The following is a 118,340-nucleotide window of genomic DNA, read 5'->3' on the forward strand; positions in this document are numbered from 1 at the left end:
AAAACATGCTTTAAAGCCAGCAACATATAAAACAAATACAGGAACGTAAATGTTCAAATTTTAGTCAAATTGGTCTTAATTTACTTATAAGATTGAGTAAAATTTTTATCAATTTGGAATAAAAGTAAAATGAAGTCCAGTTAAATTTTGCTTTGTGTGTTTACATATACTGCTGAAATACGGACCGAGATTTGAAATTTCACTTACAAGGCACCATATTATAGATACAAATAGAATATTACAGAATTATATGAAAATGACTGCAAAAATATGTGGCTGCGTGTAATTAAAACACGCTTGTAAAGATCATCATATCCAGTATTCTATTACCATGTATGTCAGCTGACGGATGTAGAACAAATGAATGGATAACCAAATCAGAGTCACTAAAAACGTATGTTCCCAATCTTATTAATATTCCCTCCTGAACAATATCTTGTTCAATGTATGGTAGAGGAGCAGATTTCCAAATCTAATTTCAATGAGATTGGAATGTTCTTAAAATAATTTTTGAAACCAGACATGAAAAAAATAAATGAAATTTTTGATTAACACGATGAGGAATTTCACTATCATTTATTGTGTCAAATAACAGTATTTGAATTAACAACTGGAAATATGTGTGCATTAACAAACACAAATGCATCATCATCTAAAATGCAATTATCAGCACTCTTCTGACTCTTTCTCAAAGAAACCAACTCTTAAACTTCAAAGATCTTAATAACAGCAACAACAACATCTAATTCTATCAACAGTACAGGTAGCATGTTGTTTGAAACACATTGGCATGAACAATATACTTCTCTTTAAAAAAAATCATACATAGTAGATGCTGAATGAAAAACAAGTCCATTATACATCATGCAGCTATATTTTAAACAAATATTGAGCTTCTGTTTCTATCAGAATCTTAACTATGCCTTTATCCTAACAGATTTTTTTAGTACTATCTTGCATGTTCATCAGAGATATATTGTAGAAGCACATACATTCGTTGGGATAAAATTTTGCTGTTTTTAAATAAAATACAATTTTGTTGGGATTTAATCTCGTCATATCGTAATCTCTAAGCTCTGTATTTATGAGGATTAAATGCTTTTTGGTGTCCACCAAACTAACTTGACTAAGAATCACTCGAGTTGAACGTGTACTTTGGTTGAAAATTCATCATGAATTTAATTTTTTGGATAAATACTGCCAACAAAAATAACGAAATAAAATCCTCAACGAATATTTCTGCTTCTACAGTATATAACATAGTACCGGTATATACGTCCCTAATGTTAATACAAGCACTACAGTAAAACACACTTATAATGAATGCCAGGGACAGGTGATTTTCTTCGTTTTAAGTGTAATTCATTATAACTGTCAAGTTCACATTATGTAAAAAAGTCATAGGGAAAGAAAATCACTTCGCAGTAAGCATCAATTCATTATAAGTGTGTTTGCTATAACCATATTTTACTGTAATTATTCTTTTCATATTGTAACAAAAAATTCAGTTGCTGGAATACAGAATATGTGGATATTTTCTTAGATGATCTAATTATTACTTTTTTCATGACAAAAAAATACAGTATGTAGAAATTCATATATGTTGTTGTTTGCCACCATTTAACATTAAAAAAAATCCCAACACACATATACAGGGGCTTATTATTCACCCCATTTTTGAATATTTTGTAACCCTATTCCCCCTCCCAAGACATACTGTATATTCATAATAATGTAGATTATAAGACTGTATATTCAGAGCTGTTCTTAAATCATATAGTATCTTTCAAAACATTACACTGCATTTTTCATTTCACAACACAAAACCTTCACAACCTTCATTATCACTATATTGCATTGACATTCAGAATAACTATTTGCAGAAGTAAATACAGCAATAATGTAAAAGTTAAACATTTCTTATTCTACTTTTGGGACTAAAACACATGATCTTTCACTTCTCATTTCATTTACAAACATTTCCATAAAAAGTACCTCTTAAAACAACAAGGAAATGGTTTTAAATCAATCATGGCAAGTAGGTAATGTGTCTTAATTCTACGAACTCAAACACAGAAAAGGTGGAATTTGCAAAAAAGCATTTTTTATATCCTTCAGCAGTTTAAAACTTTGCTTATAAAAGATTGTCACAACTACATTAGCTAACAAAGCCACAAAGCATAGTCGTATTCTATATCACCCCTGAAGTTTCCTACTAAGAGAATGGTTGACTCTTCAGTAAAAAAAAAAGGGGGGAGAAAAACCTCCCCTTAACTCAAGGCATACAGTTAATGTAAATGAAAGCAATGGTCCTCAATATCACAAAATTCCTTTTAAAGGAAAAAGAAAAAAAATAAAGAAAAGAATGCACACAGCAGGGTTTACAGTAAACTCCATTCCTTTCTACATCTCCAGAAACAAAAAATAAACACAACATGTAAAACTAAAATCTTCTACTGGATTTTTCTCGAAGTATCATTGTAATTTTTATCAAAATTAACCCTTAACACTTTATGGACACCTTTCAGCATTTTATAAAACCAAAACAAGTTGATGATATCAAGAACAACACAGGTCACCAATAGGACCATTTGGACATGCCCCGTTCTCAAAAAGGCCTCTGTTCCATACACTTGGTAAACTTTCATCCAGTAAATTGGCATTACGAGAATCCGAACAGCGAAAAAGGACAGCGTCATTAGGATTCCATTGGTAAATCCCAAAGGATCTGTCTTCTTGATTCCAAGCACATCAAAAAAGTATCTAACAAAAAGACACAAAAGCAAAATGCAATGTTAAGAATAAAATAGCAAAGGCACCCTTTGCTTTTTGGTAAACACAATGTCTTGATTGTTTCAAATCTATCTCCCTTTACATACATATAATTTGTACTACCTGATACATTTATAACATACAAAATTACTGGTTCTAGCTATAGCCCATTTTAGTAGATATAATAGTTATGTGATAGAATATTCAAATGTACCTGTTGTTTACAAAAGGGGTGGATATTTCAGCTAGCAGTCGATAATTGGCAAAACCGGTCATTACTCCATAGACCTGAAATGATCAACAGATATCAAGTTTTAAAAAATCAGATAAAGGAATGGAAGAAAGTAGAATGTACATGTAAATGGATAAGTATGACCTGTTAGCAATCTTCTGATCAAAATATAATCCATGCAGAGAAAGCATGTTAGCAAAAAGCAGCCATTTATTCCAATGAGTAAATCAGGCATTAAAGCTGTCAGGCCGTAATAAAATAGTGTGTTTCTTGTTAATTGATTGACCCTAAATCATGTATAATTAATAGCATGTTTTTTTTTTTTTGTTTCAATCTGTATTTAGATTATTTTAGACATCTCAAAAGGGCCGAGTGAAAGCAATTATAATTAATAAAACAAACCGAAATGTTTTTCCTATATACATTGTAATTACTGCGACCTGGTTTTGGTTGGAATAGGAAATTCACTTTTTATTTATTCAGAATCTGATATATATATGTATGTCATAGTATCCAAAATTTCAATACATTAATTTCTGTGTGAAAAATTGCAATATACTCCAAATAGGTTCTCACCACAACATAATAGTAAGCATATATTGAAGCTGCATGATGGAAATAGAAGAAAACTTCACCAATCTGCTTGTAATAGATTGTCATCATCACTGCATCTGTAATTGTAAATGTAGTCAAGTTGGAAATAGTCAGTATCATTGCTATAAGTCTAATAGATTATATATCAAACAACTAAATATTTTTAACAGAATAAGGCTCCAAAAAATTGCTATAGAAAATGAATTACTCTATGCATTATTTTGTTGTTGTTGATACAACACAAGATATTTTATATCTAAAATATATATATATATAATCCTTTGTCAATTTCCCTGCCTCCACAAGCGAAGTAAAAAGAAAATGTAAGTCTAGGAGGGAATTTAAATACTTAAACATATACTACTATCAGTACCTTTTGAGGTTGTACAATTAGTTAAGAACCCATTAAAAAATAAACTTTGCACTGTATCATGGTTCAAGGATATTTCGAGTAACTCTTCATGTTACTTAGCTAGGACGTATGAATCATCTTGTTTCTTCTCTTTATCTATGTTCTCAATATATATATAAACACTTTATATTGTACTTATTTACCGGCCAACATGTATCCCATGACTACAGCACACTCCGTTCTTACGGTGGGACTGTTGTGCCTGAAAACAAAAATGTTTATAAGCAAGTACATAAAAAATAACATCTTCAGCCTATAGATAAATAAGTGATACATTTATACAACTTGTATTTCACGACAATCTAATTAAAATAAGACTTGTAAAACCACTTCTCTACAGTATGCATAGTCTAGAGGAGCAGTTTTACAATTCTAATTTTAATTTGATTGATTTCATAAGGTATTTTTGCAAAATGTATTTCAACACATTTATTAAAAGTTTCTTTAGAATCTATTAAAAAATCAATACCATATGGGATTGGTCTGTAACTCATCATCATACAGATATGCATACACACACATAGAACTGACTATCACTGCATGAACACTGGAATTGACTCTGAAACAGACAATATCAGAATTATGCGTCATAACAAAACCTGGGCAATTAAGCCACTCAACTAAGAAGAAAAAAAATCTACTTCGTCTTCTCTTCAAACATAGGATGTATTCACATCATAAACATAAATGAACTGCACAAATTCAGTAGATTCATTTGCTATTAATTAATACCACTGTGTCATATTTCTCAATGAAACCTTGAATAATGATACAATACATCATCTTGATGAAGGAGGACTATTATGTTCTATATGAATTGACAGTCCCATTCATGTCAGCAGTAAACAAAATAGAAGGAACATGTATTGTACCTAGTCTATTTTAATAGATACATGTACCTTTGTAACACTAAATATCAAAAGTATCCATAGCTCAAGATACCATTTTGAAAGATTGAGTACTCTGTATGAGCATGACACCACAAGTAACAATAATCAATCATGTCCTGATGTTTCCTAATTAGATAAACATACCTGGTGTCCCAGTCAATTCTACTGGCTTCAGGTAGGTCGTTGTACTTGGCAAAGATTTTCTTGGACAACTTTGGACTGGCAAACTTGAACAGGAACAGAAAAAAGAGAAAACTGATGCATGTAGCAGGCAAGTACCTGCTGTCAAACTCCATGTACTGAACACTGGACATGATGGCTGCTGAGAGGCATCACAGTCTGGGCCTACAAGGAACAGAGAGCGTGTGCAGTGCCCTTTGATATAATTGACTGTATCGTACTAATATCTACGGGTGTTATCATGTGATAACAAGTCACTGACACAGAGTATAATAAACATTAATACAAGATACAGTGACAAGGTTCACTGAAGTCAGTATCCCTTCAAAACTGACTAATAAATAAACAATAACATGAGTATATGTCCTTTGAACATTTGTATATTCTAATGAATGTTAAACTAAGACTGCATCATTTGTCAAATTATCAATAATTCAATTGATTTTCAATTGCATCATATCACCTGTTCGTGTATTTATACTCCATCTAACCAAATTTAAAATAAACAAAACAATAAAGATAAACAGAGACCACTACAATGGTATCTGAATGTCTGTATTTCATATGGCAAAAAGAAGTGCAGGATAGATGTTTAATATGCACATTTGTGATTATAAGGTTACTGTCAAATCCATAAATTTTTATGATACCATATGGAATTTAATTCTTCCAAAGCTTGTGCTGGATTTCAAAAACTGTATTGAAATTCTCTAGAAATCCATATATCAGGTTTATTTATTCATATTTCAATTACACAACACCTACTGTAATTATAAAATGTTTGAGATACACCTCACCTAAAGATCGACAACAATGAGATTTACACCCGTGACACAAGATGTATGACCCAGTTAACAGACAGTGCTGAGATGGTGTATGAAGAATGTGTTGTGGACTAGAAATCTACTTACCAGGTACCAGGAATATAACCAGGTATCTAACAGGAAACTATAGATAATTCATGAAAGGTTATGACCAGCATATACATCTTACATATTACGTGCATTTACCAATATACTTTGGCCCACTAAGAGACAGGTAACTTCTATCAATGTGTATCTTAAGGCGATGTCTTCTCTCGGGTTTGATCACCACCAAACTTACACATATACAGGAACACCTTCTGATAATAAAGATCTTTCTTTTACCAATTTTAATGAAATAATTATTGTTTCAATGTTTAAAAAAATTACTATGGATTAGTACCATGGCTAAGCATTTATAACAATTAAGCTGAATTCTATGTCTATATGATTTTATGAATTTCCAGGTGTCAAATATAAACACATAAAAATTGTATCCAAAATACCACCAACAATTCATGAGATTCCATGCAGCAGTTTTAGAGGACTTGCTCTTACATTCTGCTCATCACTAAATTCAATTCTACGTTCCAAAAAATTAATGGAATCAGAATATCCTCAGACCTTATAATATGCACATCTAACAGTACATATTTTGTCCTAAATATCTACAAAGATTCAGGAACAGTGAAACGCAGTTTAGGAGGAGTAACACTTAAAAATATAAAGGAATGACTGACAGATTGGCCAAAAACTTTACACTCCACACAACTTGTGGAATGTTATATACTTAAAAAATTTCGGTTGGCATAGAACTTGAAGGCAAGCCTTTACTATAGTCTGTCCCAAGATATTTATGCTGCATATTTGAACGGTTTTTAATAAAAATACACATACATGTGACTGAAGTGCAATTAAAATCGATGAAAGGGAAAATTCCCAAGATAACTTCATTCACACATTATCATTTTTCCCTCGTAAAAATTCACAGGAACGAAAACAGATTTCCTCGGAGATTTATAATGGGGAATGTTGACATCTTTTCTCCATTCGGAAATACTCGGGACACCTCGCGCAATTTTTCAACGTTATCATCCGGGCGTCTTCATCTCCTTGGCAATGGAAAAACCTCGTAGACTTTTTATTTTTTGCCGTGTACTGATACCCAACAAGCAAGAGGGGGTGTTTCAAAGGGGAAATCTTGGGATTTTTTCATACTATTGGATGAACATCATCTGAACCAAGAGGTATTTATAAATATTGAATAATTTAAGAAAATATGCGGCAAAAATATCTTGGGACAGACTATAACAGGCTTTTTCAGGTTTGATATGAGCAAGATTAAGCCAATGAGTAATAATTTGTAGACTAAAACTTGATTTTCAAGAGATCTGCGATGACCTTCACATTTGTCTTTGAAACTTGGTTTAAGGTCACTGCACATCCTTTACTCAAAATTCTGTTTAAGTGTAGTATAAGCCAGATAGGCTAAAGAGAGGGGTATAAATACCTCTGATTTTTTTTTTTGGTGAGCCAGATTGGACCGAGAGGAGAGAATATATGAACCAGACAAAGATTTTTTCGGATTTCTGCTATGACCTTAAGTCCTTAACCTTAACCTTAGACCTAGACACTTGGTTCATGGTCACTGCTCAGTCTTTACGAAAAGGCACTCTGTAAGTAAAGTATGAACCAGATTGGGCCAAGGGAAGAGAAGATATGTCTTGGACATGTGATCTCAGACTGACAGACGAACTGAAGGTCAGTCAGAAAGATTGAACACTTTAAGCCATTGTTTATTTGTTTTGACAAATCAAAATGCTATTTTTTACAGTAAGTAGGTACATGTATTACTTAACACACTTTCATTGATAGCACATACACTGTTAATGTGACAAATGTCTTCACCTCATGCTAGATTGGGCCTAAGAGGCATTTAATTAGTTTTTTTTACCAGTATCATTATGTACAAATAAACAAATCTGCATTAAAGGTCCGATTGAAGACACTGCTAAAGTAACTATACTGGCGTGCAACCAGTTCTCACCGAGCACCAATTCTCGCCAGTATACATTGTGACGTCCTTTTTCATAAGTAATTTTATGTGTTGCTAAAATGACGTCACAATGTACTGGCGAGAAATGGTACTCGGTGAGAACTGGTCGCACGCCAGTAGCATTTTATTTACTATAGTCTTAACACAATTTGAAACGAGTTGAATGAAAAATTTATACCAAATATTTGAGCAATAGTTACTGACATCTAAGGACAGTTTATACCATGTTATCTATAAAAACAAGACAGTAGTAGGATTTCTCATGAACAACATTCCAGAAAGTTCCAGAAAGAAATATTGGTTTATTGTTGTATTAAACCAACCATGGATAAAATTAAAATTATACTTAATGATACCAGTTACATTATAATTTTGATGACATATGACAAAAATATAAAGATAAAAACTAATTTTGCCATAATTTGACTGTTACAACATGGCATTTTTTAAAATACGAAGGCTAACACGTGTTTTAAAAATACACACAATAATTTGATACGGTGAGGAAATTCGAACGAGGCGGTTTTCAAACAACGTGCAGTTTTACGTTTTATCAATCAACTTTATTTGTGCTAAATACTTTAAAATTAATTTTCAGTGAAAAGTTGTTCACTCTTTACATTACTTTCTGTAGAAAATTACCTGAAATAACGATGTAAAGACACGTAATCCATATCTGTAAACAACATCACAAACGAACCCCAGACGAAATCTCAAATGTCGTAATTCTTTGCTTCTACAATACCAACGTCTGCTCATCGATCAAAGTAAATATTTCATACAAATCAATCATAATAATAGAAACAATATAATATTTTCATGAATCACAATAGGTTGGTGGGAAAATTAGAGGATAATCTAATTGGTTTGCGACATCCACAAACAAAAGTTATAACCATGCTGCTGTTGTTGACAGCAGTTGGGTGTACAGTTTTGCTGGTCATTTGTATTCTTTGTATTGTCATCAACCTTTCTGCTAATAAAAGGAAAGGGACAGCATCGGTTTTGGCTGTGATGGGATCAGGTAAACTCAGAAATGCATTGAGTTTGATATATTTAATTAGTTCAGGGGAGTAGTTTGTGTCGCATGCTTATGCTTTACATTTATTTATAATAAATAATTGGATATGGTAATACAAACTTATACAGTTATAAATATATTTAATATACCGTAGTTGGTTTGTTAATTTGATATACATGTACTTTGAATTATTCTATACCCTCGTTCAGCATATGAATTTGTTCTATTTTCAATTTTTTTTATTAAAGTAATCTGGCCTGTTGCAGCTTTTCTAGCAGCTTTGGTTTAGTGTCATCATCAATTAGTTAAGAACAGTGATACTGAAATACAAATGATGTTAGTAATACAATGTGATAATGACAGACTAGACCAAGACCCCCTGAATCTCTAGTCAGATGCTCTCCCAATGGTGTATTATCTCAGGGAGATTCGTTGAGACTGAAAATTTTAGACGGTCGTCTCTTCTGAGATTTTATATTCTCATGATTTAATGCAAAAGGATTGAATCGCGTAATGAAATACTCACATAAAATAAGAAATCTACAGTGTTTGGGGCCATTGATCAAACTGTCATGGTCAAACTGCTGCAATCTCCCCATCCCCAAGAACGATCAGATCAACAACCTACGTCAGGTTCTTCTACATTGGCAGAAGTTAATCTGTCAGTTCCAGGGGTTTGATCATGGCACCAAATGTAATGGGATAGGAAATACACTATAATGACAGACCAGACTAGGTTTGATCACAAGAGTTAATGCCCCTGTCATCCTGGACATAGCACCAAATGTAATGAAATAAAAGAAATTACGACTTGACCCTTAAATCTCTAGTCAGGCATTAGACCAATTGAACTATATATCGTACCATTGATCAAACTGATTTGATAGTAACAACCAATTACCATGAAAAGGTTTATATTGCCCTGAACTTAAAATTGATATGCATTAAATTCATATTGTCCACAATGAGCAATAAATTTCTATTGTCTATCACTTAAGATTGATGTTCATTTCTAGGAGGACATACCAAAGAGATGTTAAGCCTTTTGTCTGGGTTGGGTCCTCACTACCGTCCTCGGTATTATGTCATTGCCAACACTGATACCATGAGCAAGCAGAAAGTGGAGGAGTTTGAACAACAGAAAAATATTACAGAAAACTCTAAACCAGAGGTGGAACATTGCAAACTTATTGTTACCCATTGACAATGATAAATTATAAATGACTAGTTTGAATATATGGGTAATGATTGAATTCAATTTTAATGAAATATGTCCATCTATTATCGATAAATCAAACTTCAATTACTTGAATGGTTTACAGGTCTTCAATAAGCCATTTTCATCAAATTTTCAAACATGCAATTTTACAAGTCATGGTACTTAGCTATTATTGAATGATGTTGTTGAATCAATGATTAATTTCTGATCCAGTTTCATCAGTGCATCACATCATGATAAGTAAATAGGTTCTTTTATCAGCTTGCCGTTGCTTCATTTGTTGCTACTGTTTCAGTGCTTTGAAACTTGTGTTACTTTGTCCACAGTTCTCCTTGGTTTTGATTCCCAGAAGCCGAGAAGTAGCACAACCCTGGGGGAGTACCGTACTTTCAACCCTTTATGCTTTATTCAAATCATTTCCTGTCGTCTTCAGCTGTAATCCTGACCTTGTAAGTATTATATGTTATATTTGTCAAAGAACCAAAGAGGGAGGAGAAAAATGAACATTTAAATTTACAACAAATTCATCAAATGACTACACTGTTTAAAACTGCAGCAAGGACCACTTTGTCAATACTTGTGTTGTAATTTTAAGAAAAAAATTATACAAATTTAATTTCAGATTTTATGCAATGGCCCAGGCACCTGTGTTCCAATATGTCTGGCAGGATTGTTATTAAAGGTAAATTTTTGAACTCCTATGAGATTTGATTGATTTAAGGGTAAATATATTCAGCATCTTTGAATGTTATAATTACAGGTAAATATATTCAGCATCTTTGAATATTTTTATGTTTATCCATGTTACAGATACTGCGTCTGGGTAGGGTTCAGATTGTGTACGTGGAGAGCATATGTCGTGTGGACACCCTGTCCATGTCAGCATGGATGCTGTATTATGTGGCTGACCAGATGTTAGTTCAGTGGCCCTCACTACAGACCAAGTTTCCCAGGACACAGTACATCGGCAAGCTTGTCTGACCATCAGTCTCATGACTGCCATGTGTCTTTCATGAAAGTGCAATAAGTAATTGCTTCCAGCAAAGATATTGGTCAAGAAGAGATACCATTTTGTAAATTTTGATATTGTCAGATACTTGGACTTTGAATGAATGCAACTAATGGATTGATAGACCTGTCCATTAAGTAGGTTAAGATTGTTCTTGTACATGTAACACAAACTTGAGCATACTTAATAATTATTTGGGTCAGTATGACTAATACAGAACAAAATCATTATGATAGCAAAATAGCAAGTGCTCCACTGTTAAGTTCAAACATTTGGACATAACACAGACACACTTAATATGAACAGTTAAGTATTTCAGTGAATACCGGTAGTATTCCATCTTTACAATCCAAAGGTCATTCTCTAATCTCAACTCTACAACAGGAGTAAAAAATTTGAATTGAAAACCCATGTACGCGTATTTAATACATAATGTATAAATACTTCAAAAGAAAATCTGTAATAAAGATTTTTAAGACATACAAGTATTTACTGTTGTTATATAACAGTTTCCAGTATTCTAATATATGCAATTTCTATTGAAAAGGGCTATAAAAGGTTTTATTTCAAGCGACCTTACTTGTAAAATGAAAAATTAATTTTATCTTTCTGTATACAAACTACAGATCTCAGAATATCATCCACCCTATAAGATTTACCTATACCATCTGCCACTGAATAAGATTTAACATTTCATTCTATCTATTTTAATTTAAGAGACCAGATTCATGTACCCATGTATGTATTTGGACAAGTTGTCATTCTTTTACTTAAAAGAACAAACATAAGATTTCTTTATCAGCAAATTATTAATAATTGTTTACCTTGGGCTTTAATAATTGTCACTGTGTAGATATGTTATTTAAACAGAGGTGTTTTATGTAATTCAGTGACACTTTACACAACTGAAAAAAGAAGTACTAGTAAGAGTATAATCAAAATTTATTGCGAAAATGGGACACAATATTAGTACACAGTTTTCATATTCTTAATCAGATTACATCCTCACTAACAAAAATTCTCCAACCACTATTGTATATTATAAAAACAAAATTGAAACAACAGTACATGTACCGGTACAATCTCAACAGTACTAAAAGTTTGCTAATTAGCAGCATATAGGCAACACTGAAAAACAAAAAGCTGAACTGTGGCATGGTCTATGTGAAGGAGTTTTGTCCCTTGCTAGTTGTTGTGATGAGGTGATGGCTTAGGAGACTCCACTGAATTGAGTAGGTGAGTTACTGTCCCTTCTATTTCTGTTTTTGGAAGTACTTTTGGCTGTCCTTTACATTGGGACGGATTGTGTCTGCTCCAGGCTTCCATCCAGCAGGGCAGACTGAAGTTCATAAAATACATGACATAAACATGTGATTTTGTTTCGCTGACAGCCAATCAAGTCACATTTATTAATTTTTTGTTATTTTGAAAAGGGGAATGAGTCGATTTTTAAGTTAACAAGAGAAAAGCTGTCAGGCTTTCTTTTCTGTGAACAGTATCCATAATCCATTTGTCAACCCTGAATTGATAAACACGACTTATCCAAAGAAATGGTGTACTCTATATGTAATATTTTGCCAAAAAATAACTAAGGTGGATTTTTTTTTTTTATAAATTATCGAAAATCAAAATTCAAGTAATATGTAAATCTCGGATATATGTTCCGGTACAACTGATCTACAAAATAACAACTTCTTATCTTGAAAACAGTTGGAGGATTTATCTGTACAACAGGGTTATACCCTTTTGCCATTTTTACCATTTCAATATTAATCCAGATTTTTCCTTTGGAAAACCCAGTTAAAAAATGCAACTCCCTGGCATGCCTGCTGCATTAAATGCCAAAAACTATTTGGCAGGGTGAAACTATTGATTATCCTTTTTGGCCAGCAAACGTGTAAGATAAAATGCATGCCCTCACCTTCTCCGTGTTTGTCCGTGAACTGGAAGGCCTGCACAAGCCTCAGTGTTTCATCAACAGATCTTCCTACAGGGAGGTCATTCATGGTGATCTGGCGGAGATTGCCTTTGTCATCAATAATGAAAAGTCCTCTGTAAAAAAAAAGGGGTATATTTTAATTAAGCTACATAACACAGTTTAATCAAGTTTTAATTAGACTTATGCTTGTCAAGCCTTGTATACATGCATTTCATTAGTCAATGATTGGTAATCAAGATTAGAAAATAGATGTATCTGAATGATGCTGGTAATTAAATGTCTTTTGTACGGCCTTATTCTGTCATCAAAAAGTAATCCCAATGCAAAATAATGCTCTTAATACCTCTTACAATTCTTTTTTTAGAATATAGACTACAAGGAAATTTCCAAATCAAAAAATATTAATTTGCAAATATACCGAGCCAAACAAAAGGAAGTTACTCAAAATTGGCTTCAATACAAAATGAACTAGACATTGAGAAGGTTACCATCTCAAATGGCCCCACTTAGATAATGGACAAAAGGATGAAACAAAATTCAGAGAATATTGCTTTGACTTTGACCTATAACTTTGAAATTTTCCAGCTGGCATAGAACATCTAATTCAATCCCATTACCCTTTACATATAGACATTTTTGTTCAATCTGAACAGATTAACCAAATGGGAAATAATCTGTGGTCTAAAACCAATTATAAAGAAATCTGCTATGACCTTCACATTGACTTGGTTCAAGGTCACTGCAGGCCATTAACCAAAACGCTCTGTTTAAGTAAAGTATTTATAAGCCAAAAGGGTTTAGTGGAGAAAATATATATTCTCTTAAAAATGAATTTTGTTTGATCTGATATGACCTTGAATCATACAAGGTTGCTGCATACCCTATGATCGAAGGCACGATGTGGGTGAAGTATGACCTGGAGAGGAGCAAAGGGAAAGAAGATATGCTCCAGACAAGAATTTTTCATCTAATTCTGCTATGACCTTCACATATGACCTTAAAAATTGGTTCTAGGTCACTACACACTCTTTGCTCATAAGCTCTGTTTCTGTGAAGTATGATCCAAATAAGGATAAGTGGAAAGTATATGTACTCAGAAAAAAGGATTTGTGCATGGTCCAATAGGATCTTGAACCTTGACCTACAAACTTTATTAAAGGTCACTGCACACCCTTTGACCATAAACACTCTTGAGTGAAGTATGAGCTAGATTAGACCAAGGCGAAAGAAGATATGCTCCAGACAAGAATTTTATTCACAATTCTGCATTGACCTTAAACTTGGATCTAGAAATATGGTTCAAGGTCACTGCACACCCTTTACCCTAGGACACTCTGTGGATGAAGTATGAGCCAGATTGGGCCATGGGGAGAGAAGATATACTCCTGACAAGCGATCTTGGACAGAAAGACAGACAGACTGATCACTATAGGATGCCTGCAGAGCTGGGCCTTAACAAATCAAAAGAAACAGTATACCAACCAATTTTCTCTCCAATTATACACAACAAAAACTTATTTTCACTGGCATGGGTAAAACTAATTGTATCTATTAGTCAATTAATAACAAAAGCACAATACATTACAAGAATAGAATTCCAGGGTCCCCCGCCGGTCAAGCAGTATACTAGTATCGAGTCTATCGACCAAGGCTGATTTAGGAACTTGAACAAGGTATTAGTGGTATAAACATTTGGTATAAATTTAATGAAAATCCGTCAAAATTTGTAGGCATGAGAGCGCTTACAAGGTCAATTTTTCGATAAAACGGAGTCATTATTGTGGTCAAAGTCCCATAACGCCAACAAAAAGTATCAACTAATGCTGATTTTCGAACTTGACCAAGGTAATAGTAGTATAAACATTTGGTATAAATTTAATGAAAATCCGTCAAAATTTGTAGGCATGAGAGCGCTTACAAGGTCAATTTTTGGATAAAACGGAGTCATTACTGCGGTCAAAGTCCCATAACTCCAACAAAAAGGATCGACCAATGCTGATTTTCGAACTTGACCAAGGTTATAGTGGTATAAACATTTGGTATAAATATAATGAAAATCCGTCAAAATTTGTAGGCATGAGAGCGCTTACAAAAAAGTGTGAAGGACGGACGCACGGACACACGGACCCACGGACACATGGACCCACGGACGGACGGACGCCCGGCATTTCTATGTCCCCGCTCCGCGTTGCGGCGGGGGACAAAAATGCAGCTATATATCATCAAATTGTCAGGGCATTCAACGTGAGTGCTAAAAGTGAATGCTAAATAAATCAATCACCTTGGATTGACATGTATCTCACCTAAATGAAATTCCATCATCTTCCTTCAGCACTCCATATGCTCGGCTGATCTCCATTGTCTTGTCTGCAAGTAATGGAATTTTCATGTTTCCTAATCCTCCCTGTTTTCTTGGAGTATTGATCCTGCAATTCAGCAAACCAATGATGATTATTTCTTAATTTTTGTAAAAGTCAATTAGTAAATATTTGCAGCAATTACATGAAATAGAATTGCTAAAGAAAATGATTAAATATATTTCCTAAATAATGGCTGTACAAAGCCTAATATATCTATGTCAGCCATATTGCCGAATATTAATTCTCACCAGACAGACATAGATATATTAGTCATATGCCATGTTTAAAACAATGAAAGTTTGACATTTTAGTCTGAGTGAAAACAAAGGGAGCTATTTGCCCCCATTTTATTTTCACCCCTTTTGCTCTCGTCAGCAGGCAAATTCTAATGTATGATACAGGTAACTCTTGATGGCTCAAACTTTGATCGCTCAAAGTTCTTGATTGTTCAATTAATTTTCAAAGCAAAATAATATTTTGACTACTTATGAAATAGTTGTTCATTTGCATCTCTTAAAATGAGAAATACCCGTTGATAACTCATATTGTGTCACAGTTATTTTGTGACCTTTGGTTTAATGTCTCCAGTTACATTTCTTGATTTCGGGTAAACTTCTTTACTTTTAAATATGTACATACTAATGGGGCATGCATTGCCATACAACATGTACAAAGTTTGAATATAGTGAATGATTTTCACCAATATATACATGTACTACTTTATAACTTATTTCCACTTTTTTCATACTTGCTATAGTATGTACTTCAATACATTTCATATCAGTACATAGTATTAAATTACTAGTCATTCAGTAGAACCTGTTACTTCTATGACTAGGTTTTGCATATCAATGTAAAATTTCAGATATACAAGAATAGAATTCCTGGGTCCCCCGCCGGTCAAGCAGTATACTAGTATACTGTGTATTGAAATATTTTCAAACATTCAGGGCTGTTCCAGAATTAAATGTGTGGGGAGGTTGGGAGGAACATTTTTTTTTACCCCCACCACCCATTTTTTTTCTATTTTTCCTGTCGCAAATATATCCAAAATACTACTATCTAAAAGAACTTGACCAAAGTATTAGTGGTATAAACATTTGGTATAAATTTAATGAAAATCCTTCAAAATTTGTAGGCATGAGAGCGCTTACAAGGTCACAAAGTCCCATAACTCCAACAAAAAGTATCGACCAATGCTAATTTTCAAACTTGACTAAGGAAATAGTGGTATAAACATTTGGTATAAATTGAATGAAAATCCGTCAAAATTTGTAGGCATGAGAGCGCTTACAAGGTCAATTTTTTTATAAAACGGAGTCATTATTGTGATCAAAGTTCCATAACTCCAACAAAAAGTATCGACCAATGCTGATTTTCGACCTTTACCAAAGTATTAGTGGTATAAACATTTGGTATAAATTTAATGAAAATCCGTAAAATTTGTAGGCATGAGAGCGCTTACAAAAAAGTGTGACGGACGGACACCCGGCATTTCTATGTCCCCGCTCCGCGTTGCGGCGGGGGACAAAAATTGTTGCTACATCTTTACAATGTCAAGGTTTTGTGATTGCAGAACTCCAAACAAACCCTTGAAATAAGTCAGGCTCACAGCTCAACTATCCCTAATAATTCTAAAAATAAAAAGTCCAATGAAATAACTCCGTTTGAAACATAGTTTGTATTGAGTACAAGGATGGCAGATCTCGAATGATAGATTTGCGAAAAATTCAATATTCTAACTGTCTCACTGAAAATCAAAAGCTTGCAATATCATGTTTAATAGATAATCAGGATGTATTAATTGGAACTACCGGTAAGCACATTTGACGTACGTATGGTGACTTTCTATCGCTTCCAAAGGCAACATATTTGTAACTTCAGAAATTTGTTCTAACACAGTAAACGAATGTTTGGAGTTCTGTAATCACAAAACCTTGACATTGTGAAGATGTTGTCGATACTGCCAGCCACTATCCTCACAATTTTTGTGATTTCTAAAAGTTTTGTAGAACATCTTCCTCAGTTCTCTATTACATGTAGTATAACCATATTACTTTTATTGGTATAATTTAATTAACCTAGCTCATAAAAAGTGTTATCCAGCTTAAACTTAATTAATCTTTAGTGATATTTTTTTAACCAGAGAAAGAGCCTGGAATTTTGATCTTTTCTTATGAATATCAGATCTTCAACAAACAGTTTCTGTCATTTGCTTGTCGCGATATCTGTAACATGTTACATAAAATCTTCATTTCATGGATGACTTCATGCAGAATTGAATGACAATTTGATTAATATCAGCTTTTCTGATATGCTTCTGCTCTGGAGCATCTGAAACAATATACGTAGAGGACTGACATCTGAATGACCTTTTGATAAACTAATCAAATTGTGGCTGGGAAAACTGTCAGAAAAATTTGAGCTTATATCAGCATTTATACATGGTGGTCACTTTGTCAAGATAAGTCCTAACTCCAGGAAATCCAGGAAAATGTAATGTTGCAACATCTGCATAGTATCTTCATACACTAAAAGGCTTGGAGTGCATGCAACGATTCAGACATCCTGTTGCTATAGTGTTACTTTTCCAGACAGTATTAATTTTGATTGTTCGAAAAAGGTTATGACCATTACCCTATTGCTAAATATCTAAAGTTTAGTTTAGTTTACCAGTAGTTTATTTATTCCTTAAGCCAAATGGCTCATCAGATACAAAGAATACATAATATATATACATGTACAATGTAAGACACAATATGTAGCAATATATGTATTAAATGCATCAAGTATTTATTTAACTATTTATCTATTACCAACAAATTTCTGAGCGTTTCTGCTTTTTGAAAATATTTTCCTAAATTACTTAATTCAGTAGTATCGGGTCATTCAGGCAGGATCTCTAAGTGATTTGCTTTTTAAAAGATGTTTGGGAGTGGTAGTGTATCATTACAGCTGATTCTAATAAGATTGAATTGTATGACAAATCAAAAGTCACTGAGCCAATGAACAACTCTGTATGGCCATAACTCAACAATAAGTACATGCACATGGTAAATGTATTCAAAATGATACTGTTAATTATTCATTCACTTTCCAGTTTTGCTAAAACTATATTAGCCTTCAAAGGCTCTCCCTCAGGGAAATTATTCTGTTGAAAATTCAAGATGAGATCAATGATATTTAAAAACTGATAAATACCATTTAATCATCAACCTCCATAACAGATGTTCATCTAAAGCACACTATATACAGGGACATTAAATTAATCTCGTAAAATGTTGCAATCTGTAACAAACACAGATACCGGTAGTTATTCTGGAATGTATCTTTTGGAGTTTTATAAGCTCTATATATCATTAATTTTACTTAAATGGGGGAACATAATGACCTAAAAAGGGTATTGAGAGGAATTTTCAAATTTTTAACAACTTTTGAAATAGAATCAAAGTATACAATTATACTTGCTTGATTTAATAGATCTAAATGATCTCATATACATGTCTTATGGTATTTTCTACATTTTATGTGTACCAAGCATAGGACAGTACAGAGACGACAAACCGCAAACTCACCAAGCTAAGTGGGAAAATACACTATCTGTGGAGCAGGCGACAACTTCACAGTTGATTGCACGGAATTCTTCCACCCGATCACTGAAAGCTATGATTTCTGTTGGACAGACAAAGGTGCTGAAAATAATAAAAAAAAAAACAACATCAGATTGTATCTACTTATTAAATAAGAATATGAAAAATCAAAGATTGTACCCACAGAATAACCAGGAAAATATTATCACATGGATCACAACACAATTTGAAAATTACTTGTCATATGCTTATACATGTATATATTGCATGAACATTATAAATGCAGATGCTACGTCAACAAAGGACAAAATGAGTTGAAGAGGAGGATTAGAGATGGGGTTTTTTTTAACTCAGAGAAAGCGGTTGATAATGATCTGACAATTGCTGACTATCTCTACTTCATTTTTTGATCTACTTACAAATCTAGTGGGTAGAAGAATAAGACCAAGTATTTCCCTTTGTAGTTGGCCAGGGAAATATCCTTGAACTCTCCATCCACAACTGCCTGACCTTTGAACTCTGGTGCTGGCTTTGTCAATCTTAATTCTGCCATATTGCTATCTGGATTCTGCAATTGAAAAGACAGACAATAATGCACAGTTGAAAAACTTGATGGCTTTTTTTAGAGAAATCTGAAACAGAATCAATAATGATGTGAAGTTGATAAATACATGTACTACTATAACACCAGTACTTATAACTATCAACTCTGTCAAACAGTGACCCAAAATAATTGAAGATTCAAAACAGCTCTGACACATCTAATGTATAACAGTTACTACATATAGTGCACACTTGAAAATTCAATTCAATGAATTGATTACCCTGGTTTTCAAAATCCCCATTCTAAAGATTTCTTCATTGAAGGAACTCACTCCAGCTGAAAGGACCTGTTACATTGTCTGTCTAACGTAGTAAAATACTCTTACATGTACATCCTAAACAGAGAGTGGACCAAACTTACAACTAAATTTGACATCTTCAACCAACCATAAATTATTGTTTTTCTAGAATACCCAATATAAAACCTCTGAAGCAGATCAGAAATCACTAAAGGGGTTTCAGTTCACCGCAGTTTTACCTGTTGATTTAAATCAGTGTTAGTCCTGAATGCTGCCTGCTCCTGCTTCTGTCTAAATGCTCGATACATCTTCGTACAAAAATGTCAACCTACAGTTCTCTTAGGCCCCTTATAAATATAATGAGTTTCCATGGATTTCAGAATAACTACCATCCTTGTTTTATTGCACTCTGTGTCATTATGAAAATGAGGCAAGTCTTGCTTCAAGGTCTCCAGAATTAATCAATGATTGAAATAAAGATACACATGTCTGTGACAAGAGCTGAGAGGTTACAGTCAAAACTACTCATTAATTAAGGGAATTCAGTTAATTAGGCCCTGTTACTTTATGTTCTGTGCCTTACCATTGTGCATCTCCTTGAAGCTGTGAATACAGCTAGATGAGTGGTATAATTAGATGTATCCAATAAAAATAGTAGAGAAGGTTAATCCAATGGGTGATTGTCAATAAAACCCACAGGTTATTTTTGTAGACAGCTTGATCTCCTATCTCTGTTCATGCCGAGTCCCATTTAATACATAATAAGGAAATAAAAAAAACTTCCGTATAACCTAAGATACACTTATTTGTACTGGTCACTTATGGTAATCAATGAGACCATTCGCCATGTGATAACAAATTTGAAGAATTCAAGCGTAGTGTTTTAAACTATCTCTTCATATACAGAAAGTATTTCAGGGCTCTCACACTACATTTTGGTACAAGTTAGGTAATTCAAATTGGTAAACAAACATATTGGGAAAGTCATTTTACCCGGTACTAAGTATTTTTAAACTCAACATAATTTTTGTTTCAAGTGTATTATCATTAATTTGATTTTTTATTTCATTTTATAAATACTCAGGAATACCCACTTAGCAGGTAAATAAATATACATGTAGTTAATATTAAGGTGAAGGATAAATTGAAAAATTAATACTATCATTTGGGAGAAAGGTACATTTTTTTAAATTGATACAGGAGCCTTTCAACAATTGAGAGCCCTGTTGTCTTAGTGCAGATCAGAATTGTTTAACCAAGACCAAATTTCTCATTCATTATCAAAAGGAATAAAACTGTCAAAGTCAATAATTCAATGGTCTCTGATAATGGCCGGAGATTTAACATTCTCTTCAGGACATTCATTGATACATGCATGTACTTACAAAATATTCTGATAAAACTAAGTGTATATTGGTACCGGTATTTATGATGCCTATTCCTCTGCATACACTGTGTCCTTGAAGGGTCAAAGACATTTTCATTCCACAAAGACTGCAAGTCATAGACATTATCTACATTGATCTAGCTTCAGTTTGCTAACATTCATGATGACATTTCACTATTATTTATATGCAAGCAGAGCTGCAGAAAATGAGCGATGATCTTAGAATAACAACAAAAAATGCACAACAAGCCATTTCAATGGCAAATTTTAACCAACAATATTCCCAAAAATGCAACATCAAAATACTGGGTTGGAGAGAAAAATCGAAGGAAGACCTCAAACAAGAGTTCTGTGCAGTCCTAAAACAAAGGGTGAAAGTTGATGTAAACCCTCACGACATTCTCGCGATTCACCGAGTCCCCGGAAATAGGAATGGTGGACCCCGACCGATTATTGTGAGGATGATAAGTCCGGAAAGTAAAACACTTATCATGAAACACCGCAAACAAATGAAAGAGGAGTTCTTGATGGTGGACCACATTACTCAGCAGAACGCAATGCTCATACAGAAACTCAAAGAACACGAACTTGTGCATTCTGCCTGGTATTTCAACAGCAAAGTGTTTGCAATAGACAAAAACGACCGTCGTTACACATTTGATATATTCGATGATATAAACAAAAAACTTCGAGCGTGATGTCTACTGTACCGGTAGTAGTGTCGCATAAACGCATCGGGATCGAATCTGTAGCAGCGAAAGCTCGAACTCGGGATCGATGTCCCGTTTATTCCAGAAACTTGTTCCTTTGACATTTATTTTTGTTTTTTTTTCTTGGTATGTATGTTTGTGTGGAAGTCTTGTGTACTTTGCTGGTAAATTACATATACATATCTCAAAGGGAATAAGTTTGTATTGTATGAGAATGGTAGGGGTCTTTGCTATAGTGAAAAGTGTTTTTTTTTCTTCTATATACCATATTTTCGTTCTCTGCACACATCTTTCATGTCACCTTGTTTTCACACATTTTTCTTTTATACACTTAGTTTGTTATGAGTTTTAAGGTAGTAACATTTAATTGTAGAGGCCTAGGTGGTCTCGACAAGAGGAGAGATGTGTTAAATTACTTAAAACAAAAACAATTCTCTATTTCATTTTTGCAAGATACACATTTCACTCTTAATGATTATGAGCAAGTTAGATCCTTTTGGGGCTATGACATCTATATATCTCCTGGACAATCTAATTCTCGAGGCACTGCAATTTTGTTTAACAATACTTTTGAGTATCATGTACTGAATGAATACAAGGATACGGAAGGTAATTTACTTGTTCTAGAAATTAACATGTATAAGAAATATGACATATTATTAGTTAATATATATGGTCCAAATAATGATGATCCAAACTTTTTTCAATCAGTATCGGACATCATTTCAAACTTTCAAGGTGAATTTATAATTATGGCTGGAGATTTTAACCTTGTTCAGGATATAGATTTAGATTATTTTAATTATACCAATATTAATAACAAAAGAGCAAGGGAGAAGGTTTTGAACATGAAAGTAGTACACAGCTTAATTGATCCATGGAGAGTGAAATATGAACAACGAAAAAGATACACATGGTTCAGAACAAACCCAACTAAAAAGGCGAGAATTGATTTCTTTTTAATTTCAAACGAATTAATGGCTTTATTGGTTAAATCTGACATTCTACCTGGTTATAGATCCGACCATTCTATGGTTTTTATAGAAATTTATTTTACTAAATTCGAAAAGGGTAAAGGCTTTTGGAAGTTCAATAATTCACTCCTCCATGATCAAACTTATGTTAATCTAGTAAAAAGTAATATACAAAGAGTTAAAGAACAATATGCTGTGTTTCCATACAATCCTGCAAGTATCCATACAGTTAAGAATGACGAATTACATTTAGTTATTGATGATCAAATGTTTTTTGAACAACTATTGCTGAGCATAAGAGGTGCCACAATACAGTACTGTTCCAGAAAAAAAAAATTAAAAAACGAAAGAATAAAACTACTGGAAGAAGAAATTAAACAACTAGAAATATTGAGGAATAGTAATGATTCAGAGGACATTCTTCAAAAATTAACCAATGCACAGAATAGTTTGGAAGAATTCAGAAAAGATTTTATTAAAGGTTTATTTATCAGAACAAAACTTAACTGGATTGAACAGGGTGAAAAACCAACAAAATATTTTCTTAGTTTAGAAAAAAGAAATTATGTCAATAAAACTGTTGGCAAACTTATGTGCAGCAATGGTACTGTTATTACCTCACAGGAAGATATTTTAGCAGAAATTGAGACGTTTTATAAAAATTTATATTCCTGCTATGATAAAGAATTACAAGATGTTGATATTGAAATTGCTATTGATAAGAACTATATTAGAGTACTTGATGAAAATATGTCTAATAATTTAGAGGGTTATATAACTAACGAGGAAGCCTTATTGGCATTAAAAAATATGAAAAATAACAAAAGCCCAGGAAGTGATGGTTTTAGTACAGAATTTTTTAAATTTTTTTGGAAGGATCTTGGATGCTTTTTATTAAGATCAGTAAATGTGGGATTTGATGTTGGCGAACTTTCAGTCACTCAAAAACAAGGTATTATATCTATACTGCCAAAAGGGGATAAACCAAGGGAGTATTTAACTAATTGGCGTCCAATATCTCTCCTTAACGTTACATACAAAATAGTTTCAGCATGCATCGCAAATAGAATTAAAAATGTCCTTGATTTCTTAATACACGACAGTCAAAAGGGCTTCCTCAAAGGTAGATTTATAGGAGAAAATACAAGATTGATTTATGATGTAATTGATGTAGCTCAGGATAAACATATTCCAGGTATGATTCTACTCATAGATTTCGAAAAAGCTTTTGATTCTATATCATGGAAATTTATGTACAATACATTACATTTTTTTAACTTTGGTCCTGATCTTATCAAGTGGGTATCAGTACTATACAATGGGGCCAAATTATGTGTTATTCAAAATGGTATTTTTTCAAAATTTTTTGAAATAGGCAGGGGCTGTCGACAAGGTGACCCAGTATCCCCATATTTATTCAACTTATGTGTAGAGATATTAGGACTTTTGATAAGACAAAATAAAAACATTAGAGGTATTAAAATAGGAAAAGAAAAAGTATGTCTATTACAATATGCAGATGATACAGTTCTTTTTTTGGATGGATCTGAAAAAAGTTTAAAAAGCGCACTTGATCTTCTTTTTCAGTTTTCAAAATTCTCTGGACTAAAACCCAACATTTCCAAAACAAAAGCAGTCTGGATTGGCTCAAAAATTAATTCAAATACAATTTGCAGTGATACTGGTTTACAATGGACGAGAGAACCTTTTACAATTCTCGGAGTAACATATACTGCTAACCTAAAAAACATGGAACAACTGAATTTTGATAATAAACTAAAACTAGTTCAGAAAGAAATTAACCACTGGTTAAAAAGAAATATTTCAACATTGGGAAAAATTACAGTTGTTAAAAGTTTACTTTTATCAAAATTCACACATTTGTTTACCTCTCTTCCAAAACCAAGTACTCAATGGATACGGCAATTTGAAAAAACACTGTATAATTTTATTTGGGGAAATAAAATAGACAAAATATCTCGAAAAACATTGCAATTAAATTATGAAAAAGGGGGATGCAGAATGACAAATGTTGAAATATTTATTAAGTCTCTTAAACTAACATGGATTAGGAGACTTTTAACAACTAACTCAAGCTGGATAAGTATTTTTTCTGAAATAACTGGGTGTCATACTTATAAACTATGTCAGTTTGGACCTGAATATTGTAGACAGAGGGCAAAAGCCACTCGTAATAATTTTTGGAAAGAAACCTTATTTTATTTATGTGATTTTTTGGAAACTATAGAGACTGATAATATCAATATCATGCTTGAGCCACTATGGTACAATAATAAAGTAAAGATTCAAAATAAATATGTATTTTGTAAGGCTCTTTATGAGAAAGGATTTCATATTGTTCATGATTTATTTGATACTCAAGGTGAATTCATTAGTTATGAGAGAATCACTAATGAATATCCAGTTAAGATTCCATTTACTACTTATGAAGGTTTGAAACGTGCAATTATTTGTGCTTGGCCAAATGTTAAGCAGTTTTCACATCACGTAATAATCAAACCATACCAACCTGAATCTATCAAAATACTTTGCTGGTGTAAAAAAGGAGCACGGAATATCTATGATCACTTGATGGTAAAATCTAATCATAAACCTATTTGTGAAAACAAATGGGCCTTCAATTTAAATTTACCTCTAGATTTTAACTGGAAACAGGCTTATTCAAACCCTAGATCTGCCACAAAAGATTCAGGACTGATATGGTTTAACTATAGAATTATCCACAGAATATTAGGTACTAACAAAATACTACACATGTGTAAAATTAAAAATTCCCCACTATGTTCAATATGTTTTTTAGAACCAGAAACAATTACACATCTCTTCTTTTACTGTCCATCTATTTTTCGGATATGGTTATTAATGTCTGATTGGATTTTTAGAAAGTCTGGTGAAAGAATTGTATTTGATGCCAAAACTGTTATTTTTGGTGTTCCAGAAAAGAAATACTTAGCTATAAACCTAATTATCATGTTAGTTAAGAGACATATCTTTAGTCAATCCAGAAAATCTGCTAATATTACATTTGAGAATATTGTGAAATATTTACAAAATTACTATTCTTTAGAGAAACTAATGTTAGAAAATAGATTTTACCAAAAGAAATGGTCAAGATGGGTATGCCTCTTTGACGTGGCATAATGTGTAGTAAGACCCTATCATTATTGTATTATTATTTTTATATTTACTTTCCCAATCTGTGTGGGAGTGGTGTGGTGTGAATGATGGTATAGATGTGTTTGTATTGAAAATGAATATAAAAAAAAAAAAAAAAAAAAAAAAAAAAAAAAAATTTATATGCAAGCTGTGTAACTGAATTATGCACCAGCAAAAAATACTCTCTTGAAGGAATGTGAATACATGATATGGTAAATAATTCTACTTTAAAACCTGAATACTTATAAATATGATCAAAGCTGATTAGTTTCAGTAGAAACATCTTTTCATAGTTCCTGAGTGAACTCAATAACATCTATAAACAAGAGGCCCAGGGGCCACATCGCTCACCTGAGCAACAATTGCCTTATTCTGATCAAATTAGCATTACAGTATCAAAATATCTTGACAACTGAGTACAGTAGATCTTGCTAAAAAAAAATTGAAAATCTGCCAATTTTTATCCACCTCTTATTTTTTGGTAAATACCAAGCCCCTTTTGATGTTGTACCTCTAAGATTTTTCTCTATTCCTATATACCCCCCCCCCCCCATTTCGTGGCCCCACTATTCTCTAGGTAATCATGGTTTCATCAAACTTAAATCAACCTTTAATCTCATAACCTGTGCTTTCACACTAAGTACTGAGTTTTGGACCAAAAACTTTCCCAGAATATATTTAAAGATTTTCTCTATATATTCCTATGTAAAAATTCAAACCGCCATCACGGTCCCGCCCTACCACTAGGGACTGTGATTTTGCAAACTTGAATTTACACTACCCGAGGATGCCTCTACACAAGTTTAAGCTTTTCTGGCCAAATAGTCTTTAAAAAGAAGATTTTGAAAGATTTTCTCTATATATTCCTATGTAAAACTTGATCCCCCAATTGTGGCCCCACCCTACCCCCTGGGGACCATGATTTGAACAAACTTGAATCTACACTTCCTGAGAATGCTTCCATTTAAATTTGAGCTTTTCTGGCCAAATAGTTTTTGAGAAGAAGATTCTTAAAGATTTTCTCTATATATTCCTATGTAAAACTTGATCCCCCAATTGTGGCCCCACCCTACCCCCTGGGGACCATGATTTGAACAAACTTGAATCTACACTTCCTGAGAATGCTTCCATTTAAATTTGAGCTTTTCTGGCCTAATAGTTTTTGAGAAGAAGATTTTTCAAGATTTTCTCCATTTATTCCTATGTATAACTTGATCCCCCAATTGTGGCCCCACCCTACCCCCGGGAACCATGATTTGAACAAACTTGAATCTACACTACCTGAGGATGCTCCCATTTTAGTTTGAGCTTTTCTGGCCTGATAGTTTTTGAGAAGAAGATTTTAAAAGATTTTCTCTATATATTCCTATGTAAAACTTGATCCCCCTCTTGTGGCCCCTCCCTACCCCCGGGGACCATGATTTGAACAAACGTGAATCTGCACTACCTGAGGATGCCTCCACACAAGTTTAAGCTTTCTCGGCTGAATAGTTTTTGAGAAGAAGATTTTTGAAAAATACCAACAAATTTTTAATAATTCTCAATTATCTCCCCTTTAATAAGGGCGTGGCACTTCATTTGAACAAACTTGAATCCCCTTCACCTAGTGGTGCTTTATGCCAAATTTGGTTGAAATCTGTCCAGTGGTTCTTGAGAAGAAGATGAAAATGTGAAAAGTTAACAACGACGACGACGACAACGACAACGACGACAACGACAGACAACGGACAAATTGTGATCAGAAAAGCTCACTTGAGCCTTTGGCTCAGGTGAGCTAAAAATTGTTTTGTGTGATTTTTTTTGGGGGGGGGGGAGAGAGATTAAATTTTGCAGATTTTATAAGTATTAATCAAACACACAAAAAAACCAAAATGCATCACTATGAATTGAACATTACATAGCAATTCTCTAATCCAAAAATAAAGTTTAAAGAGAAAAACCTAACAGAAGTAATAATTATAATTCCATTAGTAGCTCATACGATCCAGATTGAATCTTCCACTCTTCCAACTCTATAATAACTAGTCAAAGACTGGTTACAATGTACAGTCAGTATGTTTCATAAAACAATTGATTATGATGCGATACAGTGATGAAATGATACATACCAGTATTTTACAAGCATTCAATTAGCATTTTGTAAATGCCCAACTTTTATGAGGATCAACATAAATTACAACATACAGTGCCGATCAGACCCAACTTAACTGAAAGTATACCCCAACTAAACTCTGGGATTACTTTCGGGGTTTACTCTGGGTTTACTCCATCTTTACTAGAGGAGACCCAGAGTTGACAACAAGTTAACCCAATAAAGTAAACCCAGAGTGGACACAGGGAGTAAACCCCAATCAGAGGTAGACCCCTGAAAGCTGATGCTACATGTTTATTTGGAATGTACAAGGGGTAGAAATTACAGGCAGCAAGGGGGTCAGATAAAAGATGGGTCTGCTTCACAGTTCACTACTTCAGTGCGTAAAGTGGACCCAAAATAAAAACCCAGAGTGGACCCAAAGCAAACCGCAAGTGGACCCAAATTTTCAAAAAGAAGACCCGAGTAAACCCCAAGAGTAATCATGGGGTTTTGTTGGTGTCTGCTCTGATGTTAGGTTGGGTCTGATTGTAGCTGTATTCATAATTATACATTCTAGTTACAATTTTTATATTGACTCAGTTTAATAGGAAGTAGAAATCTTTCATCTGTCATAATGTGGCCTCTCTGATTTTTTCATCTGACAGGAAAGGACGGTTACACATCTTCAATAGCTAAGGGTTTATAATTCACTCTGCATCACTACTGTACTACGTTCATCCACTAATATGAAAAATGTCCAGATTATCTGTTTTGAAACGCCCCCTCTACTGCTTCAGGATTCAATACACATCCCAAAATAAAAAGTCTACAGAGATTTTGCATTGCATCAGCCATTAATAAGCCCGGATGATAACGTTGAAAAATTACACGAGGTGTCCCGAGTACTTCTGAATGGAGAAAAGATGTAAACATTTCCCATTATAAATCTCCATAAGAAATTTCTTTTCATTCCTGTGAACTTTTATGAATGAAAAGTGATAATTTGTCAATGAAGATATCTTGGATAATTTCCCATTTATCGATTTCAACAGCATTTCTTTCACAGGTATGTGTATTTTTATTAAAAATAATCAAAAAGTGATGGAAGCAATAACTTGTGAGAAAATTTTATGTACATGTAGTTACTATACAGCTGCTATAGCAGTGACAATAATTAATGGAGATCATGGCATACACTACACAACATTAACAGTTTACCTTAATTAATTGATCACAATGGAACTCTAATTTTGTTTGGGGACATTGTTTCCTCAAATAAGTATAAGGGCTTAGTAGAAAAATATCTCTACCTCTCTATTCTTAAATCAATTTTGTATGTTGTATAACTTTTAATTTCGTCAAAACGCCCATAACTGTTTCATTGAACCTGAATAAAAGCCTATTTTGTCAATCGAAATCACATTAACAAAGGAATATGTATATAACAAATGCCATTGAAATAATTCCTTATTAGGATAACAGTAAACTGTTACATAAACAGATTCAGTAATCATTTGCGTTACCATGCGCTTTTCGCCAAATACATAAAAGAAAGATATAATTAAAACAAGTAAAACATGTTAAGTGATAAATGAATACTCACTCTGTGCACTTTTTGTGCAAACCAACGGAGATTCTAGGAATTATGAAGTAATCGATTCAAACACAAACCAAATGCGCCGATCACGCCGGTTCAATGTCGCTAACAGAATGTGAATGCCGATCCCGAACATCCAGCACCCCCCCCCCCCCCCCCCTTTGCATCAATTTCAATGAAATCTTTATATTTTAGGACTTTTTTTATTTGGCATTTTAATATACATATGATAACAATATTTCAACTGAATGAATTCATCAATTTTGTCCGAAAGAATTTTAAGTATATATAAAAAAATAAAATTATGTAAGGCCGGAATTTGTTTTTAACACGCACCAGAAAATACTTACTAAAAAGTTGTCGGTGACGATATTTAAGCAATAAGAATTATGAATGTGATTGTCGTTGAATATTGTAAACATTTATGTTTTGATGTACGATAGATAATCGGCCAATACATGGGCCATATTGCTTACCTGAGCCAAAGTTCGACTCGATACATTGTAAGCCGCTCGAAAAATTTTACTCAATGTACTACAATTATTGCCATGATCAAAAAGATTCCTATGCTATTATTCTCCAATATATGTTACCATAAACGACATCGGTAAATTATCGATCAGAAACACCTATTAGTATCGCACTGATCATGAAATATAACTTCAAAACGTGAAAAGTTTTAAATCCATGCCACTTTCACTTCAGATAAGAATAGAAAAAAAAAATTATTATCGTGAATTAATGTTTCATGATAATCTTCTCGGTCTCGAAGACTATTTATATAATAGTGTTGTGTTGTGCATGTACTATGCCTAAATAGTAGTCAGGGTTTGATACATAGTGCACGAGCCGGAGGCGAGTGCACTATGTATCAAACCCTGACTACTATTTAGGCATAGTACATGCACAACACAACACTATTGTTATTATTATGCCGACTGTTGAATATACTGACGTGCTTTGCTATAAGTAGCTGTGACGTTCGAGGGTTGACAAGTCCCTAAAAATAATCACCGGAAAAGCAAGCGTTTGTTGTTGTTGTTTTTTCAGATTAATCAATTGATTTGATTGTTTATTTAATCAAAAAGTTGTTGTACAATAAAAAGTCAACAGAGGTTTATGTTCTTTTCAAGAAATGAGAGACGTTTGGCCTTACCGAGAAAACTCGAAATGTTTAGCAGACGAAATCTCATTGAATTTTTTCTTGTACATTCTTTATCAAGCGTCATTTAAAAAAGCGTTTTTGTGATTCTCATGTAGAATTTCTTTGAAAAATGTTCAATCAATTTGTTCAAAAGTTTATAAGAAACTTTAACTTTAAAATTACCGTCAATAATGAAGTGTTTTTGGAAAAATGAATAATTTTAATTGTTTGATGTCAGTCGTATATATCTACGTTTTATATATATAGAAATACCGCAAATTAAGATAACTGCTGCTTTAGCGTAGCGGTAACGTGTTGGGCCTCACGCTGGAATGGTTTTAGCGTCGTGAGTTCGAATCCCGCTGTCGGCGCTTAAAAAATTTTCGTTGAAAACATTTGCCGTGCTCTATTTCGGCATAGTATGCTTACGCTATATAAATCCTTTGATACTATGCGAAAATAGATGAGTACTGAATATATAGTGACAAACTGACAGAAGGCATAATAATCTCCAACATTCACGAAAACTCGTACTTCACGGTGTAGTACCTAAACGGCTGCTATCAGTAAAAAACAGCGTTCGGTGTTTCTAGTCGAAAATTGAACGGTTGCTAGTTGAAAAAAGCATGCACGAAACGCATGGATCAAGCCACAAAATTGACGAAAAATGTACCCAAACCATGTAAGTGTTTGAATAATCCGTGTGCACGGAACATGTAAGGTATTATTATAATTAAGGAATGAATTCAAAATTTATTTGTTTTATACGATATAAAATGGTTTGGGGCAGTTTACGCTTTATAAACCGCGAAGCGGTTTATAAAAAAGCGTAAACTGTTACAAACCATTTTATATCGTATAAAACTAATAAATTTTGAATTCATTGCTTATAATTTAATTTTTTTATTCTTCATTGTATATATAAACGGTCATTTTACCTTTAAAATGACGTAAAATTGTACAAAATTCAAACGTAACGTCAGGCGTATTGATACATTTTAGACGTTAGTCTTACTATGACGTAGGCAACATTCTTTATACGATATAAAATAATTTTTTAGCCAATCAGAAAGCGCGTTACAACCAGAATTAAATTATTATCTTATAAATGTAGTTTGGAAAATAGTAATAGAGAAATTTCCTAGGTCGGTGACGAACTAAAAGGCTGTTACAACCAAGTTTTAAGCTGATATTTTCATCTACAAATCATAGTTTGTTTGTTCTATATTATGAAAAAAGCATTTATCTATTCTGATTCATTAAGTAATACAAAATAAACAAGAAAGTATATTTTGATCGAAATAATTTGACAACAAATGATTTTTTAAAGTAACGGTTGCTATTTGAAATACTGAAATGTTCGCACCGGCTATAAACTGAATACGATGCACCGGCTACTATATGAAACTTAAATTTCTTTTCCAGCTAGAAAAAGAAAATCAAACTTATGGCTGCACAAGCCTAAAAAATCTAAAACACATCACACAGAATGTGAGACATCAAGTGCTTCAACGATTTCAACTCCACCAAATCGCGTTCAACCATGCAGCGCTAATCTACGAAATGCACCCTTAAAAGCCATGATTCCACAGCAACCTATGACATATTAAGTCTGTCCAAAGTTACTGTTTCTTTCACCTTTGAGCCATATTTTTTTTTTACAAAATACACATAGAGAGAATAAGAAAATTTAAAATCAATTAAAAGAAAAATATTGAATATTTGTTTATGGAGGGTATCCCTTTTTTACCGGGAGATTTTCACAGGAATAAAAACAGATTTCTAATGGAGATTTGTAATTGGAAAATCTTATATCTTTTTCCCATTCGGAAGAGTCTCAGAACACCTTAACATGATTTTCTATTGATATCATATGGGTATCAGAGTTCAAAATTCACTATATATACCGGTATACATCTCAAAAAATGCAAGTTAGAATTTCCAAATTGCAAAGTTAAAATTTTTGTTACTCGCAAAAATTTATGATGTACTACTGTATACAGGGAAATATTCGCCCGTTTTATTTTCGTCCCTTTCGCCTCATTTGTCAGCGGGCAAGTACTGCGCAAACATTAACTAACCTCATGCGGAACGATATTATTTTCATGAAATGTAAAAAATTGATAAAGGATGAAATGTGTACATTTATAGGTAGGTCATACAGGTAAACAGTCTCAACTTCTCGGGCACTGCTAGCTCACATCACGACGGATAGTAAAACATAATGTATTTAAATCAAATTCTATAAAAATAAAAAAAAGGGGGGGGGGTGTCATTAACGACTATGTAATACATTCCACAGGTGCATGAGGACGGGACACCCCCACCCCCACCCCTCACCCACAACAACATTCACCCCACATTCCCCAGTTATTTTCATCATTTATTTTTTTTTTAATTATATGTTGATGTATTGTATGCTACACTAAAAATTCAAAATTAACGCGAAACAAGCTATATATAAAAATATACCAGTGGTATATATTTTTTTATACATAGCTTATTTCGCATTAATTGTGATTTTTTTTTCTAGTGCAGCATACATCAACTTATAATCAAAAAAATAATTGATGAAAAAATAACTCGGGAATTTGGAGGGGGGGGGGGGGGGGTCCCGTCCCCAAGCACCTGTGATACATTTGAGGTGGTTTCGAGCTCTGTTGGAAAGGTCGGAGAGTTGCGAAAGTCGTATTTTTAAACGGTTACTATAGAATAACATATTTCAACTGTATGATTCAATGCATATACATGGATGTTATTTCATTGAGGTTAGAAAGTGCACATTTCCAATAGAAACCGGTGTCGTTGTCTAATAGTAGCCGTAACATACGGCTTATCGAGTAAAATCGTCATAGTTTTTATACAAACATAGAAAATGGATAATTCTTGCAATCAAACTATTCTGTGTACAAATATTAAGAAATCAGTCGCTTCAATTTAAAAAAAAAAACTTTGATTTTGGCGCAATCATGTCCAAAAACTTAATTCGACTGCAGATGTGCCCAAATCTACGACTGTTATTCACGAAGTTTTAAGTCAATTCTTCATCTTGTATGTAGGTAGCTGGATATTTTAGTGTTGAAATGTGTGTTACGTTCCGTAAGGGTTGTCAAGTTTGCAGGTTAATTAAAATCTTTGAGAAAATGAGCATTTTGTTCAATCTGAAAAGAAAAATACTTACTGTGTCGGACATCTTTTTCAGCTAGTAACCGTATAATTTTCGAATAGAAACAGCGAACGTCGTTTTTTTACGGATAGCAACCGTTTAGGTACTACACCGTGTACTTTATCTCTATATTCCAATTTTAATACAGGCCAACGGACAAACTTGAGATATTTTTCAATCACGCCTATGTCTAACATCTATGTATGCACGACAATTTGTAAATGTATCATACATTAAAGCACATACATGTCACATGATATACCGGTACAAATGAGGCGCCTTTTTATTATTTTGAGGTATTTTCTGATATCAGAAAATGATTTTTTGATATCAGAAATTCGAAATTTTGATATCAGAAAATACGATCCATTTTTCGATATAAAAAATCAATTTTGTAACATCAAAAAATCATTTTCTGATATCAGAAATTCTATCTGATTTTTTTATATCAAGAATTATATTTTCTGATATCAGAAATTCAAATAAAATGCCGTTAATTTCAAATATATTTAATGAATACTCCCTTGACCCAAAATTAAATTGCCGAATAACAGAGTCCGATTTACATTTTAATTTTTGTTGTTGTTTTTTTTATTTAAATATTTCTTAAGTGTTGAAATTTATTCGCGTTTTTGATAATTCTGGTACCGGTCTAATGTATTGAAAGCGCTAACTGTACCCAGTCTAATTCCTTTCTATTATGCGATGCCATCATTTTTAAGGAATTCCATTTAATATTCACGACGAATCGCAAAGAAAGCAGTGCTAGTCATTGAATAAGTGGACTAACTTGCCAAAATGAAATCAGGTTTAAAATTTGGCATACTTTATTATTCTTAACAGGCATCTACAGGTTTCAAACACAATTTCTTACAAATTACAAAAGTTGCAGCACAGGGAGCATTCATTAAGTTGAAAGTAATTTTAAGTATGTCTTATTTTCTGATATAAAAAAAATCGATTTTCTGATATCAGAAAATACAAAAGATTTTTTAATAGCAAAGAATTATTTTCTGGTATCAAGAATTAGATTTTTTGATATCGAAAAAATGATTTTTTGATCACAATATAGATTTTTTGATATCAATAATTATTTGTTGATATCAATAATTATTTTTTGATATCAAGAAATATTTTCTGATATCAATAATTCGAATTTTTGATATCAAATTTTTTCTTTCCTGATATTAGAAGATACCTCAAAAATATTAAAATGGCGCCTCGTGCTACAAATAGAAAGGCGTGTAATTTTTGTATTTTTAGAGTAAGGAATTCGAAGCTTCTCGCCCGTAAAATCAAGCCCTACGATCTATCGTTTGCAAAGACTCAATAAGTAATGTAGTGAAATACAAGCAATGGCGGCAACCGTTGTTTTGTTTATGAATTTTTATTCTTTAAGGTACGTAGTGAATTTAAAATAAATATTTCAAATATTTTCTCAAAAACACCAAATAATGCTTAATATTACTTCAAAGTTAATTTAATACATTATATTAAGAAAATGATATAAATCATACCCATAGATTACTCAAGGCAGAAAAAAATGAGGTACATATTTTAATAATTTCGAAACCTACAGTTGAATGGCGTTCTTTTGATTTTTGTGCTATTAGCCTTGCATCATTAAAAATATGTAATTTGTGTTGAGTTCATAACAAATGCCTGAAATTTGGACACAACCATCACAAGTGTTTAGACTTTATATCTATCAAGTTCAAGGTCATATCAAAAGGTCAAATGTCAAATGTTAAATATGATGACGTCATTTAGGATTTTTACGAATATTCACATATTCAAATAAAATTAAATCTCAATCAAGCTAAAAGCCACGGTCAAGTTTTCATTATATTAATATAATTTAATTGCGGGGTCATGAAAATCATACTGCTAAATATTTTATTTAAAGACCTTTAAGAGTTGAAAATTTTCGTGTAAAAACATTATTTACAAGTGCTATTTTTACATTATATTACATTAGAAATTACCTTAAATTACCTGTTAGAATTTATTTCAGAGTTTGTAGGTTTACAAAAAGGTCTCCTGTACAAAAACAATGTAGCAGTACAATCATTTGTATTATCTTAAAAAGTAACTTTTCAGCATAGCAAATTCTAACAATGACTTTTTCATTTTACATTAAGATCTATAGATTTCATTCCAAATAACATATATCAAGATATCAGAGTTTCTGAAAAAGTGAACGATAGGAAAATTTTAGCTTATCATTTTTGTACTACCGTTTTGGAAATAATGGAATGTGAAAAGATTAATCAGCTTATGTTTAAACAAGAGGCCCAGAGGCCACATCGCTCACCTGAGCAACAATTGCCTTAACTCTGATCAAATTAGCATTACAGTATCAAAATCAAAATATCTTGACAACTAAGTACAGTTGATCTTGCTAAAAAAAAAAAAAAAATCTGCCAATTTTTATCCAAATCTTTTTTTTTTTTTTGGAAAATACCAAGCCCCTTTTGTTGTTGTACCTCTAAGAAGATTTTTCTCTAAACCTATATACCCCCCCCCCCCCCATTTTGTGGCTTCCACTTAAATTTGGGCTTTCCTGGCCTGATAGTTTTGAGAAGAAGATTTTTAAAGGTTTTTCTTGATATAAAAATTTATCCCCCATTGTGGCCCCTCCCTACCCCCCGGGGCTGTGATTTGAACAAACTTGAATCTACACTACCTAAGGATGCTTTCATTTTAATTTGATCTTTTCTGGCCTAATAGTTTTTGAGAAGAAGATATTTAAAGATTTTCTCTATTTATTTCTCTATAAAACTTGATCCCCCTATTGTGGCCCCACCCTACCACCGGGGACCATGACTTGAACAAACTTGAATCTACACTATTCGAAGATGCTTCCAATTTAACTTGAGCTTTTCTGGCCTACAGTTTTTGAGAAGATGATTTTTAGAGATTTTCTCTATATATTCCAATGTAAAACTTGTTCCCCCTATTGTCGCCCCACCCTACCCACGGGGACCGTGATTTGAACAAACTTGAAACTACACTACCTGAGGATGCTCCACACAAGTTTAAGCTTTTCTGGCCAAATAGTTTTTGAGAAGATTTTTGAAAAACACCAACAAATTTTCAATAATTCTGAATTATCTCCCCTTTAAAGAGGGTGTGGCCCTTCATTTGAACAAACTTGAATCCCCTTTACCCAGTGATGCTTTGTGCCAAATTTTGTTGAAATCTGCCCAGTGGTTCTGGAGAAGAAGACGAAAATGTGAAAAGTTTACAACGACAACGCCGCCAACGCCAACACCAACACCAACGCCAACTACGACTGACAACGGACAAAATTTGATCAGAAAAGCTCACTTGAGCTTTCAGCTCAGGTGAGCTAAAAAGTAAGTTATGCCGGTGTAACGAAGAATATTGACCCGGGTTGAAAATTGACCCGGGGGTCATTTTTCAACGTTGAATATTGACCCGGGGGGTCATTTTTCAACGTTGAAAACTGAGACCAAAATCGTGAAATTTATACCCGGGGTCATTTTTCAACGGTATGAGAAAGATTTTTCTAAACTCTGATGACCTCGACCCGTTGAAAATTGATCCTGTTGAGAATTGACCCAAACCTCAGAGTTTTGATCTGAACTGGAACTTACTCTACACGGTTTAAATGTACAATCATACACATATTTGAAAGTTTCAGTTTTAAAATGTACATACTGTCCGATACATATGCGGACGTGGCTAATTTCTTTTAGGCTGTTATGTCCAATTAATCATTTAGTTTTTAGATTGAAAATATGATATCCATTTATTATTACAATACTATGTATAAAAGCTAAGAAGATGACCATTTGCTTCGGAATGGAGCAGGCGAGTAGGGCTAGAATACTTTTTGACATAGATGACATGGTTTTTATTCCCTCACGTGAAAGAATTTAAAGTTTAAACTTGTCACAATCTCTGATAAATATATCTAACAAACATATTGCCCGTTATCGTCACTTTTAAGGCAATTCAACAGAGCTCTATTCGACAGGCACCTGACGTTGTATATTTTTCTAATAATTGAAAATATATAACCTCTATACTGCTTTATTGGGTAAAGGGTACATATATTTTTATCAAGACAAAAGGATGTAATGTCAGATACCTATGCTTAATTTGAAGAAGTCAGAATATTTCACTGACAAAATAATAAATGAATGGTTGTCATATTTTTATCCTTTTTCATATATACTGGGTTTTTTTTTATACGTATATATACAGCATATACATTTTTATACATGTTTTCAATTTTTTACGACTTAAAAATAATTTTTCATAAACTTGACTGATTAACTTTATTGAAGCACCATCCAATTTTCTGCATATACAGTCATGGTTCTTCTTAAAAATGCAATTTATAGTGTATACCTATCCAAAAAATTTTTACCTACCAATATTTTATTTCCCCCCACTGAAATCATGAAATTCCTAATCCGTGGGGGGGGGGGGGGGGGTAGTAGGGAATAGGCCTATTACTCCAACTTTCTCAATCTTTCAAGGTTAATTTAGGAACAACTATATTTGCGGCGATAAAAAGTGGGGGGGGGGGGGTTCTAAACCCTCTATGATGCTATAAAATATGCTAAGCCCCCCCCCCCCCTAGCCCCCCCCCCCCCCCCCCCCCCCACGGTTCCGACGCCTATGGAGCAGCTGTATCAAGGAAAAATCCGAATTGCTTAAACATGTACAAATTGAAGCAACCAGGACAGTGACGGGGATCAGAGTTAATTCTTCTAAAATAATTTTATATAGTGAGCTTAATTTGGAAACCTTGCAATCTCGAAGGGATAACCATAAACTAATTATATTCTACAAGAATATAAATGGTTTAGCACCACAAGATATGTAAGATTGAATTCAATCATATTTTCTTACTGAACATGCATATAATCATAGATCGAATTAGCTTTTTTACTATTTACCACTATATACTTATTACAATAGCTTTGCTCCGTCTACATGTAAATTATGGAATAATCTTCATGCAGAAAAGAAAATTTCATCAACTTTATCTTTCTTTTAAGTCAAAACTTAAAAAACAAAATATACTTAGAGCTTACAAACCTTTCAGTTAAGACAATATGAAATATTATTTTACGTCAATTACGGAATAAAGCTAGTAAAACTTACTTATTTAAGGATTTTTTTTCTGATGTGAGTCAATGTTTATACTGTGGGTCTGAATCTGAAGGAAATGTGATTTTTCCCATGGATATTCAGATAATTATTTAATATTCAAGTACCTCATGTCTTATATACACATAATATACACATTTAACACGTTTAAATTAAATTAATAATGTAGGTGGCTGTGATAGGAAGGTCAATCATCTACTCCAACGCTGCTGTATGATCTTCTACTACTTACAATGTATTTCTATTCAAAAAATGCAATTTACCAATTTATTGACGAAAACAATTACTGTTAAATTTTTGTGATCAAAGAAATTTAGAAACTTTAAAGCAAAATTCTATTGTCATCCTGTACAAAAATTAGGTTGCTAACTTGCTACAGATTCCATGAAGCAGAATTGTTAATGCCTAGAAAAATGAGCGATTTGATGATATTTAGTTACATCAAAAGTTATTCTAACGGAACAAACAAAACACCAAAAGCCGGCTTTCAAGATATAGTTACTACAGCATTGTTCATGAAAGAGTACAATCATGTGAGCATATCATCATTTTGTAAACTGTTATTGGCTGGATGGGTGTGAATACAAAATTCAGATAGTCACAGTTTTAACAAACTGAGTGTGTACAAACAGAAAAATCTCAATATGACATACTGTAATTTTATTTATTTACACCCACTCAGAAAATTTACAATGAACAATATCAAAGTTTCAATTTACTGGGTGAACGTAAAACCAAAATTAAATAATATGACGTATTGTACACTTCTCCAGCAAATTAAAAAAAAAGTTTTACTGAATTGAATATTTTAACGTGTAACCATGTATGCTAATATTATTAAAAACATACATTTCTTTAAAAATATATAGATATCACACAGCAATTATACGCGAAAAGTTTATTATGAATAAAATAGTTATAACATGTACATATTTAAAGGGATACTATGTAAATTCAAAAAAAAATATTTAAGTCTCATTTTAATCCCCCCCCCCCCCCCCCTGTTGAGAAACATGTGAACATGTAAATCTAAAGAATAAATATATAAAAACTGATAATTTTTAATGAAATAAACTCAAGTTATAATATTGATTCGCTAATTTGTGCTTCTTTGCTGTTGAATTTTGAACCGGATTCATGATCAAAATTCCACGATGTGGGTCAATTTTCAACGGATTAGGGTCTTTATTCAACACCTTTGGTCTCAATATTCAACGTGGAAAAATGACCCCCGGGTCAATTTTCAACCCGGGTCAAAATTCTTCGTTACACCGGATTGATATTTATTATAGAATACTAGATCTATGACAATCTATTACGATGAGACCGTCGATATATACATATAAAGTTAAGATTGATATCTGTTATATAATACGAGATCTAAACTGTATGATAATCTATTAGGATGAGACCGTGGAAATATATACGTATATCCTTATCGTAATAGATTATCATAGATCTAGTATTCTATAATAAATATCAATCATAACTTGCTTATTTAAACATAAACTGATTATTCTTTTCACATTCCATTATTTCCATAAAATATAAACCCTTTGTATACTAACGATGTGCGAAAAAAAATGAGTATTGAATGCAGAGTATATTATGAAAGACTGACCGAAAAAGTCTATGAAATAACGTGAAAGCATTTCGTTTAATCCAGGTGAGCTAAAAACTTATGAAACCCGAATAGTTTAAAGAAAGATATACTTTCAACAAAATAACCTTTGAACCAAGTTCAACCAATCGAAATATTCCAAATCTGGAGGCGAGTCAATCCTTGACCTTGGACACACACACAAAGAAAATGGCGACTGGATAGTTTGTTGAATGAGATTAAGTGGAACATAGAGCCGTTCTCTTTTAGACGGACTTGGCAACAGTTTTATCGAGGTAAACCTGAAAAATATGCTAAATCTGTTAAGAGTTTAGTTTATTCTTCAAATATTTTTTATTGTTGTTTTGTATTTTACATTTGTGTCAAGGTTAGTCTACACCATACTGGTGAATTTTTTTATGTTTCACCGCAGAACACACATGATTTGAAATGTTTCTAATTTGATTCATCTTGTTTAATGATGTAGAGTCAATGTACTCCAGTTTAATGAATCATTCTGTATTCTTCACATACTGTATATTAAAGATTTACCTTTTCATCCTGTCAATAAGGTTAACAGGTTATTGAATGTATCTCATTTTCCTTGTTGTTGGTTTCTCTTTGAATTATGAACAACAGGTAATAACACAGTTTATCATTTCAGACCGCCAAGTGACCTTAAAAGACATGAAAAGATGTTGTTGGCCATCAATTGAGGTGTTTGAGCATGAGTTTGTCCCGCTTGCGCCAGCTCCTATGCAGGGGTCAGCACAATGCACAGAAGGACAAAGAGAATGATGTTGTTTTGAACAATCCAGAGGAGAAAGTGGAATGGTCCCGATATCTAGTGAAACTTGAAGTTGAGACCGTAATGCGGCAGCGCCGTTTATCTTCAAAAGTTCTACTTAAAACTAGCGTTACCACTGTTCTTTTGATATGTTTGTTGTTCCTAATTTTGTATACCATAGCCCTGGTGTTCTTTACACCAGTTGTTCCAATGGACTACAATGATTGGAGAGGACGTCACAGATTAAAACTCATTTCTAAAATCAAGGGAGGAAATGGAAGTCACAGAATTTTGGATGAAATTGCCAAAACTGTGATATGGAATGTATCCGAGTCTATTAATGTACATTTACCAGAGCCCCATTGTGAGAAAAGACTGGTTATATTGATTCTCATCAGTTCAGCAGTGCAGCATTTTCAACAGAGAAATGCTATTAGAAACTCATGGTGTAAAACAGATCTGAACAACAAGTATTCATGGCAATGTGTATTTCTTTTAGGACAGCCAGGGGATTCAGGGAACTCATTTGATATGACACAAAAATTGCAAAAAGAAAAGGAAAGATATAACGACATTTTACAAGGCAGCTACACTGATACATACAGGAATCTCACATTGAAAGTCATGCATGGATTCTCATGGGCTACTCATCGTTGTCCTGCAAAATTTGTGTTGAAGACTGATGACGATTGTTTTGTGAACACTCATTTACTGTACGATTTAATCCTTCATCATCAAGATGTGAATAATCTTTATATTGGAAGTGTTTCCAGAGATGCTGAAAAGAAGAAAGTGATACGTAATATTAACAACAGGTGGCATGTGTTAGAAACAGATTACAAACATGAATACTACCCATCATATGCAAGTGGGGCTGGCTATCTCATGTCATGGGACACCGTAGAAAAAATTGTATCAATCAGTCCATACATTAAACCCATTCCCATAGAGGATGCCTATATAGGAATCCTGGCTCAAGCTAAAGACATCATTCCTTCCAATTCTGCAAGATTTGTTCTGATGAGTGATGGTTGGACTCTTTGTAACTATGCTTACCTAGTGGTCATACACCAAGTGGACTATCACCAGCAAGAAAAACTGACAAGACAATCTGTGCGGGCCACAGAGACTTGCAGAGGGGGGCGGTCCCAGGGGGAGATGTACACCTGGAATTAATTAGATAACCTCAAAAAAGTTACAATAATAATAATACCTATGTGTTCACCCTATGGTTTGAGGCAAAATTCAGCCCAACTATTTTTTTTCTTCAATTCCTTAGATTTTGAAGCTTTAGATGTTCAGTCTAAGATTGTTAAAAAAAAACCCATGAACTTTGATTGGCATATCCCCAAGTCTTTTGAATTACATATACCCAGGTATTTGTGCAAAGTTTGGCCATTTTGAATAATTACAAAACTGAAAGCTAAAGTAAAACATGTTTCAATTCAAATTGATTTGAAATTTTGAATTTTTTTCCCTTCAAAAGCACTAGCATTTTGTAAATTTTTTAAATGAATGCAATATCACTAATGTAGCTGTTATCAGTTTATATACCGGTAGGTTTTTTAAACATATCTTTCAACTATTATGGGGACCCCAGGTCTTTTTCAAACTTTCGTTCAAAGTAAGTTTATTTTCTCTTTAAAAGCAACTTCTAAGTTTAATGTGTAAATGAAACACTGCTTTTGATGAACGTCATACCATTCAAATTTCATGTTTGTTCATCATGCATTTACAAACCATGAATCCTTCATCATACCATGTCAGTGAGTCATGTTTTAAAAAGTCATTGTTTGGTATAATTGTTAGTGTGGTTTGGAAGAAGTAAATGTCCATTAAATCTAGTCGTGTAGTATGTACAAGTGGGTGAAGGTTACTGTAAACAGCTGCCTGTGCATGCATGTTAACTCTCAATGTCAAGGCTGACCTAGTTCTGTTGGCGTTATGACATTTTATCTGGCAATTTACAGATTTTAGGAAGAAATAATGATTTTTGAAATAATGATAAAATTCTTATAAATTTTTAAAAATTTTCATGGAAAGTTGAACACACAGTTACGGTACTCTTGGTTAAAAGTATTGATGTGTGGTGTTGGGGAGATTTGTTTTTGATTTTATAACTTCTGAATGTATAGGGCATTTTTTCCATTTTACATCTTATTGTCTCATTGAAATGACTTTCCTCTCAATATCATTGTGTAAGTGCTATAGTTTTGACTGACTGCATGCTGATTTGATAGTTCTGTTGGGATGACTGTGTTTTGTTTAGAGTCATTGCATATTATTGCATACAAACATATAAACTGTATGCCATCTGAATAATTAATTCCCCATTTCAATTGTCTCTGTTACACAGTAGTAGTGACATTGAATTTACCTGTCAGTTTATTCAGTAATTCTCAGTTTAGGTGGCAAAGTTAATTGTTTAGCATGAGACCAGAATAAGAAATTGGACACAAATGAGATTAATACTTTTTTAAGAGATTTACCAGGTCTAAGTGCACTTTTTGGCAGGTTGAAGAGATTGTTTATTAAGCAATTTAAACTTGACCTAGTTAGTCTGAAGTCGGATTTGGAAGGTTTCCAACAGACCGTGTCATGATATTGTATAAGCTCATCAGTTCAAGCATCCTGCATAATGAACCTTTAACGTGTTTACATTTCTGGTGCACAATTACACACATTTGAGATTACTTTTCTGTATCCAGAATCTCAGTTTTCTAGTATTATTACTGTTTTTCGGTAACAATAGAAAGGAATAACTTTTCTTAGTACTCAACAAATTTTTTGATTTTTCACTCTCAAAACTTACGAATCTTTAATATGTACCTAGCTGTTAGCATTGAATACTCAAATTCACTCATACCTGAGGCTATATTCATCAACTATTTGTCCAAAAGGTTTACAAGTATAAAGTTTCAATATTTGACATGAAGGAAATAATCTCCACTAAAGGGAGCAAGGGTTTGTGGTAGGAAGGTGATGTGGAAAATTCATTGTTATTTCATAAGTCATTGTACAGTACATAAATTTGTATATATATATAAATACTAGTACATCGATAATAAGTTTTTCCCCAGCCTAACCCAATCATGTGTAACGTCTAGCTGAAACCAGTAGGATATTAATGACATAATATCAATCCATGTAAAGATCTGGTTGTACAATGTTTTTTTGACTGCTTTTATTTTGGTTTTGAAATATTATCAGGAGCTTTTTTGAGTACAGCATGTGTGCTAGAAACCTTAGCAGATTGCAAAACTGTTGAGATTTACTTGTTTACATGTTTGTAGGTTATGAAGTCAATACATAGCATATTACGTTTTTGTTTTACAAAGTTCTGTATTGGTTTTGGTTATGTTTTGACAAAATGAAATGAAATAAAATGTGATGAAAATCAATTTTTGTTGACATGTTTTTATTTTTTTTCAATAAAGTGATTTCTAATTATAAAACAGTTCCATGAACTTAGAAACCGAGGAAGACAGAATTAATTAAAAGGACTTAATTAATTCCGCATACAAATGAACTAGGAATTTAAGCTGTATTTATAAGGTTTTCATCATGCAAAGTATTACTGGTAATAAGGACAAGCCGTCCTATCTCTTTTTTTTTTTGAATTTCATTCTTCATTGATACAATACATGTTCATCTTATATTTTTCAACCCTATGAAAGGATTATCTAAAGTAGTACTAAGTATTATACAGTCTGCTATTTTGACATGAATACTTTGGAATCATTGGAATTGGTGATGCCCACAAATTTACATCCTCAATGAAAATATATTATAAGAGAGTTATTTTTCTTACTGATCAGAAACTGAAAACCAACACATCAAAGAAATTGCATCCCCACAAATTAGCAAAACAACCCACCATCCATGAAAATTGGTTCCCATGAATTTTAATGATTCCACAGTATTCATTATAAACCCTAAATGCAATTTCAAAATGTTAAAGGGGCATGGTCACGATTTTGGTCAAATTTTATTCTTTTGTTTTTATTATTTACAATGCTTTAGAAATGCATTTCTAATGATCAAATTAAATATGAGAGCCACTCGTAGAGCTACATGCAAGATACGGAGCTCACAATTTTTTGTCGTGTAAACAAGGCTCATGCCCTGTTTTTATTTACGTAGGTTCAATATACTAGTAAAAATTCTTTTTCCAGATGATTTCTCTCTTCTTATTCATTTAAGCATAAATATACAGTTCACAACGTTTTACACGTTCAAAATCTAAAACTTGAATTTTCACTTCAACATTCAAAATATAAACAAAAGCTTTTTGTTTACATAGCAAAGAATTGTAAGCTCTAGCTGTAACTCGCTTGTAATTCAACAAATGACACTCAAATTTTGGTTGTCTATTAAAAATGCCTTACAAAAGCATTGTCAATATTAAAATCGGAAAAATAATTTTTGACATAAATCGTGACCATGCCCCTTTGAGGTTAAACCTTAGCTACGGGTACTATCACTTGATTTCAGCTGATGCTCCTTTTATAGATATGCAAAATTTTAATAACTAAATACTTCAACTGGGTATCTCTAAGAAGATTTAACTAAAATTAAGAACATTAAGGATGAAGTAAAATGTTCCAAGAGGGAAACTTTTGTACTAAAAAAAGTACTACTGTACTTTAATTAAGGTCACTGCGCACATCGTCCCTGGTCCAACCTAATCAGACTGGACCAAATGGAGAAAAAAATACACATGTAATCTGGACAAGGATGTTGAACACAGATTTGTGATGACCTATGACCTAGAAACTTGGTCCAAGGTCACTGTGCATTCTTAACCTACAGACACTCAACAGGTAACTAGGTGTCAGCTAGGACCAGATAAGGATCGATATAGATTTTACCATGATCTTTGATCTTTTGTACATCCTTTTACTCAGCCAACCACCCAAAGACACTAGCTCTGCATCTCTGAAAATGCTGCCAGATTTGACCAAGGGAAGAGAAAACACATTTCTGGCAAATTCTGAGACATAATTACATGTAATATAAAGGGCAACTGCAGAGCCGAATCCAAATTGGAATCATGCACACACAATAAAATTGTCAAAATTGCATACATTCTGTTCTCTTGAAGTCTGCAAAGATCCATGTCTGTTCATGTTCCTTTAAGAAATGGTATATGAATCAATACATCTGATGAAATATAATTAATAAAATATATATTTATATTGCAATATAAATTTTGTTTTTGTTTTAATCTGCAGATTTCTTAAAAATGCTTTTTTCATCCATATGATGACCATTTTTGAAGTATCTTTTAAATTCTGGAAATAAAACGAAGCAGTCAACTTTTGAAACAGCTAATGTTTGTCAACTTTCAAGTGTTTCATAATTAGCAATTTTAAGTCCTATAAATATGCACAAGTGGATAGGAGTATAACACGCACTAGCTGCTGTCTCAATATTTTTTTTTATCAGGTTGATCAAATTATACTGGCAGTCTAAACAATTTTCAAAAGGATTTTATAAACCTTTTAAAAACAAAGGTTGGGTATTAATTGATACTGTGTTTGATTTGTTCCAGATAAAATATATGTGGCACAGACAATTAAAGTCTTAGATTTGCTTAATTTGAAAAATTGGGACCAGTGTACCAGTAGTTATATTAAATCACCTTTATCTATACAGGAACCTGTATCTATTAACTCAAATAATCTAAATGGAACACAAATTGAAATTTTTCTAATTCAGAGTGCCATAACAAATTTCATTTTACCATGGCCTAATGAGGCTCAAACATCATCAACTATCTACTCTTGTTATACCAATACTGGAGTAAAACATTACTTGAATTGTTTAAGCATCAAGAAAAGTTTCGCATACAAGCCCAAACTTCTAAATTCAATAAAGATTTGGAATTCTAGCATGCATTCTATCTAAAAAATGAAAGTTATTGTAATTAATTTGGAGGGAAAAATAAACATAAAAAAGTTTTATATCGCTGTTTAAAATAACAAAAATCCCTGTATTTGAACTTGGGACCTGCGGATTAATGGGTACACCGAAGATATAACCACTGCACTGCATATATCATAAGTTATCCAATTTTCACAATATAAAGGATTGAAATCACAATGTTGTGATGTACTTGCATAAAAAGTACATGGTAAAAGTAACAGGATATCTTTTTTGAATCATCAGTGACTATTTAACAAACTTTTTTCCTTACATATTACCTGTGATCTTAATTAGTCAAAATACTTTAAAAAATTGCTGACTTTTTTCTAAGAATTTAAAATTCTAAAGGCTTATGCTATTACAAATTCCAAAGGACAATAAGAGGTTCATATACATGTCTTTATTAAACCTTTATAGGAACTAAATAAAGAAATTACATTTAGTTTTGAATGGAATGTGAAAAATACTTCCCAAAGTCTTCACACAAATATTTGTACAGGTTTTATCTACTGCAGTAAAATACCGTAGGTCATCTACACCCACTATCAGGTGAATCGAGGGTAAAAAAAGTTCTTAAAACAACCTCAAGAACTATGACCTAGGTATTCATATCATAAATGCCGCACACAGGTATTATCATGTTTTTTAAAATTCTTATTGTATTAAGGTTATTCAGATATGTGTAGTACAAATACCTGATTTGATTGAGCTCTGTAGGGTCTAACTAGGAATGAATTTTAAGTGGAACATATAATACCCGGTAATTAGTCTATCTGTGACTCTTAATGCGTTTTTTTTTTTTTTTGGCTGCATGCTTCACAGGGTCCACTTTTGACCATGAAGCATGCAGCTTCGGTATCTATCAACAATGAACAGAAGGTACCAGTATTCCCAATACCTAAAATAAAAAATTCGAATGTCATTTATTATATAATATGTGACATACAGATAAAATTACTCAGTTCTCTATGTAAACAAGGCTGTCTGTCCCAAGTTATTGCATCACTTTTTGATGATTTTTGATAAAAATACACATATCTGTGAAAGAAATAGAGTTGAAATTGATAAAAAGGAAAATATTCAAGTCTTAGAGATCTTCATTGAACAATTATCATTTTTCACTCATAAAAGTTCACAGGAACGAAAACAAATTTCCTACGGAGATTTTTCATGGGAAATGTTTACATCTTTTCTCCATTCGGAAGTACTCGGGATACGTCGCGCAATTTTTCAATGTTATCATCCGGGCTCATTTATGGCTGATGCAATGCAAAATTCCCGTAGACTTTCTATTTTTGAATGTGTATTGAAACCTGAAGCGGTAGAGGGGGCGTTTAAAAACATATAATCTGGACATTTTTTTATATTAGTGGATGAATGTAGTTTGAGCACAAAGGTATTTTTGATTATCGAAATACACTGTATCAAGCCAAAAAACTCAGGACAGAGTATAGTATTATGTTTTTAGTTCGAGTCAAATCATATTTAAAACCCATATTTTTTTTCTTTTTAGCACATTGTTGTAAAAAAACCTGGCATGAGCTTTGTCTACATATATACAATTAAGCAATTGTTGGCTCTGCATCTTGTTTTTGACTAGAGAACTTGTCTGTCAACACTGTCTCCTTATTCAGGTGAAAGGTCAAGCTCATTGAAAGGTCAATAAATGGAATTTCCTGTCAAAGGACTTAATCATTGCTGGATAAATAGTATTTTCAGGGTGTAAGCTGAAAGTACATTTACAAATGCCATAATTGTTGAATCTAAGCATATAAAGCATGAATAGTGGTACATTGGGAGTCTCTGAAACCAAGAATTATTCAAGCAGACATGCTTGTTTTGTAAATTGATCAAATACTATAATACAAAATACTTTGATTTACAGTTGCTTGGCGATTTCTTTGAAAGGTTTTTGTCCTATTTCTTGGTGTATAAGGTCTATACTTTACTACAATAGTTTTAGTTGCAGAAAAGACACAAAAAGACAAAATGTAACAACTGATACTTTATTTATAAACATGCAGCACCTAAAAGAGTTTATAAAGGAGTTCAAAAGCCCCAGAGCCACAAGAGATAGGTTTGCCAGCCACAATCTGGGAGGAGGGGGATTTTAGATTGTCATAGGCCCCCTGTAAACTGGCTTTCACAAGGAAACTCATGGTCGTCTCAAAACTCATTTGCTGTAAGCACGAAGCACATGTCTCTATAGCTCTTCTGTTGAACGCTTTGTATGTCCCCTCAAATGTCATATAATCCGCCAGCAGAGAAAGATGTCTGTAGTCAACTTCTATACCATAAGCTGCAAACACATTCTTGATTTCCTGTTTGAAAAAACCAAAATCTGTCTTAGTTAGGACATCATTCAGTTCATGTATTTGCTTGCTAATAAATTGTGTGAATTTTGATTTCATATTTGCTCTCATTAAAACCTTACCTTTATAATAACTTTATTTGCTGCTTCAATTCCATACATATTTGCAATGGCATGAATGTCATTGGAATACAAGCGATTTAAATCCAGAATATCAGCATACAAAAAGATTTCCTGTAAAAAATAAACCACTTTCTTAAAGTACTGGTAATCTATTTCAATGGATGATAACAAATATCTCAGGTATGATTTACATCCGACTGTGTCGAGATTTATTTTTATCTTTCATACAAGTGTTTATCTGTGATAAAATACTGTTGCTTGATGTGACACGTTAGGGAACCAGACCTATCTAGATCCCTCCTTAAATTTATTGTATCATTCTACGAGTACGAGAAAGGAACAAATCTCACAGTAACAACAGGATTCATACCAAAATATTGATTCCCTCTGTACAGATGTGGAGTTCTGGGCCTTGTTGACTTTTCACCTCTTTGAGAAGGCACCTGTTTATTCCAGGAACACAGTGGACTACTGTTTCTTTCGCGTGTTCCTCAATTAGAGAGGTAAGGTCTATCTTACTGTTCAGCAAACCAAACTGTTCAAATAGAAGGTATTCAGTCATGTGTGCTTGTTTTTATCGAAGTGATAATGCAGGAATATTTGATTAATAATTGATTGATAAATTCTAGGAATACTAGTACAATCTTACCTGTAAAGTGAATTCACACCAAAGCTCTCTCTTTATGTCATATTTATAATCAGCAATGTTGGAACTGGACAGCACAACAAACTAAATAAAAAGAGAAATTGTTTTTAGACACAGTGCTTTAAAAACAGTTTCATACAGCACAAGTGTTCATTGATTAAAAACAATCTAGTAATTGTAATAGTTTCGGATCACATAACAAATCTGTCAATATTGCAACTTAAAGCATCTTGCATGTTCCAGGTCTCTGATTTTTTATAGATAGAAAATCAATAAAAATCAATAATTTACTGAAGAAATGAAGAGTTGAAATGGAAAATAAAAACCATCAATGCTTTTATTGATTAGAAAAAGATGCAGATGATGAATAAGTTCAAAATTAATTGAGGAAGGATATCTATATTTTAGTATGCATCAGATGACACTCAAGTTAATAACACAAAAAAGTTGTGAAACAAAACTGGGTCCAAATGGCAAAATATCCTAATAACTTATTACTCTATTTTCATCCTTGCTAATTAAATGACTACAGTTTGATAATGTTTGTGGAGAAACAGTACTAAATGTTGTGGTCTTGGATATACAGCCAAACTTTGTTATCTCAAACTAGATTGGACTGTTTAAAAAGTTATCTGAATATTCAAGATATCGAGGGTAAAATACTTAAAAAATAAGTGGTTGAGACTTACAAATCACTTAGGCATATCCATTGTATTATGATATCAGTGTTCGAGATATCGAAGTTCAACTGTAATTGTTAATGACCATTTCATGAATAGATAAAAGATCAAAGAAACAATTGTTAGATGTAAATTGTGCATATTTTCATTCCTAGAAATGGGATGGGGGTCTGCCCCTGTCCAACCCCCAATAAAAAGTTTTTAAAAAAAAATTGCATTGTTAACTTATATATTGAATTTGGAGAAAGAAATCTTGAATTGCTACCTCTATTTTTTGCTTGAAATCTTGAATTGCCTCCTCTATTTCCATCAAAAAGTACTAATACAACTAAAAATATCTCATAAGAAATTCATGGTTGGTCTAGACTGACTGAGTTAACAACCAGAAATAATCAAGTCAAGCCACTTGCATACTGATCAAAACTGACTACTATCATCTGTATGAAAATAAGGGTGGGAGATGTGCTGCTTTTAATATTATTAAGCTTGAGTTAAGAAGATTACTCATTTTAAACAACAGATACGGTAAGGTACAAGTGTACTGGCTGAGTGTATTGTACATGTTATAAGTACATATGACTGTGTTAACACCATTAGGGGGTTGGATTAGAGTCTCTTTGAGTACCTGTATCCGGTGCTCGGAAGTCTCCCTGTCTACTGATGATGTCAGTGTGTCATCTTCTTCTGAATCCTTGTCCTCCTCATCCTCTTCGTCATCGTTATCATCCATTTCTACATTTTCTTCCTCTGAAAGTATGAATAATTTCCACTTAAAAATTGCTGTGGTTTAATTCATAAAATAGAGGAAGTACTAATAAATAAAGCTATTTCCCAAGAATTCATTTTAAGTCATTGTGTCGATATTTGCTTTTAATTTATAAAATAGAGGAAGTACTAATAAATAAAGCTATTTCCCAAGAATTCATTTTAAGTCATGGTGTGGATATTTGCCTTTAATTCAGAAAATAGAGGAAGTACATGTACTAATAAATAAAGCTATTTCCCAAGAATTCATTTTCAGTCATCTTGTCGATATTTGTCTACCTCCTACCTGTGCTTGCATTAAATACCTACAACAGAGTGTTGCCTGTATTTCCATACAAAATTGAAATTTTCTTTGCAAGAGTTTTACCCCCTGATTGAGAATCCAGAATGATCCTATGGACTAATGCCAACAACCATTTTCTTCCACAACTCTGATTAACTCCCCCTAAGATTCCTTACATAAATTGCCTTATATAGAATGTGTCAATAATCTCTTTCTTCCATCACCCTGTTGATGTGGTTTTTTCCCAGCACTCTGACAATACCCACCTTCGAGGACCTCTTTCTCCTCCTCCTTCTCCTCGTACTCCTGCTCCTCCTGTTTCTTCTGTCTGGCCTTGACATCTGAGGCTGTGTTGTCATTCTCCTCCATGTCTGATAAATCCTCATCTGCATCATCTTCATCCGCCGCTGGTCTCGTGTGGGTGACCAGGACAGGCCTTATATGACCACTATTAACCATTCTACAAAATAAAATTTGGGATAATCAATACATGTCATATAAGCAAACTACCAGAATAACAATTCATATCAAAGTGAAAAATGTGTTGTTTATTTGAATATTCTTATTACTTTGCTAACTGGAAGTCAGTAATTTTCTTTTTGATTTTGGTCAGCAAATTTTTAATGTAAGTCTTCTCCATGAAATGCAGGATAGATGATGGAGTGACATCGAGTCTGTCTGTATAAAACTTAGGTTTCAGGAAGTGAAATCGAAGTTTGAAGTTTCGAGATCGTTGACTGAAATGTAAAAAAAAAAAATATTAAACAAATTACAATTTGTAGGTCAAGTATGTCCATGTTTAGGTAGCATTATTTAGATTAAGGATCAAGTTTATGGGTCACTAGAAATTAATGATTGAAGATACATGTACATTCATATAAAAATATGAATTTAATCTATTAATACAAGTAATGAAACTTCTGTAAAGCCAATAAATAGTTCATAAAGTTGACAAAGGGGTGCAGAAAATGGATTTAAAATGAATACATATAACATATCTTATAAATCATGAGGCAAAGGGAAACTTGTGTTTGCTTTCTAACCCAGACATGTCAAAACGTTTTCCAGTGTGCATTAGGTTCTTACCTTTTACTGACATTACTGACAGAAAGGAACTCATTCACCGTCACTTTTTCTAACACCTACAGAGCAAAAAGACCCATATAAATATATATATCACTGTATACTGTAGTGCTTGCCACCATTGATTTAAGACTGCAAGTAATACCAATCACATTTTATATTCCCTATTTTATACAAGGCCAAAGTTTTGCAAATAAAAAGGACAAGTACCCTTAGTATGCAGTAAAAAACTTTTTCTTACCTCTGACAAGATCACTTTGTTAAACTTCATCTGTAGTTTCTTGGCCTTATCTTGACAATGAGCCAAGATGGGAACTTCCATTGAAGGGGTCTTTATTTTATCCGATGCCACCATCAAGATTTCCACAAGACGAGGAATACCCAGGGTAACGTTCATTTCTCCTCGACCCGCAAAATGAAAGGTGTTCAAGGTCATCTGTGTAGATGGTTCTCCAATGGACTGAAACACAAGTTGATGCTGATATTACACTTGAATCTTGCCCTCTTCCCAAGGGAATCAGTTCAATGAAAGGGACATTTTACTTTATGCATATTATTTTAAGTTTTTTGAAATTTATATCTTGTATGAAGGAGAATGATTCTTTAAATATTTTCAGAGACAGATAAAAAGAATAATGACATAATGAATGAACTAATGAAAAGCACTAAAAACAAAATGTCAGTACAATGATACAACAATTTGTGTTAGGCATTTTTAGGGTAATCCTACATGGCCTGTTTAACATTACCTGAGCACAAAGAAGTCCAACTGCTTCCCCAGGCTGACAATAAGAGCTCTCTGCTTTATCACACAGCAGCTTCAGGAAGCCTTTCTCTGATATTGATGTGGGAAGCTGAAAGTATTGCCTACATCTATCAAAGTCTAGAAGATGATATATGTACTTGGTATGGCTAATGTTGATTGTACGTTTCCTTTCATACTGAATAGAAGTTAAATCATTTAGCAGTAAACAGTCAATTAAACTACCTTGTTAAGCTCATTTTTACTGAAGTCCTGGATTTTCTGTAGAAAGCTTTCTGGTAGTACTCCTTTATACTGGAAAGGTCGGAACACCCCAGTGACTGGGTCAGGGGCATTGATGTCATTCTTAATGTATCTACACAAAAATCAAAACTTAACAAAATAAACTTAAAACACAAAAGTCTACACAGTTATGCATTCATGTCTCCTCTGAAAATAAATGAACATATTGATAGCTTAAGTTTGCACCTCCTCGCACAATTACACCACACAAAGAGTGACAGACTGCCCTGTATGTACTGTGATCAGTCTTTAGACCTTTGTTTTCTTTGATCCCATACCTTTCTTTCTGGGCCTCCTCTAGCTCCTGCCAGCTTCTGATGGTCTCTGTGGCCCCCTTACTCCTCCCAGTCTTCTCCAACGTCCTGTTATCTAGGTCATGTTCCTCCGCAAACTCTTTGGAAAATTCCAGGAATGCCGAGCACCTCTTGCTTCTCCGTTTGTTAGATTTATTCCACTTCTTTATCTGGATTGATTTAGGTATAATTTGAAACTAATAAAATAACTGTAAGTAGTAATGACTTCATCATAAAAACCATGATTTGCCTGATAAAACCCTTGTCCCCATTGTTCCTATTTGATTTGTCTCATAATATAAAAGACTCAGGCAAACATGGAGTTTCATATTTTAAATAGAGATATCCTGTGATGACCCCTGCACATATACTATACTTATCTCTGAAGAATTTCAGTATCTACATAGTCACAACTAATAGTGCAAGTGTATCAAGGTAAAAATGTTAATAATGCAATTGCACATTTTTAATAAAACATACCTTACTACAGCCTGTTTAAATATACATACTTGCATGTTTACCTTTTGGGGGAAAAATGAATCGGAGTAAAAAGAGGGACATATGCATTCATAACATTTTGATGAATGCAACTGCTTTTTCTAGAGCAATGTGGAGACGTCTATGTTTCTAACGTGTAAGATTCTAGGTCTGTCTTATGATCCAAGATATCATTCAAACCACCAATACTATTTCACGTGATATACAAAAACCAACAAAACAATCCTTATCATAAATCAAAATGTCACTCTTGTGTGTACATCTCTATTACAAGACTATTAAAAGGTTTATGACCGGGAAATACCAGGATGAATAACTGCAAGTATTTGCTTGATAGTTTTTTATTTCATACTTGGCTCTTTAAAATTTCTATGTAGCCGGGAGTGGAATCAAACAACGCAGGTAACAAGATGCAGTAAAATAATACATTGTCAAACTAGAGCATTCATGTACTGAAGAAAAATGTCAACACTTCACCAGTTGCTCCTTGATAAAATCAACAACCATTCCATCATGGATCTTTAAATGTGTTAAATCAGGAGGACTTTATTTCTATTACAGATGATATTTCACCAGCACAGTAAGTAAATATTAAGTTTCAAGAATGTTCTTTTTCGTGGAAAGGGTAGGGACAATGGGTGGTTGTAGATATATACATGTATGCTGCTTTTTTCACATATGTATATATACTGGTACATGTAATATTTATTGCTTTTTTTAAACATTTCTTCTGAAATATAAATTTTGTTTCAATGCAAAGAAAAACTTTTCTGTGACCTTGAAAATATCATTCAAAAAATATCATCTTCTCAAAATGAAACACCAGTTTATATCTTTTTTAAACCAATTAAATACTGCCAATACTAAACTTAAAAAGTTTTTCAGTCTACCTTCTTGCCTAAATCAAAACATATTGGTAAAATCTAAATCGGAAATCTTCATTCAATTTCTATCATTGCAGAAAAAATTTACATAACCAGTTAACACATATTAGGGTACATACAAATGTATACCCGGGTAACATGTATTTTCCTGCAATGTTTGCTACCTTTATGTCCACATGAAACACCAAAGAAAGCATTTTATTGTTTACATCCGAGTTCATATCTAAAATTAGCTAAACACATCAAGGAAACATAATTCAGCCACATAGTATACTCACTGGCTCACAAAAATCAAACAGAGAAATGAAAATTGTCAAATTATTGGATGCAAATGTCATTATGCTTAAGTACAGGAAAAGACAAATTTAAAGCACTGGTACAATATACAATCTATATTTTACTTTCTTGACTATTCTGACAGTGTTTTCCAAAACCAATATCTTATATGGTTAAAGAGAAAAAAGGAAATATCTTGATGTTTCATATTCCTCTTCCATGATCAAAAGTGGTGGTAAACATTTACCAAAGACTACTAAGAATCTTTTTGGCATTAATTCTCTTGAAGCTTTGAGTTAGGAAATATGATTTTGTTTATTCAAGAAGTCAAATATGTATCTCATAGTATATATTGTTGCTTTTGAATTAGAAACATGAAAAAAATTAGAACCTATTCAGGAAATTCACACATTCCGTATTTTATTTGATTTTCCTATGTAATTGAAAAGAGTAACTCAACCAATATTTGATGCCAACAAAAATCCACAGCAGTTTAGAGTTACTGAATTGCAATCTTTATTAATAAATGTAAAAGTCTAATCTATCAATTCTATGTGCAGTCAGCAATATATCTACCTTCTTCATCCTCTTGGCGACTTTCTTGTCAAAGGCATTACCCTTACTGCCTGTCTCACTGTTGTCAGTCAGGAAGGGAAACTGCTTTGGTGATAGGAAGCCAGTCTTGGAAATATCTAATCCATCCTCACCATAGTAAAACTAAAAGTAGAAAAAAGACCACTATCAATTACCGAATCCTCATTTTTATCTTTCTAGTGTGTTCTTCTCCTATATCTTTCTTTATGTTAGTTCTTGAAAACTTGTATCATACATAATGATTGTATGTCATCGTTTGTTTGTGAATAACTGATTGAAAAAAAGGTCAGTGGTCTGCAAAACAATAACCATCTGCATGAGGAGGTTGATTGTTAACCTCAAAGACTTGGTTTACACTAGCCTCTCGCTCTTTCTCTCTGTCTGTCTCTCTCTGAGCCTATCTCTAGCTCACCTGTACAATACTGCCATCACTGTCCCGGACAGTCATGTCATAGTTGACGATGATTCCCTCCAGATGTTTGATCAGACAGCGCTGGAGATAACCACTTCTACTGGTCTTTACAGCTGTGTCGATCAGACCCTGTAAACAATCCCTCAAATCATTAATTCTAAGAATGATGTCATGGAAAAATATATCAGAAGGCCATATTTACCGGTATTTGCATGCTTTCATCAATATTACTTGAACATAGATTTTGCATATTTCATTTTTGAATCAATCCAGTCTAATTCTAATGTTTAGTGAAACAAGATGAGTGACAACATCTTGAAATGGCACCACCTTTGTCTAAAGTCAGTTTTATTTAAAAATGTGTACAAATATTAATGAAACCACTGTAATAATATGTTAAGAGATGATGAGTTATGAAGAATCACCTCTCTCCCTGCCATACAATGGAAGAAATATTCCTGAGGTCGAATTCCGGTCAAAAACCTGCCAGCTACAAAGCCCCCTGCCCGTGGGGAGGAATCGTAAGCTAGGAAGGAAGGTAAAGTCTTCCCGCTCAGCATGAGAGGGGGGCGTCGGCCCTCCAACTCAATCTGGCCAAGCAAGCCAGAAATCTGCATACAATTCACCTGTCAATCCAAAAGTCAATTTTAAACATGTTTTTAAAAAATTTCATACATTTATTTATTTTGTATACCTTCAGATCTCTTTCAAAACTCAAAATAAACTGCGCAACATAAAATAAAACAAAACCACGATTCTGATTTTTGTTTCAGTAATCAACATATTATATGAGCCTACAAAACATTGATTCTATGATTTTAAAATTTGATTTGAAATACATATATATGTACATGTACTTCTTGAGTGCGTTTCTATGAAGCACGGGTGTTCCTTTGTGTTGTGCTTCAAGTTTACAAAAACTCTAGATAAGCCACAGCCTCAAGTATAATCTAAAATTGAGCTGTTTATAACTTTTTCTTCATGAGAAAACATTGTTTACATCAAATATCCTTGGACCAATTGAAGCATATGACCAACTTTCACTGTTATTTTAGTCTGTATTGGGTGTGTCAGTTTCATGTCATTTATTGCAACAGACACTTGAAATAATTTTATAGTACATGAATACCTAGCCTACAAATATGCTTGTATTTAACATAAATAGAAATTAATGTTCCTGCACTAGACATAAATAAATGATGAAGAGGGAATGTTTTAATTTTTAATTTTTTTTTACCAAAGAATGTATTTTCCTTTAAATGACATTTGGTTAAAAAAAAAAACCTAAGTCTCTTTGAAACTAAAGATGTATATGAAATAATGGAAGAAATTTTGTAATTGAATTTGTGTACCATATTTTTTCTGATCTTCATTCCTCATGTACCTTTGATATTTTTATTTTGAAACTGAATTAAGGAGGCCGACTTTAGTTTGCATTGCGCAAGTTTTTGCGCATTCTAATATAATACAGTTGTTTTATACTTCTTATAATTTTTTTTCGATATCATTTATAAAATTGAACACAATAAACAAAATACAGATAAAAATATTTAGTTTTTTAAGGAAATTTTTATTTTTAACACGATTTTTACGTTGTGCGGTAGGGGAGCATTGCCATTGCGCTTTTATGACGTTATGATAAAATGAAGCTTTGTAGGAGTACGTTATAAGAAATAACATAAAAGAAAAAGTAAAAATTGTACGCTGTTGAAATTTTATATACAGAATAATGCTATCCTCGAGGATATTTTCCTCATTTTTGGAATGAATCCATTATACCAATCATCATTCGTGATGATCTAAATATATTGCAAAATTTGGTGCATTTTAATATTTTGAGATGGCCCCCACTGAAAACCAGACGGTAGAATTTTGTGTTTTTTACATATAAGGTAGGAAATGATATTACTTATCATATATAACAATTTGAGAAAAAAAGCTATTGTAGTATTTTTTAAAACTGCTTTGATGTGTGGAAAATGACAGTTTCCTATATATTCCTATAGTAAATGTACCTCTATTTTGAGATGGTCCCTAAAAAAAACCAGACGGTCGATTTTCATGAACCTTCGCATATAAACTAGAGTTGGTTTAAATTACATATGGTTAAAAAATAAAGAGTTATGCTATTGTAGTTTTTCCGCAAAAAACCCCAAATCGGCCTCCTTAAATGCAAAATAAGAGAAGTCAAGGTCAAAAGCAAGGTCAAGGTCAGAAAGTTCAAACTGCTTTCACCAGAAAGTATCTTTGTTAAAAGACAAATAAATGTCTTTGAAGCTGTTCTTTGAAATTGAACAATAGAAGGAATGGCAAACACAACATTCCCATGTCATATACATGTTGATGACATAACAAGGGCTTAACAAAATATACAATGGGCATAACAAAAATGATATGCCTTTCCTTTACATCCCCATCCACAGAATTGTATGTGAAACATGATTTCGATTATTTTGTCAAACTTATGGTAATTACAGCAGTTGTAATTCAACCCCAATTCATTGCAACAAGATCCTATCACTCTTTTACATCATCTAGCTAACTGTGCAATATGAAGGTTTATAAAGACACACTGATAAACAAATATATTAATTAACTTATTACTTGGTATTGTTTTTTAAATGACTAATTAATACCCATTCGTAATTTTGCTAATGTTTTCAAAATAAATTCTTTTCTGCAATAAATAAAAATAAAAATAAAAATAATTGATCAAATATTGTTCATAGACAATGCATCCCTTGTACTGAGGTTTCATCAATATTCGTTGATTACCAATTTTCGTGGATTTCGTTATTAAGTTGATCCACGAAATTAAATGTTCATTGAAGTGCAATTTCTATTAACATTTTGTATTGATAGGGTCATTGGCCACGAATTAACGTATCCTTGAAATTGTGATTGTCACTTTATCCACGAAAATTGATACCCTTGAATATTAATGAAACCACAGTATATGATTTTCTTTTGCCACATGTATGTTAACAGATACAAATTTCATTCACTGATACATAATTTCTGTTTTCAATAGTTGAACCATGGCGCATTTTCATAGCTTTAAATAAACCGACACACACTACTTACACACACTAATCGTCTTCATTTCAACTATAATCAAGGTGACAGGTATTTATTTCAAATTCCAATACAAATTGAGCTCTGCCTTTTTTCTTTTAAATGCACAAGCACACACAAACAAAGAACAAAAGATCTATAGGTGAACTCTTCTCAGTGGCCTGTAAACATTCTGGATGAATGTCATAAAATAGTGGGACTTCTGTTAAGGAAAAACCTTTCATGTTGAATCTTGGTCATGCCATTTGAGTTATGAAATGAGAAGGTGAAACTTATATCAAGGTCAGTTGTGTGTAGTTTAAATAACAAATTTAAAAACATATTAACACTGTAACAAAGGAATCTCTTTTTTTCATGATTGACAAGTGATTCACAAGTCTGTCTTAATTCTTCTGAACTCACCAGTGAAGGGCCAAATATTTCTTTCTTGAATAAATTACGTTGCCTTGAACTGTTTTAAGTACAGTAGCGTACAATTTTAATGTTGACTAAAATACATTATGTAGAAATTTCTAGAAACTGTCTTACTATCATATGCATGAATCTGTACAGGTATCCACCTTTCAAAGAATGTGGGGATTAAAACTGCAGCATTGATTCAAGTTTTTATTTTATTATACCCTTTACATGTACTTTAAAATATGTTGTTGTTTTTTCTTCCTTTTACAGATAAAACATCACAACTAAACGATGGCCAGTTCTAACCCTATGGGCCAACAGGCCGCTGTGTGTGACCTTTGTAAACACAAGGAGGTCAAGCTCCTGTGCATCAGCTGTCAATACAAGCTCTGCAAAGAGTGCCTGGGCAATCACACGACCGAAGAGCTCCCCCAAGTCCACAAGGTAGTCAAGTACGAGGACCGCCACACCCACTTCTCCCATCAGTTCTGCATGACCCACTCCGACCGCCAGTGTGACACGCTCTGTACCGACTGTGATATTCCCATCTGCCCTGACTGCCTTACTGGTCATCACAAAGACCATTCCAATGAGAAACTGCCTAAGGAGTTTCTGACCAAAAGAAAGGAGATCCTGGAAGATAATGAAGCTATGGAGGAGTCACTCATTCCGAAATATACCCAAGAGGACGTGGTCACCAGATCTAAGATTGCTAATTTGTCCTTCAGCTATAAAAGCATGGAAAAAGAAATGGCAACCTACAAGAGAAAGTGGGAGGAAGAGGTCAAGAAAATCTTTGCCAGGTTTGCCTCAGAACTGCACGCCTTACAAGGAGATGACCTGACACCTTTCAAATGCCACGAAGACAAAATCAAAACTGGGATCAAAGAAATGCATCAAACCCTTGGAAAAAACAGAAGACTTCTGAAGGCAGCAAGGGTCTCTGAAATCCTGAGCTACACCTCTGAACGAGATCAGTTTCAGAGTCTGCCTATGTTAGAATTGGAACCAAATCCCCCCGCACTGATTCTAAATTCAGAGAAAGGAAAAACTAGCCGATTCCAGCTGGAAGATCTCATTTCACTTCTTCTTCCACCAACCTGTCTTCCATTTACAAGCCTTCTTCCAAATGTTCAGAAACAACTGCTAGACAAAGTAGCTGTACTTGCAACTGTACAAACCCCTTTCCATGCCATCAGGGACCTGGCCTGCGCTGGAATGAATAAAGTCTGGGTTAATGCCATAGGAGACTATGAGGATACAGCACTGTCTTGTTTCGACATCTGTGGAGACAAACTGGACTCTGTGACAGTTGGTTCCTTCTGCAATGGCCTTACTATGGATCCTGATGGGAATTTACTTTACTCCGAGTTCAACAATGTGATGACTTACAAAAATGGTGAAACTAACGAGAAGATTGAAATACCTGATGGATGGGAAGCAATGGGCATTTCTTGCTCTAGATCAGGAAATGTATTAATCTGCTTGATGAATGTGAAAAATGAGCACAAAGTTCATCAGTACAAGGATAAAGCCTGCATCAAGGAGTTTAAGTGTGATGAGAATGGTGAGAAACTCTACAAAAATGGAGAATACATGCTCTACCCCCAGGAGAACGTAAACGGTGATGTCTGCGTTGTGAACCACAATAGCAACTCCATCATTACAGTATGCAGCGAAGGCAAACTGAGGTTCAGATATGATGGAAAAGATGCAAACCTAACCAAGGACCTGAATCCCAATGCCTTTGTGACAGATTCCATGGGCCGTGTCATTGTAGCAGACGAGGCCAATGATTGTCTTCACGTCATTGACCAGGATGGAAAATTCCTACGATGTTTGGAAATTCCCGGGCTGACCAAGCCAACTGGAATAAGCCTGGACAGCAGAGGAAGGCTGTGGGTGGGATCCAAGGACAATGGGGCTATCAAGGTTGTTCAGTACGCAAAGTATGCAGAATAATGTCAAATCAAGCCCGTAGTTAGAGCCCTCTATGTTCACACACCAGAGAATTTCAGTGAGAGGAGAGCCACTGGTTGCAAGATGTGGAAAATACAGTTTTACATTTGAGAATTATTCAGTATTACATTGTAACCATCTGAGTGTAATGTTAAACAGAACAGAACAAGTGCTACCTTGACAGATATTATATTTTGCTTGAAATAATTATAAAGGCAGCTGTTTTAAACGAGTACAATCCATATCAGTTACTTTCAATGGCATGTTCCATGAGCATAACAAATACATGTACATGTTCGTTATAAAAGACCTATTTTTTGATCAATATTCACTAGAATATTAAACTTTGAGCACATATGAATTGTCCTGTCAAAATCATATAATGTTTTCATTTTCTTTCCAAATTCATTCATGCTTAATTATGCATTCATTAATTCACACAGAATTGCAATAGTTCAATAATGAAAATCTTCATATAATGTACCGGTATATTACTATAATATCTTGTAAATGGGGAATTTTATGCATAATTCAAATGATAATGATACTACAGACGCAATATATGGAATGTTTACCGGTTATTATCTGTTGTATGTATGGTACCTGTATGTTATTAAATATTTATTAAACAACATATTTTGATACATGTATACCTTAAATTATTAAAACAAATATATAATTTTTCCCGTCAGCAATGGAAACACAACCAATCAAGTTAGGAAGAGAATTATTAAAATCTGACGTATTCAGCCACGATTAGTAATGAACTCGGGTGCGAGAAAAGTGTGTCATTTTTGGTGGCTGAGCAATCAATATTAAAATGGAGAAACTCCTTTCTAACATTGTCATAAAAGATTCAACAAAATAATATAATGTGGAAATAATTACTTTAAATGCAATTTTTATGAGAATCTCATTCATTACAACACATATGATTTCCACATTTTAAATAAATTTTGTATTCCCTTAAAAATCAACATCCATTTTGGTCCTGATATTACAAAATCTAACCACATGGCATTTTCACATTTCAAGTACTGTAAATTCCTTATTTTACGCCAGTATTTAATTCCGCTGTTTTGTTTCAAATCGTGAGAATATAAAATCGTGATCATCATTTTTTGTTATAATTTCCTACAACTCAAAACTATCTGAAAAATATAAGCGAGATTCTAAAATCCGCAAGAATTGCCTCATTTAATTAGGAATCTACAGTACGTGTATAAAGATAAGAAAACTTCATGACTTACAGACGACCCCTTAGCACCAGACTGCACCATCAATTGGAGGTTGTTGGCAGGGAAAAGCTTCTCTAAACCCTTTGGCATACAGGCGCTGTAAAATAAAACAAATACATTACCGGTATTACATGTACATATGTACATGTACATATTCTCTGAGGGCAAGAATTCATTACATCTGTGCTCTGAAAACTCTATACATGTATCAATTTCCTATTATTATGGTTAAACATATGCTTTGTAAAAGGTCGTACCCGACTATGGCATTCTGCGTATCATCAGTCTTTCCCTTCATACACAGATCCAGTTCTCTCAGTCGGCGGTCGTTCCGGTCAAACTGGGCATCCATCATGGCCTCCCGGAGTTCCTGCCCCTCTGTCCCCTCCTCCAGACCCAGCGCCTGGGTCACCACCTCATCCCCACACTTCCCTGACTTGTGCATGGCCTTCTTCCTCCTCTGGTCAGCCTGTTGATGAACACGTAAATAATTCTTAATATTTTCCAGTAGGTAAATCATTCACATGAAATGGAAAGTAGGAACATATTTTCTAAATAAAATGTTTGCTTCTTATACACATACATTGTAAATCTAACTGTCGCTAAATTTTTAAATGAGTTTTAAGTTGCTTGAGGAAATGGAACATCTTGACAATAAAATGTTCCTTCTTGAAACATAGTACATGTATTATGCTATAGGCCTTGAGTGTTTAGCATTTAAAGAAGGTTCAGTAACAAACAAGGCTTACTTTTGGGGTGACCAAGATGTCCTCCACTCCCAGGGAGAAACTTCTGTGTTGCTGAAGGAAGTTCATGAAGAGTCTGCCCAAACAGGACAAGAGAGTTCCTGCCACTTCTCCACCATAGAGCTAAAACATTTCATAATCTCTCTTGTAAACTTGTCTTTGTATACATTTTGTATATTCCTTATCAGTAATGTAAAAAAAAATTATTTTAATAAATGGTGATAGATTAAAGCATCTTTAGTGTAAAAGTAAAACTAAAACATTCGACACAAGCCGACATTCAAACCCAGAAGCAGAGTCATACAAAATTTATTGATATTCTTCCTGTCATGCAAATTTAGATTTAATACTTCAGTTAAAATGAAAATTACGCCTTTCAGAATATCTGCACTTTTGTTGAATATTAACTTTATTGTGACTTAATAATGCTTGACGTGACTTTCTATAGCTAATAACAAGTTTCTAATAAACCACTATACAATCAAGATGTGTTTTGCTACCTATGCAATATATTGCACAACAAAGACCAAAATATGAGCACAGTATAAATATAATAGACCCTATGGCAATGCAAGTTTGATTTGCAGGTTAAGATATTGTAGTTGTTGGGGGCTATATGGACCGTGGATATTGCCCTGGATAGCTCAGTGATAGAGCTCCTGACAAGAGTTGCAGGGGTCCCAGATTCAATTCCCGGTCCAGTCATACTTTTTCCTTGTATTTATATGCTCATTCCTCCTTTCCTTTCACAATATAAACAATTCAAAAACTTAAGTAAAATGACAACACTATTCACCTCATAACAGCAGTGGACCAGTCCGTATGGTGTGTTGCCATAGTGACCCTTGTCCAGGACCCCACAGAGCAGCTCTGACCCCCGGATCACCACATGACTCTCCCCCATGTTGTCCAGACTGGCAAGTCTCACCTGCTGATGGATCCAACTCTACAATCAAATAAAACAATGTACTGCAGAACAAGGTGATGAATGGGGAATACCGTTAATTCCTAATTAAATGCGGAGAATTAATATCCGCTTAAAATTGTATCAGGCACATTTCGTGGAGATTTTACGCTTTTATTTTTCTGACAGATGTAAACTAAATCAGACTAAGATTAAAATTTGAGGTTCGCGATTATATTTTCTCACAGTTTGATGCAAAACGGTTAAATAGCAGAATCAAGTACATGTACTCGCTTATTATAAGGAATCTACAGTATTGAAATTCAACAAGATAATGTGATTACTGTTATATTTTGGAGAAGATTATATAACTTAAAATATTTTTGTTCACAAATAAAATATTCTATTACATTTTTGGCTCAATTTCACCATAACAATGCAGTATATCACCTTTTCTGGGATTTTTGATTTTCCTGTGAGATTGAGCATTTGTCCGCCTTTTGGAATAATGTTGTGAAGCAAGGTTGATAAAACCTATAGTAATAAACGGACCACATAAATGTACATACATATATGTACAAGTTCAATTTTTTATGATATCAAAAAACATTCAAATAAAAATTAAATCATCAGATATCAGAATGTACAAAGCCTGACCTGTTTCCCTGACCAGAGAGTTTTGGGTTTGATCAGGGCTGGAGGCAGCAAATTGATTGGTCCTCGCTTGTCCACCAATGCCATGTATACCAGTTGACAATAGTCATTTCTATTAAATATTTTTTTCCTCAATCAAATTTATGCAGTATTTCCAAACTATTGGCATACTGTAAATCATTATTCATTTAAGTAATTTTGTGAGACTCATGGCTTGCTAACAAAATTTTTTATTACTAACGGGTATTACCTCGCAAAATAATAAAATTCTAAGTGATCCTTAGAATATTTTTTGTCTGTCTAAATGATAACGAATTTGATGAAGTTTTAAAAAAAGTTTGATTTTTTAATATTAAAATATAGCTAACCAATTTTTTTTACCTGGTGAAGAATCTGCCTCGTATGGTTAATGACACACCTGAGACCATGTGATCCTGAATCAAACCTGCCAAAGGTGTACCATCCTTGGGCACAAGATACTGGTAGTCTGTACAAGCTATATACAAAGAAGAAATTTCTATAAAAAAATCTGCAGGATGGTGTATGAACAAATCTATAATTGAAATTGCATGTTAACCACATATTAATGAAAATTTTTCATTACTGTGATAATGTACATGTATATTACAGAAGTTTAAACTCTTTGTACATTTACCAAATCCTATTACACTGAAATAATTTTCATTGAATGGCATTCAAAATTTGTTTCTTGATTTGTTTAGGTAAACCAGTGAAAAACATGAAAAAAAAAATATATATCGCATAGCACCCTAACTCCGTCACTACCCTAACTCCGTCACTTTCGGGAAACTCCTCGCCGTTTGAAATCAAGTGCGACTATGACGTCATTTTTTGCATGTCAAAAATCTTCAATCAAATGTCAACAATTTACAACGGTTAAATTTAAGAATGTGTTCAAACATAACAAAATTACACCCTGTTCATTTTATGCAACAATAATTGCGTGAAATCAGCTAACACCTTTTTACGGGTGCACTAAAATAACGATATTTCTGAAATGCGGGCCTATTTGATTATTTACTGTGGTCAGTCATTTTAAGAGAGGTCAAGATGAAACATTTCACATGTAATTTATTTTTTATTACGGTTATTGATACATTTTTTTCAGTCCGCAATAGCGTTTATGCACTACACTGATGATAACGTCAAATCGCTCATGCCGTAATTTTTGCCTTATACAGGGTTACAGATATATACGGTAATTATAGAATTTGCTACATTTATTAAAAATGTAATGAATAAATAACATAATCATTAATATATTCATTATTGATATGATATATTTGAAACATATAAGGACAGAAATCAAATGACATCCATACATTCTGAAAAGGTCGTTGTGATTGTTGTTACAAGGACCAATTTTTTTTTATTCTGGCGATCATTTCACTTTGATGAAATGATATACAATTTAAATTGTTTACACCGATTTCACTTATTATAACTTGGTCTAGATACAAGTCGAGTTTAAACTAAATTGTTGATGTGTCTTCATTCCCTGGCGTATCATAGATCATGTGGGTGACGGAGTTAGGTTCATAAGTTATGATAGCACGTGTGATAAACGTCGTTTTCAGAGGGCTTATTTGAATAATATTAGGAATATTTTTGTTAATAATTTTATAAATTATAACGTTTCATGTTATATTTAGTGATTGCAAATGATAAAAACCGCAAAAAATAATTTGCAGAGAAACGCGGACTGTTTTCCGCTTATGGTGACGGAGTTTGGGTACTCGGGGATACTGGCCGCCCCCAATAAATCAATGAATATTAAAACCATTATTCATTTCACATACCAATAGTATATGCCTCTGCCCTTCCAAGCTGTGTTTGAGGGAAGTGAGCATTCATTTCGTCTCCATCAAAGTCTGCATTGTATGCCTTACAATTGGCATAGTGTAAACGCAGAGTTTTCTCCCCTGGCAGAACTCTCGCCTTATAAAGAACAAATCAAAGCTTGTCCATTATATTACTATTTTGAATTAATTGAAAACTGTGTTGCATGATTTTGTGTAAAAATGTACTGTACATGTACTTACTCAGGACAAAGCAATACCATATAAAGTTATTTCAATTAATATCTTACTTTGTGGGCCTGAATACTAGGTCTATGCAGTGTTGGTTGTCGATTTATCAGTAAAACATCTCCATTCTTCAGATGACGATGAACCTTACAAACATATAAGTTATGTTGAGAAACCTCTTACATATACTTAAAATAATCATTTTCATGTTGCAAAACTTTCAGAATTGAGAAGTTTATGAATGTGTCTCACCACTTTACAGGTATTTTGTTGATGAGGATCTGGTGAAGGAGTCAACAGTTGCTTAGCAATAGCCTCTCTTTGAACTTTTTCTTTTTTATTCAAAATCACTTTGCTACCATCAGGCATGTCTATTAATGAGGCCCTATTTCACAAATGTAAATTACACGTCAAATAGTTTAAAAAAAATAAATACAATAAAAACTCCAACAGTACACCAGTAACAGTTATAATAACTACCATACTTTTACACTATAAAAAAATATAATGTCAAAATTAAAGAGATAAGCATGAATAAATTAAAAAATCATCTTATAATAATTAGATTATATAATTAGGAACTTATAATGTTGTTAAGTACCCTGGGTAGGTGTCTGGACCATTGATAACTGCCTGTCTTAACTCATGGACATTCCATGGAGTCACCGGCTGTGGAAAGGTCAGTTTCTTGGCGAACACTTCAGGAATCCCTATCTCACATGTACTGATACAGGGATCAGGTGAAATCACAGAACGTGCTGCAAAATTCACTCGCTTTCCCATCATATTCTTCCTAAACAACCCTTCTTTCTTCTCCAAAATCTACAACATGATGAGGTCAAGAGAGTTGGAGGCAAAATAAAACAAAACTGAATCATTAAAATATTTTGAAACCCATGTGACGAATTAAAAATTCAAGAAAGAATCAGTAGAATTAGGAAAAGGTAGGCAGCATAGTTAGCTAGCAGATTTAAAATGACCATCAAGGGCAAAGTGATGGACAAACGACCAGGACTGCGTTTTACAAAAGAAATTACCACTCACGACAAAATTCATGTACGCTAATGACTCATTAGCTTTAAAGAAAATGGACTTATTTATGAATTTGTTGTAAGTTCTTTAGAAAAACACAACCCAGTACCACAAAATCACAATACTGGATCTGATCTACACAAACCAACCTGTTTAACACCTGTAATTTTGTCAACAGCAAGCTTGTCTGAGTCTCCGTCTACAATACAGTTCATCACAACCTGTAGTTTGACCAAAGCATTCTGCAGCTTCTCGTTCAGAGTTTTCCCAGGTATTTCTGTTATAGCGGTCTGTAACAGGAAGATAGGTCAATAAGAATTCCTGATTACTGGTGCATTCATTCATCATTTTTCTTTTTTTCTTTATCTGATCAGCTAACATACAATTGATATTAATCTAAATCTCTGAATTCTTGGCAATATGAAGTATCTGTATAACCACTGCAATTTTTCTTTGATTAACAATTTACTTTCACATAAAATACTTAAAGTATAAATGAAACATCAAAGCAGAGTTTAATATATATATTGATAAACTGAATTGATCATAGATTTTTATCTTGAATGAACCAAATAGTTTCCCAGCCTATCAAAATACTCTAAATTGTACTAGATATAATCAAGTACATAATTTTATACTTTTATCATGTTCTTTCTTAATTACCGGTTCAATTTCAGTTATCTCCTTTCCATTTTCCTGTGTTGATTTTAGACTCAGAATTTTACGAATTAAAGCTGCCCCTTTCAACACATTGCAAAGAGTCTGTGTCTGAGGGTTTTCAAATTTCTTATCTCTGAGGGATGATACCTTGAAAATACAAAATTACAATGATTAAAGATGAAAAACAAACAAATTTTTTAAAAATATACCTGCATATGAATTTAATCAACTATGAAACAGTAAAGTACATTTATACCATGAAAAAGGGAAAAAAATATTTTTTAGAATACTTACTGGTCTAAATCTAGAGGGTGGTACAGGCACAACGTCAATAAAGAAAGAATCTGTGGGATAATCTGCGCTGCTCCCGGACAGGAAATGGAACAGACATTTGAGGACCTGCTGATCTTTCTGCCACACCTGTCTCAGGTGATCCCGTACATCTGCAGAAGTCAGGTAAATCTGTGTACCTGACTCCAAGTCATCCTCCTCTTCTCCCTCACCATCATCATCTTCTTCATCATCATCTGCATCATTGTCTTTTTTTTCTTTCACTTGTTTAGGTTTAGTGGACTTTCTGGATAACAATTGATTAAAATTAATTTTTTTTAATGCATTATTTATGTCATATCACAAAGATTAAAAAAAAATCTATCAATCATTGTACTTCAATAACTAATTTTATTTTTTAAAAAGGCTCTCACTTTGTTCTTGAGGAAGTGACTGTGGATAACATTATCTTGGCATTCTGAACTTTCCTCAAAGGCATTCGTTTAGTCCTACAATGAACACACTTTCCTTTCACTGTAAAATGTTCGTGAATAAATGCCCTCCTTGTGTTGTTTTTGCATGCTTCAACATTCTTGATGTGAAAATCTTGCTCTATGGTATCTGTTTATAAAATTAAAACATCAGTAAGAAAAATACTACATGTATCATCTAGAAATCAGAAAAATAAAACATTGACAAACACAAGACTTACTGTTGATTTTGGATAGAACTATTTCATTGAGCTGTTCTAGTATTTTTTCTTCTGCATCATTGCCATATTCGGATGTGAAATGTGTAGCAAATTCATCCACATCTGCCACAGATGAAATAAGTCCATGTTCTAAGAGTCTAAACTTCTGCACAAGCACTGCTGACTTTAGGGAATGAACAGCTAATCGGTGACAATCAAAACAGGTTCCTTTCAAGAGCTAGAGAAGTTAAATATCCATAATGTATAAATAATCAAGGTTATAAGTTCACAATGCTGTGTGAATAAGTAGCAATATTCACACTGTTATTAGAAGAATAAATCAAGGGATGACAAAACTAACACTCTAACATTACATATGACAAATGTGCACAAATATAAGCAAAGTTTTATTTCTTCATTTTCATAAAATCTACAAGAACTAGAGGTACTGTGAGCGAGCTCACAATTGATACCCCCCGCTGAACTTTCTCAATTGACCTTGGGTCAAGGTCATGACACACCCTTTAATCATAAGCAATCTTTGTTTAAAGTAAGAACTTCCAATGTTTCCCCATAAGAAAGATATGGACTGGACACGAATTTTGCACTTTTTCTGCCAGTGACCTTGACCTTGCCCAAATGACCTTGGGTCAAGGTCATGACACACCCTTAGGTCATAAGCAATCTTTGTGTGAAGTAAGAACTTCCAATGTTTCCCCATAAGAAAGATATGGACCGGACACAAATTTTGCACTTTTTCTGCCAGTGACCTTGACCTTGCCCAAATGACCTTGGGTCAAGGTCATGACACACCCTTAGGTCATAAGCAATCTTTGTGTGAAGTAAGAACTTCCAATGTTTCTCCATAAGAAAGATATGGACCTCACATGAATTTTGCATTTTTTCTGCCAGTGACCTTGACTTTGCCCGAATGACCTTGGGTCAAGGTCATGACACACCCTTAGGTCATTAGCAATCTTTGTGTGAAGTAATAACTTCCAATGTTTCCCCATAAGAAAGATATGGACCGGACACGAATTTTGCACTTTTTCTGCCAGTGACCTTGACCTTGCCCAAATGACCTTGGGTCAAGGTCATGACACACCCTTAGGTCATAAGCAATCTTTGTGTGAAGTAAGAACTTCCAATGTTTCTCCATAAGAGAGATATGGACCGGACACGATTGCACAGACAGACGGACAGACAGACAGACAGACAGACAGACGGACAGACGGACGGACGGACAAGGTGATTCCTATATACCCCCCCAAACTTTGTTTGCGGGGGGTATAATAATGGCAATATTATCTATGGTACATATTTTTACATTAATGTTTTAGAAACTTATCTCAATAGTTATATACAAAGAAATCTTCACCTGATATAAAACACTGAAGAAGAACGGATTGTATGTGGGTAATGGTAAGGTGATGTGACCCAAGTGTCCAGGGCATCCTCCCTGTCCCATGCCACAGGTCTGGCATTTGTCATCTTTTTCAGTTGGACCTTAATGAATTGAGAATGATCTTAATCTCTTGTCATACCGTAACTTAAATGAACTAAACTACCATAGTATAGTTCAATCTTAGTCTCTGGCTATAAGAAAAAAATTCTTTGAAATAACAAAATTCACTATAAATTCATTATTAGAAATTATTATTTGAAATGATCTGTAAAAATTAAAAGTCAGTCATGATTAAAACCTTACCTAGTTTAGGATCATACAAGCCACCTAGTGTTGGGTGTAACAGACCATCAAAAGTCTGGGGGTTGGTAATTTCTTTTACACTGAGCTCCAAAATTTCACTGGAGTTGTAGGAATTAAAACTAATTCCTCGCAAAACATGTCTTGGTACCCTAGCCTCCATGTTAATTACATCTAAAAGAAAAGTTACTTTTCAGTATTTCGTTTCTAGTACATTGTACTGGAAAGCAAAAGTAGGATAATGAGATTGATTCCTATTTCAGTTTTCTATTTGATTTTCTTTAAGTCAAAACATTAAGGTGGTATGGGACACTTCTTGCTGTGACTTAAATGTACTATTTATCTAAACAAACAATAAAATCAAGTTTAATTTTAAAAATAGTTTCTTTCCCAAAGTTGTCTCCTAACATTGAAGCACAGAGTGTAAGAGGGTTTACTACGAATCCATAAGTCAGGAGTTCGAATCCTGCTGGGGATTTCAAAATTTTTACCTTTCCAAAATTTTTAAACTTTATATTTTTTGGTTAAATATTGAAAAATTTGAAAATTCTTAACTGGTAAAAGTCTTTTAATCATAATGTACTTTAATTCACAAATAATATCGACAGATGTCCCATACCATCTTAAAGTTGAAAATCATAAAAAAAAAAAAAAAAAAAAAATTTAATGGAAAGCTAAAAGATAAATGGTGAGCCAAGCTCTTCGACTCCAGCTAGAAAACAAAGCTTCAGCCATTAAGAAGTGAAATATCTTTGACTGCATCCTAGAGTTCATTCTATCCAGGTAGGCCTACATCAAAACAAGCTTGTTTCAGTAATCTTTGTTATTTCCTAAGTTGGAATTTTAAGAATAGGTGATCAAGTATATGTATATCTGACTTGGTGATTATACGCCTAGTAAATGAAATTTCAAGTTATATACAAAGACTTCAGATGGACGACATGGGAGCTGCAATTCAAAGTTGTTTTCACTTCTCTTTCCCAAACTAAATTCTCAAATATGTCATAACTGTGATAACTTTAGATTGGGACGTATATATACGTCACTGGTTTCAAAACTTTACATTAGCCACTCAGCAAGTCACTCATGACAAAATTAATAAAACTGTCAGCTGTAAGAAATGATCCTATTTTTAACTACATGCATATCATTGTTACGCATGTATTGTAAAAAACATTACAAGTTTTGACTGTCCAGTATTTGAAGGCGACTTTAAACACTATTGACTAAGCGACAGAATGATTTTCATTTAGTACAAGCATTATAACCATTATGCCAAAATTTGTGATTTTATAAAAGTAACTTACCTTCATCAGTTTATAATTATCTTGAAGTTGTTAGTAACTTTTTCCACATGGTCCAATGTTTTCAGTGTAAAATAACTTCTCTTCTTTAATATTTACTAGTGCGTTCAAGAAAGCGCACAGACGACTTTTCTAATACATTAACTTGTACATAGATCAAATCAATAAGCGATATGCCGTCGGACAGTAAAGCTAACCTGAATATTTATTAGCTAATTCAGAATAAATATGTTGAAAGCGTTAAAAACATTGGTGTATTTATAACTAAAAAGTTACAACTTTCTCCATGTTTAATATATTTTGACAATTTTTTCATCAAGCATTGAATCATTATTTTTGGAAAGATATCGTCTCATAACTGCAACGGTGTGTGCATACAAATTGAGTAACGGGCATTATTGCATTATGAAAATTTGTATGCACACATGGCTGCAGTTATGAGACTATATCTTTCAAATAATAATGATTTAAAGCTTAAATTTACATTTTTTAACCCCTTACCTTGCCGGCAAATGTGATTTACACCTTAAAATTCCCATATCATCCTAAGGGTATAAGTTCATATAAATGAAAGAGCCACTTTAACAGCCACAAAGCGTGAACACCGATTTTTGCTTGTGACGTTTCATTTTACAGCTTTCAAAGTTTGTGACGTCATTATAAAACTGTCAATTTAACCTTTCAGTACCCTGTGTGTGTTACAGTGTTAAAAATGCGGTAGCTTAATTTATCAATAAATGGCAAATATTCAAGTTTTCTGCTAGCAATATCTGCAGTTATATTAATATAAGCAAAGAATTAAAATTCAGGTACAGGAGAATTCCACCACATTATTATCAGAACTTCAATATTCCTATGTCCTCTGGAAAATGATCTCTGTTAAATACAGTAATATTTTTCAGTTTTGACAAATTCTCACTGATATGAATAATGCAGGAAAACAAAGCCTTCATAACAAACATGTGTATTGTATAGATATACATGTAGTATACTTTAGAAGGTAGAGACAGTGCCACACTGTGTTTGTGCCTACGAAAATTATAAGAACCAATGTTGACAATGATGAATTTATTGTTGCACACTATACAAAAATTATTAACAAATAAAATAGTAATTATATCTACATCAATAATTTGCAAATGAAATTATCTTCTTAATAAAGCCCTTTGTCAGATCTGGGTAATCTGACATCCATGTGCAATATTATACCGGGACATCCATTATTTCACTTTCTCACAAATACATTTTTAATTTATGCAAATTAACTTCTTGGCACTTTGCTGTAATTGTTTTTCCAGAATAACTCTTACAGAGCCCAAATGATCTTCCAGTCTTTTCTGGTCTTTGGTTTTTTTTTTTAATTAAAAAATACAGATGTTCCTTAAATTTGTTAAACATATGCATGTATTAGAGATTTCCCCCATCTGTGCCTAACAGTAAACAATACAGTTTTCAACTGCACCGTTATATAAAATAAAATTTAAAAAGTTCTTAAAACAGTGCCAACAAATACATTGTACAATGAATAAGATATATTCTATCACAACATTCACAAACTAGCAGTCTCACACAGAAGATATTTGTCACACAAATACACACTCTCATACCATTTTATTTTACAAATACCTCACAGGCAAGTAAATTTTTGTTCGATGCAAAGCAATAAGAGAAGAAATGTTTTTTTATTTATTTATAAATGTTGCATTCTGATAAGATATCAATTTTTCTATCTCCCAATCATATTTTCATTAATTATTGCCTGCATCTTTAACTCCAAAAGTGTTTCTCCAATTTTAGCAACAGAAATGAAAAATTTCTGCATCACAAACTTGTACATGTAAATCTAAAGGGTTTTAGTTTACTTTTAAACACTGTACCACAGTAAGTTCTACAAACTGCACAACATAATAAATAGAATCAAATGTTTGATTTTGTGTTGAAAGTATAAACTAACATACCTGTATGTTTGTGCAAATGTCCCTGAACATACATATTAATACCACAAAGATTTTTGAGATTGCACTGATGGTTTTTAGATGAAGTGATGCAAGATTTCTTGTTACTTGTTAAAAATTACATATGAAAAAAATACATGTACATTTCCTTAAAATAAACTACTAGTATTCCATTTAGTTTCAAAGTACAATAAAAATAGATTTTTTATTTATTTATCAAATGAATTTATTGCTAATAAAAAAAATTAAAAGCCAATAAAAAAAACCTGCATTGCTGGAAATATTTAAAAAATGGTTGGTTTCTTTTGATAAAAAAGAATGAGGTTTTGCCCATTCTTCAATGTCCAGAAATGGGGCAAACAGGGTGGCTTGTCATTAGAGACCCCCTGTCCTACACAGTATCCAGCATGAAATGCAAGGAATGTTAATTCAACATACATATACTAATAAATCAATATCATCATTTCCATAAATTTGTAGATAGAGTCTGTCCACTATTTGCCGGAGCTCCCCAATTCATGGCCCCCTGATTCCCCATTGGAGCCCCCATCATTCCCATGTTTCCGCTTCCCACTCGCATCTGTGCCATCTGTTGCTGCATCTGCAAAGACATTAAAATGTACAAATACCGGTGAAATACAATAATTTATATGTTTAAACAATTTTTTATTTATTTCTTCCATTTTAGATGACTAATCCAATTTTATAAACTAACCTGGTTGTATTGCATCTGCTGCATCTGTTGCTGGTTCCCATACCCTGCCTGGCTGACTGGTGGCATGCCCATCATATTATACATACCCTGCTGCTGAAAAAATACAACAATATTTAGCTTAAATATAAAATGTAGTTTACTTGTATTAAATTGCTCGTATTCAAAAGTACCCATAATCATATCATAATTGTTGTTAAAGAGATAATTTTTGCCTTATTAAAACAATAGAGATTAGTATTAACAACATATCCATTTGTTTCATATGTGTTCAGTATACAACAAAATATCCACCTGCTGTGAAACATCTTCTTAATGTATACTCATCATAATTTTATTATAGGTAGTTATGTTTAAAATTAAATAACCACAAAAGTCATGCTTTGTTTTTGGGTTTTTTTTTTTTTTTAAGTTTTTCACAAATTAATCGTTAGTGGGGTGTAAAATGAAATATCCACATATTTTTCCCATATTGACCATGAGTTCAGTATACAATAAATCCTCTACCTGTTGTGGCATATTCATCATGCCCATCTGTTGTTGATATTGCATGTTGTTCATCCCCATCATGTTGTTTGGGGCCATCATGCTGTTGGGAGGCATCATGCTGTTTGGAGGCATACCATACATTCCAGTATTTGGATTTTGCTGAGGCATGTACACACCTCCTGTAGTGAAACAAAAACATTCCACAAATGATTTACAATAATGCAGTGTGACTGGAAATTTTTGCAGAACATAAAAAATTGCAGGATTATCATCTCTCCCTTGAAAATCAGTAAAAACAATTTACAGTCCATCAAATCCATATATTGGCATATTATAATAATTCGTGAAAAAAAAAAGAAAGAACATGTACTGTATTTCAGTTACAATAGTTTGAATCAAGTTTGAGTAATGAGAAAAAACTGAAGCAAAATAAATAGGTAGCTAAATCATACACAAAATGTGGGCATATCAGTGAAAAGTTTGCCATTCATTTCTGAGACCTTTAAATAGAAAATAGTAAAAAAAAATACAGAATAGCATTATCTAAAATTCACTTACCACCTGTGGTAAAACAAAACAAATTCAAACTAAAATTTTTTTTTTTAAAATGTCTACTTTGTTAAATAAATTGCTTAGGCAATGAAATGAAAAAAAAAATATGCAGCGATTTGCATGCATTTCATGATACATTGTATAACCATCAAGTCTTAAAGAAAAAGACCCCTATAAAAAGAAGACCAAGTACATGTATGTTATGTATACATGTATAACGATGAATGAACACAAGCAAAGTACAATCTACTACAGTAGATGAGACACCGAGAAGCCAGAAGCATGCAAGTGGTTGGTACCTGTTTCATACTGATACGCATCAAAGGGCGGGGCATAGCTACCTGTAAGTGGCAAACCACGGTTAGATTGTACACAAAGGAAGGGCTTTTTAAAGATGCTGTGGCAAACACAACAGCTACAGAGTGTAGTTGCCATACATTTATGGAGAGGAGATTATCCCAGAATAAAATTACTTTTATGCAAAAATGACATGTCAGATTATATATTAAACTCAAAGTTGGATTAGAAAAAAAAATCCTTTTCATTATTTTTTCGAACCTTCATATTTTCTCTTGCATGTAAACAGGTACTTCAATAAAATGACTAAATCCTCCAAACAAATTTCAAAATATTAATTTTGAAACAGACATACAGCATCCTTAAACCAAATGCCTGAAATCAACTACCACTTCTCAAACATCAGAACATCTTGAATACAGCCTTTCAAATAGCCAACAAAAGAGATTTCAGCTGAAATCTTGATTGTATATACACAGTTAACATTAATCTTCTAGTACCTGGTAGGCAATTTTCACAGCTACCCTAAAACTGGACATATTTTGATGTTTAAGAAATGAGAGTAGATTCCGAATGAGGATTGGACACACATACGAGGGTTGTCCAAAAAGTTCGTGGACAAATGTAGTTTTATTCAAAATAACAGCACCATTATCAGGAAAGTATTATAATATTGTAATATAGAGTATAATAATGTATATGTATAAAAATCAGAGCAATGTACATTTTTGTTATGGAGTTATGAATGAATATACATTGCCTATACAGACCGCACGGCCCAGTCTGACGTTTAATTATAACGACTTTTCTATAACGTCGTAGTCCAGGGTTAACCTGAGAGTAATATGCCGCATTCACCATTTGGTCAGAGGGTACAGTCGCATATTCCATCAAAATATCACTTGTGCCTCTTGTGAATATGTAAACTCAAAGCATTTTGATGTTTTTCCTGTTTCCTCAATCGTTGTTTTGTTTCTATCTGTTTTATACTTAAGTCGACACAATTTTATGATGGCGCACTGTTCCGTGCGGTCAGATGACGTCGCCTTTTCAGGCAATTTTAAAGACATATTGTTGCCGTAATATCCTTTAAAAGTCCTCTGCTGGTTTGAAAATATTTTCCAACGACATATGAAAATGACGCACACAATGCAGACTACGTCACAATAGAAGATTAGGAAGTTTTGAAATATTTTATAACAAGTGAAAAGCTGTCAATGTGACAGCAAACCGGGTTTTCTTTTATGTAAACTGTATCCATAATCCATGTCAACCCTTATCCAGTGAAATGGAGTACCCTACATGTATATGCAACATTTTGCCAAAAAATGACTAAGTTCAAAAGCTAGTATTTTTTTCATAAATTATCGGAAATCAAAATCCTAGCAATATGCACACCTCTGATATATGTACAATTGATCTGCAAAAGAACAACTTCCTATCTTGAGAACTGTAGGAGGAGTTATCCGTACAATGAGGGTACCCTATATGCAATATTTTGCCAAAAAATGACTAAGTTCAAAAGCTGGTATTTTTTCGATAAATTACCAGAAATCAAAATCCTAGCAATATGCACACCTCTGATATATGTACATTTGATCTGCAAAAGAACAACTTCCTATCTTGAGAACTGTAGGAGGAGTTATCCGTACAATGAGGGTACCCTATATGCAATATTTTGCCAAAAAATGACTAAGTTCAAAAGCTGGTATTTTTTCGATAAATTATCGGAAATCAAAATCCTAGCAATATGCACACCTCTGATATATGTACAATTAATCTGCAAAAGAACAACTTCCTATCTTGAGAACTGTAGGAGGAGTTATCCGTACAATGAGGGTACCCTATATGCAATATTTTGCCAAAAAATGACTAAGTTCAAAAGCTGGTATTTTTTCGATAAATTATCGGAAATCAAAATCCTAGCAATATGCACACCTCTGATATATGTACAATTGATCTGCAAAAGAACAACTTCCTATCTTGAAAACTGTAGGAGGAGTTATCCGTACAATGAGGGTACCCTATATGCAATATTTTGCCAAAAAATGACTAAGTTCAAAAGCTGGTATTTTTTCGATAAATTATCGGAAATCAAAATCCTAGCAATATGCACACCTCTGATATATGTACAATTGATCTGCAAAAGAACAACTTCCTATCTTGAAAACTGTAGGAGGAGTTATCCGTACAATGAGGGTACCCTTTTGGCAGCCGCCCGCCCGCCATCCGCCCGCCCGCCCGCCATTTTCACCATTTTAATAACCGGATTTTTCCGTTGGAAAACCCGGTTAAAAACTGCAAATATTTATATCTAAAAACTCAATTACAAAGCTTGGACAATTTTTACGCTGGGCCGTGCGTACTTTCCGCGACCCTTAGATAGATTAAAATTTTACTCTATTTCCATGGAAAACATTCAAAACCACTTTAGTTTGATTTGAAATTTTATGACAAAGATTTAGATATACAATATGTATATATAAACCCATTTAAAATGACAAAAACGCGAATGTCCACGAACTTTTTGGACAACCCTCGTATATTATTGAACCATATCAAATGATGGCATTTAAATGGCATTGGGCATTCATAATGAAAGGTTTTAGTGCTTTAATTGCATACTCTCTCTGATATTATTAAGCTAGCTGATGCTAAAACATCACACTCACCTCTCACTGCAACATATACAGTATATTAGAAATTTTGAAATAAAGTGTGCAGCTACATATACCGATACATGTATATGAAGTTGGTATCAGTAGAAGCAAGTCAAACAAATGAGCTATGTACTGGATCAATTAATATCTATTTGTAATTTAATGATGCTATTTAGTGAATCTCTAGAAGAGGTTATACGTCATAAATGTCAGTACCTGGGACTCCAAACTGTTGCTGTGGCTGCTGATTGGATGAGCTTCCAAAGAGAGCCATTATTGAGTCTTTTGTAGTTTTGTCTTGAGGCTTGTCAGATTCTTGGAACAAGTTAACATCAGATTCTCCATTCTAAATGAAATTTTAAAAAATATCATTTATGTATTAAACTGCAAAAAACAACCCTTATATATAAGTACATGTAAGGTATACAGAGTATTGTATAGAGAGTATATTTGACCAATCGCCTCCAACATTCACCTGTTGTGTTGATTGTGGAGGTTGACTAGAATTAGCTGAGCTGGTCTGTTGGGAGACAGGTGCTCCCATGAAATCTCCCAATTCTCCCAACAAATCATTGGAACTACTAGACTTCTGCTGATTACCGCTAACAGCTGGTGTATCTGAACAAAGTAAACAAGAATTAGGGCATCAGCTTCTACTGGTCACGAACAGGCAAACACGCTAGGGTATGTATTAAACTGAAGACACATTAAAAACAGTTTTACCAGTCTAAGGTTTTTCCGAGAAGAATTTCCATCAGTAGGGAGTTGTAATACATGTATAGACTTATTTCATGAGATTTTTTTGTCTGTTAGGGTTGTAATTTTAATAAAGGAAGGATTTTTTTCATGAGAAATGTTTTTCAGTTGGAGTTGTAATACATAGAAGATACTATTTTAAGAATATTGGGCATATACTGATGTAAAAAGACATCACAAACCCAGTCCTAGAAGATCATTAGCACTGCTTGATGCTGGCTGACTGGGAGCAGGAGTCGGTTCCTTTTTAGGTGAAGCAGATGCTGAATTACTCTCAACAGGTTTAGTTTTGGGAACCTTAATTTAAGAATTTATGGTATTAGATTTATGAAATACATGTGATATATGTGACAAATGTATCATATATTTATTTGACATGAATAAAGGATCAAAACTTACAAAATAAAAAATGAATTTTTGTTTAAAGGTCTATTTTTTTCAGTTACCGGATTGAGCTGAACAGCTTGCTTTTGTCTTTTTTTCTTCTCTGCCTTTTCATCCTCTAAAAGCTGAAACACACAACATTTCGGTTATTTATCTCATATGATTTTCTAAATACAGTTAAAATTTGAAAACCATACATTTTCAAACAGTGTAGTTGATTTAGAGAAATATTCTGAATATACATGTAGTAAGGACAGCTGTGCTTTTAAAGAGAAACGCTATCCTACAAAATTTTTACAAACCTTAATCAGAATGTTACTCTGTATACCAATTTGGATTCTTTAAGCCAGTAAGCAGAATTCTAAAGCTAAGTATATGTAGGCTATTTCTGTTGTATAAAAACAGTTTTCATAGCAAAGTTAAAAGAACACAATGTTCTCAATTTCATGTTAACCACCACCACCTTTTGTTAATTCCACTACCAAGCTATGTTAATCCCACCAACCAAATTGTTAAGCCTTGCAGGGATTTTTCAATTTACCATCAATGTGACAGCTAGTATTCCTCTTTCAAAGAGTAAGTTTTTATTCTTTTAGAAGAAGAAAAAAATAGTCTTCAAACTTTTTTACAGGATCAGTTGTCATTATATAGGTTTTGGCCTCTCAAAAACTTTACTGGTTCTCAAATAGCACTTCTTATGTCATGTATCATGGAAAGGATGATATTGATTAAATGCACAAAGTTAAGGTTATGCCAAATGTGTACAAGCCCATCAGACTTCTTTATTTTTTTCTTTTTACTGACATGACCTCATAATGAACAGGCCTTAGGTCTCTGGACCTTTTTTGTGAATACTGCTATTATATATAAACCAAAAGTTGTCCCTTGATTTACAAAAAGTGGAACTTGTTATGACACTGGTCAATGCTGATAATGAGAATAGACATACATCTTGAATCTGTATTTCAATCAATCATCCAAAAACATGTCAAATATGCTGATTTTATTTAAGAAACAAAAAATTACCACTTGAGTCTAGCAATGTTTTTTATCCATTAATACAGAATAAAAAGGGTGGTAAATATTGTAGAAAAATCCCTGCCAGCTAATCGTGTGCTCTCTAAAAGTGAAACTTACCCCGTCTGGTTTAAGCTACAGCAAAATCAAGTTCACTCAGAAACAAAAATCACACTACACACAACACTTAATAATTTGAACAGAAATAAAAGCTTTTAACACAAAAAAGGTTTGTAATATGAATAGATCTCTGTAAATGTACCTGATATAGGGCTATTAAAATGATGACCTACCTCTTTTGGAATAGAGACTTTTGGTGGCACCCATTCCCGAGCAATGTACTTCTTGTGTTCATATTTTGCTCTGATAAAGGCCTCCAAAGCACTTTTACTTCGATTAAGGAAAATAAATTTTTGCAACATAATATTACAGAAAGTGCCTTCAATGTTTGACAGGAACGTTAATTATGGATACATTCAGAAAGGCTATATACATGTATATATAAATAATTGGTGTTGAAATAATTTCTTCAAGTTCATACATGTACATCTAGATACTCAATATCTAAATCATTTGGTGCTCTATTACTTTTCTATTATACGGTCATGTACTAGCTTAATATAAAACAGCCACATATAAACGTAGAACATTTTTATAGAGTAACATTTGTTGTGTAGGAAAGCATACGAATCTGTCTGTGGCCGACGGAATCCATCAGGAATATTTGCCTCGTACACAGCTCTCCCTCTGCTGTTCCCAATCTCCATCATCATCTGAAGGAGGAAACACAGTCTTAAACTCAGGTATGAAAAAAATTGTATTAAACTGTAATAGAGATAAACAATAATTTACAATGAATACCAACTAGATGGTTGATGATTTTTTTTTACTTACAGACACTTGCTCTGCTGTCCATGAGTCTAGATTGACAGATTTCACCTTTGATAGATGTACACCCAAATTTCTATGGATCCCTGCACATCGTATACACAAGAAAATTCCTAGATTCCAGGAAGCCCATCTTGGTCCTGATGAAAAATTTATTACATATTATATGTGTAGAATGAAAATAATGCAATATTTACATGTACCGGCCTGTATGTGGTATAGTCTTATCTCTCTACTTCGGAATGATATACATATTTTATACAACATACAGACTAGTCAATATACACGTACTAAATATTTAACCCAGTGGTGACAAAGAAGCCCTAGAGTATTTATGTGGCCTAACAACAAAGTCAACTCGCTCCAAAGCTTCTCACCAAGGCACAAAAATTCTGGTATTCACTCTCCATTATGTCAATCGAAAATCCATGTTTTATATGATTAGACATACCATTTTTGTAGTCCTGTTAAATGAACAAGATCTAACACTTATTCACTGAGATTGAGTCTAAACAAAAACATTTTTTCTTTATTTTATGTTTATCATATACCAGCCTTATAAAGAGAAATGGAGTGTAACACACTGCACCAGGGACTTAACCCAGAAACATAATACACTGTCAGTAGACTAAATACTTGTTGCACTGGTTAGTAGCCACACAATCACTATTCGTAACTGTTAAACCCCCTCCCCCTCCAATTCCACGTTATCAGATTCATTTGCCCAAGTCCCTTCATCCAGTGTTTGTTCACCATAAATATAGTTCATCTTAAACATTGTTCGCTCCATTATATCCCGTTTGCTCAATTGTTATGTATATAACGTTAAATTATGCTAAGACATCTTTTGATTTTAATAAGTCATTTTAATTTTTTTTTATCCTTTTCATTTTTCATTCTTTACATTCATGTAATGTTTCAAATTAAATCATATTTTAAAAACATTACATATTAAATTGGGATCTTGTTCTAAAAATAAATCAAAACAAAGTTACAAAGGAATTAATATAAACAACCACCGTGATAAATATAAACTGACAGTAATGAAGTTATCAGTTTCCTTGTAACAAAACTTGCCCCCAAACACTACATACTACACATAACCACCCCATTCATGTTATTCAGCAGTATCAATTTACTTCATAAAATGTTATGATTGAGTTTTTTACAGTACAAAAAAAGAGGGGATATCGGTTATTCACTTATTGACAAACAAAAGGGGAGTCAGCCGGGTAAATGAAAATAACCTTTGGCGTCACAGTCCACACAGTATTTGTTGTCGTCGTCCTTGAGGAGATTTGATAACACTGCCTGAAATTTCTCCTGTTGAGCTTTCGATTTTTCTTTCTCTAAACGTGTAGACATTTTTCACCATATAGATTTTGACTCACGACAAACTGGTGACAACAAACAGGAAGTCGCCTAAGAACGATAACTCGAAATATAAATTTTATTCGTATTGATAAAAATCGGCATAATAATAAGCAATGCCTATTTTGTTGCAGTTTTTCTTAATTTTTATTGTTCTTATTTTTGTGGTTATTATTCTTGTGTCTTTTAATATGTTATTATTTGTCTGTTCCTCCCTAATTTCGATTCGTAGGACGAGTCATTCAAGGGAATTAAGTTAGTTACCGGAAGTGGGTGGTTTTGCCTTGACGTCACAATTATTTCGCAAACTGGATTTATTTTTTCTAGGCTACAGAAAATTGTCGTGTAAGAATATCTATTAAAGATTAGTTATGCAACGCACAAAACATATCATGTACACATCTCATGTTAATAATAAAATGATAAATTTAATTGTTCATAAATATAAATTTAATTTTTTCGAAGATACATGCATGTGTACCTTTAATTTGCCAAGTGCATTCAGAAAAAAAAACCACTGAGAAAATATGAAAGTTTTTTCCTGGATACAATTTTGTACGCAATATAGACTATTAATTTTGATCTCAAAAGTCTTTAAAAAATCCTGAAAATCCTAATCCGTGGGGGGGGGGGGGGGGGGGGGTGTTACACTTTTCACTTCAATTTCACTTTCTATTTCCTTATTTTTAATTCAGTTTTTACATGGTCACAGAAAAGGTGGGGGGGGGGGGGCAACTCAATGTGAATTCTATTTTTTTGTATATAAATTTAAGAAAAATCTTTGCTGCGCAAAAAAGTGTGGGGGGGGGGGCAAGGGGGCTGTCCCTCCCCCCCCCCCCCCATGCTACGTGCCTGTAAGTCAATTGACCTCAAAATCAAAACTGGTCTTTTCAGACAAAAGAGGGTTATAACATAATATTACTGTGAAAAAAAGTTAACTAAAACTTAAGTTACCATCTAAAAAAATATTTAAATTGTAGTGTATAAACTTTCAGCTTTTGACTTTCAAAACCAATTAATTCAGTCTCTTCTCTGTCACAGGGGCCGTGTTTTACAATTTCATTTCAAAAGCCCAAATACTTTTTAAGACATAACCCATTGGTGGATTAAAAGAAAGCAAACAATTTTTACAGGAGGCTTTATCACATATACATGTTTCTTAAAGGGTAGGGGGTTTAATGGTAAAATCTTCTTTTTACAAAACATTGGAAACAAAAGAATCATAATGATTGCACATTTTTAAAAGGCACCATTTTTACACGAAAGATCTACATGAGATCATATTATGAAAAAGCAAATAATGTGTATTTGAACTTGATATAACCACAACACACAATCATGAAAGAACCGCATCAGATTATCACAAATTAGCACTATCTTATGATATAACATTAACATATATCACATAGAAGCGCCACCTTATTTTAAAATCAACACACCTTATCATGAAAACACCCCACTTTGATTATACATTTACAGTTACAAGCATAAAGAATTCATTGAAACGTCTTTAACAAAAATTTTTAATTTTATTATCATTCATCAAATTTTTTATTTTCTAAATTTTGTCAGTTAATGTTCGCTTTCTTTTGATCTTATTTCAAAACAAAGGTAAAACATGAAAACTTTACAAGTTTATTGTTGTCTCATGAGCCACTGTTCACCCCTGATGACATTACAAGCTTTTTGTCCAAAGCATTCATCTTTGGGCATCTATCACATTCCGCACTGAAACACATTTGTTTTTGTGTGTGCTCATTGCCCCGTTCTTCTTAATAATAGCTGAACTGTTATGGTCAAGACATATTTATTTTCTCACAAATATGCCTGGGGAGGTTACCGAGAGAAAAACGGGCGCACAAAAAAACGCGCGCGGAGTAAATTAACAACACCCCTAAAACTTTTCTCAGTAGTACGAAGATACATGTTACACTACATCCGAGAAAATTTATAATGTGGATTATCTTATCGGTCAGTGTTCTGTTGACCACACATAGCTCATTTGTCTGGACAGCTTACCCCTTTACATTCAGCGAGCGCGAATGCAGGGACCTGTTTCCGGAGAGAATTGGAAAGGACTCTCTTTCCGATCACGCGAACCATGATCTGCCTTTTGAAATTGAGCCTTCAGACTCTATTTATGGAATTTCACCTAATGGCATACACGGTGCGTACATGTACTTTTTATTAGACAAAAATATGCACTTATTAAAAAAATGATATTGATAAAAGAAGTAAGTAAAGAAGAACTATTTTATATGGAGAACTGTTATTGTTATATTTAATCTCATTGAAATAATTTACACAATTCTAGTTCTAAGGAAAACAAAAGTGGAGTGTATAGTTCATAAAACTGGAAATTAAAAAGTAATATACATTTGAAATTATTTTAAGAAAGAAGACAATCAAAATACATTGTACATCGAATCTTTGATTTAATAATGTACAAAATCATAGCCCAATGGGAGACTTTGATCAATGCCAATCAAAAAAAAAACAAAAAAAACAAAAAACATATTGTTTGTCACAGACAACTTTTTGCAACATCAGAAGATGGATTTAACCTTCTATCCATCAGTATTTCACAAACAAAGAATTGAGAACAATATGGTATTATCCAAAGATATTTTTCTGTTGCAAATCTTACATAATTTTTCTTCTTTCTCTGAAATTTGAACTCAGTTGTGAAGGATGCACCAATTCTTATGTCGGTTTAACACTTTCAACTCACAAATACATGAAATTAATCTAAATTAAAAAGTTCGCAAAATTCCACGTTTTAGTTGTACTGTATTTCGATCAGACTTTCTGGCCTTGTTAGTGATTGGTCAAAACCATCAGACTTGTCAGACAGAATAGAACATGTCTCTGACCATGTCCATCTGACTTCATATCTGCCTTATGATTTTCCTATTTACATGGTCTGATTTGTAAGATCTGAAAAAAAAACACATCGTGTAATATAGGGCTCTATAGTTGACGTTGTGTTGGTTTTGTGTTTTGTTAGTAACGGTAAAAGCGGTCAGTAAATGGCGGATAAAAGGAATAATAATGCAGGCACGTGTAACAGGCAACTGTGGAAACCCCGCACAGCAGCATCCAGTGGGACATTTTGAGACCAAGGAGACCTCTGCTCTCATGTCGGCGAATTGCTCATCAGGCCACCAGTTCGTAAGTAATGGAATGACAGCAAAAACCCCCGTAGACAGACCATAAAGTTGTATGTCATCATCTAAAGAACAGCGCGAAATTAACGCCCCGTCAAAACCGATTACACATGGCGCGGAGAAAATGTGTGATCTATAGTCTGTTAAATGTCCCCGTGTGTATTACTGTGTAAGGGCATTTGTTCATGTCCATCATATTTAGTCCACTCCTTCCAAAAAGGTGTAGTTTTAAAATGAATTAAAAGTTATATTTGTTTCAAAATTAAGTTAATTAAGATGATGACATAATGGAGATGATGCTTAAATATTGATGACGATGTTAATTTAGAATATGATGCGCTGCACTCTTTGCAAGCAAGCAGAATACTTTACTTTCGACTTTCTTTTTAAACAATTTCCTGGATGCTTCATGACTTATTAAATGACCACATCTATCTGTAATCACTTGTTTTTTCTTTGAAGGAAACTATTACCCATAAAACATACCCCCTTGACAAAGACAATTTCATCATTCGGTGGTTTCCTCCGGAGAGAACAACAGCAAATATCTATTTTGTGTGAGTATTGTCTTAAACCTCTGCTATTAAATTTTATACTCATATCTCTTCTCTGGTTGTCAGTAACATTTTTATAATTATTATTAAAATATTTAGTGTCTAGACAGCTGTAATACTAGTAATATATTCACCTCAAGTACACAGTGTAAAAAGATATGCACCAGTTTAACACTTTCTCTCATAAAAAATGACGTACTAGTATTCTCAACACGCATCTTCGCTAGCCAAGGGGTTTCGGTCCCTTCCGCTCGCCATTTGGGGAACAAAGTGGACCGAAAACCCTTGGCTAGCGAAGATTTCTACATAAAAAGAAAATACTTTAAACGTCTCACTGTAGATTCATTTATTTGACTTTCGTTATTAAGATTTGCACTTTAATTAATTAAGTGCCACATTTTTCTTTTCACACTTTCAGCTCAATGTGTAAATTTTACGCTGTAATCTGTAAATTTTACACATTAATCTGATAATTTTACACATAAATGTGTAAATTTTAAAAATTTATTGCGTAAATTTATCAACTTAATGTGTAAATTTTACACTTACATGTGTAAATTGTATACTTTAATGTGTTAAGTTTTTTTTCATTATTCTTTAATGATTTGGTCCCCATTACTCGCCATTTTCAAAATGTTCAAGTACACTAAATTGTGATGTTAATTTGAAATAGTCGAAATAATGTATTTTTCATCTAAATATCTGATTTTTTTGCCCTCACATGCAGTGTATGTGACACTATTTTTGTAATTCGATCGAAATCAGTCCAAAATTTATATTTTTCTTATCTTTTGTCAAATGGGAAAGAAAGAGAGCAGCTTTGAATAAGCAAATTGTTTTATAGGTTATAAGTCTTGGACAGATAAATCTAAAAAAGTTATCAGGTACATGTACATGTATATATGTACAAAGAAATTAAGAATAAGCGTATAAAATAAAGATGTTCATTTTAGGGGCCATTTCAGGCCCTTATCTTATTTAGTCTTTTTACATATTATTACGTAAAGTTGCACTTTAATCTGTAAATTTTACAGATTAAAGTGTAAATTTTACACAGTAACTATAGTGTGAAAAGTTAGAAGGAAAATGTGTCAATTTGGCACTATAGTAACAGTAAACACTTCCGTGAGTATGATATATATTTCTGTTGTTTAAATACTCATCTTAGAAGTATCCTGTCCATATAAACTAACCACCAACCCACACGAACGATCCAAAGAAAATATATAAAGCATCAAAAATATTAATAATGATATTTTAAAAAGTTATTTATTTAAAAAAAATATGCCTTTCTTGCAGCGCCACGATAGTGTCCGGAAAAGACGAGTTTTGGACTGGCATCGCAAGTCATGTGATTAGACATAAAGACCAGAAATTCAAACGGAGTGAGACTCCGTGTCCCATGCGAAACAGCACGAACACTGACGGAGGAACTTACGAGGCACACAGCGGCGCTTGTCAGTTTCATCCATCTGTGTATCTGACGACTAGTTTCATCGTGGCTGTCATTTTGGTGGCCATTGGTAGTAAATAAAAAAAAAAGTGAAAGATTCTGACTCGCAACATAACAGAAGATGGAAGAGGACAGTGCAAAATCATGAAAAATAAAACTAAAACTAAATCAAAACGTGAACAACAACTAGTTGTTGCAGATTATCCCAAAATTTTATAAGATTTTCTACCTCAATTTGCATTATGAAATTTCATTAAGCGTTTTTATGCATATACCGGTATTCTGTATCATTACACAATGGTGTGCCTTGTCCATTTTGCCATAATAGAAGATTTGTATGTCTTATTTTTCTAAATACCATACAAGAATGGCTAATAAATATTGAAAAAAGCCATAAAATTTAATCCAGCTTTTTTTCTTTCATGATGACCCCGAATACTGGTACCCGACTAGCTTCTTCATTTTCAAACTTTATGTAGCCATGATATAATATTCTCGTTGTAGAAAACGATCAAAAAAGAGATAATTTATATACTTGTAGCAAATTTCTTGTTCTCGTGATTGTAATTTCAATCAATTTAAAGAATATATACCTAATGAATAAATTTAGAGGTCCAAATACAAGAAGTACATAGGCCTACAATTTAGAAGTCGTTTATACGCACCTTGCTATTATAGAGTTCATTTTAAAGAACGAGTATGAAAAACCACAGCATTTATAGCTTTTATGCTATTTAATTTAATTTGTCTACTTATGACATATTTCATGCATATCTTTTTTAACAATCCCAAAGAAATGCATTTTTCATTTTATTCCTTTGTGTCACATTTATTCTTTGTCGACCTGTGTTCCCCGACATGTAGGTTTATGGGATTTCGACGATGCCACACTATATCAAAGCTTTGCAACTCTAAAGTAAACGCATTCAGGTAAGGTTAATTAATTCATATCGTATGCTAATTTCTTTTTTTGCCAGCGCAATCGTCATAACATCTGTTATTATTGGTTTGATTTACAAATATTTTGATTTCGAACAAAAGACCCGAGTCGGACCGAAACTGTATGGAAATCTAACTAGCAGTAGGAAACTTCTCTTGTTGTTGGTTGCTCTTAACAGGGATGTAAAATCTGCAAGGGAATTCGAAAAACAGCCACATCAAACCGGATAAAAGTAAGTTTGGAAGATGTAAATCAAGCGAATTGATTACAAGGTTTCCCTTGTTTAAATATTATCAAAGACAGCAGTCAAGACTACAAAAATATCCTTTTATTCAGTTGATTATTAATTAAGTTTTAATGAGGTTTGACTGCATTCTTTGAGTTTCATAAGATTTTATTTCAGTTTTTGATGCTGACTAACAGTAATCATTACATGACAAGATCAAAATAATCAAACAGGTTAAACAAGAGAGAGGGCGTGTCTCAAGATCAGGTTTATATATATATTTATCAAAACAGATGATTGAATACTAAACATTTTTAAAGTTTTTTTGTTTTGATTTTTTTTATTTTAAAAAGGAATTGACCGATTGCATACTTTAGAAAGGTTTAAGAATAACTAGTGATATGGTCTCTTGGTAGTTTTTCTGTTATGGTTATCGTATATGTCCAATGGTACATGGACATATAAGACATGTGTAAGTATCTGGTCAATCAATGTATTTTATAGATACACTAGAATATAACCGATCAATTAGAATTGGAACGAAGCAAATACAAGTAACAAGACAATTATTTAGACCTTGTGATGCATATACATAACAATTCATGTATTATTCTAAAGAGGGGTCTTTGATCAAATCATCATTAAATATTGATCCTAATGACGTATTAGAGGCTACATCATAAGCTGTTATTGTAGTTTGGTAACCTTTTACTTAATGAGCAGTCGAATATCACACTTGTAAAGTTTAGCCCTTATTTGTTTATATTAGTTTAGTATTGATTTTGAGTAAATGTACATTTGTATCTGTAACACAGTGCGCACTGTGTATAACAATTGTCCTTTTTTTATAATGCTCACAGACTTTGAAAAATATATGAAAAAATAATCTCCAAAAACTACATGTTTGTCAATAAAATCTATATAAAAAGAACTTAAATTTGGCAATTTTAAATTTGGTAAATTTTAAAAAGTCGCCAAAGTAAGCAAAAATTATATTCCCGCCAAAAAAATCCCTAGCTATACGGTTTACTGCTAATATCTTTCGATTTTATCTTAAAATATAGAATTGGAGATAAGGAAATTGTCCGTATTTTGCTTTAGAAATTGTAAACACAACCACAAGGACATAGGACGCCGTCTTTCTGCGGATTGAGTTCAACCTTCAGATCTACGTAATGTCCGGTACAGACAGACGTAGCACGGAATCTGGCGCTGCTAAGAAACAAAAAGAACCAAGCTCCTTGGTCTGTGTCACCACTTTCTTGGAGCTGATGGTCGTGGCCTTTGTCATAACCGTCGATATTCTCATCAGGTAAAATAGTAAAACTTTTATTTCCAGGGAAAGAAATCCGTCATGTTCACAAAGAGTGTCATATTTATGGTATTTCAGAATATTTTCTTATGTTTTGCAAAATATATTTCAAATGTTTATAAATCTTCAGAGATCTTATTATGATTGCTAACGCCCTTGGGAGCTAGCATTAACGTTCTGTTTTGTTTCCCATTGAATTAATGTTTGAATTATGAGTAGGAATTCTGGGAGATATATTTACTGGTATGTTCCTATGCTCAGAGCAAATTCGTAAGTTTGTCATCTTGCACTGTATGCTTGTTAGTCATCCTGTGGGCTAATTAATTATGTTAAGATAAAACTTCAAATGCGTATGTGAAGATTTGAATTTCGGAAAAAAATAACCAAGTCATAAAAATAATTTTGCGAACTATTAATATACGTCGCATATTGTATTTCAATGGATTATGTATTCATTTTCATAATTAATATTCCACAGACCGACTTTCGTAGCCTTTTAAAGAAGCTAACCTTGTTTTACCTATATATCTTAACCCATGACGTGCAATGTAGAAATAATACAACAAAGGTTTTCTTTTGCATTTTATAAGTATGTTGGACCATATTTCTCGAAAACGCGCAACACGATTGGTGGCATGGCACCTTCTTGTACTTTTTTCGACAAAGCTCCGATTTTTATTCTTTTGACGGATAGACCTGACGAGCTGCATTTGGTGATCACTATCTTCATTTCTGTTGACTTTGGACATCAACATGGTGACCGAAATTATTTTTTTAGTTCTGTGTTTCATTAAAATAAATTAAATGTGTTGCATTAACTACAACTTGTTATTTCTACATGTAAGTTTCATTACAAGATATTGAACAAGGGTTAGAATCCCAATTTATTCCTACAATCTAAATGTTTTGTCATTATGATTGATGTGTGATTACAATGGCCTTCCGTTTCGTAAGCATAGTTATCATTTATAGTCCGAAGCATGTACCATTTCAGCGATATCTTCCTATCATCTCAATGTCATGGCATCGTAAGCTTGCTACAAGTACAACTTCCATTCAATTGGTAAACGTATATCCAATAAACTCGGAAACACGCTTGTGATAATCAAATTAAGGACTTATTTTTCAGACTGACAAACATCTTCCCCCTCCGTCGACAGCCATTTTCCTGTGCAGACGAGACCATCAGTCGGCAGACTTCACGCTCTCAGTTCATAGGTTTCGCCTTTGACCATGACTTGCCAGATTCCATTGTCTATTCCCTTAGCTTCTGTCTGCCATTGTTTATCGTTGAGTATTAACCTTTTTATTTTACACCATTTTATCATAGATCTGACACAGTACATGTCATGTAATATGACCGATATTAATACTCGTCGTATTTTTCCCTATTGAGTTGATCCGAGACTACAACTCCATTAGATTTCATTTGCAGCAAGGGATGTAACGATAACAAAACGTGCAGAAACCTTTCTAACCTGCTTGGCATCAAACGTTAACGGACTTCAAACCATTTCCAATATTAAAAAACAATAAACAGACCGAGAATCCTATTATCATTTGGATTTCCCGCACCGTCTTCTTTCTCTTAATAATTATGACACATCCCAAATAAATCGACACGCAAATAAAAACCATTTTAACAAGACCTTGGACTTTCAGTAGGTTGTAACGATCTATTTCTTGCGTCAAAACAAGTAAAAATGACGCCGGTGTCAAGCGAAATATACACCGATTGCGTAGACTTCGCTCAAAAGCCAGACAAATCCTGTTGATTTCAAAGAGCCATGGCTGAGTGGCCTACAATGAAATAGACAGACCTACGTCACATTGCCGTTTGGCTCAACAGCCCAAAGTCCAAGCTCCTGTTAAAATGGTTCTACCATTAATATCTAGACACCAATGAAAAGTTATTTTGTGTAAGCACATTTACAGGTCTTGGCGAGGAAGACGGGACTTTGTCTTATATTGAGGACTGTAAGCGTTCTTGAAACTAGTTTTTAACAGGAAAAAAAACTATCACCGTAGAATTCTCGTTATTTTTTTTTTGATACTTTTTTAAATCATGACGTGAGCTGCAAAAATTGTCAATGACATATTAGTTATTGAATTTTGATGAATGTTATTTTGGCACATTTCCAGATCCTTGCTGGGGAGGTGGGGTTGTGGGCGTTTGCCGAGGACCGACAGAGAACGATCCGTGTCCTGTGTCAGAACTGCCGGGTCCCCCAGGTCACGCGCAGGCTGGTCAGGTTTGTTGGTACGTACGTGAGGACGCCCAAATCAAAGTAGACCCCTCTTACCAAGTCAACGGTTTCTGATTCACTCCTCTTCTCAGTGATTGTGGAGAAGTGCGGATCAGAAACTCTTGACTTGGGAGGATGGTGTACAGATATATTGTAGAAAAATTCTAACAAATAAACCGGTAAATGGATATTTAGTTAGTTTGTATTTCAAATATTGATATTGAGCAGGCCTGTTAATTTCATCAAGTTGTTGGCCATGACTAAGATATATCAATAAATGTCAAACTAGAAGCTGTAATTCGTTATTGGTGCAGATTTCATTTGTTCAATTGGTGTGTGATCTAGAAACTTACCTTGGAGTTCTGTCAAAATGAATACCGGAAGTCAAATTGCTGAAATGTTTTGCCTCGGACTAGAATGACACACGATGATTGAAAAACAAAACACCTCACGTTGTCGCAATCAAAATTTCTGTATAAAAACTTTTATTATAACTTAGAAAAAGGGCTGTTAAAACTTAGATTACAACATGATGACAGACCGAAAGTGTTTTTCAGTTTTCTGAGTCACATGCATTGATATACAAAAGATTGTAGTCCTCGACATAACAAATTAAACTTTCCAACACTTATTAAGTTCGTTAGATTACTGACTGTCAACGGAATGTTGCAGGATTACAAAAGTTCCCGCCCGAATTGGGCAGTAGCACAACAAATTCCCACAGACAGTCAGTAACAAACCTAATCAGTCATTCTTTAGATTTTTGAAATCCTTTTCTGTATCTAATGTTGATTTATTAAGCCCGTGATATGGTTAAACAACGCCATATACATGTATCCATTTATTGTTTTGTTTATTTTTTATTTTAAAATACGTCTTTCACATTTTATAAGGGAGTATATGATACGAGATCTGTTTTCAATGTAATGAAATATTCTCACATAATGTGTTGACGTATGTAAGCCTTATTTTTAGTATTGAAGATTTATACCCAAGTTTGTAAATTTGATTCTTAAACTCTTCTTCCAAACAACATTAGAATTGCAACAAGAGGCCCATGGGCCACATCGCTCACCTGAGGAACAATAGGTATGATAAAATCAGCTTAATGGAGTCATAATACAAACTATATGGACAATGTACAATAATACATGTAGATCCTGTATAAATAAAATCTATTCCCCCCCCCCCTTGATATCCTTATGTTTATAATTATTTGTCCCTTTTCTAACAGGATGATTTTATAGTCTTATCACATGTTGAGTATTGCAGTTCTCAAAAAGATCCTTAACAATTGTTTATATATGGGATATAAACCTACATTAAACTCTGAACCTTCTTTTGAGGCCGATGAATTGTCCTGGGGCCAAAGTCTTAACAATTATAAAGAATCATCTGGATGATTAGTTTCTGAGAAGAAGATTTTTAAACATTTACTCTACATATTCCCATGTAAAACTTCGACCCTCCATTGTGGCCCAACCCTACTCCCAAGGGTGTCATAATTTTCACAGCTTTGAATCTCCACTACCTGAGGATGCTTCCAAAGAAGTTTCAGCTTTCCTGGCTGATTAGTTTCTGAAAAGAAGATTTTTAAAGATTTACTCTATTCCTATGTAAAACTTTAACACCATCCCAGTGTGGCCCCATCCTTCCCCCGGGGGTCATGATTTTCACAACTTTGAATCTACACTACCTGAGGATGCTTCCACACAAGTTTCAGCTTTCCTGGCGTTATGGTTCTTGAGAAGAAGATTTTTGAAAATTTCTAAAAAAAAATTCATTAATTTCTAATTATCTTCCCTTGAAAAAGGGTAGGGCCCTTAATTTTCACAACTTTGAATCCCCTTTGCCTAAGGATGATTTGTGCCAAGTTTGGTTGAAATTGGCCCAGTAGTTCTTGAGAAGATGTTGAAAATGTGAAAAGTTTACGGACAGACGGACGGACGACAGACAAAATGTTATCAGAAAAGCTCACTTGATCTTTCAGCTCAGGTGATCTAAAAACGTTTTAAAAGAACTTAAAAGGCACAATACGGTAAAACGATTATTATATGTTTCTTTATCGTTTTGAGTAGTCTTTCTTTGAACTTAGTCCTGGATATTTCTATTTTCAATTCGAATTCCTAACCATTTACCATATAATATCATTTCTTTAATGGTATATAAAAAACAAAATGTTCAATATTTTTATATTTCGATCGACCTTTACTGTTTTAAATGTACCAGAGATGAATATCTTTTTGTGTGTGCAGATGTCATGAAAACATTATCAATATCCAGATATGCAAATGAATTTTTATAACCCCCTTGGAAAAAAGTACTGAGAGTCATTTTCCCCCACAACTGCAATTGGTAGGATTTAGTATTGGAAATGAAATGGCATGATATGATCTACGTAAAATAGACATAGCGGGATACTGTTACAGTAGTTTTTCCTTGGCACCAGGGGCGCTCCTAATATGGCTTCTGTTTGCACTTATTAATCCTTGCTAAAAACATTAACCGTTTCTTGGTCATATTGACCTAGTAAGAACTAAATAAACGAAGTTCGATCATTATCGCAAAAATTAGTTTGTCACAAAAAATGATTGTCTTTTGGACATTAGGACATAGTGGGACTATTTTAGCTGAAACCAGAACCCTGTTTGCCCCGGTAAAACAATTTGCAACTCCAATGAACTGTCAATTGGACTGGGCTTCAACGTGACTGGAAGATTACTGCTTAGCAATTCTCTACAGATCCGAGATAATCGACCACTTATTACACCATAGACTGTCTCTGCCAAGAGTTCCACGTTGCTTTTACTTGCTTCTGCTCGATGAGCCGTTGACAGATTAGTAAAGTGAATAAAAGTGCTCTCAAAGACAATGCTCTTGCCAAACAGCTTTTCGTCACGAAGTTTCAATCATTATTTTTATGAAGCAATATACGCCGACTCATTAGAGTGATAGACATTATATGTTGAAATGTTAGTAAATATACTTAAAGCGCCCAAGTGAAACCCACATCAATTTCGGTGTTAATGGCAGATTTATTAAAGTCTGTTCTAAATTGGTAAAGGCCAACGCCATTCTGGTGTAAACACGACACTTTTATTTATTGAAAAAAAAAAATTCAAATTGCTTTTCATCATGTAAGAAGTAATGTAAAAAAAAAAAGAAATTGAAGGTTAAAATTCCATGGCAAACGTCCCTAGAAGTCGTAACCAGTTAAAGATTTTTTTTACCTACAAAGATAAAAGGATAATCTCTTTGACTGCAACATCCATCCCTTTAATTATTTATTGTTTAACAGACTATCCTGATGGTATTAACCTACAAACTCTCATCCTTTATCTAGCGGGCTGTTAATTAAAGTACATTCCATGCACCGGAGCCAGTGAAATTTTTTTTATAATCGGTTGTGTATGCTATCTAGATTGTATGTACCTGTGTTTGAATTGTGCCAGTGTCAGCAAAAGAACAAAAACTGGAAGAGGATATGATTTTGTATAATTCAGTTCCTAAAACAGGTGGTTATTGGAAAAAAATCAAAACAACTAAAAGAAAAAAGGCTTTGCTTTCTATGATTATTCTTTGTTTCTATTCACCTAATGCTCTAACCACATAAATCAATTCATATAAAAGCGAAAATACATGGAAGTATCAGTAACCAGGTTCTTTTCAAAACCGAGATTTAATTTTCATAGTTTTCATATCGCTGTTATGTTGCCAATTATGTATCGACTGCAGTCTGATAAATTCAAGGTTTCGTCATGACACTATACACAGATTATCGAAAACGAATATTTCCCTTTTTTCAGTGAACTATTTCAAATTCCAATGTATTCAACATCTCCTAATATATTTGGAGAATCTGGTGTTTACCAAATAACTTATAAGAGTCTGTCTGAATATGAACAACTCAGGGAACGTAGAGTGGCTGAGGAAGCAGGGCTACATCTCTCACACAAAACACCTCAATGAAATAATTAAATACTTTACTTTTTACTAAGTTTAAATTATACTACTAGCATTCAAAAGAAGCGTTTCAAATGGTTGTAGGTGTGTTCGTCTTCGGGGCATTTACTCTTATGGTCTTTGTTGACGTCACAAAGTTGATGACGGGACGACTGCGACCCAATTTCCTGGAACTGTGTAAAATCAACCAGACGGCGTGTAGAATGAATGGGAATCTGGGCGACGACAGCTTATGCTTAGAAAAAGACGAGATGGTGATAAAACATGCGAGGTATTACTCTGAATAAGTCTACCCAAGCAGTTGTTTATGTCATTACCCTCAATCCATGTATACATAAGCAGTGCAGTGTTTTGTCTGTTGGTTCATGCCACCACGCTTAGAAATCAAAGGATGTAATCATTTTGGTAGTTTTGTTTTCTATATATCAAAGAGCTTTTCATCATGTTGCTATATCAAAGAGGAAAATTTTTGCAATAAGTGATATGGGTTAGTTAAGGGTGCCTATATCTCTTTAATTAATTTGCTTGGGGGGGGGGGGGGAGAGAGAGAGAGAGAGAGAGAGAGAGATTATACATTAATATACCTTGATAGCCTTATAATTCCCCTTATTTTGAAATACGACCAGCCGAGCTTTGTACCCAAATTAAATATGGAATAAGAGAAGAAAATCATAGCATTGATACATGTACATGTCTAATTTCCTAGTTTTCCTTATTCTCTAATTGTCATGTCTGTCAAACTCTTTCCTGTTTGGTTAATACTACTAGTATCGTAGAAATATACCTATACAATTATATAGACATTGATAATACCGGTCATAAAATTAAAGAAATCAAGACACATATTAAGAAATGAAGCCTTCTAATTAAGGTTCATGGCTATTAATTTGAAAATCATGACTGAAAATTCCCTTCATACACGTGCGTGTAACAGAGATCGTCACATCCAAGCTGAATGTCCGTTTACCCAGGGGTCACAAATCGATTCAATTTAATCTCCATTTGTTACAGAAAGAAATGTGATTACTTTGATTGATATTCAGTGTCACCCACGGTACAGTTTGGACGAATAGCAGACGTTATCTGGTACAAGACTGCTAGGAACTTTTCTTATCCTTGCGTGTAACCTACTTCAGTAAGAATCCCCCCCCCCCCCCGATTTTTATGTATATGCAAGATATATAGATGATTCAGATGGATCAAGGCCTATTTACATATTTCATTTTCAAGTAGAAGACACTTTTTATTATAGCCATCAATTCAATATTAACACAAGATAAAAGAAGTCAATTTGATTACAGAAAAGGCGAAAGACAAATAATTTGAATACTGATACTACGCTCTCTCATCATGCTTATTTGAAGCTTCCGTAGGTCAGTTCTAAACAGAAGGATATCACTAAGTCTCATCAAGTGTAGAAGTTTTATTTATAATGTTTAATTTGAAGTGTTCAATGCATTTTCAAAGAAAACTCCATTCAGTTTTTTTTAAATATTCATGTGGTGCAATTTGTTTAACAGAACTAATTGTAACTGAATACTACAAACATGGTGTAATAATACAGGATTGTTACGTGGAATGAAAAACAAAAACAACACAAAAAAAAGACAATGTATAAAATAAATAAGTGCAGATAGAAATTAGAAAAAAAAACTTTTGGATTTGCGGATTATGGGCACATGAAGTCAGTAAAATAAAACAATTTGTTTTTAATAGTTAAATATTGTCTTAACTCATTCATGCTGGAACATTACAATGTTTTTTATCATTTTGGGTAGTAGAAAAAATATCAATTACTAACTGTTCAAAAATATCTTTTGAAACAATTAATAAAAGAGAAATGTTTCTATCAAGCTGAAAGTTCAGTTAAATCATATCGTTGAATTTCTGTACATCATTTAAATAGATTTAGAAACTTACCTTGATGTGATTGCAGTTGTATGTTAAAAATTTGCAAGTACCCAGTTTCATTTTACACTGAAATTCAAGATTTAATCAAATCATTCTTTCTTGAAATATAATAATTTCTTATTGCAAATATGTCAGTACTGTAAATAAATCGTGAATGGGTTTTTTTTCTGATGTCTTTCCTGTTGGTATCGTTAGTCCTGAATTTTGCGATGCTCTATCCTTGATTTATCATTTGTCTGTTGCTGTCATTTGTTTTGTGTGTGCTCGAGTTACTGAGCTACATTGTATAATAGAAGCAGAATATTATGCATTTTTTGATCTATAAAGAAAATCTAGATGCAAGATCTATTGGCCCCAAGTTATTGAAATAATCAGTAACTGCCTGTACATTGCCCTTAAGATCACTGTTCCATTATGGGACATTTTCACCGACTTTTTTTCAGCTCTGCATACTATTTACATTTGTTATTATACATATTTGATGCCTTTAATTGTATTCTTTAATAGCACACCGGTGCCCGCTTGTTGATGCTGCTCATTAATTCCATTGTCCGGTCCAAATAAAAAGACAAACTCATTTAAATGTATTGTAGAAACAATCGATTTCCTGCCGTTTTATAGGCCTGCCATTGCTTGGCCTGTTGGATGGGAATGATTGATTTGGAGTTAACCGCTGATAGATCCGTATTATCTGTTTACACTCTGCTGTTTTTAAGGTCTTCATTTCCATCAATGGATGCTGCCTTGTCATCGTATGCTGCCATGTTTATTTCGGTGAGTGATAAGGAAACGATCAGTTTCAAGTTTCTGTGATTTGTTCAGACAAAACTTATCACGATTTTTTACACAATCTGCAATAACCAACGTCACTGGAAATAAAATCTTTCTAGAAAATACTTAAGATTGTTTTCTCTCACCTAACAACACCAAGAGTATTAGGACCAATGTCAAACCAGTTTAATTAGTTCAATACTAAAAAAAATAATTATAGAAACTAAGAGACACCGAAGGTTAAAGTTTTATCGCGCTTTATCATGGCTGATACATTTGCTAAGTAAAGAAAAGCAGTAATTTCATTAGCAATAGAAATATATAGATAAATTACGTTCCTATGTACATATATGGTTTCAAATCTTACTGGAAGAGGTGTAAGCCTATTCTAACCATGAGCTCATCAAAATAAATACTTTGTGAGTAACTACTAGCGCAATCAACGACTTTTCTTTGGGCTTTAACATATAAAGAGTTCAAATATCAATTGTGACCAAATAATAAGTAAAGGACTTTCCAGTAAACCCCAAAAGAATACGACCACTGGGTTATTTACAGTCCTTTGTAGTTTCTATGTTTCAGCTGTCTCCTATACTTCCTTACGGTTTTTTTTTTTAATTCATTATTTATGAAGATCTATACCAGTATTTTCTATCGAGATATAACGGTGTTTCCCAATCTGATGTTTTGTGTTGACAGACGTACGTACACGGGGCGTTACGGAGCCGGTCTGTCAGGGTCCTGCGTCCGTTCCTCACCGTCCTGTTCTGTATGCTGTCCCTACTGTGTGGTCTGGTCAAGCTAGGGATCGGTTCCAGTCATTGGACAGACATCGCCGCTGGATTTGCCAGTGGATCATTCATTGCAGTTTACTTGGTAATATTTGATATCTTAGGACAAGGGTAACAAACGTTCACTAGACTCCGACACCTGATACTCGTGTTTTTATTTTTTTTTTTGAGGTTATGAAAACAATATATATGAGAGAATTGCCAATATATAAGTCTCTACTCTCATTTCAGCTGTAAATAAATTGAACCCTGACAAATAAATAGGACGACCAGGTGGTCTCCATGGTTATTTTTAATTATTTTCAGAACGCTAAATATCCACAAATTTACTAAGACGACACCTCCCTCCCACTTTTTTTTCATTTCGAAATCTGAACATATTATTTGCGTCTAGTGTTTAACATTGCTTAATTTCCTTTCTCCTTCAGAAACATGTACTAGTATACTGGTTAAAAGATGTCCTAGATTGTTTTTAACAAGAACTAAATAAGACCTCATGAAAAATTGCCAATAACATAATGCGCATTACATGTTTTTTGCATTGTCTTGTTTAAATTTTATCAATGTGCAGGTTTTTTTTAACATTTATCAGGAAAATTGATATTCTGATGGAATAAGCATACTTGGTTTTAAAATGGTTTTTAGTGATAATAGCAATGAGATTATGGTGAAAAAGCTGTATTTATTACTTTGGACAAGCGGTAAAAATGCATAACATCGATTTTTATACAAAACTTGCACTAAATTGCCCCCCGGAAAGAGCGGTGCATTCAAAAGTAGTTAATAAAATGACACACTCAATATATCACTACAAAAGTAGTTTGACTTTTTACTTTCCTAAGGAAAATGACTCAAATAATTTTTAGCATGTTTAATCAAGATAAGATTGCAGCATAACTAAGGTTGGAACAATTACGGTGCGCAGATAACATTTTTTTTAAAATTATAGATAATTGTTTCTCAAATCAATTCATGTACTATATAAAACGCAGAAATTTGGGTTCAGTTTGATATTGTCATTGTTTAGAAAACATATTCTAGGTTACCGGTACTTGGTCTGTAATAATATATAAATAGTGCCCGTTTGGAAGAGCAACAGGTGTCAATTTCAACTGTTGCCCTTCAAAATAGGCACTATTTATTTTACATAATGAATGTCTTAATTTTTCCTTGGAGTGAATTCTACGGTGAACCATGAGCGCATAATTCACGCGCATGTAACAATTCGTTGTCTTACCCGATGCAAATGTGTTGCTAACGCTAAGGGTGATAGAACGGATTATAATCTGCGTCTTAACCAATCAAATTTCAGTATTTAATATGAAAGTATTATAATCACAAATGTTTCTCTTGTATGTGACTTAACATGTATGTTAACATGTATTTTTTAAAAAAGAGAGAGAGAAAAATACAAACATGTAACTATGTTAGAAATAATAAATGATTAATCAGGAACCATTTCATCCATAAAACAAAAAAAAAAATATTCCGACGATTATCAAATAACTAAAATCTCTGCTTGTCTCTGAAGTAGTTTGACTGACAAAAACAAACATAGAATAATAGTTGCATTGATAAACCCACAGAGAATAGTGCAATAACAGAGTAACCTTTCAGTGACAGAGATTCAAAAGAGTGTTTGTCTTAAGTGTGTGATATAGTAAATTAATCACATCCCCTCTGGGGTTTGATCTAGATTCTAAAAGTAATAAGCTACAAGAACGAATTAATTGCAGCTTTAACCAGACTCGCTAGCAAGATAGTTCCTGTTCGTTTGATTAAAATACTTAACATCAAATCACTTCCAGTAATAACCCAATCAAAGCTACGTTTTGTAATACACTATATAAACAGGATTTGATAATAAATAGATAACGCCTTAAGAAAAAAAGATCACAACAATTGGTTAGCAATATACTTTGAATAGAATTTTTATACATCTCTGTAACATGACATTCATTAGAAGTTTTGATTTTGAATACTAAGGTCAGAGAGCAATGGATCATCTTTTAATATTTGGAACTCAAATGATCAAACTCCTTACCTTTGGATACTAGAGATTCGAGTTCGTTATTTTTATTTAAAAACAAAATTTCAAAATCTCTAGTAGTAGCTCCTCCTTATTTCAGTTATGTGAAAAGGCGTACTAATATTTTACACACAAGGCTCGTCAAAATTGTTCCTTAAACATAGATCTTCATAGATGCAATATCATATCAAGCCCTCTCTGTGGATATGATTGAAGACGGATATCACTTCTTTTACTCTTGTCCTAAGTATGCTACTATTAGGGAACAATTTTAAATAAATTTCTCAGATTTAGCAAAATTCAGATTTTTGACTCTCGTACTTTACTTTGGAGAGACGACTCAACCAGTGTGGATGAAAATAAATACCTTTCTTCAATTGTTCAAATTTATATTTTATATTATATATATTCAAGGTACTGGCAGACTTGGCAGTTGCTATTCTCTTTTGAGAAGTGGACAGGCATAGCCTACATCCAATTCTCTTCGAAAGCCCTCATATTTTGATTCTGGAAAACGTTTAAATGTCGGAACCAAAGACGGTTTACTCTTCGACCCGTGTTTCGACTCCAATTTCCCTGAATTTTCGTAACAGACCCATTATTTCTTCATTTTAAACATTAATGCATACATATATAACAAAACAATCAACACTAACCCGCTGTCAAATCATTTTCTCAACTTCTACATTCAGGGTTTTAATTATTAGATCGCTCGCTATAGGTGGTTGAAAAAGTAGAAAATTTAGAGTCGAAAAAAACGGAAAATATTTTTCTGATTGTAGACATCAGATTAAAGGTATTTTTTTTATATAATTTAAAAAGGTATAAGGAATAGTTTTACAATCTAAAACAAATTGACAAAATACATACTATTAGATAAGTAATTGTGTCACATAAAACAACAAAACCCTTTATTTTAATCTTTCTTGTGTGCTATATTAATCAAAGTTCGTTTTAATGTTTAAATACAGATGTAGAGCAAAGTTTGTCCCCATCGGAGACGTTTAAAAAGGGAAAAAATAACACTTTGTAATTTTGTGTGTATATTGTAAGATTAAGTTGATCAAGTAAAGTTTTCGACATTATTGTCTTAAATAGGTTTCCAATTTTATCCGAAACACAAACATTTAATCTGCGCTGAACTTGATAAACAATGCGATACACACAATTTAAAGCCGGGATGTAGAAATTGCGAAAATGATTTGACAGCGGGTTAGTGTTGATTTTTTTGTGATACATGGATGCAGTAATGTTTAATATGTAGAAATATTAGGTCTTACACGAAAATTCAGGGAAACTGGAGTCGAAACATGGGTCGAAGCGTAAACCGTCTTTGGTTCCGACATTTACACGTTTTCCAGAATCAAAATATGAGGGCTTGCGAAGAGAAGTGGATGTAGGCTATGCCTTACCACTTCTCAAAATAGAATAGCAGACTTGCATAATCACAACTATGAGTATTTTTATTGATAACATTTTGCTTACTTATTTTTTATGTATTTATCTCGTTCATCATTGCATACATGCAATACTAATATTAATCAAAATAACATTTTTTTTTACTATCAAATATCTATCTTTATTATTATATAAGTACATTCCGAGACGTATTTGCAATAATATTGTATTTGTTGTCCATTATGTAAGGAGAGGGCGGATTAAGTTTTTATAACTTGTGCCCAGTCCCACTGTAATATAAAATGCAATAAACTATGTTCAAATCAAACCTATTTCATGATTCAAAAAGAAAGGACTTGTCTTTTTCTCATGGCAGAAAACGTGATTCACCGATACATAAAACATCGTAGAAAATTGTTTACGTAGATCGCATATTGGTCAAAGATTTGTTAAAGTTAGATAGGTTTGTGTTTAAAAAGTTATGAAACAGTTTCTGGCATATGTCACATCTCATTTTGTACCACGCCTCTTCTATATAAAGCAAAAAAACTAGGCACGAGTAATTGTTAGCTCTGTTTCTCAATTGAATCTTGACAACTGACATTTATGTAACTGTATTTAAGCATTTGATCTTTGATAAAATTTATTTTGAACAATCGTGACCATGTCCGTTTAACAGAGTTACTAAAGCTGATTTAATGTAAAAGCTTTTGATTGTTAAGATATATAATTATTATTTGCGCTTGTTTGGGCCCAAACGTAAAATATGGTTAAACAAATTAAACATGCATTTTACCAATTGCCGTCATTTATCTTGAGCAGTTGTACCAACAATAAAATACCATGTGGTACCATGTTGAACCATTTAAACAAGAGCTTTGACTTTGGGTAGTTGTGTCAAACAGCAATTTCACGAAGGCCTGTCTATTTCATTGCTTGCTACTCAGCCATGGCTCTTTGAAATCAACAAGATTTGTCTGTATTTTGAGCTAAGACTACGCAATCGGTGGGTAGTTTGCTTAAAACCGCGTCATTTTTAACTTGTTTTGACGCAAGAAATAGATAGCTACGTTCAACCGAATGTCAAAGATCTTGTTAAAATGGTTCTATGTGTTTTGAAAATAAAATACGCATTTGTTTCATCTTTATACTTTTATAAACAAATCTTATCAGTTAACCCATTCTATATAATAAATTCACACGCGGGTGGCTTGTTTATGTTTAAATGTTTTCTTTTTTGTCAGGGACGATATGTTTTAAGGGGTTTCAATGAACACGAAAAAACGGAAAGAGTTTTTTCCCAGCTTGATCAAATTCTCGGGGAGCAAAGACTGTTGGAACAACTTATCAGAGAGGTGAGATTCTTTTTCATCATTTCTATTGCGTGACGATATTGACGTTATTGACGTCTATCTCTGCATCTTTTTCTTATAATGCTGAAGTTAAACGGCACACAGTTGATAAATCTATTGCAATGTTTAAGCTGTTCAGATAATGGAGATGTATAATACTTATGCAAATGGGTGATTTTGAATAGAGTAAGGGATTTGATTTTCTCGATAAATTGTTTTTTTTACAAATATCCCCTGGACCTTTCTACCCCATTTGTGAAATAAATTACATAAGTACTTTTGTATGGTGATATCTGATGTTCCTTTTTTATTATACGTAAAATGAACAACAAAAAAAAAAAAAAATCCCAAACCCACACGATTTAAACAATGACATTTGGTAGAAAGAAGATCACAATCATGAAACAGATGCAGTTTTGTCAAGCTATATATATCAAAAAAGAACATTGAGAAAATTCTACAGTTATTTGGTCCGATAGCAAAATAGGTCCATTAAAAAGAATCATGGTTCATGATAGACATTTATGTATGCAAAATGACTAAATTGTTTGAGGGTTTTTTTTTGGGGGGGGGGGGGGGGAGGAGAGGTACTCAAATATTGTTTTTAGTGCCATTCTTATTTCATTTTTTCCACAGTATTTTTTTATTTTTGCCTAAAATCATACATAGGACTGGAATTTCGTCAACACTGTATTTAGTCAATGAAACAAAATATCAATATACTGATATACTGTAGTCATTTACCAGGCCTTCATTTTTATATCGTCAAATTTAGTTTCTAAATATTGAATGATGAGGATGATATAGATTGATATTCAATCTACAAAACATTGTATATTCCCTTCAAACATGTGTCCTTTTAAAATAAAAATGGTCTTTTTCAGCTTGGTGCTCCTCCATCATTACCGTTGCAAGGTTATCAGATCCCAAGGGCACACACGGACGACAGGTGGCGCTCTCTAAACAACAAGGTTTAAATAACAGTACACATAAAGGTTTACAAGACAATGCCGTGACAATTGGCAGTTTATCGATCATTTTTCTAAATGTCTTCCTTCAGTTTACGAGCAGGAATTGAACGCGATAATTACATGTAAATCTTGTTTATCAACGGCATTCATCAGAATTATTCGTCTGATTATCATTGGCATCCTTTATTATCCATTTTTCTTCCATTGCCGAACCTTTCCCCAAGACAAAGAAATAATCAGATTTGACTTTGGCACTGACAGTCACGGTTTATCTCAATTTGTCGAGTTTTATAGAAATTGCATTTGAAATGCGATCAGTTTTTTTGTCAGTACGATTTCGACAAAGAAACGTTCTAATTTTGTATTGAATTTCATGCTGATAAAAAAATGTCTGGATTCATTTGGCTCGTAGTCTCCCGGATTTTATCGCGTTTCTTAAAGTGCTCATGCTTCTTCATCATGGCGCTTCCGCTAATGGTAGATTACGGGGTGGGGTACTTCCGGCGGTTCGCTTATCTCCCTTGTTACCATAGAGCATGCAAAAACCTTTCATTCGCTTTGGTAGTCACTGGGAACATTGGCAGGATGTCTGACGATCAAATCAACGAAAATATTCATCGCTTGATCGGAACTAACTTCGATATTATGGTTTACGGGAATGTGTTATGTGGAGGGTTCGGCTAACAAAATGACTGAGATTGACATCTTATTTTAAAGTGTTTGACAATTTTGTTATTTACAATCAGAAATTTAGAATAAATTATACCCCAAAACTACAACACACTTATTTATTCATTTAGTAATTAAAATTGATTGAAGAAATTAATAAATTTATCATTTAAACATTTCACAGAATAAATTTGAGAAGGACTAGGAAATAGTAACTATAGCATGTAAATGTATTATAAGCCTAATTATGATTAAAATGTAGATTTATTTCAAAGTCTCATATTCGGTACACAGAAGAAAAATGTGCGCATTTCCCTGATAAGAACTAGATAAGATTTTATGTTTCAAAAAATATCTATTGTACACTTTCAAAAATAAATACTTATTCATTAGATTATTTGTATAGTCATTAATGCACATCTCTTGAGAAACAAGGTTTATAGGTTCCCGTGTTTTTCTAGGAAGAATCTCCTTATCATTCAAGACCTAATAAGGATATGAAGAGTGTAAAAAAGCTTCTCGCTTTGTTTGCGGTGATTGGCCGCGCTATCTGTTGCGTTAGATGCCTATCCTTTGGTCAGGATTCGGTTGTTAGTTCAGCTGGGACGAAAAGATTCAGTGTCGGCATCCTGACTCTGACTTGTCACTTCTTCTCAGATATCGACTCAATGGCTTTCAAGAATATCTAAAATTAACTGTTTCCAAACACAAATTTTAGTTACAAATCACGGATTTCTGATGGTATCATATAAAACCTCGTCTGAGAGAAACAAGGCCAATGACAATTAGTGATTGCATTGATACGATAAGAGAAATCAATGCTGGAGTAGCTTAAGCCCCGCCGCCTTCAGCAGTAGCTGTGGAAGCAGACGACATTTCTACATGTAGAGCAAGCAGCTCAGTGTCTCTCTCCTCATGCAATATTGATGCGGCCGTGTGTATATATACCCTGATATCCATCAACGCTTTCAGTCAAGCTCAGTATCTCTACCCGATAACAATGATACTGGAATTATAAGCAAGTAATAAGCCTCCTTCTACAGATCTACAGTTCACTGAGTGAATAAGGAGAGCCAACAGAGACCATGTTTCGAAGTGTATTTAACATTCGTGGACATTCATTTGAAGACGATGACCCTGCATCCTGTGTCAAAATGGCAGCTAGGGGTATTCACGACGATGAAATGTCGTCCTTTTTAACAACAAACGTTCCACACGACGACGAATTCATTCCCAACAATCACCTGTGTGACTGTGACTCCTTCCATTACAAACAGGAGATTTCCAGCAAGGTAGAGATCTCGTCCGGACGAGCAAAATGTTACACTCTCTCGGACGAGGATTGTATTCCAGACCGTAGTGACTGTGTTCCTGCTTCGAACAATTCCAAGAAAGTGATGAGACTGACCCGAAGTTATGACAAACTTGAATTCAAAGGAATCAGACACAAGATTCAGATCAAGACGAAAAAGAGCAAGTCGTACGACAGTGCCTTTGGAACTGCGGTCAAGAAAGAGGGGTAAGCTTCGCTAAACGCCACCCCTACAAAATCAGGCGGTGCTATGATCTCGTCTACTCAGTCAACGCATTGTGCTCAAGTGAGTTCAGTCATAGAAACAATGTTCTGTATCAGAAGTAAATTTGTCAAGTCAATGTGTTTGTATGTCGATGAATGTATGATGTTTTTGGATGACTCTCATTATTTTCCCTAAACGACGAAAAAAGTGTCAGTATTTTGTAATCTACATTGTTTGAAACATTGTTGTGATGTTTTGATTATATTTCTACAAATAAAAGGTTTATATATATTAGTTCTTTGTTGCACTCTTTTCAATTTGAAGTGAAGGCAGAATTAGGCCGATAAAATGTCACTGTGTGTGCATTTTTAAAATGATACCGTTTAGTAAGACATTTTATTACTAGAGCCACGATATACAAACAAACGTCATATTCATGATATTGTACCCTATTGCATTTTTTTTTCGTGTTCCAATGGTCACATAACTGTAAAAAAAAGAATCCAATGTCCCTTCGAAATGCCACTAAATAGTTTCTCCCCGTTTCAGAGAAATTGATACACTAGTAACCCTGCGGATACGTCAAATGATTTTTTTTAATAAATAGCAAAGATTCCTTCATATCTAAAAATCATTCCTGGATATATTCTGTATACTTATTAGCAAAAATAATTACTACTAGTAGCTATAGGTAGTTTGAACATCACAGGAATAATTCAATTTGAATCCCTTTTCAATGGTTGTGTAGTATTGGACCTTCCTAGTTGATAGCATGGCCATGTAACATTCATTTTGGTTGTCTGTTGTGTTTCAATAATGTGGTTCTCTGATTGGACAATAAGTGTCATGTGACTCCCGATGCACAATAAAATTAAATATGTTTCTTTTAAAACCGTAATGTTCTCCACATATTTTGATAAAGGGCGTGATCTTTGCAAAGAATAAGTATCGTATACTCAGTAGTTTTTTTTACCGGAACGTGTCCATCGATCCTACGACTTGACTAGTACTGTGACGTCTGTAGATCGGTTGAAACACTGAGAAGTAGTAATGTAGTTTCAACAATTGTAAATTTACAGGAAAAAATACTTATAGTAGAACATCTTTCATTCGAACATTTAACGGTTAGATGAAAGGGTTCACTATTCAGAATAAATTCTATGCATGAAATAAAAGTTCCCCGTGTGATGGAATATTTACGATATAGTGAATTTATAATTTTGAATTATACTTGTATATTGCAAACTAGCAACCCAATATTATTTTTTATGAATTCATATTCACTTAATATCAAGGTAATTGTTGCCCAAATTAGTTTTAAACTTAATCTTTTGCATTAGTTTCAAAGCATAACTAAAACCGATTTGTATTCGAATGTATAGAACAAAATTAAATCGACTGTATCTATCGAATGAAAGACTACTTGATGCGAGTGTATTTAGTAGGATTTTCGAAGCATGAAATTATTAAGGTAAATACATCTTTTGATGTTTAGCTGTTGCCTAATTAATAATGAATGTTATGAGTAGTTATGATTACTCGTCAGAAACCTCATAGTGATGGCATGTATCCGAGTGTGTGAATCGCTACAGAACCGATCCCAATGTAACTTGACAAACGTTATGACCATATAAGGCATTGTTTTGTAACTGAATGATTCCAATGTTGTAATAAACACCTACATCTATAGTGGGCAGATTTTCCAAAAATCTTCTATTCCTACCCATGAAGAAAAAATTTACATGCATAGTTTTGATGTTCATGAGTCCCTCTTTTGTTTAATTCATTGCCATTGGGTCAGGGTCTCATGCCTTAGGACGAGACAATTTAGCCGAATAGTGAAAATATATTTAATTCTTAAATATTATTCTCTACTTCCACGACGTGGGTAAAATAACCGAATGTATGGTTATGATCAATGTGCATAAAGCGCTCTATTTAAATTGTCAAAGAGGGATAGCGCCTTTTCTTATCATTTCGACCACACCTGTGTTCGGACGGAAAGTACCTATTACATGTACTAAAAAAAAATAGCCTTAGGTACATGTAACTGTCGAAATATGATTTTCGAAACTTAGATTCTTAATATGGGATCTGTAACAATCATGCAAAATTTGTCATAGATTCGGAAAACTCTGAGTACATGTATACTGTCAGTTGATATTCTAAATTTTAAATAGAGTACATGCATACTGTTATTGAGGTGATCTGCTTATAAATATTGGTTGTGCTCATACTCAAACTGAATCAAACAAAATAATTTGAAAAAAAGATAAGATATATGTAATTTTAAAATTCTAAAAATACCTGAATATTTTAGTGATGTAGTGTAAGATAATTAAGACTCTTTCAGCATGGAAATTGTGTAATTTCTTTAAAAATATATTTTAACTAAATATTGTATAATATTGAAGATGTCTGATGTTTGCAAAAGCGCCATATTTTAGGCGAAATCGTATATTAAGTGCGGCTATACCTCTTTGTAATAGTCAAAGGAGTCTAGGAATAGGGTTTATACTCCAAAATTTAGCTTTAAATGCAAACTTGAGACTCCATGACAGGTCCATCTATAGGCTATAGTACACAGGTGACCGTCAAGACGGTACTTGTTAGTTCTAGGGATTACTTTTAGTAATGTGTTTGTATTCTGTTCCATATGATGTGGAAAAGACTTTGAGCATTTGAACATGTTGCTTTGCATGTGAATGGAGCTCCGTTGCTAGGAGCATATTGCATATCAAACTTTGAACTGGTGTGAATAACTTCAACTGTATTGAAATCAATGTGAGAACACCTGACAACACAAAATTGATTTCATGAAATATGAAACCTTACTTTGAAAACCTTGCAGGTAGAGAGGCTATGTGGAAAATGTCTTTACCTGGGTTTTTTTTTTGTCTGTGGCCTTTTGGTAACCTTTAAACAGCCAGAAAGAGACAAAACAACTAGAAAAATTAAATATGTATTGAAAAAACCCAGCATGAACACAGGAAAAGGTGCGAAATCTTAGAATTGTCAGTATCACGTGCTTTTGGTGACGTAAGGAAAAGATTAACATAGATATTTATAAAAGCAATATACATACTTATATCTATATAAGTACAGGTTATATATTGACAATTATATGACAATGCCTTGTAAAGATGACAGAAAGCGAAAACGCTTTGATATCGGTATATAGAATCATTTTAACAAGAGCTTGGACTTTGAGTAGTTATGTTCAACAGCAATGTAACGTAGGCATGTCTATTTCATTGTTGGCCATTCAGCCATGGCTCTTTGAAATCAACAAGATATGACTGGCTTTAAAGCTAAAATTACGCAATCTGTTTACATATCACGTGAAACCAGCGTTATTTTTACTTGTTTTGATGCAAGAAATAGATAGTTACATCTTACCGAAAGTCCAAGGTTTTGTTAAAATGGTTCTATTCTATGATTTGTGAAACAATCATGGTTGGATTTACATTTACATACATATACTGCTTGTGTTTTATGTTAATTTTCTTCAATATATGCAACGTTTTTCCAACAATTTTTTTGTTCGCAAACCATTTATACCTTGCATGTAAATTTTCATTTGTGGAGAAGTTATTTTGATCTCACCTTTATTTGCTGATATAAAGTTTAAAAACAAAGTCTTTTGACAATTTCATACGGCTAGCTATTATGACACGCCAATCTGTTTATCCAAAAGGAAACTGAACCTGTACAATATGGTTAAAAATACTGACTAGTCGCAAATCATTTCATCGTTTTATCAACTGTACAAATACATTATTATAAGTTGTTTTTGTGGTGTCAATCAAAACTTCTAATAATAAGATGAGAACTAAATATTAACTTAAATTTGTCGGCTAGTTTTCTTTCTTCTTTTACGACAAATACATATAAGGTATGTCAACAGCTTCACAAGCGTGAAAAGTTAACATGTCATGAGATATGAATATGTTACTTACGAAATTGTTTTAATAATTATATAGTTAAATAGGAATAAACTATCTTCTCTCCCTTCGCCTTCAACAAAGTACATGTAGGCACTAAAACTTATATCGACATTTTCAAACTACAAAGTTCTTTTTCTGTTTTAAAATTTCATTACATAATTCAATTTCGACGTATTTTTTCCTGACATGCTCATATGGTATAATTAGTGTGCAAATATAATGAATTCCAAAGAAAACCACTGCAGCAAGAAAAACATCTACAATACATATTTTAATTTACTACGATCAGAGTTTGGGACGTGGGAGGGAGGGGGTATAACGGATAATTTTTTCACGCGCGAAATGATTGTCAACTAATATAAAAATGACAAAATTAAAAAATGCATGCGGACGGCTTCACCACTTCGGTAAAATTGTTCACATGGCTTACAGTAAAAAGTTAACCAAATTACAGAACCTTTCAAACGATAGTGCCAATTAATCTATTTTATTTTGAATTATCGACATGTTTAAACAAAAAGATCATCATGTGGAAATTTTGTAACAGGCATCCTGCATTTTCACGATTATTATGCAAGTGACAAAAAATGATAAATGCTTTGCAGAAATATATGAATTGAACACACCAATCAATTCAAATTCCATTCATACGCAACAGGTCGTTCCTAAAATAAAGAGATTTGGATTGCCTGGTGCTGGGTTTCGCCCTTCATGCCTGTAAGGTAGCTGGTATTTTGAGGGAGCTTCTCAGCCTGTTTAAAGGATGTGATTTATACACCGACCACGAGAAACATTGCAGACATGGAAATATTCCCTCCGGTGTAAGACGTTCCTTATTGATTAGGTTTTTTCTTTCCACAGAGAAAGTCAAGCTCTTTATTAAATTCACCAGAACATATTTCATCCCTTGAAGATTACTACTGTATTCATTAAATACACAATGGTAAGTTTATCGACCAGAACCAAGATCGATTATTAGTGTTCGTTGTTTTTAAAAAATTCAACAGCACAATGAAAATTTCGATTCTCGCAATGTCTGCAAAAAAAAAAAAAATTGCACAAGAGGTCATAATATCTTTCCATATTTGGGTATGAGGTGACCGCAGACAGAACGCCGGAAGTTTGGGTTTTGATCCCACGGGTTGGACACGAGCCATTAGCTTTTTCTTGCATGTCTATTTCCACCCACTTCACGAAGTGTGACCCAAAGTTATGATCATTATAATAACACGTTTATTAGCCGTGGACCCATTAAAGCTAGTTATAGATACAAGGCTGACACAATCAATTTACGCTTTTTCTTTCGCAGATATGCCAACTAAAACATATCTCCTCCCCCGCTGAACAAAATCAAAAGATCCATACTTCTACAATGGAAGCTGAAATTGACATCGTAATGGCTGAATCGAAAACAAATATCTAATTGTTGGAATCGCTGATATCTTTCCTTTCATCAATTTTAAATACCAATTACCAATATTTATTGCTAACAATTTTAAGTTACTGCATCTGCAATTCTTTCAAGTACTGTTTAGAAAAGTGTTTTAGAGTACTTGATTGTTTGTAAAAGACGTGACTCGCGAGACGTTCTTAAATCTTAGAAAATTTTTCATGAAATATCTCTTTCTGATATGCATTGAAACTGTTAATGCTCCAAAATTCAGGGTACATTACCAGGCTATTTTTAAGGTTAAAATATTTTGGATTTTTACTTAAAATAGCATGCAAAATACAATTGAATGCTTTTACGTGCCGCCATTGTATACAATTTTTAAAGCAAAAATATGTTGAATTAGAAAAAAAAATGTAGAGAATAATAGAAGATGGATTGAGTCTGACCTTAACTATTGCATTGATAAGTGTACTGTATACAAGGGTAAAGGCTTTAGACAAAAATTAAATACACAATTCCTTGGGTGGGCTGGTTTATCTTAAAACCAACTTTTCTTTGTATATTGGGATCTACGTTTACATTTGAGTAAATTGTTCTAAAATGTTTAATTTTTTTCTTTATAAAAGTCTTTTTTCTTTCAAATTTGTTTGCCGACAAAACAATAAAACAAAGAATCATTACATTGCTTAAGTAGCATTTAGTGATTCCCAGAATACGTACTTCCTTATATTTGGAAAAGGGATGGGGTGGTGGTACTCTTTTTGGGAGTTGATTTTTAATCAACTCTCCTATGCAGTCACTCGGACAAACCAAAAGTGAAACAGTGTTTGGACCTCAGCACAAATCATTGCTCCTGACAAGACTTAGTTCTTAAAAATAATTGATGAATTCGATGTAATGTATGCTAAAGCATTGTTTTTCAAGGAAACTCATTTACAAATACTTTAAAAATAGTCAGATTTTAAATGGTACGAACAATTTAAATATTTTTTGTAGTCGTATGTATTCCTACGCCAGGGTTCAATATAGTCTCGCATCCGGAACACCTCGGGCCTTTCTGTGAAAGGCCCGAGGTGTTCCGGATGTAAAGTCTCGTTCAACTCGACGCTCGGCTGTCTCCGTAAACCCTTGTCGGAGATTTACGGTGTCAGTCGAGCGTTTGGTTGAACGAGACTAGAGTTCAATATTGCTTGGATCCATACAATTTTCGAGAAATATTTCTACCACTGATACATAGTTTGATTGAATTAATTTTATCTTTAACTATTATTTAACATGATTCATATGGAGGTTTCTCGACATTCTAGTCGAAAATTTATATTATAACAATATGCGTAATTCAAATTACAAACTACGTATACATGTACTTGTCATGCAAAATAACATATCATTGATTTTAAAATAAATAAACATCGACAAAATCAACTCCCGTCAGTTCTTCAGTACTTTGATTTTCAATAGTTAACGGTAATCCAGATAAACCCAAAATTGTTTTTTTTAAATCAAACAATGTGGAATGGAAGCCCAATACATGTATTATTGTTTTTTCAATGTTGTCAGAACTGTTCCTTCTAACAAACAGCTAGGCCTAATTTTTTCCGATAATTTAAAATGATCTCTGCAATTGTACGTCGATAATATAGAAAACATTGTCAAAAAACACAAAAAGCAAAAACAAAAACAATACAACGAAGAAACAAAAACAAAACAAAAAACAATAAAAAAAAAGGAATAAAAAAAGAGATACTAGTAGTGACTTTTAAAAATATACATATTTTCAAGGATCGATATCATATTTTGTTATACTTTCATGTTAAATACTGAAATCTGATTGGTTTAGACGCAGTTCATAATCTGTTCTATTACGCTCAGCGTTGGCAACGCGCTTAGCAACGGGTAACATTACGAATTATTATACTTTCATGTTAAATACTGAAATCTGATTAGTTTAGACGCAGTTGATTATCCGTTCTATTACCCTCAGCGTAAGCAACACACTTGGCAACGGGTAACACAACGAATAGTTACATGCGCGTAACTTATGCGCGTACGGTTCGCTGTAGAATTCACTTCATTTCTATATAAAAGCAGTAAAATTTTCTTTAAAATTAAGACATTCAGTATAACAAAATAAAAAGTGCCTGTTTGGGAGGGTCACTGTTGAAATTGACACCCCTCGAAAACCATTGTCAACCTCCGCTTCGCGTCGGTTGACAATGGTTGTCTCAGGGTGTCAATTTCAACAGTGACCCTCCCAAACAGGCACTATTTATATATTGTTACATTCGCGAAAATCATGCGCGTACGGTTCGCCTTAGAATTCACGTAATTCCTATCTAAAAGCAGTGATGTTTCTTTAAAATTAAGACAAAAACCACAAACCAAAAACCGCTTCGCGTCGGTTGACAATGGTTTTCTCGGGGTGTCAATTTCAACTGTTACCCTCCCAAACAGGCACTA

General features: G+C 33.4%; 9 protein-coding genes across 18 annotated transcripts; 5 read left to right on the plus strand and 4 right to left on the minus strand.

Annotated features, from left to right (window-relative positions):
• Positions 1-560: 560 nt before the first annotated feature.
• Positions 561-8,735, minus strand: LOC105333724 (TLC domain-containing protein 4-B). Its single transcript, XM_011436860.4, has 7 exons — positions 8,582-8,735; positions 5,045-5,245; positions 4,480-4,569; positions 4,154-4,212; positions 3,581-3,675; positions 2,987-3,060; positions 561-2,763 (listed from the first exon to the last, which is right to left on the minus strand). Exons 2-7 carry the CDS (start codon positions 5,212-5,214, stop codon positions 2,454-2,456), a joined length of 798 nt encoding a protein of 265 aa, XP_011435162.2. The 5' UTR covers positions 5,215-5,245; positions 8,582-8,735; the 3' UTR covers positions 561-2,453.
• A 68-nt stretch (positions 8,736-8,803) lies between these two features.
• On the plus strand, positions 8,804-11,676 carry LOC105333715 (UDP-N-acetylglucosamine transferase subunit ALG14). Its single transcript, XM_011436848.4, has 5 exons — positions 8,804-8,963; positions 9,977-10,131; positions 10,506-10,628; positions 10,802-10,861; positions 10,990-11,676. The coding sequence occupies exons 1-5, from the start codon at positions 8,837-8,839 to the stop codon at positions 11,158-11,160; spliced, it is 636 nt and encodes a 211-aa protein (XP_011435150.3). The 5' UTR covers positions 8,804-8,836; the 3' UTR covers positions 11,161-11,676.
• Positions 11,677-12,112: 436 nt separating this feature from the next.
• LOC105333993 (peroxiredoxin prdx-2) lies at positions 12,113-29,969 on the minus strand. 4 transcript variants are annotated; one of them, XM_034457853.2, is made up of 6 exons: positions 29,845-29,969; positions 19,497-19,645; positions 19,063-19,179; positions 15,431-15,553; positions 13,110-13,240; positions 12,113-12,527 (listed from the first exon to the last, which is right to left on the minus strand). In XM_034457853.2, the coding sequence occupies exons 2-6, from the start codon at positions 19,628-19,630 to the stop codon at positions 12,442-12,444; spliced, it is 591 nt and encodes a 196-aa protein (XP_034313744.1). In that variant the 5' UTR covers positions 19,631-19,645; positions 29,845-29,969; the 3' UTR covers positions 12,113-12,441. The 4 variants fall into 4 exon arrangements, with proteins under 4 accessions (XP_034313744.1, XP_034313743.1, XP_034313741.2 ...); XM_034457852.2 differs by lacking the exon at positions 29,845-29,969 and adding an exon at positions 20,503-20,630; XM_034457850.2 differs by lacking the exon at positions 29,845-29,969 and adding an exon at positions 20,159-20,325.
• An 11,095-nt stretch (positions 29,970-41,064) lies between these two features.
• Positions 41,065-42,996, plus strand: LOC105333708 (beta-1,3-galactosyltransferase 5). The gene is made up of 2 exons (XM_011436837.4): positions 41,065-41,192; positions 41,561-42,996. The coding sequence occupies exon 2, from the start codon at positions 41,624-41,626 to the stop codon at positions 42,857-42,859; it is 1,236 nt and encodes a 411-aa protein (XP_011435139.3). The 5' UTR covers positions 41,065-41,192; positions 41,561-41,623; the 3' UTR covers positions 42,860-42,996.
• A 6,605-nt stretch (positions 42,997-49,601) lies between these two features.
• On the minus strand, positions 49,602-74,314 carry LOC105333704 (DNA-directed RNA polymerase I subunit RPA1). The gene is made up of 34 exons (XM_011436822.4): positions 74,193-74,314; positions 72,889-73,059; positions 72,559-72,686; positions 71,202-71,418; positions 70,924-71,110; positions 70,514-70,796; positions 70,223-70,366; positions 69,709-69,849; positions 69,129-69,349; positions 68,780-68,912; positions 68,590-68,673; positions 68,300-68,438; positions 66,861-66,975; positions 66,483-66,591; positions 66,276-66,359; positions 65,718-65,867; positions 64,925-65,044; positions 64,433-64,644; positions 64,188-64,272; positions 57,930-58,130; positions 57,505-57,633; positions 57,075-57,215; positions 54,826-55,010; positions 54,491-54,620; positions 54,252-54,356; positions 53,744-53,962; positions 53,506-53,561; positions 52,989-53,156; positions 52,686-52,879; positions 51,997-52,118; positions 50,695-50,775; positions 50,416-50,580; positions 50,046-50,156; positions 49,602-49,932 (listed from the first exon to the last, which is right to left on the minus strand). The coding sequence occupies exons 2-34, from the start codon at positions 73,046-73,048 to the stop codon at positions 49,639-49,641; spliced, it is 5,013 nt and encodes a 1,670-aa protein (XP_011435124.3). The 5' UTR covers positions 73,049-73,059; positions 74,193-74,314; the 3' UTR covers positions 49,602-49,638.
• Positions 55,629-63,619, plus strand: LOC105333692 (E3 ubiquitin-protein ligase TRIM71). 2 transcript variants are annotated; one of them, XM_011436790.4, is made up of 2 exons: positions 55,629-55,918; positions 61,249-63,619. In XM_011436790.4, exon 2 carries the CDS (start codon positions 61,270-61,272, stop codon positions 62,938-62,940), a length of 1,671 nt encoding a protein of 556 aa, XP_011435092.3. In that variant the 5' UTR covers positions 55,629-55,918; positions 61,249-61,269; the 3' UTR covers positions 62,941-63,619. The 2 variants fall into 2 exon arrangements, with proteins under 2 accessions (XP_011435092.3, XP_011435082.3); XM_011436780.4 differs by lacking the exon at positions 55,629-55,918 and adding an exon at positions 60,705-60,861.
• Positions 74,315-76,007: 1,693 nt separating the features above from the next.
• LOC105333651 (stromal membrane-associated protein 1) lies at positions 76,008-85,337 on the minus strand. Of its 6 annotated transcripts, none has more exons than XM_011436746.4 (13): positions 85,147-85,336; positions 83,906-84,039; positions 83,699-83,784; positions 83,305-83,401; positions 83,132-83,146; positions 82,057-82,119; positions 81,793-81,907; positions 81,330-81,472; positions 81,071-81,200; positions 78,197-78,238; positions 77,364-77,524; positions 76,860-76,952; positions 76,008-76,745 (listed from the first exon to the last, which is right to left on the minus strand). In XM_011436746.4, exons 1-13 carry the CDS (start codon positions 85,262-85,264, stop codon positions 76,605-76,607), a joined length of 1,338 nt encoding a protein of 445 aa, XP_011435048.2. In that variant the 5' UTR covers positions 85,265-85,336; the 3' UTR covers positions 76,008-76,604. The 6 variants fall into 6 exon arrangements, with proteins under 6 accessions (XP_011435048.2, XP_065923196.1, XP_034313748.1 ...); XM_066067124.1 differs by having other exon boundaries at positions 83,305-83,395; positions 85,147-85,335; XM_066067123.1 differs by having other exon boundaries at positions 76,172-76,745; positions 76,860-76,949; positions 85,147-85,337.
• Positions 85,338-87,160: 1,823 nt separating this feature from the next.
• LOC105333642 (uncharacterized) lies at positions 87,161-90,824 on the plus strand. The gene is made up of 4 exons (XM_011436713.4): positions 87,161-87,437; positions 88,278-88,441; positions 88,900-88,994; positions 90,291-90,824. The coding sequence occupies exons 1-4, from the start codon at positions 87,224-87,226 to the stop codon at positions 90,523-90,525; spliced, it is 708 nt and encodes a 235-aa protein (XP_011435015.3). The 5' UTR covers positions 87,161-87,223; the 3' UTR covers positions 90,526-90,824.
• Positions 90,825-91,434: 610 nt separating this feature from the next.
• Positions 91,435-110,834, plus strand: LOC105333629 (phospholipid phosphatase-related protein type 5). The gene is made up of 9 exons (XM_066067126.1): positions 91,435-91,616; positions 92,712-92,922; positions 94,052-94,211; positions 95,065-95,182; positions 99,216-99,402; positions 101,759-101,816; positions 102,513-102,689; positions 107,276-107,386; positions 108,268-110,834. Exons 2-9 carry the CDS (start codon positions 92,786-92,788, stop codon positions 108,358-108,360), a joined length of 1,041 nt encoding a protein of 346 aa, XP_065923198.1. The 5' UTR covers positions 91,435-91,616; positions 92,712-92,785; the 3' UTR covers positions 108,361-110,834.
• Positions 110,835-118,340: the final 7,506 nt, after the last annotated feature.

The sequence above is a fragment of the Magallana gigas genome, chromosome 7 (genome assembly GCF_963853765.1).
Source record: "Magallana gigas chromosome 7, xbMagGiga1.1, whole genome shotgun sequence".
NCBI classification, from domain to species: domain Eukaryota; kingdom Metazoa; phylum Mollusca; class Bivalvia; order Ostreida; family Ostreidae; genus Magallana; species Magallana gigas.

Excerpts from the sequence above, each read along its gene's own strand:
- LOC105333724 (XM_011436860.4), bottom strand. The coding sequence starts at position 5,214 with ATGTCCAGTGTTCAGTACATGGAGTTTGACAGCAGGTACTTGCCTGCT. Across the intron at positions 3,061-3,580 it reads ATGCTTACTATTATGTTGTG|GTCTATGGAGTAATGACCGG; the intron begins GTGAGAACCTAT and ends TGATCATTTCAG. Across the intron at positions 2,764-2,986 it reads ACCCCTTTTGTAAACAACAG|ATACTTTTTTGATGTGCTTG; the intron begins GTACATTTGAAT and ends TCTTTTTGTTAG.
- LOC105333708 (XM_011436837.4), top strand. The coding sequence starts at position 41,624 with ATGAGTTTGTCCCGCTTGCGCCAGCTCCTATGCAGGGGTCAGCACAAT.
- LOC105333629 (XM_066067126.1), top strand. The coding sequence starts at position 92,786 with ATGTCCGGTACAGACAGACGTAGCACGGAATCTGGCGCTGCTAAGAAA. Across the intron at positions 92,923-94,051 it reads ACCGTCGATATTCTCATCAG|ACTGACAAACATCTTCCCCC; the intron begins GTAAAATAGTAA and ends CTTATTTTTCAG. Across the intron at positions 107,387-108,267 it reads TGGAACAACTTATCAGAGAG|CTTGGTGCTCCTCCATCATT; the intron begins GTGAGATTCTTT and ends GGTCTTTTTCAG.
- LOC105333651 (XM_011436746.4), bottom strand. The coding sequence starts at position 85,264 with ATGTCTACACGTTTAGAGAAAGAAAAATCGAAAGCTCAACAGGAGAAA. Across the intron at positions 83,785-83,905 it reads GGACAGCAGAGCAAGTGTCT|ATGATGATGGAGATTGGGAA; the intron begins GTAAGTAAAAAA and ends TTCCTCCTTCAG. Across the intron at positions 81,201-81,329 it reads CTCCACAATCAACACAACAG|AATGGAGAATCTGATGTTAA; the intron begins GTGAATGTTGGA and ends AATTTCATTTAG.
- LOC105333715 (XM_011436848.4), top strand. The coding sequence starts at position 8,837 with ATGCTGCTGTTGTTGACAGCAGTTGGGTGTACAGTTTTGCTGGTCATT. Across the intron at positions 10,132-10,505 it reads CAGAAAACTCTAAACCAGAG|TTCTCCTTGGTTTTGATTCC; the intron begins GTGGAACATTGC and ends CTTTGTCCACAG. Across the intron at positions 10,629-10,801 it reads TCAGCTGTAATCCTGACCTT|ATTTTATGCAATGGCCCAGG; the intron begins GTAAGTATTATA and ends ATTTAATTTCAG.
- LOC105333993 (XM_034457850.2), bottom strand. The coding sequence starts at position 20,227 with ATGTATCGAGCATTTAGACAGAAGCAGGAGCAGGCAGCATTCAGGACT. Across the intron at positions 15,554-19,062 it reads GTATTTTCCCACTTAGCTTG|GATCAATACTCCAAGAAAAC; the intron begins GTGAGTTTGCGG and ends GCTGAATTGCAG. Across the intron at positions 12,528-13,109 it reads CACGGACAAACACGGAGAAG|TCTGCCCTGCTGGATGGAAG; the intron begins GTGAGGGCATGC and ends TATGAACTTCAG.
- LOC105333642 (XM_011436713.4), top strand. The coding sequence starts at position 87,224 with ATGTGGATTATCTTATCGGTCAGTGTTCTGTTGACCACACATAGCTCA. Across the intron at positions 88,442-88,899 it reads GCTCATCAGGCCACCAGTTC|GAAACTATTACCCATAAAAC; the intron begins GTAAGTAATGGA and ends TTTTCTTTGAAG. Across the intron at positions 88,995-90,290 it reads ACAGCAAATATCTATTTTGT|CGCCACGATAGTGTCCGGAA; the intron begins GTGAGTATTGTC and ends CCTTTCTTGCAG.
- LOC105333692 (XM_011436790.4), top strand. The coding sequence starts at position 61,270 with ATGGCCAGTTCTAACCCTATGGGCCAACAGGCCGCTGTGTGTGACCTT.
- LOC105333704 (XM_011436822.4), bottom strand. The coding sequence starts at position 73,048 with ATGGAGGCTAGGGTACCAAGACATGTTTTGCGAGGAATTAGTTTTAAT. Across the intron at positions 64,645-64,924 it reads ACATCTTGGTCACCCCAAAA|GCTGACCAGAGGAGGAAGAA; the intron begins GTAAGCCTTGTT and ends GTTCATCAACAG. Across the intron at positions 52,880-52,988 it reads ACTGACTTCCAGTTAGCAAA|AATGGTTAATAGTGGTCATA; the intron begins GTAATAAGAATA and ends TTTATTTTGTAG.